A 144,179-nucleotide genomic window follows, 5' to 3' on the forward strand; every position below is an offset into this window, starting at 1 on the left:
GGGATTTCTCCAGGAGTTCCACCAAAGATTCTTCGAAAAGTTCCACTAGGGATTTCTCCAGAAGTTCCACCAGGGATTCCTCCAAGAGTTCCACCAAGGATTCTTCCTGAAGTTCCACCAGGGATTCAATCTTGAGTTTCACTAAGGAATCTCCAGAAGTTTCACCAGGACTCTTACTAGGGATTCTTGTAGAAGTTCCAACGGGAATTCCACCAGGCATTCCTTGAAAAGTTTCACCAAGGATATCTCCAGAAGTTACATCAAGGATTTATTTAGGAGTTATACCAGGGTTTCCCTCGAAGTTTCATTAAAGATTCATCCAGGAGATTCACTAAGGAATCCTCCAGAAGTTCCGCCAGGGATTCCTCCTAAAGTTCCATCAAGGAATCCTCCAGAAGTTGCACCAGACATTCTTCCAGGAGTTTCATCAGGGATTCCTCCAGGAGTTTACCTGAGGATTCCTCCAGGAGTTCTACTAAGGGATTCCTTTAGGAGTTTCACCAAGGATATCTTCAGAAGTTATATCAAGGATTTATTTAGGAGCTGTACCAGGAATTCCTCAAAAGTTCCAAAATGAATTCCTGCAGAAGTTCAACCACGGATTCCGTCAGGAGTTCCATTAAGGATTCCTCCAGAAGTTCCACCAGAGATTCCTCCTAATGTTCCATCAAGGAATCCTCCAGAAGTTGCACCAGACATTCTTCCAGGAATTTCATCAGAGATTCCTCTAGGAGTTTCATCAAGGATATCCGCAGAACTTTTATCAATGATTTATTTAAAAGTTGTACATACCAGGAATTCCTCAAAAGTTCCAACATGAATTCCTGCAGAAGTTCAACCACGGATTCCTCCAGGAGTTCCATTAAGGATTCCTCCAGAAGTTCTACCAGGGATTCCTCCTAAAGTTCCACCAAGGACTCCTCCAGAAGTTCCACCAGGCATTCTTCCTGGAATACCTCTAGGAGATTCATCAGGGATTTCTCCAGGAGTTCTACCAAGGATTCCTCCAGGAGTTCCACCAAGGATTCCTTTTTACCAGGGATTCCTATAGGAAGTCTACCAAGGTTTCCTTTAGGAATTCCAGCAATGATTCCTCCAAAACTTCCTTCAGGGGTTCGTCCAGGAATTCCGCCAAGGACACCTGGACTCCGCCGAAGAGTTTCACCTGGGATTCCTTCAAGATTTCTACCGCAGATTCTTTCACTATTGTCTCCAAGAACTTCTTTAGGAAATTCACTAAAAATTCTGCTAGAAGTTTTTCCAAGAATTTGTGGTTGAATTTCTGGAGAAGTTTCAGATGGATGATGGAGTTACTGTAGGAAGTTGTGATGGAATCCCGAGCAAAGCTTGAGAGCAAAACGATAACTCGTTTTGATGTTGTGAAATCGCCGAATATAATTACTTAAATTAGCAAATCGAAAACTAAATTTGATATTGGTTCCGATAACAATTAAGTACACAGTTTGATGTCAGATCATACAATTTAGAAATCTATAGCAAAATGAGATCAAAATGTGTAATCAATCATGATGGTTCATATTTGAAAACAAATTATGATTTCAATTTGATATTGTTATCGAAATATGTTTTCTATAGGCTCAAAAGATATTTTAGTTACTAGATAAAGATTGTCGCTACTGTTCCCTTTGTTCTGCTGTCCGAAACATGTGTGGTACATACCTGTCAAATCGTATGGATTTTCCTTCTTTGACATTTAGCTCCCCTATCCTCGCCAGCAAAAGATGTTCCGGACAGCGACGACAGCGACAATCTTTATCTAGTAACTAAAATATCTTTTATAGGCTCTCATTATTTTTTTCAGACTTTGCTCGGGATTCCTGGTGGATCAGTGTTCGATGGAAGCTTTCACGGTTAGAAAAAAAGTATTAATTTTAGGTACTTTTCACTCAAATCGGGGGTTCAGTGTGGGAACCCAAAATTAAGTAATTTTTTCTTGAAATTAAATAAAATTCACTCAATATTAAGTAAAATATACTTAATTTTAAATAGAAACTAACCAAAAGTTAGGTAAATTTCACTCATCTTTTGTAAACATGAGATTACTCAACGTTGGATTCCCACACTTTAATGCCCTTGTTGAGTGGTTTTGCTCTTCATTTTATGACAACAAAAGGAAGAGTGAGGGAGATGCAAGAGAAAAAAAGTACCTAAAATTAGGTACTTTTTTCTAACCGTGTTGTATTGTCTTTCCGGAATAAAGTTAAAACTGGATATAGACCAATGCAAACTCTAACTTAACCTCACTTATTTTGACAGTTCACAGAGCTTGTTTACAAGGTGTTAGAAGAAAAATCGATGAGGGGGAAATTAAAATTCATATTTTTAGTTAAAAACTGCTGTGATCCGAATATTTCAGTGATATTCTTTGTATTCAGCATGAAATCAATCGCAAAGGACATCTAGGTGCGAATAAAATGACGAAACAATTTTATCGGAAGCTTCGCCGGAGACTAAGTCCTGGTAAAATAGCTCTGTGAACTGTCAACCTACGTCATCATGCACTGGTCTATTAATTGAGTGAAATTTTTTTTATCAGAATGTTCGGAGCGGTGGGTGCAGTTGACCTCCAGAAATGTCAAATCAGAGACTAACCCGCAGGCAAGCTGGCGGCCATAAGCCATTTTATGAGACAGATTCGAACAGCTGATCGAAATTTTGAGTGGACACCTCGGTCTTTGTTTTGGTAAATTTGCATGTAAACCATCATCATTTCGTCATCATCATCAGGGCTGCCATATATACAGATTTATCTGTATTTTACAGATTTTTTAACGTCAATACAGACATGATACAGATTACAGATTTTATACAGATTTTTCAAATATAGTACAGATTTATACAGATTTTTTACGTAGAATACGTCCTTCGGGAAAACATAAGGGGGTCATTCTGCAGAATCAAATTTGAGACCGTCACGAAAAGTGGTCAGGAAGTATGGGCTAATAGCTCAGCCATCTTTCAACCGACTTTGATGATTTTTGTATCAATCGATCGACAAACTCTTTGAAAAAATTTTTGTACAACTATTAAAAACAATTGAATAAAGGTGCAAAACTATTGAAAAATTGAATTTTGTCAGGCATTGTTGAAAACTTGTTATACATAGTTAATTGCCTTCATTTCGGCTTTTAGTCGCGTGAATTAGTAAATGTTTAAAACCAAATTCGAAAAGTGATTAAAGGCCAGAAACCTACTGTTCTGAGTCGCTGCACTCTAATACGTAATTCTACGTTGATTTTGCGGTCGTGTATCTGATACAACCTTCTACTTTTTTGTTATTTTAAATGTTATCGTCCTTAAAAAAAATACATACGAGATTTAATTAAATATTTTAAAATTCTAAATCAAATCATGAAGTCTAAACTGTGGAGCTCATTGTGAGAGTAGGCTATCAGGGTTTGCTGGAAAACTATCACTATTTACTGTCTGCGATGGTTCACCACACGTATTTGACTAACGAATCGCCACGATTGCTTTGATTAATAAATATTTTGGTGACTCTTCGTATTGCTTCATATAAAGTCTACTTCAATGCTTTCAAATCTATTGGATATTGTCTTTCCATAATTCAAACCCAGCACCATTTCACTGTTACACATAAACCATAATTAAGATTAATAAATTAATAGTAATAATAACACATTGAGTTGTGACTGCTTTCTGCGTACTTGGAAAACTCAGTTGAGTTTCAGATAAAGTACTATTATTTCTAATGAAATTGATTGGGTCTCAAAAGAGCACCAAATATGTTTTAAACAAGTTTCGGATATTTGAGCTTTTGAGCTAGTTAAATGTTTCTTGAGTATATTCCGTTACCATATCAGTCCATGTATATCGAATTGACTGATAGATACAAAAGTCATTTTTTTTTTATCAGACAATTCAAGATTTTTCACAGTTACCTTGGAAAATTATACTGCCATTGTGATACATTCTTCTTTCATAATTATAATGGAATACATAAGAAATTTATTCCTACCTGTATCATGAGCAATTTTGAGCATCAGTTGATTGGGTATGCATAAATAACAAAATATAGCAATTGTTGCGCAATCGAATTTAGTAATCGTTATTTAGAAATTGACATAAATTGTTTCCGAATTTCGGTATTGAAAAAGCTAGCAAAAACATCACTTGTAGAATCATGATAAAGTTTTTACAGAAATCGAATAATAATTGAGATGCGGAATTCAAAAAACGACATGAATTTCGGAAAAGATTAAATTTTTAATGTGACAATCATAACAACCAAGAGAAATTCAAGTGGTGTGATGCTTCTACATCATTGCAAGGAGCAGGGGGGAACAAAATATTTCAACGGATTTCTGGGATTTCCAATTTTGTTTAGCTGGTTTTAAAGAATTCAATGAGAATGTTATCTAAGTACATACCATTGAAATCATCAAAAACGCTATTTTGCATAATTTATTTAAAAAAATATATTTTCCTCCAAATACAGACAATACAGATTTTTTTCGCATGCCAATACAGATTTACGAAAAAATCATCTGACAGCCCTGATCATCATCATCATTTCATTTCATTTTCGCAAATGTTCCTTGTAAAATGTAAATATTAGTATTTGGTCTCCTGTCATTTGAGCTTTCTATAAAATGGCTTATTACCGCTCGCGGAAAACTGGATAGGAAATGAAGTATATTTTTGTTATGAAACAAAAATTAAGGACATTCTCTTAACTTTTCAAAAGGTCCTAAGTAACATTTTTTTCATGATTTAATTTGAGTATTGCAATCAAGAGATTAACATGAAATACGTTGATTGCATTATTCAGATTAAATCATGAAAAAAATGTTACTTAGGACCTTTTGAAAAGTTAAGCGAGATTTCTCAAAAAAATCTTGGTTTACGGGGTTAGAATTCTAAAAGCACACAAAATAGACATGATATCTCGATTTTAAAATTTTTTTTCGAATAAGCAGTTAATGCTTAAGATTGTTGAATTTGTAACCCCACGAACTAAAAATTGTTTGACAAAAAAATTTCTAAACGATCTAGAGACATTTCAATTTTAATTTCCAATGCCATGTCAAATTTCCATGGTTCTACTACTCTTTTCTCTAAACTTTTCCAGGTGGCAGTACTGATGAAGGAACCTCCCCCATACTCGGTTTATTGTCGGGCCGGCACCAAACCGGACCGCGCGATTGAGCACTCGCGCTGCGACGTGAGTCGCGACAATTTGAAATATTTCATTAGTAGTGCGCATCATGCACGCATGGATGTACTATCATGCGCACTAATCAGAAATGAGTTGCGACGTCTGATAACTGCAGATATTTCATTTTATTGAAAACAAATTTCCGATTTTCTACTATACACGGAATACTAAGGGCCAATTTCTTCACCTCCACTTAGGCGCTAAACCAGGTTTAAGGTTCCCCCAAACACATGCGATGCGACAGTCGCGACGCGATTCTATCGCTTGGCGACAGCGATTTTGTCGCCGTTGGTATGGAAGCGTAAATAGAACATTGCCTGCAGCGACCCAACGATAGAATAGCGGCGACTAGTTGCCGCCGTCGCGGCGATGAAATCGCTTAGGTCTGGGGGAGCCTTTAAACGTATGGGTAAGCACCGCTTAAGAGTTAAGCGAAAGTGAAGAAATTGGCCCTAAACCTAGTTGCCAATATCCAAAACATTTCTGGGAATCGATCCCAGCCACCTTCATCATGGTTTTGCTTTGTAGCCGAGCATCTTACCGCATTGCTAAGAACGGTCATGACCAATAATTTTACATGCTTCAATAACGGACAACATCGACACACTTGCATTGAACAGTGCAGTGTCTTGATAGCTACGTGACAAACTGCAGCACTTTCTATGATGCCCAGTTTACCCTTAACCACCCCCGACCAGACCCTATGATTATCATTCAAATTTGAAAGGGAAAATCATAGAAGAATCGTTTTGAATAAGTTCCAGAGAGTTCGAAACGCATCACGTCATACGAGAAGCAGAATATGCTTAATTATGCGAAAGAATTCGGATAGAAATGATCTTTACACAGAAACTGATGTGTAGTTGATTTAATGTGTCCTACACGGTTTTATGGAATTGTTTCTTACACGGTAAAAAAATCTTTCAGCTCCGCTGTAGATTTAACGGGCCGAAACTGACACTTGCCAGACACGGATGATGTTATCGGAGTAGCCGGCGTACAGCGTCTGTCCATCGGTGGACCATGCCAGCGACAAGCACTGCGGGGGATCGGCCTTCGATGGTTTCAGCTCTTCAACCATGGTCTTGCAGGCCAGATCCCAAATCTTGATCGACGGACCATAGGCAACACACAGCCAGTAACGGTTCGGGGAGAAGCACAGGGCGTTGATGACCTCGTTGTGCTCCAGGGTGTGCAGATGCTTGCCATCGTTCAAGTCCCACAGGAAGGCCTTGCAGTCCTTGCCTCCGGACGTGCACAGGGAACCGTCGGGCGAGACGGACACCGAGTTCAGGTAACCGTTGTGTCCCAGGTGGTCGATCTTCAGCTTGCAGTTGGCCAGATTCCAGACCTTAACGGTGCGATCCCAACCGGCCGACACGATGATCGGGTTCGAGTGGTTCGGCGAGAAGCGGACGCACGAAACCCAATCGCTGTGTCCATCTTCCTGGATCGTGTACTTGCACTCGGCCAACGTGTTCCACAGCTTGATGGTCTTGTCACGGGATCCGGACACGATTTGACGGTTGTCGACGGAGAAGGCAACCGACAGGACATCCTGCGTAATGGTGAGAAGAACGAGAGTAAGTTAATGCTGATACTAGTACGAACTTGGAAAATATTCTGCAGTGAAGTACAAATAAGAATCAGTTTTTTTTAACTGATTTTGTATCTGAACCATCGGACACCGAAAAACACAAGATGTGTTGATTAGCAAAAAACGACGATCGAGACTTTGCTCTAGCACGCTCTAAAATGAACACCATATCGAACATTAATTGATCGATCCGACATGGAGCTGGGATTGTGCCACTTTTTATGCTGTTGATTCTTATTTGTTCTCACTCTGTTACATTACTATAATAACGATTAAAGAACATCTCACGGTAAATGATACAGCGGATTTTTTCTGTGACGAATTAAGCACATGTCAGTCTGTCCTCATGTGCTGTCCTCTACGTAGAAATTGACCTATTTTTATATACCTTTAAATCGGATACCTACTGCATAAAATTGGGGATAGGTTTTATGACAGAGGTTCTTCTGGGCAGTGGGTTGCCAATGTGCTGAGGAAGATTATGTGTTTTGACGTTAACTAATTTCCTTCGATTTTTGAGATCTATTATCTATATCGACTCGGAAACAGTTTTATTGAAACTTTGATTATCAACGTAAGCTAAAAATTTAAAATCTTTCCAATTTGATGCAGAAAACGAGCTTTCTCCGTTCATTTACAATTCTAACATAAGGAAACGGAATTTCCAGTAGGTACTAGTGGTTGCTAGAATATAGTGGGAAAGATATCAAATAGGAGAATGTAACGTGACTAGGATTGAACCCACAAACTCCTGCGTAAACAAAAGCGTTAGCAATATGACCAGCAAGCCCGTTTAAACGAAGATATCTCGAGCAACATATGATTAAGACCCAAAAGTTAACAATGCTGAACCGAGTAAAATGAGATTCTTGCTTTCTAAGACTGTGAACCGTTTCACCGATTCGTTTAACTTTTAGTTAAAATTTGACAGTTCGATGGTTATTTCTCCGTGGTTAAAAATAACCCTGCGGGAGCATGGTTAGATTTGACAGTTAAACTTTGTTCGCAAGAAAATTGACGCCAAATCCATTTTGTTCCAAATAATTATCAACAAAAACTCAAATGGGTCGGCTGCGGGGTAAAATTTTAACCACGATGGGAAAATAATCATCGAACTGTCAAATTATAACTAAAAGTTAAACGAATCGGTGGAATGGTTCACAGCCTAGGTCTAGTTTGATTCGTTGATCAAAGTAGAATCTTATTTTGTTGCCAAGAACATGTCATTGCTATACGGAAATAAGAAAATTATTTTGAGCTTTTTAGTGGAATGTCTTCACTTGTCATAAGACGACTAGACGAGTTGGTACAGTCCCATTTAATTCCACCACTTAAGTCAAGTACGAGACACTGAAGACGACCTTACTGTTGAGGTCGAAATGCGTATCTGTCAAGGTACAATTAAGTGGTGGAATTAAATGGGACTGGGGCCCTCCTTAGCCGTGCGGTAAGAAGCGCGGCTACAAAGCAAGACCATGCTGAGGGTGGCTGGGTTCGATTCCCGGTGCCGGTCTATGCAATTTTCGGATTGGAAATTGTCTCGACTTCCCTGGGCATAAAAGTATCATCGTGTTAGCCTCATGATATACGAATGCAAAAATGGTAACTTGGCTTAGAAACCTCGCAGTTAATAACTGTGGAAGTGCTTAATGAACACTAAGGCCCGATGTCCACGTAGCGTCTTTTCAACGCTGCGTGCACACGGCGTTAAAAGGACGCAGATGTGCTTCAGGAAAAAGCGGTACCGCAGCGTCACCGCACCGATGCAAACCTGCGTTTTTTCAACGCCACGTGCACGCAGCGTTGAAAAAACGCTACGTGGGCATCGGCCCTAAGCTGCGAGGCGGCTCTGTCCCAGTGTGGGGATGTAATGCCAATAAGAAGAAGATTAAATGGGACTGTACAAACTCGTCTTATGACAAGTATACGGAAATAGTTTTATTATTATTTCAGCAAATTTCGATTAATTGAAAAACTATACAAATTCTACGAAATTTCAGCTAAAACAAAAATCTAGTCGTTTACTCCCATTACTGGCAAAACGTGTGGCTTTTAAGCAGTTTGCTCAACGTGAGTTAGTCAGAGCAGTTCTACAGTATTGAAAACCTAGTAAGAACACACATTTTAAAATAACTTGAAGCCTGAATTTCTAATTAAACAATTGAAAATGAACGGCCTAATAAGGGCGGTAAACAAAGAACCTCTATGGTGCAAATGGTTCATGAGACGTTCACTCAAAATAGCAATAAATGTGCTTCTCATGAAATATCAAGAACGGAGTTTTACATAGCATGAAACATTATTTACAAGGAAATTGTACGCAATATGGCGATTAAAAGTGTGGTTATAAAATGTCGATTTACGTTTTTCACTCTATTTTTTGTGATAAAAGAAAATGTCTCCAGGTTAAAGCGTATGGGTTAGCACCGCTTAAGCGGAGGTGAAGAAATTGGCCATAAGCAAAGAATTAATGTAAAAGTATAATGAAAAACAAAAATCAAAGGACTAATCAACAAAAAAAATCAAACATGTGGCTGTTGGGACACTAAATCTTTTGTAAATATGCAATAAAAATATGAATAAAAATTAATCACAGAAACCCGCTGAATGATTTACCGGGACATGATGCTGCAACCGTACATTAGCTTATTCACTAGTTTGAAACACAATACCTATTCACGACCGACCGACCGAACACTTCCACAAAAGAACTATCTTCTGCCTCGCATAGGCCCGTAAACTAGACTGAAATGTGTTTCTTCTGCCTCGCATAGGCGCATAAATGCTAAGCTCAATCCCTGCCAACGAGGATTCCGATCACGGGGATCGCACCCTCGTTCCATACCAAGGATTGACCTCTCGAAACCGGAACAAACGACTTGTCCGTTCAGGATTCCGAGAAGCCATTCGCTTGTCCTCCTAAGTCAAATCCGCCCTCGATCAGGGGCAACCACAATTATTCACAAACTTTCACACCTTGGTATGGTCTTCAAACCGACGGGTGGACTTGCCAGCAGCCAAATCCCACAGACGCAAGGTCTTGTCCCACGAGCCGGACAGGGCGTAGTTACCGTCGGACGACAGGACGACGTCGCTGATGAAGTGCGAGTGACCATACAGACGCTTCTGGGGAATGCCGTAACTGGCATCGTCGCGGGTCAACTTCCATACGATCAGGGTTTTGTCTGGATTTAGGAAGACAAGAAAAGTGAGGTTAGAATTGATGGACAACGTGGTAATGTTTTGACATGGTATTGAGAAATAAATGAATCTAAAACTACGTTTTTTCATTGATAATCAAATTAAATACATATAACAAATACTAGATTAACTGAAGTTAATCAAAAACACTTTAAATGGTCAAAAATTACAAAGAACAAACGCCATTTTGAACTTGTTCTTGAACACTTACCACGCGACGAAGACAGGATCATATCCGGGTACTTCGGATTGGTGGCAATCTGGGTAACCCATCCGGAATGACCGACCAGTTGGCCGCGGAGTTGCAACGTTTCAGTCATGATTATTCACAGCAAAATTAGCACAAAAACTGCACTTTTATCGGAAAGGGCAACGAATGCGTGCCGCACTGATCCACGTTCAGCGGAGAAAAGAAGGAAAATCCGCTCGGCTTCCCTCGGTTGGCTTGACAGGTTTGACAGATGATGATTGCGGCGCGGCGGTTAATGATGCTCAAGATTGTTATAAAAGGTACGATGCATCGTGGTACGAGCAGGGATGCCAGAGAATATTTTCAAATGTCTTCACAGTCGTTTAAATATGTCTTCAAATGTCTTCAATATAAAAATTATGATTATCAGCGATAAATTTTAAAACCCAATAGGTTTGTAAATTCAATCATGTCCTTGTTTTATTGATGTGGAATAATGTTTATTTTTTTAACATTCAAATTGATAGAATTCAAGAGAATATTCAATAAATTTTTCACGAGATAGGGTATAACGAGTTTCCCTTAGATTTTATACTGAGTCTAGTTAAAATTCCACCGGATTTTTTAACTGAATTTCCATGTGAAATACTTACAAATTTATTTTTAAAGAATACCCTGTAAGGATTCAAAATTTACCGTGAAAAACTTGAAAAACATCCATACGAAATTTCCCGAAGAATTCCTATTCGAACACCCAAAGGATTTACTGAAGAAACATCTGGAAAAATTTCGGAAGGAACTTCCGGAAGAATTGCTGGAGGATTTGCAGAAGGAATTCTTGGAGAAACTTAAGAAGGAATTCCTATAGGAACTTCAGGATGAATTCCGGAGAAATTTTCTGGAGAAATTTCTGAAGGATATTCCTGAGGAATTACTGAAGAAATTTCCGGTGGAATTCCTGACGAAATTGCTAAAGAAACTTCCGGAGGAATTCTTGGAAGTAGCTCTGGATGAATTCTTGGAGGAGCTTCTTGTGATATTGCTGCAGAAATTTTAGAAATAAACCCTGGAGGAAATACCAGAGAAATTCCATAGTATACCTTCGGAGGCATTCTTGGAGAATCTTTCGGCAACATTCTTGGAGAATCTTTCAGACGAATTCGTGGAAAAACTTCCAAAGGGATTTATGGGGAAACTTCCGGAGGGATCACTGGAGGAGCTTAAGCGGGAATTTTCGAAAATTCTGGGGGAACTTTTGGAAGAATTTCTGGAAGAACTTCCGGAGGAACTGCTGGAGGAATTCGTGAAGGAACTACCGGAGTAGTTCAGGAGGATCTTCCGAAGGAATTCTTGGATGTACTTTCGCTGGAATTCTCGGACGACCTTACGGAGGAACTCCTAGAAGAAATTCCAAAGGTATTCCTGGCGGATTTTTGGAGAAATTTCTGAAACTTCCGGACGAATTCGTGAAGCAAATTTAGGAGGAATTTCAGAAACAATACTAGAACGATTTTTTGGACAAATTCATAGAGGAATTCTCAGACAAAACACTGGAAGAATTCCAAAGATATTTCACTAAACAATTTCAATTTCTTGTCGACATCCGTAAGAATTTTCTATATGGGAATTAATTGAGGCAAATTTCCTGTGGAAATTAAAAGTGATTTTTGTGGCAGCTCAATAGAACTTGTGGAAATTAAGAAGAATTTCCCGTTTAATATTTGGAGTATTTCCTTCATTTCTTCTTAACGGAAATTATTATGAATTTCCTCGATAATTTTAACTGAATTAGACAATTTAGACAAGAAATTCCACATAGGAAATTTTCCTTATAAAATTCAGGAAGAATTTTCACTGAAAATTCTTTTAAAAATCCACAGGAAAATCAAAGAGTTACCCAACGGATATTTAGAGGAATGTGGGGTGATGGTATGCATATGCCATTCAGAAGGAATTTTGAAAAAAAAAAACTGGTTCTAGCTCAACGGTTGAATAGATTAAATCTAGTCATAGAAAAATTCAGTCTATGTTTGCCGAAAATTAGATAGGTCATTGCGTTCCGATGTAATGATCGAAATACCTTTTTACAGACACGTCAAAACGCCGTCGCCGCCAAGAAAAATTCAAACGAATGCTGCCATCAGGATTTTTCCACCAGCGCACAGCTCAAAGTTAAGTGCGTATGAGGGTTTAAAATGCGTTGCAGTCATCAACCGGCTAGTGTGAATGTATTTTATGTTTGAGATTCTAAGCCCGAGACAAAGACTATTATAACTTTTGTAATATTCATATACCTAATTTACATATAAAGGTCGCAGAATAGTAATACAATAGCATTTTCTATTTGATGGCTTATTGATTGTCTTCAAGTGTCTTCAGATAAGTAGATAAGTCTTCAAATATTTTGAAAAGTCTTCAAAATGTCTTCAAGAAATAAATGTCTTCACAGAGATTCAAATGTCTTCAAATTGAAGACATGTCTTCAAATCTGGCATCTCTGGGTACGAGGTTACGATGAATCGGCCAAAAATGATGCTTTGACCCTTTACGTTTTCACATCACTCAAGTCGATTCTTCCAAGTCGACATGATACACGTCATTCCAGATGCACCTGTCAAAACTGATGCATTCTGTGTGCGTGTCCTTTTCGTTGCGGGTTTCGTCTAATTTTTTTTGTGCTTAGTGGCTGTGAAAAAGCTGGATATTTGCGGCTTTTCTCTGTAATCGATATCAAAAGTGAGATTTTCGTATCGAAAATCAACATGAATCGAAAAATATTGTCCCTGGCAGTGTTTGCCGGGATTATTTTGTGCGCCCAGTCGGCCATCGACGTGGAAATCGAAAACAAAAATGTTGACCGCACGATCGATCTCACATCGCAGTTGGTGAAAATCAGCTACAAAATTACTCTGGAGCACAAGGCGAAAAAACCTATCACCAGCTATCTGTTCATGGTTCCCGCGGAAGAACGGGACCGGCTGGCGTACGTCACCGCCAAGGATTCCTCGAAAAAGGACCTCAAATTGACCGAAACAGCCTCACCCAAGGGAGTTACGTTTTCGATGACTTTGCCGGCTGGAGGAGCGAACTCGGCCGTTGTTTACATTGATACCGTTTTCACAAAGTCGCTGACCCCGTACCCTACAGCGATCGGCCAAACTGAACGACAGCTGGTGCAGTACTTCGGAAACGTTTACTTCTACTCTCCATTCAAAACGGTAACTCAGAAGACTACCGTGCATCTGAGCTCTCGGAACGTCGAAAGCTACACGCAGTTCAAGCCAGCGGTTCATTCCGACACCACAATCACCTATGGACCCTACGATAATGTTGCTGGTAAGTTCAAGGTTGTTAGGAATTCGAGATAAGCGGGAATTGAAAGTCCATGACGGGAATTTCTTGAAATTTTACAAAAAATCAGGAAAAAAAAGTCACAAGTTACCTCTTTTTAAGTAATGTATTTTAATTCTTATCATTGATTTAATTTATTAAGCCCAATTTAAACAGATACCTAATACTCTTTCAAAAATGGGTACAATAAGAAGCACGCCAAACAAAGCGCTAGAAGCTTTGTTCCACGTGTCGACCATTGAATCAATTTATTCAATTAGAAGCAGAGAAGATTGCTTTGAAGATCAAAAGAGATCCAACTCTTATTGGAGTTCATCTGTTTTTTTTTGTATTAGTATTCTTGTATTAGTACAAAATAAGCACCAACTTTTTTTTAACTAATTTTATTTGCTAATTATCTAATACATGCATTCATCTCTTAGACTAGGTGTTCCGTGTTTTCTTAACACTATCATCCTTATTTGCTATGTTACGCTTTTAGTTATTATTAATACATTTCAATTGCCTCTGGCAGTTAGGATTTTTCCTCTGGTTGAATTGAACCATGTAGGAATTACAATGTTTTCAACTTAAACTAAACTTAACCTATTTTCTACTAAGGGTACAAGGACTTAATCGTTGCAATAGAAGATTGCAACGATTTTTGTCTGAAATTGGAATTATTTTGGTGGACATTTGTTGCAATGTCTCAATATTAGAAATTCTATGAAGTTCACTGGTACTATACCACGGAGGCAACTTCAGAATCATTTTCAGAATTTTATTTTGAATCCTCTGAAGTGCCTTCTTTCTGGTATTGCAACAACTAGTCCATATTGGCACAGCATACAATATGGCAGGTCTAAAATTTGTTTGTAAATCAAAAGTTTGTTCTTAAGACAAAGTTTTGATTTTCTGTTTATAAGTGGATATAGACACGTAATATTTTTGTTACATTTGGCTTGAAGGCCTTCAATGTGATTTTTAAAAGTTAATTTTTGATCTAGCAGAAGTTCCAAATATTTAGCTTCGCTAGACCAATTAATTGAAACCCCATTCATAGTGACAATATGTCTGCTAGAAGGTTTCAAATAAGAAGCTCTCGGCTTATGTGGAAAAATTATAAGCTGAGTTGGAAGCATTCGGGGAAATTTTCCATTTTCGCAAGTAAGTGGAAAAAATATCCAAACTTTTTTGAAATCTACTACAACTAATACGAAGGCTTCGCCCTTTGGCTGAAAGGCTCGGGTCATCTGCAAACAAAATTATTTGACACCTTGGTGGTAAATCAGGTAAGTCAGAAGTAAAAATGTTATACAAAATGGGCCGCAGTATGCTGCCTTGGGGGACACCAGCCCTTACAGGTAATCTATCAGGTTTAGAATTCTGATAGTTTACCTGAAGTGAGCGATCTGATAAATAATTTTGGATCAGTTTAATGATGTAGGTACAGAGGAAAATTAAAATTCATCAATTTTGCAATCAAACCTTCATGCCAAACACTGTCAAATGCTTTCTCTATATCAAGAAGAGCAACTCCAGTCGAATATCCTTCAGATTTGTTGAGCCGAATTAAATTCGTTACTCTTAATAACTGATGAGTGGTTGAATGCCCATGGCGAAAACCAAATGGCTCATCAGCAAAAATAGAATTGTCATTAATATGAACCACCATTAGCATTAGCATTAGCATTTAGCAGTTCGCACAAATTCGTAGGTGGTACAAGCCAAGACTATTGTATGAGAGTAGCATTACTTTCATCCGTTACCACAGATACTGATTTGGGACTAATCACTAACTCTTAGATGGAAGCAATGTTCTCTCCAATAGTCGAGATCTGTCCTGGCCACGTCCTTGCGAATGCTGAGGAAGGGGAAGGATGGTTTGTTGGACACCTACTTAAGAAAGATGCAGAGAACTCTACGACCTCTCATAGGTGCCACGGGAGGTTTTGGGATTGTGTGGAAGGTTATAACAGTAGGATTCGTTTTGGTATAACGTGAAACACAGAAAGGATTAAGATAGAAATACAAAGTAGGAAAGGGACGAGCCTGGAATTGAACCCACGACCTCCTGCTTATAAGGCAGAAGCGGTAGCCACTAGACCACCGAGCTCGTCTTGTCATTAATATGAACCACCATTCTATTTAAAATAATCTTTTCAAACAGTTTGCTTATTGAAGAAAGCAAACTGATTGGGCGATAACTAGAAGCTTCATCTGGATTTTTGTCCGGCTTCAAAATTGGAACAACTTTGGCGTTTTTCCATTTATCTGGAAAGTATGCCAATTCAAAACATTTGTTAAATAAATTAACCAGAAAAGATAAAGAGCTCTCAGGAAGTTTTTTGATAAGTATGTAGAAAATACCATCATCACCCTGAGGTGAACCGGTCAAGGGCCGAAAACCTCATTAATAAAGACAAAAATAAAAAAATAAAAAATAAAAAGAAAAAAAAACCATCGTCACCGGGGCTTTCATATTTTTAAATTTTCTAGTAATAGATCTCACTTCATCCAAATTAATTCCCAACGAAGGGTCAAAAACATTATCTTGGTTGAGAATGTCTTCGAAGCTCCGTGTAACCTGATCCTCAATTGGTCGGTGTTCAACCAAATCACACCAAGCGCCATCGAAAAATTACCGATTTTTCTGCTTAAACTTTCATCTAGCAGATTTAATTGATCGCAAATCGCATCGAATATCCCTCAACCCCATAGCTGGAGATATCCTACTGCAAATGTATGCTTAAATTGATATGAAATTATTTCCGTTGTCCTTGTACGAACAAAATATCATAAGTCAGTCAAAAAGCCGCTTGGTGCGGTTTGGCTGAACCCCGACCAATTGGACTAGTGAGACCTAGACTAAAATTATGGGCACTCTCGATCTGCTGAGCAAGTTTTTGAGCCTTTTCGACATTTGTTAATAAAATTTTAATTCCCTTTTAAGCGCTGGAATTGGCTTTTGAGGTTTTTTAAGAATTTTCGTTAATTTCCAAAAGGGTTTCGAACTGGGATCCAACTTCGAGATATTATTCTCAAAGTTGGTGTTTCTCAGAATAGCGAAACATGTTCCCTTTCCCGTACAACAAAGTTGTACCGAAAGGCTATAGGACTACTAAAAAAACAACTTTTGATAGAAGGCCCGGAGACCCATAGTGTTATATACCGATCGACTCAGTTTGACGAATCGAGGTGATGTCTGTATGTGCGTATGTATGTGTGTGTGTTTTTTTCTTCCTAAGCAATGGGGGGGGGGGGAATCTGCCCCAGCCTTGACGAGGACCCCTTTCCGTCCTCGGGCTAGGGACCCGCCCGGATGACCGACGCCACGAAAGCGACGATACCATGTTGTTCTTCACGCGGCCGCTTGTTCGATAAAAGGATCGAGTTCGACCACAGGCCACCGGTATGACCCATGAAGCCGACTCCGAACCCTTGGACCACCTCTTATTTGCGCCCGAACTAGCCATTCCTCGAGTCCACGCGCCACCTTCTGTGTAGCTCCGAGACGATTTGGACGATAGCCGATAAAACGGCGTTCCAGCCAACTTCATCTTTACACATCCTCCGGACTAGGTCCGACCGGTTTAGGTACTGTCTGAAGCAACCATGGCCTGTAAGGACCTGGGTCAGGTGGAAAGTGATTTCCCCATGACGCCTCTTGACCCACGTACCTATCTCCGGTATTTTTTATTTTTTATTTTATTCAACCTATGTGTCCATCTACCCTTAGTGGAACTGTCCCACGCACGCTGCCATTTGACCGTTGAGGCCAACCTGACAGTCCTACGGATGCCTCTCGTGCCGCGCATTTCGAAGCACTCTATGTCTTCACCGATAACGATGTCAATAGGCATCATACCGGTGATGACGCATAGTGCATCGTGCGACACGGTACGGTACGCGCTCGCAACTCTTGAGGGACATGAGCCTATACGTACTTTCTAACTTCGTTCTGTAGCAGTGATAACGCAGGGCCGGGCCTCAAGCTGGCCCCCATACCTCAGTACGGACAGAGCAACGCTAGCCAGAAGTTTGCGCTTGCTGGCATAAATCGCAGAGCTATTGGACATCATCCGGGACAATGCTACGTACCTGTGGAGGCACGCTTGCAGGCGTAATTGACGTGGCTACCAAAGGTGAGCTTATCGTCGATCATTACCCCCAAGAGTGTGATGGAGCGTTTAGAGGTGACCGTGCAGTTGTCTGCCTTTATCACCGCTTGTTGCTCCGACTTTCGGTTGTTAACAACAACCACCTCAGTCTTGTGGTGAGCCAGTTCTAACTTCCTGGAACTCATCCACTGCTCCACAATTGCGATCGAGTGGGCTGCAGTCAACTCCACCTCTTCGATCGATTCGCCGTAGACCTCCAGCGTAATATCGTCAGAGAAGCCGACGATTACCACGCCCATCGGGAACTTCAACCTCAAGACATCGTCGTACATGACGTTCCATAATACCGGACCCAGTATGGAACCTTGCGGAACCCCTGAGGTTATGTCAACGCACTTCCGACTCGCCTCCGTGTCGTATATAAGTACTCGATTCTGGAAGTAGCTTCCGAGAATCTTGTACAGGTACTCGGGAATTCCAAGACGCAGGAGCGCATCTGCAATAGCTGCCCAACTGGCACTATTGAAAGCATTCCTCACGTCGAGAGTCACTACTGCACAATAGCGAACTCCCCTCCTCTTACGCTGGATAGCTATCTCGGCGGATTTGGTACCTGACAAGATAGCGTCTACGGTCGACTTACCCTTTCGGAAGCCAAACTGGTTACTCGATAGACCATCCGCACCCTCCGTGCGTATCAACAAACTGTTGAGGATGATCTTCTCGAGCACCTTACCCACCGTATCAATTTGGTCATATTGGCATATTGGTCTATATGCCGACGGATTCCCCGGTGGTTTTCCCGCCTTTGGCAATAGGACCAAGCTCTGCCTTTTCCATGCTTCAGGGAAGACTCCCTCGTCCACGCATCTCTGCTTGACAGATCTGAACATCTCGGGAGCCTCAGCAATGGCCGCTTTGATGGCCAGGTTCGGAATACCATCCGGTCCTGGCGCCTTACCTACACTAAGGGACTGTGCAATCCCTGCAAGTTCCGCCACAGTTACTCTTCCCTCGTCGGCCTCCCTGGCCCCTGGCAGCTCCACAAAGGGAGGCCAGGGACTTGGGTCGTGACGTGGGAAGAGCCCCGCGATGATCCTCTCCAGCATCTCTGGAGACCGCTCCGTAGGGGCCATCGCCCCACGTGTCTAGGCCATTACGACCATATAGGCGTCACCCCATGGATTCGCGTTGGCACTTTGACACAGGCCCTCGAAGTAGGCTTTTTTGCTTGATCTAATCTCAGTCTTCAGAGCGGCTCTAGCAGCCACGAACGCCACCCGTCGTTCAACACGCTCCTCTTCTGTGCGTGCTCGCTGCATCCGCCTCCTTGCCCGTAGGCAGGCGCGGCGCAGGTTCGCAATTGCTTGAGTCCACCAGTAAGCCGGTGGCCTCCCATTCCTAGGGTGAACTTTCCTAGGCATGGTGGCATCGCATGCACGCGAGAGTACTGTTACCAGCTGCTCACCGCTCAGACCGAGAGTATTGTGCTCGCGGCGGAGCGCTTTTCAAACACCGCGTTGTCAAAGTACGATGTCTTCCACATACGAGTGCTAGGCCTCGCCCCTTCTTCCGTCCGCTGAATGCTGGTCGTATAGACGATACTGTAGCGAACCGCCAGGTGGTCGCTGTGAGTGTAGCCATCATCTACCCTCCAGTTCGAACTTCTCGTTTGGCCAGGGCTCCAGAACGTAACGTCGATAATCGACTCGGCACCGTTCCAGCTGTAGGTACTTTTGGTGCCGACATTAGCCAAGTCCACATCCAACATGGCCAGTGATTCCAGCAGGATCTGCCCCGTTGATTCGTGGATCGGCTTCCCATTCCACGGCCCAAGCGTTGAAGTCCCCGCTATCACCACCGGCCTACGCCCCATCAAGTTAGCCGTCAAACAATATAGCATTCGACCGAACTGCTCGATCGACCATCGAGGAGGCGCATAGCAGCTGCAGAAGAAGACCCCGTTGATTTTGGCAATGACGAAGCCCTCGTGTGTCGAAGACACCAACTCTTGGACTGGGTATTTCTCCGTTGTCCATATCGCCCGTCCATACCGTCCTGCCGAACCTTTCCGTAGCCGAACGGCTGCGGTGGACGCCTCCATTTCACACTGTCGCCGCAGTGCCGTGACGAGCTCTTCGACTTCGGTGATCTCGTCCAGGTCTTTAACCCTTAGATTCACCTCCGTCGTGAGTGCCCTCACCTTGACCGTCTCGCCTAGTACTTCCTCGCCCTTTTGCGAGACGCCCCGCTTTAGTTCGAGGATCTTTCCAGGTCCTTCCTCCCCCGGTTTTGGAGGTACCTGGCCGGGGTTCAGCTTCCCAGCCCCACTACCCTTGTTCGGGGTAGTAATCCTCCGCGTTTTGGAGCGGCCCCCAGGGAGCTCATCCCCTGGAGACTGTCTACCCCGTTTTTGTGTCTGCTCCGCTGGAGCAGTTACCCCCGACGTCCCCACGAATACTTAATCCTCAGTCTGGGTAGACTTTGGCACCACCGTCTTCACTGGCACGCCCTCGGTCGATTCGACCTTGCCCAATCCGCGAATTCTTGGGCCTCAGTCTGGGTAGACCTCGACTCCACAGATTTCACAGCTGCCGACTATTGCCTCTGGCCTCCTAGGCGGAGACCTGAACAACCCAACTCTTGCGAAGGGGTTGTCGCCTACACTACTACCACTAATTGAAGAATTGACTTGGTTTTCCATTTTGGTCCCACGAGTTGCTCGGGAAAAGAGGTCCACCACGCCAGAGCCCAGCATAACGCGGTAAGGGACAATCACTGTGGAGGGTGCCCAGGTACCCCACAGGCTCCGTTAAAGGCCTAGCTTATTATTTCACCCACCTGGCCATGCATCCCCTCGGCACGGGTCGCTTAACGCCTTGGGATTAAGGGGTTAGGGACGATGGTCCCGTTGGTCGCACCCACTCACTCTAGCTGATGTCAGAAGGACAACAGTGCCCAGGCTTCTTCTTCTTCTTCTTCTTATTGGCATTACATCCCCACACTGGGACAGAGCCGCCTCGCAGCTTAGTGTTCATTAAGCACTTCCACAGTTATTAACTGCGAGGTTTCTAAGCCAGGTTACCATTTTTGCAATCGTATATCATGAGGCTAGCACGATGATACTTTTATGCCCAGGGAAGTCGAGACAATTTCCAATCCGAAAATTGCCTAGACCGGCACCGGGAATCGAACCCAGCCACCCTCAGCATGGTCTTGCTTTGTAGCTGCGCGTCTTACCGCACGGCTAAGGAGGGCCCAGGCTTCACTACCAGCTAAGTACGCAACCCTTAGCTGGCGGTCAATTGTCATAGGAAGACCCGTGGAAGCGTGAGATTGGAACTTGTGAGGACCAGAGCTGTGTAGGTCGCTCCTTCCCAGATGCCAACTCACCATTTCGCAGCCCAAGCATTGAATGGAAGTTTTTGATCATATGTATAGCACACATATTCAGCCTCCCGAATCAGTTCTCTATCATGACAGCTTGCCAAAAAAAGTCTCTCGCGGTATGCTACATATCGTATAGGTATACAGAGATGATAAGTGAGAGACTTTTTCTTTCTCTTTAGGATTCAATCCCTGTCCATAATACTACAACAAAGCATTGTACTCAGCGGCACTGTGATCCCTTTGTGCAACCGTGTCACGAATCTTGGAAACACATGGACAGCAAATTATTTTGGACGCATCAGGTGAATGATCTTGTGATAAAGGTTTAGAACACCCTTCGAACCTTCAGGCGATTTTCAGCTGTGCTATCGCTACCGACACGTTTCAAACTGGTGCAGGCTATGGTGATGCCCTTTTCACCCATTGCAACTTAGTTTACTACCACGGATTATCAGCGGCTCTCCGCGAGCAACTCCATCTTGCTTCCTTGTAACGTAACTCCATCCTTGGACATGACCTACCAACAAACTATCGACTCAGAATATGTTGCTTCATGAAGCAGGCATATGAAAGATCACTACCAAACTACCTTATGCATCACATCCAACACGGTCAACTGGAGCGCACCGCAGGTCTTATCGTGCCTAGACACACAACATCCAGCGGTAGAATTCTGCTGATAGATGATGCATCGTTGCGGAATGCATTACCGGTGGCTGTTAAGCAGGAACATCGAAAGAATGCTTTCAAACATGCCATAATTAAGTTAAATCAGTTATGTTTTACATGTGTTTTTATGTACCTACTTTTTTACATTTTGGGTAGTTTTGAATTTTGTTGCTCCAAATGAATAATTATTTTCCTAATCGCTTCATTGCCCTGACGTAAAGCGTAAACCAACAGGATACCGTACTCAATAAAATTACAATTACTCCTTCTCGCCGCCACTGTAGTAGATATGATACTTGAATGGGGTACCGCAATTGGATCAACTGCGCGGAATTCCCGTTCAAATCTATACGTTTGCCTCTTATGAACATGTACGTCAAAGTTTGGAAGATGATATTAGCATTTCCATAACACTATTCTCTAATAAAAAACATTCTAAGGACCAATTTCTTCACCTTCGCTTAACTCTTAAGCGGTGCTTACCCATACGTTTAAACCTGGTTTAAGGCTTAAGCGGAGGTGAAGAAATCGGCCCTAACGTGTATTAATCTATTTCAGCATTCTCCACGGAACCACTGACCGTACACTTTGAAAACTACACACCGTTCCTGACCGTCACAAAGCTGGAGCGTGTGATCGAAGTCTCACACTGGGGCAACATCGCCGTTGAGGAAACAATCGACATCGTGCACTCGGGTGCTGCACTGAAGGGTTCGTTCTCGCGGTATGATTACCAGAAGGATTCTCGCTCGAACCAGGCCTGCGTCAAATCGTACAAAACCCTACTACCAGCGGCCGCCACCGGAGTTTACTACCGGGATACCAACGGTAACATTTCCACATCGGCCATGCGTGTGCTGAAGGATTCAGTGGAATTAGATCTGCGTCCTCGCTTCCCTCTGTTCGGAGGATGGAAAACTCACTACACCCTAGGTTACAATGTGCCCAGTTTCGAGTACTTATTCCAGAACGGGGACAATTTCCTGCTCAAGATGCGAGTCCTTGATCACGTTTTCGACGATATGGTTGTTGATGAAGTCACCACTAAAATCATTCTTCCGGAAGGATCCACCAACATTAAGCTGATCGCTCCGTACACGATTACTCGCCATGCTGATTCCCTGCACTACACCTATCTGGACACCTTCGGGCGTCCGGTGATCTCGTTCAGCAAGACGAATGTCGTCGAAAATCACATCACCGACTTCAACCTGAAGTACAATTTTAGCCGGGTAATGATGCTGCAAGAGCCACTGTTGGTGGTTGGCTTCCTTTACGTATTGTTTGTGCTGGTCATCATTTGGATGCGATTAGACTTCTCCATTATCAAGGAAAAGGAGCAGCACCTTCACAAGGATTAAGCAATCATGAGGACTAGTTAGTTCATATGTGCTATTCCATGAAACGAATATCCAATTCGAGTAGATTTAGAGTTTTTTTTATAGGAACATTCGTACCATTTCCTAATTTTATGGTTTAATTAGGTACATAAAATAAATCTCACATTATTGGTACTGAAATGCAGATGCACATGAGGTAGCAGAACACTTATTTGCTACGAAATAAATTTCACCATTTGTTGAGCAACGACCTTATATCTTGTCAGTAGCAGATATGCATTTAAACCACTAACAGCGACTAATATTGATAATTAATAGTGATAAAGTTCAATTGAAGTCGCTTGGTAATTCCACTTAGTGGTGGGCACAGAACGCTTCAAATCTAGTAACATCAAAGCTACTCAATAAAGTTTGTGAGTTCAAGTCAATTCCATATTGTATTTTATCTATTGTGGACTATGATGACAGCGGACCTGATTATGCATTCCACTTCGTAACGAAAGAAAGGGCTAATGTAAAGCGAAATGCTATATTACCTTATCTCGTGCACACACTTGACAAAAAGTGAAGGTTCATTAGTTAAACTCAGGGTCATTATCGATTCCACTAAGTGTGTCACTTTACGTGGAATGATTCTCCTGTTACCAATAAGTAGTTAGGTAAGAGTCCGTTAGATTGTATTATACTTACACCACAAGCCCCAGTTAACCGGAGTAGCCCTATGTATAACTCATCTATACGATCGTATGCGATTGCCACGAACTTTTGAGTCTCCGCATATTTGGGGACCTTTACAAAATAACACGATTCTTTAAATAACATTTACTCCCTAGAATACACCACATCCTTTGCCTTGACGACTTTGTTTTATACAGTACAAAACCCTGATTAATATGATTAATGAAAAAACCCTGATTAATTGACCTAGTGGTGATGGTACCTTTCTCGTCCATTATAAAAATAGTATTTTGGTCATTATTTTTTAACCCCCAAAGTCCGATCTGGCCAACACAGAAAAACGTACTTACTTTTTACTTATGGGTCCTGTACACCCCGAGTGGTGTAAAGGGCTGTCTTTAACAGTGTCCAGCTATCGCCCTCATTTGTTGCCAAGATAGTTTTCGCTCGTTTTTTTATGGAGGCATGGCCGCTTTGAACCTCTAAGTCTGCCTTTGCTGTCCAGGTGAGTTCCAGTCTAATGCTTGTTCACAGGTTTCGTTTTTGTCTTTACGCGACGTAAAGCCAACCCAGCCCCACAGTTGCTATCGGCCTCCACTCACGGAGCTCAGCTGGGGCACGTGACCTACCGAATTGGATATTTATCCTTAAATTTGGTTATATAGCATAGCATAGTTACGGTGTACTTCGTAGATTGGACACTAGTGGTACTCATGTTTTTCTTTTGAAATCCTTATTCAGATTGCTATCAGAAATCAAGGTGGGTGTGGTCCTTGATTTCAATCTAGGATAAAAATCACAAAAGCATGAGGATTACTATTCCTGGCCACGCCCATCTTCACCGGAACTTGGGAGGGAAAGGAAGTGTTGATGTAATACTTACTCAACGAGAGGCCCCGACTCAGCGACACCCTCATAAGTACCACGGAGTTGGATATTGAGGAAGGTATTCGTTGGGTCAGGATTTGCCTGTAGCTGACAATGTGACCGTGGTAGATCTTACACCGTAACACACCATTATCCTTAAATTTGGTTATATACGCCAAAATCATTACGAAAAATCAATGTCCGCATATTTTGATAATCACTGAAGAGGCTTCCGAAAGAATTTACGATTACGAAGGCATCCCTTACTTTGAACACTAATCCATACACTTTTCTCCATAGTTAGCCCGGTGATCAATACATCAAAATGATTCATTGCTTTGAATAAATGCTTTGAACAAATGGAAGGAACACCAATTCCAGCAGCAAACAACACAGCAACTCCTGGAGAAGAAGAAGAAATTTCTGGATCGAGTTTCAAAGGAATTCTCGGAGGAATTTCTAAAGGAATCACTAGAGGAATTATTTACGAAATTTTCATAATTATTCCTGATTTAAAGATGAAAAAAAATTTCTGGAGGAGAGTACATTCAAAGTTTATTGCCTATATGCCGGGTATTAAGCCACCCGGAGTGGAAATTAATTACTATGTCTGAAACTTGATTATGCATATGTATACAACATGTGATAGATTTAGTTCGGAAAAGGTTTTGGAGGGTAACCGCCCCTATCGGTGGGTCGGCTAGCTAGGTCGGCTCAAAATATTTTTTCAATGGATTCCCGAATCTCGAAGGAATTACGAAGCAATTTCTATGGAAACTTTAAAGGAATTTCTGAAGTTTCAAAGGAATTTCTAGGGTTGCTAAAGAAATTCTCTAGGAATGTCCGAAGAAATTACTGGAAGAATTTCCAAAGAAAAAGTTCTACGTAATCACCTTCAAGAGTTTCAGAAATGTTCGTGCTTATTATAAAGAAGTTCGTTTAGGAATTTTCATGGGAATATCCGGAACAATTCCCTAAGATGTTTTCTAAAGTTTTCCTTAAGAAATTTCCGAATTAAAGGTAAAAAAGTGTATTTCCAGTAAAAGCATTAGTACTAGAAGGCTGGTTGCGCTGTAATCATTTGAAATATTTTGAACAAAATGTGCTGCAATGTGCTTAACTTGGCCGTTTATGGTCCGTCGTGTTTTAGTGCATGTTTGGTTTCATCATCAACATCGGTTATTGTATCGGATCGATGGCTGGTAAGTCTAAGCAAATTTATTGTTGGTAACGCAATTTATTTTATTTATTTATTTTCAAACTAAGGCCGGAGTGGCCTGTGCAGTGCATAAAAGCCTTCTCCATTCAGCTCGGTCCGTGGCTGCACGTCGCCAACCACGCAGTCTGCGGAGGGTCCGCAAATCGTCCGTCCTCCACTTGATCGATCTACCTTGCTCGCTGTGCTCCTTGCCTTCTTGTTCCTGTCGGATCGTTGTCGAGAACCATTTCAACTGGATTACTGTCCGACATCCTGGCTACGTGCCCGGCCAACCGCAGTCTTCCAATTTTCGCGGTGTGAACGATGGATGGTTTTCCCAACAGCTGATGCAGCTCGTGGTTCATTCGCCTCCTCCACGCACCGTCCGCCATCTGCACCCCACAATAGTTGGTACGGACTTATTGAAAATTATACCACTCGTGTTAATCCCTGCTCTTCGTATTACCCCTTTCAAAGCGATGTTGAATAGCAGACAGGAAAGATCATCACCTTGCCGTAACCCTCTGCACGTTTCTCGGGACTCGAGAATGCTCCTGAAACTCGAACTACGCACATCACCCGATCCATCGTCGTCTTGATCAACCGTGTCAGTTTATCCGGAAATCCGTTGTCGTGCATTAGCTGCCATAGCTGGTCCCGATTGATTGTATCATATTGTATCACCCATGAATTCAGCCTGGTACTGACCCACGAGCTCCCTTGCAATTGGTCGCAGCGCTAACACCATATCTGACCATCAACTTCTAATTGGTGCGATCCAACTTCGAATCGTTCGGATACAGCGGCGGGAGGAGATACCATGATGGCGATACAACACACGCTGTTTAGTTCGTTCGTTAAAGAACTTGGAACTCGGGAAGGTGGCAGAAGGTAGTATACGGTCATCAAGAATGCCTTTAGCGGAAAACCTGGCCTAGGATCCGACGGATAACACGCGTCAATACCGAAGCTCCATCACTGCTAGAGATTCAAACAGCCATCCAAAGCATGAAATCGAATAAAACCCCAGGGGGCGAACGCAGTCCCTTTACTTGGTATTCATTGACTAAGAAAAAGTTTTCAACCGTCTCAATCACGAGAATATGTGGGGCGCCATGAGACGCACGGGGGTTCCTGAGAAAATCATCGGCCTCATCGCACAGGCACAGTACGAGGCCTTCTCGTGTAGAGTGCTGCACAATGGGGTCTTGTCCGACCCTATCCGGGTCGTAGCTGGGGTGAGATTCTGGTAGGTACGAATGACCGTGAACCAAATCGCGGGCTGTTATGGCAGCCTATAACCATGGAACACCTAAATGATTTCGAATTGGCTTTTGACGTTGCATTCATCGCTCAACAGCGCTCTGACATGCAGACTAGGCTTAATGAACTTGCCGAGCGCTCCTCTTCGGCAGGTTTAGTCATCAACGTCAACAAAACAAAATCGTTTGATGTAAACACGGTGACCCCTTGCAGTTTCACAGTAGCCGGGCAACCAGTGGAGAATGTTGAAAGCTTCCAATATCTAGGTAGCCAAATGACGTCAGACGGCGCTACCAAAATCGACATAGGCGAACGGATCAAGAAAGCAAGGGCTGCCTTTGCGAGTTTAAGAAATATCTGGAAAAACAGGCAGATAAGTGAACGCAGCAAAATACGACTTTTCAACTCTAACGTGAAATCTGTGCTGTTATACGCTAGCGGAACATGGTGTGTATCAGTGGAGAACACTCAACGGCTGCTGCAGGTGTGCATCAAAAGATGCCTGCGGTATATAATTCGGGCCTGGTGGCCTCACAACTGGATCTCAAACAACGAGCTCCATCGTCGTTGACACCAGAGCAACAGAAATTCGAGATCGGAAGTGGTGCTGGGTTGGCCACACTCTACGTAGGGGCGGAAACGAAATCTGTAAACAAGCATTAGACTGGAACCCAGCGGGATATCGCAGCAGAGGCAGACCCAGAGGCTCATGGCGGCGAAGCCTCAATAAAGAAATAAAAGAAGTCGACCGAAATCTAACCTGGCAACAGGTTAAAGCGATAGCTGGACAACGCTCAGGATGGAGATCTTTCAAGTCAGCCCTTTGCACCACCGGAGGTGTACTGGATCCATAAGTAAGTAAGTAAAGTAATTTATCTTTTAACGTAAACATGTTAGGGCAATGACATGTTGAAGCGTCGAGCGATGCGCAGTGCGTCCAAGCACTCGTAAAGCAGAATATCAGCAAGAGTAATTATTTTTTTTTTTGGACGCGTTCGCGCACGCACACGCATCAGCCCTTGGTCAGGACTTTCAATCAGGTAAAAGATGCTGCTACTGAAAACATGTTTGAAAAAGAAAAATTTAAAAAAAATAATAAAGCATCGATGCTGTTGTTCTTTGAGCCTTGCGGATAGTCCAAAGTTAAAATACAACATCACCGTAGTTGAAAGTAGGTACCTATCCCCAGGTGGCGAAATAGTAATTTTATTAAAAGTCACCTTAATAAAAAATGATACAAAAAGCTGAGTCGATTGGTATATAACGATATGGGTCTCCAAGCTCTCTATCAAAAGTTCGGCTTTGGAGTTGTTTCGTCCCAAAACAGGGGTGGCATTGCGCATCTCGATTCAAACGATATTTTGTCGAATCGACCGCATTTGGCATTATGGTCTTCGATTCGAGCTCGATAATCGAATATCGTTCGAGGAAGTACTAGAATAACGAAGACTTTTGACATTACATCTTCAAAATAATCGAATTCGATAACAATTTATTTAGTCGATGACAAATACTCGAAACCATTTTAGTTGTCGAATGGTGATTGAGACGTTTGGTTTTCAATTGAAGTTCGCTATAAATTGAAGTTCGTTTGTCACAAATCCGTCCCAATAAATCGAGTAATAAAAAATTGTTCTGTGTTTCACGACGATATGTAAGCAACCGTAAAAAAAATCGCCAGTGAAATGTAGTTTTAATCAATGTACTATACCGTTGTAGGAGCAAAATGTCGATGAATATAAATACCCAGCAAGTGGAGGAGTTGACAAGATTTATGGAGGACCATCCCGATCTTGCTCGGGGAATTTTATGCGGCGCAGAAGGGCGACACCATGCCAACAAGCTATGGAACAATCTAACGAGAAAGCTGAACGAAAAAGGACCCCCTGTGCGAGAGGTTAAAGATTGGAAAAAGGTACGAATTTAATGTATACGCCATTTTGCTCGTATTAGTATTGAATTATTCTTCAATTAGCATTTTAATATATCTAGGAAATAAATTTCATCTAATCAGTTACTCTGAAACACCAATTTAACATCTCTGCAATTGCTATATTTTTCTCTTACTTCAACATAATATTCTTTATTCATATTGCTTGCCATAGATTTTTTCAAATAAAGTATTTCAATAATCTATTTCAATTATAAAAGTAGATTTTGTCGGAGTCACAAAAAAATTTAAGAATTTGTCAATAACATTTCTATAGTAATAACAAATCATCATCAACGTTTCCTTCTATTCTCTCAAGTGTTTCTTGGTCTGAAAAATATTAGTGTTAGCTTGCCTGTAATTTGATCCGTTCTATAAAATGGCTTATTTAATGAATATCAAGATACTCTATCAAGTGATAACGGGTTTAAAAACTCTAAACACTCATCCTAAACCGAATCGCTCGCAACAACTCGCATTGATCGGGAAATTCTTTCCTACTACCAGTGCTATTTTGGGCTTTCTTTTCTTACGTGCAAATTGTCTTTAATAATGCACGAGAAATGGGGTACAATGCTTGGTGGATTAATCTTTTTTTTTTCAATTTAAGGTTTGGGCTGATTACAAATACAATGTAAAAAATAAACTTCGTAAAAACATCAGCAGTATACGAAAAACTGGCGGCGGACCGAACCAAACTAAACAATTGAATCCTTTTGAAGAAAGCGTCGTCAGATCAGCTGGATTAGAGGCTGCCGTGCAGGGCGTCGATGGAGGAAGATCATTTGGTACCAGTACCTCGTATACAAAACTCCCAGAATCATTGGCAACTTTTGGCCCTTCAGAAGAAATAGCTGATGAAACTCAATGGGTCCAGGAAGAAGAACAGGGTGACCTGCCAGGAGATGATGCGGCAACAGCAAATTATCAGCCACCACCGGCCATCATTTATCAGAATGAGACATTTACTGGAGCACGCCGTCGAACGAATTATAAGGCAGAAAAGTTAAGCTTATTCAAACGTTACGTTGAAGCTCTGGAAGAAGACAACAACATGAAGAGAGAATTGTTGGAGTTGAAGAAAAGAAAGTACGATCTGATTGTACGATCCGATGATAGTTCCTTTTCTGAAGAGCAAATTTAAAAAGCATTTTCGAAAATTATATTTGTTTCACTAGTTATAAAGAAGCTTAAAAGACTAGTTTTCGATTTAAACAATATTACATGTTTTAAATGTATTTTATTAATTTACATTAACAATATGTTTCATGAAAATAAATCGGTAAAATATAACTGATCATAAAACATACTTGGGCTATTTTGATAACATTTCAGCATTGTTTTGATTTGATGTAAACATCCTCTAAAATTAATTTCTGTATCTGATAGAGAAATCACAGACAAACAGACATAACACATTGAACATTTACTCATCAAATTCATCGTCGTTCACACACTAACGACATCTGGTGATTTCAGTTAGTTGGGCAAATCACGAACCAGATGGCGATAGTGAGCAAACGTCAAACTCGAGCAAAAACGATGCTCGCGCCACGAGTGATCGATTGGCCAACTAATGATTATTTGAATTGACCAGTAAATCAGTGAACGATGGAAATTTGTCGAGTGTTATGTCTGTTTGTCTGTGGAGAAATCTTATTTAGAATAAGCTACTAATTATAAGATTAATGCAATATGTATTCGCTGAAAATATTCTAATAACAGTTTGTACTATGATTAGTCAATGGTCTTCAACATGTCAATCGGCTAAATGGTGTTCCTGTTATCGATATTCAGAATAAAGAAACGTAACACAAAAATTAGCAATTTTCAACCCCCTGGCACACTTTTAGTATGAAGCATCTGAAATCTTTGTATGGATTGTCACACTTTGGACAACCCCCCTCCCCTCTGTAAGCGTTGCGTAATTTATGAATGCTCCCTAACGTTATTTGTTATTAACACTAAGATTCATTCGTTACGAAAATCGTTGAAACTAATTTTTCGAATGATTTCAATTTTCTTACTATAATTAATGAGATGAGCATGTTACTTCTGCGTTTGTTACTTGAGAACATCATGGTAGACTATTCGACTTAAACTTTAGAACACTGAACTGCAAGTGAAAAGCATATGCTTGGTGGACATAATTGGGTTGGGTTGTTGCTTGAGACATGATTGCAACTGAAGACAAAACGCTTTTTTGTTTTTAAATAATCTTTATTTATGTCTTTTTTTAATTTAGTTCAACACCGAAGACAACATGCCTATGAATCGTGATAAACTAACCTTTTATAATTAAAAAATCACACCAATAAAAAAATTATATAAGACAATCTTGCTCCACTTTCCTTTATTGAAGACCGATTATAACACGGATTTACAATATTAACGAAAAAACAAATAATATTACTATGAATGGTTAAAGAGCTTAGAAAACAGTATTCGATAGAATGCCAGTATAACTCATTTTGGTAAAGTCCCATTCTTTGAACTCTTTGTGCATTGTATTTTATTTAATTATAACATATTTAATTATTTGTAGTTTATTTAATGGAATTGCATTTTGGTCATCACTGCACCAAAGAATCTCTTATATTGTTTCTAATACTTTCTGCTCTTCTAGTGATAGCGCTATCGGTAGTGGAATGAGGTACAGGTACATGAAGAATAGGGTCATCAGGGGGAGCTGCCTCCGTTGGATCCAGGCAAATGTTGTAATGAATGCAAATGTTATGCAATGTAGCACATACATTCACAATAGATGTGGTTTTTTTCGGCGTATACCTTATTATTAGATCTGAATTATAAAGTCTCCATCGTCCTTTCAGCACGCCAACCGCTCTTTCAACGGTTGTCCTGGCTGATGAATGAATTGTATTGAATGCTTCCTCATTCGATCCGTTGTTAGCATTACAGTATGGATCCAAGAGCCATGGCGCAATACCATATCCGCTGTCACCTGTGAAATTTCATAAGTAGAATATTTTATTTTGACATCTTGACCATAGAACAATATACAAGCGATTATGACATTCACAACAGTTTCAAATTTAAGTTGAAATTATTTCAGAGACAGAAGCCTGCCGTATCCCTCTTTTGATTTATGTTCTGTTTTTAACTAACTTAATTGATATGGTCTACAGTTAGCTTTGCATGCAAACGCGAGTTCGATTCTCGGTTCTGCCTGGGCATAGCGAATCCATTGTGCTTCCCACACCAGATACATACTCATGAAAAGGCGGGCATATAAGAGTTGAATGCAGGTCAAGTTGTAGTGTGAATGTGGAACCATTGAAGAAGAAGATTGTAATGGCTTCACCGTTAGTTCATAGGTAGTGAATAACATCGTTTTAATCAATGTTTGGCGTTCGAAACTAGCGATTCATATCAAAGCAATGAATATCAATTGAAATATTACCAAGTGCGTCTACTGAAAACTAGATGTGTGTTTTATACTTGAAGTTTGGATGAGATATAAAACATACTAAAGGATACGGCAGTTTTTTTATGTGACGAACATTTTATCTACAGAGTATATTATCCCTTAAAACATATTATTAACTAACCTAAAAGCCTTGAATTGCAATCACCTCTTTCATATAATTGTTCGAAAAATATTTTCTCGTTGCTCATACTCCAAACGAATGAATCGTGAGCTGATCCTCCGTAACATGCATTCACCGCCATAATACGATAATCATGATCACATATCTATAAAAGATAGAAAATGGAATTATTGGATATATCAATATATAAATGTGAGCATTGCAAAAGGTAGGTGTTTTCTCAAGTAGAAACATATAGCCAAAGAAATATAAAACTTACGATCATTGCATTCACACTGTGATGACCTTTTCTGTTGTAAAACATATGTTCATTTTCGACTGGTTTGAGAATAGTTATGTGGGTCCCATCGATACATCCCACGACACCAGGAATTTTAAATTTGCTGAAGTAATAAGTTTTTGTATTACCAAACTTAGTGCTGTCAAGCTTGATCCAATTTGCACATAAAATCTCCTCCAATAACTGCAATGTTTCATTAAACACGATTGAAACAGTCGGCTGTGCCATTGCAATCAGGAAACCAACACCAGCATTGATTTGATAGGATCCACTTCCAAGAATATTTAATGTAACTGCCAACTTCAGGACACCTGGAATCGATGTTATTTTTGATCTCCCAGGATTTCCTATACAATTAAGAACATACGTAAATGCCTCACGGCTTAATCTGAAGTGTTGACGAAATCTGAAATACATAAATAAAAACAAACTGATTAGAAAATTATTTAGCTCTTTTTAGTGGAATGTTTTCACTGTCACTGTAAGGTCGTCTTCTGTGTCTCGTACTTGACTCGACTCAAGTTGGTGGTGGAATTAAATAGAATTGTGCTAAGCTCGTCTTATGACAATAAAGCTGATTAGTTTGATCAATTTTTGAAATAGGTAAAAAAAACCCTGATTAATCTACCTAGAGGTGTTGATGCCTTTCTCGTTAAGAAAAATAATACGAGTTAGTGCTTTTTTAGCGTGTTTTCAGCATAAAAATAGTATGTTGGCCATAATTTCTGAACCCACAGTCCCATCTGGCCAATCCAAATAATGGGACAGGATTCCCCGTCGAATGGAACTTGTTGCGATTAATTCGGCCAATGCCAAGTTTCAAAAAATGTGTCTACAAAAATTTGTACACATGCACCATACCTACATAACAGACATCACCTCAGTTCGTTGAGCTGAGTCGATTGTCGACACTATGGGTATCCGGGCCTCCTATCAAAAATTCGTTTTGGAGTGATCGTATAGCCTTTCGGTGAAACTTTGTTGTACGCTAATTAATCTATCTAGCGGTGATTATGCTTTTCTCGTTCGTGTAAGTATTATTGTTCAGAAGCATGTAAGGCGGGAACAAATTTTGTTATCTTCTTTCGTGAAATATAACCACAGACAAACAGACGTAACACTGAGGAAATTCCCATCGACCACGAGCTCAACGGTCGTTTTAAATTCAACTACCTGCGAGTTTCACATCCAGGGGCGCGCGCATCGTATACCTTTGTATTTGACATCTCACACTAGCGCCTTCTGTTGACATTGTCGTACTAAACATTGTTTCGTACAATATGCACGTTAGGTGGTGGTAAAATAACTGGGCGATGGATTTTGAATCAAATTGTTCTAGCTGTTACGTCTGTTTGTCTGTGATGTAACTATTCGTGGGGGGGATTCCAAAGTTTTTCCGGAAAAATAATAGAACTTTAAACTTTTATAGAACATTCTATAAGAAAACCGATAAGTTTTTCGATGTTATCAGTTTTTGTCTTTTTTATTTCCACCCTCTTCATTATCAAATGACAAAAGATACACAGAAGAAATTTATATACATACACCCGATTCTGTTCTTACACGGATTTTTTTTACACGGTCGCGTAAAAAAAATCCCATACATTTATTTTTGCAAAGTTGCTCCATTCTGCATGATTTTACACGGATTTTCAAATTTTGAACTGAAAACTTTTTTTACACGGAACGCATCCCCCGTGTAAAAAAAAAGAATCGGGTGTATATATATAATCGTTTATAATACTCATTGTAAAATTTCTTGTTGAACGCAACTTGTAGCGAGCAAATCAAATGAATAACCTTTACTCGTACTTTGTGTACGTATACGTCGTTAAAAAAAATGTTCTGTTTATTTAAACGTCGAAAATATAAACAAACAATAAATTTTCGTTATTATTGCTTTTCATAACAAAAAGAAATTTTTTTTTGAAGAAATTAATTTTTTGGGTTTTATTTTTAAAAAATTTAGGAAATCACCAAAATAATCGGTCAAGCTGAGTTTTTTTTTTAAATGTTTTTGCTATCGCCCTTTTTATAAATTGGGCTAGAGTTCAAATGATCCGACTTGGGTTATTAAATGAGAAAATGTGGTGGTGCATTTTATACAAAAGATTTACCCTATCTTTTGAACTACAAAATAAAATCCAAAAAAATCATTTCTTTTTCAAATATTAATTCTAATTTCCAAAATTTTTTTTTTATTTTATTTTTTTTTTTTTTCAAATATTAATTCTAATTTCCTGGGCCATCCTTAGCCGTGCGGTAAGACGCGCGGCTACAAAGCAAGACCATGCTGAGGGTGGCTGGGTTCGATTCCCGGTGCCAGTCTAGACAATTTTCGGATTGGAAATTGTCTCGACTTCCCTGGGCATAAAAGTATCATCGTGTTAGCCTCATGATATACGAATGCAAAAATGGTAACTTGGCTTAGAAACCTCGCAGTTAATAACTGCGAAAGTGCTTAATGAACACTAAGCTGCGAGGCGGCTCTGTCCCAGTGTGGGGATGTAATGCCAATAAGAGAAAAAAGAGAATTCTAATTTCCTATAACACATCACCCTGTGGTATTTACAAACGATGATATTAGTAATAGTAAATTACAAATAATAATTAAAATTTTTTTGAATTTTATGTAAGGGAAATCACATTTATTTATATAATTGTATAGAATTGTTGAGTGCCTTATTGTAAATCAGTTTTATTTAAGTGGCAACAAGATAAGTGAGTCGTCGGGCAAAGTTATTTGGTATATAACACCAAAAATCTGCGAGCCTTCTATCAAAAAAATATTTTTGGAACTATTGTCTTATCGTTACACATTCGCCTCTAAAAGAATATTTAACATAAAATGATGCTCGCTCCAAAAGAGCATACACCGCAATGTGAATATCCTCCTAGCAATAGAAAATTATTTTACATGGGGAAAAACATCCGACGAACATTCACCTTATAATATAATTCAGTTATAAAGAACATTCATTCTTTAAGAATTTTACAGTTTCCCCAAAATCCATTTTTGTTCAGGTCTCTAACTACGTTTAATACATATAAAATTAGTCTTACATTTAAATTAAATCACAAAGTATGTTTCCAATTTTCAATGTAATCAACCACCACAAAAATGTCAATTCTTGAAAATTGACAATCGAACACAAATCCGTACTTGAAAGCAATGAGCATGCTGACGATACACATTTCGTAGTTGCTACTCTGTGATCCGTACTGAAAAATAAATGTGATCCGTAGTTGCTACTCAAATCCGTACTGATAAAATATTGAACCCAAAAAAAATTTTTGATTATTTACTCACACGGTCAGAATATTCATTTTTAAAAGTAACATACACTTTTTTTTAGTAAATTCGTACCAAAAGGAGCATTGACACCCCATATTCGCCAAATAAATACAATTTGTCAAGACCACTAATTGTAAGTTTTACCCCTTACCAGCATCGCCTAAAAATATAAAATATATAAAAATAAAAAGACACGACAGCACAGCATAAGAAGACAATTTTGAAATGCTATTAATAAATTCTTGTAATTATAATCTGACTGATGTATGATACGGAAAAAGTTTCAAACTGTATGATAGATATATTTTTGAAGAATATACAAAAAAAAAGCTTCCAAATATGCACTATAGAACTTTTCCGAACATTCTCAAAATAATTTTCTTATCAATTTTCTTGTCATAACAAATGTTACAATATGATCATTCAATACATAAAGAACCCCTAGCGGCTGGATTCTAAACTGACCAACGCTATACAATAACCATATTTTTACACACAAGTCTTCTGAGGTTTTAGTTTGAAATAGTTCAAGTAACCTGGCTGAATGTCAAAAATAGATATAAATGTATACCAAAAATTATTGGTACTTAATTTAACTAAAGAATTTGTTTTTAATCGATAATCTTGGAAATCGACAGACATAATTAACGAATGCAAACTAAGTGGTCTGTGGTTTAAGTGAAGTACTGTAGTCATTCCAAAATTCACAGAAACAATGGAAAAAAGTGGCCTGTGGTATTTACCCCAAAGCACAGACGGAAGGCTACAACAATCACACACTTGGTTTAACTCTCCATCCTAGCAATTGAATGCTCCGGCTGCGGAAAACGTCCCCGTAGAAAATTTGGCAGCTGGAATCGACCGATTTCGTCGGGTAAAATCGGCCGATTGTTGCAACCTACGCTTATGAGATTTTAACACAGACGTGGGTCAATTAATCACTCTATTTAATATCATTCCGACGAAATAGCTTGTTTAATAGTGGAATTTCGTGCACACCAATTTAAACGAACGACGAATCAACCGATTTGATCGGTAAAAATCGGAACTACCGACTAAGTATAGTGATTGATCGGGCAATGCCTGTGTTAAATTCCCATAAGCGACGGTGCAACAATCGGCCGATTCGCACCCGATTTAGTCGGGTCAATTTTCTATGGGGGTCCTTTCCATATTTGTTTTCATTGTATGTGTACTTACTCTCGTTCACATAAGGACAGCGGGTTGCTACAATCCCTCAGCTGGCGCCTTACAATCACCGACACAAACGAGCTTTCCTCCTCGCCTTCCTCACTGCCGGAGTCAAACAAATGAATCCCAAACATCCTTGCTACAAGAAATGTTGTATTTAGGTATAACTTAAGTATTTAATTCTTATAATAAATAGCGAAAGCTTACCAAAAACACAGAATCACACCATCATTTTTCCGAGCGGCCGGCGTTTTTCAGTTAGTTTTCGTTTTGTGCTTGACGTTTGACAGTAGACAAAAACTCTATTACCTTCGTTCGAAATCTAGTACGACAATAAGTGGTGCTCGATCATTTAGTCGAATGTGATACATAATGCCGCAGAATTTTCGAATCGACTTAAAAAATTCTCGATTCGATTAATTCGAATCGAGATGCGCAATGTCACCCCAGGTTGTTGAAAGGGTTGTTGGAAACTAGTATAGGGCAATCGTTAAAATGGAATTATATTCTTGAAATTTAGGAGACGATTCCCTTCACGAATTACCAGTATTAGTTTTGCCGGAAAACCATGTCCTAACATAATTTGCCAAAATTTGTATTTGTTCCACTGAATTGTACGCTGCTGTTGATGATTTGTGTCAGGGTAAACATATGATCGTAACTTTAAATATCGACCAACATAAACTTATACTACCTTCTGAAAATTTTCTGGACTTCCCAGGGGCATGTAGTAGTATTCATGCGGCATCTTCCCAGTTGTAAAATACGGTACCACTAACATAGAGAATAGCGTCACGAACATCAACGGACTTTTTGGATATTTCGGACACAGTAACCTCAATTGCTAGAAGTTTCTTCATTACCATTATATATATTATTGTGTAGAGTACTGCTTTTAAAATACAAACCAGTTCCAAAAAAACCTTTCCTTTCACAATGCCTTCGATACGGTGAATCACATGCCTTGATGATCAAACTTTCTAGGATATATGCTATTATGCTGAACGTCAAAACATTCTTTGTTTTTTCCATCACTTGTCTGTAAGTGAAAGTCTACCACGCGCGCAAATTGCTTTCGCTGATCTGTTCCAGTCGATGGTGATAGTTAAATAAAAATCGATTATTCATATTTACGCTAATTTGCTCAAATGCTGTTTGCTTACTATTTCTTTCAACGATTGATAAAAGATGTTATGAAATACTTCAACGCGTAAAATAGAGGATTTTGATAAATTCCATTTGAAACAATTAGGATGATAGATCTGTTATTGAGGCATGCTTAAGGGAAATCCTAAAACTCAAGGCAGAATATCATTAATTTGCACGTCAATTTGAATATGATATCTGAACTATGTTATGGGGACATACATTGATGGTTATATATTTTGGCTAAGCTATTTATCTGTGGAAAATATTAGCAGTTTTATGTTTTCATATTTTTTTATTGCTAAAATGCCTTGCGTTTTGTATAAGTAGGGTTGTAAAACAGTGAATACAACAGCCAAGTCAAACCGAAGTTGTCGAATATTGCAAAAAGAAAATCAAGAAATGACTAGCAATAGCATCGAAGACGAAAATGCATGAAATGTTAGTGAGCTTTTCTCTTTTCCTAGGATCGTTAGGTATAAAAATTGTATTTAACTGTTATTACTTAGTTTAGTATAAGTTTGTTTCTCGAAATGATATCATTTTGCTTCTTCGCTAATTACTATTATACCGATAGTAAATTTGTCCAACATATCGCGCAAAAATGTTTGCTTTGCCTAGCCAAGGCTTTCCACGCAGGTGGTGTTCAGGCTTTCACCCTTAATAAGGGTCTTGAACTGCTCCGGGATGGGTTGTTCGACCTGCAATAAAAGTTAGTATGATTTTATAATAGATATTCGAAAAATGTTGCCGTTCATATTTTTAGAAAAGTGTCGAAATATATTTTACCATAGTTGTGCCTGTATAGAATAATTGTTAACTAACGTAACATAACTTTGTTAAACAAATGTACCTTTGTCATTATAACTTTCTAGAGAATATGCTTATACATGATAAGCTGCTTTTAATGTTGTTCAATACTTACATAATCTCCGCTAGTTCCCTTGGGAATCATAACATTCATCTCGGACGACTTCGAGCTGACAATTTCAACATCCAACGAGTCCGCCGACAAATACATTTGGCATCCATCAGTCTTATCGATGGAAATCGTTGGAACCTTTCCAAGAACCTAAGGGTACAAAAGACATCGATTACAGTCGGGATATGACGATTCTGTTGTATGTCATTTCCTAAAAGCAAACTCTCCAGAAATCAATTCACCATATGTATCACCTTTCAAAAAAAGCTCAGATTGTATCGATTGCCAGAATACTATAACCAAGAGTGTACCATTTCCCAGATTTATTGAGCTGATTTTAATGAGATCTTACACAGAAGATGTACATGTTCATGAGAATAAATAGTTTGACAGCAGACATGAATATTTTTTCATATAGTGTAGTAAATTTGAATTTTTAATTTTAATTCTATATTTGAGTGATTTATGTAGATTCACATTCGTACCAAATATATCATACACAAAGCTTTCATAAGACCGGTGGTCCTCTACGGATATAATACTTGGATCATGCTCTAGGAGGACATGTTTAAGATTGTCTTTTGAGGGCGCGAACCGTCTTTGGTGATGTGCAAAATGGCGGTGTGTGACGGCGAAGGATGAAGTACGAGCTTGCCCAAAGTGTTAAACTCTATAGCGAACCCAGAACCCAGTAATTGTTCCCGAAATATATTTTTTTTCGTGAATTCTACGGACTGATTTAATAGCAAGATTCTTAGCGCGAAACAATGAACATGTATGGGAACATGGAACGTTTTAACCCAAGCCCAGCAGGGTAAATTGGCACAACTTGCAACGACAATGAAGTGCTTATGAAGTGGAACTTATAAGACAAAGACTTTCAACACAATGCCGTCGTAGAAAGAATTCTGTAGGGTACAATCTATATGGTCGACTTAATTGCAAAGATCGGCATCGGATCCGACATCTCTAGCCATGAGCGCATCATGGAATGATATGGTCTCAGAAAAATGAGCGAAAACAAGGTACTGTTCGCAGAATGTAATGGCCGAAAAGGGAAACGGAACCTCCTTGATGTACGGAATAAACGTAGTACCAATATGACGTCTGATCATCATCCCCTCATGGGCAAAATACACCTGCACATTGTACGGATTTGTCGGCATGAGAGGAGAGTTGGACAACGGGTAATCGACTGGAAGATGCCACGGAGAAAAGATCCTTCGTTGAAGAACTGGAGACACGTGCTGCAGATATTCCAAAATATGGAACAATGGGTCGCAAATAAAAACTAGAGGAGCCAGAGTCTTAGACCATCAACGATACTCAGCTCTGGAGAAGTTAGTAAAACGATCATGTCGACGGGACACGTGAGCGTGGGAGAACTCTTTCGCCAACAAATGAGAGAGCCGCAGCAACTTGGGACATTCACCTCCTCTACAATATCTCACGACGCTTAAGCGAGCGAGAATAAATACAACGATGCTTTTGAAAGAGTTAACTGGTCAGCTACTGACCGACTCAGCTGATCAACAGAAACGTTGGTTCGAGAACTTCAAGCAACTTTTCCAAATGCCAGCCAAGCCAAATCACCTCGGTATGGTCTGCATAGACTTGTGTTGCAGATATTCCGGTAGGAGGCAGCGTGAAAGATCAATGGACCGCCAAAATCGGGGGTAGACAAAAACGGGTGTTGCCAAAATCGGGATGGGACTGTAGTTTCAAAGAAGATGAGCAATTGTTAGGCTGAGTATAAGAGGTACCTTCGAGTAGCTTGCTGGGAAATAGTGTATACTGAGGAATGGAGTTCTGGGAAATTGATTTTGGGAATTAACTTTTCGGTATATAACCTACATACAACCATTAAATCTAGGTAGAACGTACCTGCATCTGCACGCTTTGGCAATTGACAAACTCTGCGGATGCCACCAGCGAGTCGAAGACTAGTGAGCACTTCTTGCAGGAGTCCATGACGACACTGTTGATCTTACCCTTGATCTGCAGGCTGGAGTTTTCGCACCTGAACATGTAGACTACGTTGTTCATTTCGGCATCTTCGACAACCAAATTGCTGTTGCCTTTTTGATACTCGATCAGCCATTTCTTACCATCACGAACGAACGACGGTGGCTTGGCGACGGCTGCTGTGGGTGCACTAACGGATTTGGTACCATTGGTGATGCCGGCTGGTGCCTTGTACGGCGCAGGCCCCGAACGGAGAGAAGGATTTTTATGAGTTTGCATCTCTGAGGTGACCTTTTTGAGTCCTGCAAACATAAAAAAGAATTCAATAATAATTTTGTTGTTTAATGTTGCTCAGTATCGTTAGTCCGAAAACATTAGCCTAATGAAATGGATCAGCAATGACTTCCTAGTTTGTCCAATTTGAAGTGATTTGATACATCACGAATAAAGATAACCGCGACAGATCCCAAAATTGGTTGCCACAATGGCCTATCTAGTTCCTACATCGCGTTTTTATTAAGACAAATATTTTTTTGCATGCATACAAAAATGAAACACTTTGTTTTCACCCCTGAAGCTGTGATGTAATGTAGATTTAAAATTGGATTCGAACAAAAGTCACTATACCTAAATGTATTGTCTAGAAAGTCAACACAGAATTAGAGCGCCATTATAATAGGTTGAAATAAATTTGATTCCAAATTCGCTTAGATTCGTGAACTAACTAGTTAGACCTTGCTTAGCCGTGGGGTGAGATGCGCCGCTACGAAGCAATACCATACTGATGGTGGCTGGGTTCGATTCCCGGTCCGGTCTATGGTATACGAATGCAAAAATGGTAACATGCCTTGGAAACCTCACCAATCTGCCGATTCAGAGATAGCGAGTTCGATGCACGATCCGGTCTAGGATGTTTTTGACTCCTTGGACATAGTGTCCATCATTGTACTTGCCACGTAAGATACATACTCATGCAATTGGCGGGCATAGAAAAGCTTTTAATTAATAATTGAAGAAAAGCTAATATAATACTAAATTGAAAAGCAGGCCAAGTTCCAGTTGGAATATAGAGCCATCGAAGACGGAGACTCTACCCATAAACTCTTACGCAATTGGTTAAGCATCTAAGAGAATGCCTCATTTCCGAGATGAAGAATTTTCGGGATTGAGCTTAATTTAGGATAATGACGCTCATTATGATGTTATTTAATAGACAGACATCTTCGTTTCTTCCAAGCCGTTTAATGATAGCAGTCGGTAAATGTGTATCAAATAACACCTTATTCGAAGATTTATGAAATAAATCTATGAACTACGAGAAAAAGATTGATTGCCGAGCACTCACCTTTGGTAATGTCCTCTCCTTGATTGATTTGTGCGAACAGAGCGCTCCGGTCGTCACCTCCTTCGGCAGCATTCACATCACCCAGTGGCATCATCGGGGGTGGTGGTGGCAGACCGCACGGTGGAGGTGGAGGAGGAGCACCTGCGCCCCCGACTGCGGGTTTGTTTTTACCGGCCCAAACCAGTCCTGTGGTGTGATGCTGTTTGATATATTGCTGCAATTCCGTCAAGGTTTGAATCCAAGCTCGGGCCCACTCCACGTGGGTAGCGCTCTTCTCCTTCCAGTCTTTCAGTACACGATTTGTGTAGAACTGGCCGGCGTCGTTCATTTCTTTAACGTACGGACCTGGGGTCGGCGCCTGGGAAGAAAAAGAAATTCATCAACTCTTTCGCTTCGAAGGTGAGGACAATCAAAGCAGAAACTTTTTGCTCCCCAGAAGCAACATTTAGGTTTTAGGAACATGATACTTACCACACAAACCCATCCGAGGGCGGGGATGCTTTCACTAATCGCCGAGAGATGGTTGAAGTATTGTGAAGTACGATGCTTTTCCCGGAAACTTTGAATGGCAGCAATTTGGTCGGACGTTGGTTTGAGCAGACTTTGCAAATCGTTGTTGGATGGAGCACTTGATTCGGATGCGGTTCGCACAAACGCAAACTGGGCACTGTAGTATGTACAATATAAATATAAATCTATCTGAGTTATTACTTAATATACTTACTTGAAAGCATGCTTAACTAGGTCGGCCTGTACTTCAACATCCCCTCCGATTTTCTTAGACAAAGCTAGAAAGTTGGCAAAAGATCCCAGAAGGATGTCCTCATACGCGTTTACACTCATGTTGTCTGAGGGAGGAGTTGCGTTGCAGAAGTCGTCCGGTGGAGGGTAGTCAGCAATTTCTAATACTGAATTTTGCTCTTGATCGTTACTGTTATTACTACTAATTGAATTATCTAATACTACTTGCGAGATAACGGTTGGTAGAGTATCTAACGATTGGTCTACTTGAGGCTGATCCTTGGCAGCGGTCGGTTCAACGGAGTTAAGCTCTGGAAAGAGAGTTGCTTCAAGACTGTCCAGCTGATGGTGCAGGTAAGACGCTGATGGCGGCGGTGTCGAGGGAAGAACCGTAGGAAGATCACTCGGTAAGGTGGGGTCCAACAGTTTGTCGTCTTCTCCACCGGTATCTGTGGATTCGTCAGCTACCGAGACTACAGCCTTTCCAGCGTCGCAAACTCCTTTCAAGATGCGACGAGTTTCTTCCAATTCACGTGCTGAAACGGTTCGCTCAAGGCGGTCCACTATCCGTTCGAGACGATCGATGAGATGTTCTAACTCACGGGATGACGATGGCTTTAGATCCGGGTCACAGTCTAATGGAAACGAAAAACAAAAAGAAAACAAGTATTAGCACCAAAAAAAATGTAGTTCAACAATTTGGCAGTGTACCGACCGGATCAACACTGTATTCACTATATGAAAAGACGTAAGGTGCTTCTCTATATAGTCAACTGTAGTCAGAGTTCACCTGGACTATTTGGGCATGATTTTCGAGTAAAGTGGCATGAGAATGGTTCTGCAAACTAGTATTTAAGTTATTCACACAAATATACGTAAGCAGTACTACAGTCTAGCAATACATTCTTCAAAACTCGCCCAATCACTTAACAAAAACATCCAGGATTGTTCAAAACGTACAGTACAGCCCCAAACTTCCAGGAACCAAATAGCTATTTAGAAGGCGAGGAGGTTTATATAGTTCTTGTACTTCTTCTAGGCTCATTATTATTATTATGAAATCATATTTTTACTGACTAAGCTAAACCTACGAGCCGTTAATGCTCATTCGGTATTTCAAATGAAATGCGAACATGGTTGAAGCAAAAGTTTGTGCATTGCACGTTGTAAAAGTTTGCAATCCATATTTTTGCCTAGGATTTTCCAAAAATCAAAAGCGACATTGTAAACCCATTTTTATCTAACATCTAGACTAAAATGCGAATTTCAAATAGAACGGCAATCAGAAAAAATGTGGCTTACAGTCAAAGAGGTGGCTTGCAACATTTTTCAGGTTTTTCTCCCAATAATTCTGAATTAAAAGGATTTATTCATTCTACTAGTATACCATACTTTTAATGTGTCCTAGTAGGTTTAGACATAATTATATGATAAACAACAATAATAAAAATATGAAAATAATATCAAAATGATGGGTGTTGCAAGCCACCCATTTTCATTGTCAGGCCATCGGTATGAAAGTTCTTTATGTCGGTTTAAGAATGGTGTGCACCATCAGTCATTCCCTGGGTAGTTGTTCTTGAAACGGTTCTCCTTTCTTTCCCCGCCATCCAAATTGCCACAAGTATACTTTAAGATCATTCTTTTGAAACGGCATTTCCCACTCCGCTGCAAGCAGCTAACCATCCACCAGTGTTGGATCTTCTTAGAGATTCAACACCGTTTGACAACTGTAAGTCTCAGTTATACTGTTTTCTGTTTCAAGATAACGTGAAATTGTTGTTGGGTACAAATCGCACCGCCGAGCAGCTTCCCGGATGAACAATTTGTTTTTTTTTTAACTTCTATCGATGCTTTTATCAGTTTCCTTTAAAAAATTATCATAAATGCGACTTCCGGCAGGATTTTTGTAGTTTCGCGACATGGTTTCGAACGTAAAAGGAAATCTGTAACAGAAAAAAAAGGTAGCAAATGTTTAAAAACTGAAATAAGAAATTACAGTTTCTAATGTAACTGGAGAGGGGATCGATTTTTATGACATTTATTTTCAATTTGTTACACGAACTTATAATTTACGACGTTGGATTTTTAATGAGGGACCTACTAATTACTTTGATGACATTTACTTCCAGGGTGCAGCACCCGTAAAAAGTGTATAGACAACAACCTTCCGTGCACCATATTTACCATATTTGGCGATACCGGCGTTTCTATCTGTGTTGTTAAACCTGCTACTCTATGTTTTGAGATTTTCACAATTTTCACCATGAGCTCATGGAAGAATGATAGGAGTTGGAAATCGATAAAATGTATGGGAAAATCAGGTTCTTTGCAAATTTCTGGAAAATGGTGGTGTTTTAGAAGAAAGTAGTGGTAAGGAATGAAGTATGAGATGAAAAGATTATCTCATGCACTTAGTTTGCACTGATTAGTAGTTTTATAGTGAAGAAATTTCGATTTTACTACCATTGAAAAAACGCCATCTCTTGCATTAATCGCTTTGACTGCTATCTTATTGATGAAACAGTTTCACAAAATAATTTAAAAATACAACAGTGAGTTACATTTTCACATAATTACCAACTAGGCACAACATATATAATGTAAACTAAGGAAGCGTGATGACAAAAGTCGATGTTTGGGTTTTTTTTATTGTAAGAAAACATAAAATGCAAGCAAACTCTGTTTATGACTGGGTCAAATATACTATGAAGCAAGATGAGCATTCCTACGGGGCAAAAAGGGCACCCCTCTTAAAATCTATTTTTTCAACTGTAATTTATTAGAGCACCAATATTAACTAAAAATAACAGCTATTAATGCGCATTGGTCATATTGAAAAAATAAAACTGTTTTTGTGGTCGATAAGTTATTATTTCTCATTGATACCATTAAAATCACATTGAATTACACAAATAAGCTTAAAATTTCAGTAAATTTCATAATGTCTATTACCCAATAGCTCCAACGCATAGTGAATCATAATTGTAGGTTGTACAAAAGATTTTTACTATTTTGTGTTCTATTTGATTGTTTCAAATGGGGTGCTCATCTTGCCCCATTCAGGATAAATTATTCAAATCTATTTAACCCAGGTCAACCATTTCTCTGTGAATATTTTTAACGGCCTCTAAATATTCTCTAAAGATTTAAAATATGTCAAGATTTTCATAAATAAATATTTATGTTTTTCTAAACTTTATTTACTAATGCCGTTTTCTTATGAGAAATCCTCAAATTTCACCAACTTTTGCTAATTTTTCTGTATTTAAGATTCATTTCACTTTTGCAAAATTTTCTTAGTGTCAAGTCTTCTATTGAACTATAGTTCAACCGTGTGCGTATTTGGAGAGAAAAAAGAAAGAAAGTCATAATAGCGGTAAAATTGAGGGGTTGCTCATCTTGCCAAGGACAAGGGAGGACTACTCTAATTTGAAATTCATTACACTACATAGAAATAATCAAAAATTTCTGGTAGGGTAACGGTACCAATAGTGGAGGTATTAGTAGATCATCAACGTGCACTGCCCACACGAAGGGAGATCCGACGACGAGAAAGAAGCGTTCTATGCGCAGCTGGAGCAGACATACGATGGATGCCCACTGCGGGACGTCAAAATCGTCATCGGTGACATGAACGCTCAGGTAGGAAGGGAGGAAATGTATAGACCGGTCATCGGACCGGATAGTCTGCATACCGTATCTTTTTTTTTTTTTTTTTTTATTTCAAATGTTAGACTGTATATTTATTTATTTTATTTATTTTATTTATTGGGAGCAGGGAAAAGCCCGCTTGAGTTGAACAGTTAGAAATTCATTAGCTCTCACTCAAGCGGGCGTAAAACCTCCTCATCTTTTCTATGCATCAACAGATTACAATATCCAAATGATACAATTCGGCTTAAAACTACTTCCAACAATAAACTTAAATCTAGGCCTAGCTACTACTGATTGTCGTTTAGAAGGTGAGAAAAGTTCGTACGGAGAGTGTTACGAGATGAATGGAAATCGAATCCAATGGAGCAGTTATTGAATATACGGCACATGCTAGTAAATGGCTCGTTGTGACCATAATTAGTTCGTGCACCATGAAGAAAGAGGAGAGAACGAGAGCGAAGATTCCTATGGCTAACATTGATATTTAGCATGGAAAGCAGTGGGGGACAGTCGATTCTCGATTGCAAGAGGTCTGCAATGAATATCGCCCGAGAAGTATTGCGACGGACTGTTAAGAGCTCTAAATCTATAAGCTTGCAACGGTCTTCATAGCTGGGTAAATTTGAAGGATCTCTCCATGGAAGGCTACGTAAATCGAAGCGTATGAATTTGTGTTGAACGGATTCTATTCTAGCAATATTGTTCTGGTAATATAGAGCCCACACTGCGGAACAATATTCTAAAATTGATCTGACTAAAGAACAATAGAGTGCTTTGAGGCAGTGGACATCATCGAAATGCTTTGCAATTCGGAATATAAAGCCGAGGGTGCGAGAGGCTTTAGAAGTTACGTACGCAATATGCTCTCTGAACGTTAGCTTAGAATCTAACATCACCCCGAGGTCCCTGACAGAAGATTCTCGCCGGAGACTAGTGGAACCGATTTTGTAGTCGTAGCTAATCACAGAACGTTTGCGGGAGAATGACATCAAAGAACATTTGTCAGCATTGAGTACCATCTGATTTAAATCACACCAGTTTGAAAACAAATTCAGTTGTGATTGTAGGAACGACGCATCATCGAGATTTTTTATAATCCAGTACAGCTTGAAATCATCGGCAAATGAAAGCTCGAAAGACTTGAGCAACAAATTGATGTCGTTTAAATAAATGATAAAGACAAGTGGCCCAAGATGGCTACCTTGGGGCACTCCTGAAGTCATCGGAAAATAGGATGAAATGCAATCTCCAATTTTAATTGCCATTTCTCGATTGCTCAGATATGACTGAAGCCAGTTCAGGAGAGGCCCGGAGAATCCAAGGCGCTCGAATTTGGCTACGGCGATTTTATGATTGATTTTATCAAAGGCTGCTGTAAAGTCCGTATAAATCGAATCAACCTGTTGTCCTTTCTGAAAAGCCTTAGTGATGGTTGACGAATAAACAAGTAGGTTGGTAGTTGTTGATCGTTTTGGGATGAAGCCATGTTGATCCTCTGATATATAACCCAGGCAGTTTTTTGGCAAATTTTTGACCAGTTTTTCAAACAGCTTTGAGATTGCACATAGAGCAGCAATACCCCTATAGTTCTTGACTTGCTGCTTATCACCTTTCTTGAAGACAGGAAAAATGTAAGATTTTTTCCAGTGATCCGGAAAAGTTCCAGTACGCAGCGATAAGTTGAACAACATTGATAGAGGCAGACATAAACTGGAGGAACATTTTTTAAAATGATTGATGGGATGCCATCCGGTCCCGGATTAGACGATGATTTTAAAGAGGAACAGCATTCGGCGACGTACTCGGCGGTGACAATGGGATGTTGGCTAACTGGAGGATATAACAGGACATTGGCAGCAGCTTGCTGAACTTCTGATTCGTTGAGAAGATGGTTCAAAAAAACTCCAGAGAATTGCTTCAAAAAAAGATCACAAATTCCTTCAGTAGACGTCTGTTCGATATGCTCATTAGTCATGACAGTTGGGAGACCGGATTTTTTCCGTTGTGAATCCACGAAGCCCCCAAATCCTTTTGGGTTAAGTCGTAGGTTTTTTTTGAATTTTTCGTTGATACGAAGAGTAGAGCCTGTCGTTCACATATTTATAACGCCGATTTGTGGAGTGATACATGACCTTGTAATAGTGCGTTTTGAATTTTGAGTATTTCCTCAAGGCAGACCTTTTCCGGGTTTTCAGGCGTTTTAAATAATTATTGCTCCAAGGTGGATTCATAGGAAGAGATGATATACGTTTTGGTACAAACTGATCAATCGAGTAGAGTAATATGTTTGAGACCGTAATAACAGCAGAGTTGACATTCATGTTCATGGTGACATCCTGCCAGTTAATATTTTCTAGGAAAATATTCATACTAGTATAATCACCCTTTTTGAAGTTGTAGTAGATGCTTTCAACTGGTTCAGAGAAAATACAAGGCGTGACGCTACTCGCAGTTATGAGCAAAGGTGGATGATGCGAAGTTGACGTTACGAGAGGCGAAGGAGCTCCAATCAACGTGCAGCGAATATTGCCGTCCGAACTGCCGAAACAGAGATCAAGTAGTCTTCCATTTTCATTCATAATATTATTCATTTGATGAATGCGTGCTAGGCAATAACTGTCTAAGAGAACCGAGCTTATTGAACTGATCGACGAGTGGGAAGCGTCGGGATAAAGATAGCCTGATTGACTTGGTATCCATTTAACATTAGGCAAATTAAAATCTCCTAGAATCAATACACTATCCTTGAGTTGCATCCGATCCAATATCGAAGAAAGTGAATTGACATGCTGATCAATGACATGTTGGTCTAGAATGCGGTCCGGTGGAATATACAAAACGCATATGAATAAAGTGTGGCTTTCAAAATTAACAGCAACCCAAACTTGTTCGACCGCTTCAGAATTCGGGATGGACAATTGACGAGCTTTATATTTCGTTCGAACGGCTAGTAGCACACCACCGCCAGTTTTTTTGTTACTATTTTTACAGTTGCGATCCAGCCGAAAAACATTGTAGTCGGTACCAAAAATCTGGGTAGATATTTTGTCTTCACGTAGCCATGTCTCGGTGAAAGCTAACGCGTCATAGCATGAGTATCGAACGACAACGGCCAACGATGCATAAACTTTGCAGCCTCCCGCGGAATGGTAGTCCGAAGCACTTTCTTCCGCCGTAAGAATATCCACAAGGCCACATGGAAATCACCTAATCAAGTAACGGAAAACCAAATCGACCACGTTCTAATCGACGGTAAATTCTTCTCCGACATCACGAACGTACGCACTTACCGCAGTGCGAATATTGAATCCGACCACTACCTCGTCGCAGTATGGCTGCGCTCAAAACTCTCGACGGTGATCAACACGCGTTGGAGTCGTCCGCCGAGTCGTCCGCCGCGGCTTAACATTGGGCGGCTACAAGACGGTAGACTAGCCCAAGACTACGCGCAGCAGCTGGAAGTGGCACTCCCAACGGAAGAGCAGCTAGGCGCAGCATCTCTTGAAGATGGCTGGAGAGATATTCGATCCGCCATTGGAAGCACCGCAACCGCTGCACTAGGCACGGTGGCTCCGGATCAGAGAAACGACTGGTATGACGGCGAATGTGAGCAGTTAGTTGAGGAGAAGAATGCAGCATGGGCGAGATTGCTGCAACACCGCACGAGGGCGAACGAGGCACGATACAAACGGGCGCGGAACAGATAAAACTCGATTTTCCGGAGGAAAAAGCGCCAGCAGGAAGATCGAGACCGTGGAGAGACGGAGGGACTGTACCGCGCTAATAACGCACGAAAGTTCTATGAGAAGTTGAACCGTTCACGTAAGGGCCACGTGCCACAGCCCGATATGTGTAAGGACATAAACGGGAACCTTCTTACAAACGAGCGTGAGGTGATCCAAAGGTGGCGGCATCACTACGAAGAGCACCTGAATGGCGATATGGCAGACAACGGTGGCGGTATGGTAATGAACCTAGGAGCACGCGCGCAGGACATGCGACTTCCGGCTCCGAATCTCCAGGAAATCCAAGAGAAGATCGGCCGGCTGAAAAACAACAAAGCCCCTGGAGTTGACCAACTACCAGGAGAGCTGTTTAAACACGGTGGTGAAGCACTGGCTAGAGCGCTGCATTGGATGATTACCAAGGTTTGGGAGGATGAGGTTCTGCCGCAGGAGTGGATGGAAGGTGTCGTGTGTCCCATCTACAAAAAGGGCGATAAGCTGGATTGTAGCAACTACCGCGCAATCACATTGCTGAACGCCGCCTACAAGGTACTCTCCCAAATTTTATGCCGTCGACTAACAGCAATTGCAAGAGAGTTCGTGGGGCAGTACCAGGCGGGATTTAAGAGTGAACGCTCTACCACAGACCAGGTGTTCGCCATACGTCAGGTATTGCAGAAATGCCGCGAATACAACGTGCCCACACATCATCTATTTATCGACTTCAAAGCCGCATATGATTCAATCGATCGGGACCAGCTATGGCAGCTAATGCACGAAAACGGATTTCCGGATAAACTGATACGGTTGATCAAGGCGACGATGGATCGGGTGATGTGCGTAGTTCAAGTTTCAGGGCATTCTCGAGTCCCTTCGAAACCCGTAGAGGGTTACGGCAAGGTGATGGTCTTTCGTGTCTGCTATTCAACATCGCTTTGGAGGGAGTAATACGAAGGGCAGGGATTGACACGAGTGGTACGATTTTCACGAAGTCCGTCCAGTTATTTGGTTTCGCCGACGACATTGATATCATGGCACGTAACTTTGAGAGGATGGAGGAAGCCTACATCAGACTGAAAAGCGAAGCTAAACGGATTGGACTAGTCATCAACACGTCGAAGACGAAGTACATGATAGGAAGAGGCTCAAGAGAGGTCACCCACCACGAGTTTCTATCGGTGGTGACGAAATCGAGGTGGTTGAAGAATTCGTGTACTTGGGCTCACTGGTGACCGCCGATAACGATACCAGCAGAGAAATTCGGAGGCGCATAGTGGCTGGAAATCGTACGTACTTTGGACTCCGCAAGACGCTCCGATCGAATAGAGTTCGCCGCCGTACCAAACTGACTATCTACAAAACGCTTATAAGACCGGTAGTTCTCTACGGACACGAGACCTGGACGATGCTCGTGGAGGACCAACGCGCACTGGGAGTTTTCGAAAGGAAAGTGTTGCGTACCATCTATGGTGGGTTGCAGATGGCGGACGGTACGTGGAGGAGGCGAATGAATCACGAGTTGCACCAGCTGTTGGGAGAACCATCCATCGTTCACACCGCGAAAATCGGAAGACTGCGGTGGGCCGGGCACGTAGCCAGAATGTCGGACAGTAATCCGGTGAAAGTGGTTCTCGACAACGATCCGACGGGAACAAGAAGGCGAGATGCACAGCGGGCAAGGTGGATCGATCAGGTGGAGGATGACTTGCGGACCCTCCGCAGACTGCGTGGTTGGCGAAGTGCAGCCATGAACCGAGCTAAATGGAGAAGTCTTTTATGTGCAGCACAGGCCACTCCGGCCTTAGTCTGATGATAAATAAATTAGTAGATCCACAAAAGAAAATATTTTTTCAACATTGACAATTATGGAAAATTTAAAGCTTTAATATCTCATTCAATAGAAAAACTAATAAATGTGCTAACAAAATGAGATAGATGTCATTTAACATCAACAATTACCAAATGTTGCTTGCACCACTATGGGTACACTGTTCTTTTTGTGGCGATAAAAATTAATTTTGGTTCCTATAGTGGTGCTATCCATTGGTTTCTTATGAGACTCGCTACTATTGGTACAGTTGCACCACATTTTGTTAAGGAAAATCATTGTTTTCAATAGTTTTTCAAGCGAAATCTTAAGATAAGTTTCATTTAACAGGATATTTAAAGCACGACGCATCAACTGAAACCATCGTAACGTGTATAAATATGATAAATCTCATTAAAACCCCACTACCTCCTCTATTGGTGCTACCTCCACTAAGGGTACGGTTACCCTATGGTATGAAATAATTGAACCGTTTGAGTGAGAAACTGCATATGTAACATTTTTGGCCAAAATGAGATTTTTATATTCTGAATCCACGTCCAAAAATCTCATACTCTGGCAAAAAATACGATTTTTTCCATTCTCCAGAAAGTACCGTTGTAGAAATCATTTGACTTCATGAGTTGAATATACAAGGGCCATTATGATTGGTAATTGTTAGAAATAGTTTGAAATACAATTGGACTTTTGGCATAATGACCATAAAACAGAAAAAGTAAATTTCTAGGGACTACTAGGGACCCAAGCATTTGCCCGGAATAAGGCAAATAAGTCAATGATTCCTTCTTTTCAAAAGCGAATTTTCCCGGAATAAGGCAAATGTGTCTATTTTTATGTGCTACGCACGCGTTGGCCCAAAGTAAGGCACAATAATAGGTGACGTTCGGTGTATACGGCATTGGCTCGGAATAAGGCAACCAGGTAGATTATTCATTTGAAGCACGCGAAAAATGAAAAATGAGGAGATGATTCCTTCTTTGCCCGAAATAAGGTTAACGAGTAGATGAATCCTTCTTTCAAAATACGGATTTGCTCGGAAAAGGTAAATGAGAGGTACATTTTTTTTAACGAACACATTTTCCTGAAATACGTCTTCTTTCAAATCACGCGTTTGCCCGGAGTATGGCAAACAAGTGGATGATGCCTTCTTTTGAAACGTGAATTTACCCGCACGAATACCTATATTGCCTATATTGTTCAAACATGTAATACCTGTTTTGCCCGACTATTTGGAGGGATTTAATTTTAAAAATTTCTTTGCTAAAACTTTAGAAAACATCTCAAGGTTTTTTTTTCGGAAATTCCTTCAGAGATGCATTTGGCGATTCCTTTACGATTTTTTTTTAATTCCTTAGGTGTTTGTTCGAAAATGTCCGAAAATCCCTCGGAAATACCTTTATAAAATACTTTGCAGATTTCTTCAGATATTCTTCTGATTTTTTTTTTAAATTTCTTTGGAAACTTGGTTAAGAATTGTATCGGAAATTTCTATGAATTTTATTTCAGCTGTTTTTTAAAACAAACTTAAGAAAACTTTTTAAGGAAATGTTCCGGAAATATGTTTTGGAATTTCTTCAGGAAATCCTTCTGAACTTCTTACGAAATCTCCTTCTCTCCTGTGTTGATGCAAAAATATGAGATTGCTGGGTCCATGACGTTAGGCCTAATACCTTCTTTATGTCGTGGCCTGTTTTTCGGGCATTTTATGCTTAACATCCTTTATGCCTAACGTCCTTATACCTGTTCGCGGGACCAATATCTAGTTTGTTCTATTTTGTGACCAACATCTAGTTTGCTTGGGCCTAACAGCCAAGGTACCGGTACTCAGTGTCGAACAGCCAAGTAATAGACTATTCAGATTACGGCATTTATGATCATAAATATCATGATAAACAACAATTTGATGCCATCCCCATTAGAGTGGGGCGTCATGGTCATTTTTTCAAATCAATGGTTTTTCGAAGCCATTCTGGGTCCTGAACAACTGTGCAGAATTTGGGACCGATTGGTTGCTTCCTCGCTTTCCGCATCGCGTTTGAAGTTTGTATGGAAATTAGTATGGGAGAACGTATACTTTTGCATTTCTACTACTAAAGGTTTCAGTTCATCGTAAACAAAGTGGCACATTGCGTTAAAGTATAATCCAAAGGATGCCGAAAAACTTTGCTGAAGAAGGCACGTTGCTGGAACGTCCACGAAAAAAGTTATAACGCTTCGAAGATTGAGTGTTCAAACCATATGCAAAAAATCGTTTATTCTGCCAGCACTGCCGAACTACGTAGACCAATAACTTACTTGAGTGTTATTTCAAAATAATTAATCTTATAGGGCTTTATAGCTAATGGGAGCTATCCGGATTTATTTCACAAAGAAAAAAATCCGACAAGAAGGAAGATGGGTTTTGCCATTCGATAACCATAGGTTGTCCGGTAGTGCTGGCAGAAACATTGATTTCTTGCACATGGTTTGAATTTTCAATTTTCGAAACGTAATAACATTTTTTGTAGACCTTCCAGCTACGTACCTTCTTCGGCAAAGTTTTTCGGCATCTTCCAGACTATATGCTGAGTCACGTGATTGATGATAAATTGAAGCAGCTAAGAGCAAAAATGTAAAAAAGTACGTTTTCCCATACTAATCTCCATGTAAATTTAAAACGCGATGCGGCATGCGAGGTTGCAACCAATCGAGCCCATATTTTGCACAGTTAATTGGGGTCCCAAAACAATTCAGAAAAACCTTGATCTCACTTGATCGGACGAAGTTTGCGTTTTTCCATACAACTGCGCCCCACTCTAATCCCCATACATTCAATTTTCTTTCTCCGCTTTAACACGATATTTATTACGATAAATGATCTAAACATAATCTGAATAGGCTATTAAGCTTATTGGAGCATATTTTGCAGGATAATTTTAATGGTTACAGTACCACTAGCGTTCTATTACTGCTTTACTGTAAAAACCTTCGGAAAATGCTTCGGATGTTTTTTTGAAATACCTTGGGATTTTTCAGGAACTTATTCAGAATAAAGAGGCTGCACTCATAACAAAGAGATGAAGTGTAAAAATTGGAACAGCGCATTTGCTGTCAAATCGGTTGTTCCAATCGAGCACAAGGTTGTTAAAGGTAGGAGTATTGCGTCTCTTTGTTTTTAATCCAGGCTCGTTAATTCAGAAGTATCTTGAGGAAAACTTTAGAAAACCTGAAGGAGTTTTTCTGGATATTTTGCTTTTAAGAATTCTTTGGAAATACTTCGAGAATACCTTTAGAAACTCCTTTGAAAAATCCATTCGGGAATCCTTTGGCTATTCTTTCAAGAATTCCTTTAGCACAAAACCTTCACAAATCACTCTACACTTTTTTTTTAAATCAGTTGCCTTCGGGTCACATCCGGGCCCTTTCGGGAATTTCTTAAAGAAACCATACGAGAAATCGTCCGAAAATTGCTTATAATAAATTTTAGACAAATTGTAATTACAATCTGATTGATGTAGGATACGGAAAAAGTTCTGAATTACATATTTGGAAGCTTATCTCAATTTTTTGTATATTTTCCAAAAATGTATCTATCATACAGTTAGGAACTTCTTCCGTATCGTACATCAATCACATTTTAATTAAAATGTGTCTAGAATTTATTATATAATGATTTATTATTAAAATGATCTTCCTATGCTGTGCTGTAGGATCTGTCAAAGTTAACACCGTCGTGTGTCTTCTTCTTATTTTTACTTGGATTCGTCTATTGCCAATAAATGACGAGCACCGTAAACATGGTGATCGAAAGGTTGTTGTCTACACTCTTTGCTGCTGCTGCCAACTGAAAGTGAATTTCATCGAAGTACACAAACAGTCGGTACCTCATTCGATTTGCAATACATTTGTGCGTAGCAGATTTCTTTTTTGTTAAGGGAGCTACCGTGCTGCTAGTCATGTTCAAAAAGCATAATGATCTAATTGTTACGCATACAGTTTTACTTAGTTTAGGCTGGCTTAATTAACAACTACCTATTACATCTTACAATGATCTGGAAATGCTAATATCATCTCCAAACTTAGACGTACATGCTATGATAGAATTAGTAGCAAAAGTAGATATGATTGTTCCGTTAGGTGGGCATGAAGAATTTTTTTTATAGAATTGGATTTGAAAGCGAGTGGGGGGGCAAAATTTGTGACGATATAAATCTCATAAATCTATTTTTTTAATTTTATTTTTTTATTTTTTTAACTAATTTTATTTGCTAATTATCTAATACATGCATTCATCTCTTAGACTAGGTGTTCCGTGTTTTCTTAATACTATCATCCTTATTTGCTATGTTACTTTTTAGTTATTATTAATACATTTCAATTGCCTCTGGCAGTTAGGATTTTTCCTCTGGTTTAATTGAACCATGTAGGAATTACAATGTTTTTAACTTAAACTAAACCTAACCTAATTTATACTAAGGGTACAAGGAGTTAATCGTTGCAATAGAAGATTGCAACGATTTTTGTCTAAAATTGGAAATTATTTTGTTGGACATTTGTTGCAATGTCTCAATATTAGAAATTCTATGAAGTTCATTGGTACTATACCACGGAGGCAACTTCAGAATCATTTTCAAAATTTTATTTTGAATCCTCTGAAGTGCCTTCTTTCTGGTATTGCAGCAACTAGTCCATATTGGCACAGCATATAACATGGCAGGTCTAAAAATTTGTTTGTAAATCAAAAGTTTGTTCTTAAGACAAAGTTTTGATTTTCTGTTTATAAGTGGATATAGACACTTAATATATTTGTTACATTTGGCTTGAAGGCCTTCAATGTGATTTTTAAAAGTTAATTTTTGGTCCAGTCCTAAATATTTGGCTTTGCTAGACCAATTACGACATTAGCAATCTTATACTTTTTAATCAACTGTCTACTAAGTGTCTACTAAAACAGTAGAATCATACGTATTGGAACGCTAGAGATGCTGTTATCCCATACAGCATTTGTGATCAACATGATTCACCCATAGTAACCCGGATTTTGAATAAAGAGTTTGGTCGGTACCTTGAATGTCAAATGTTTCATTTTGGAATGCTTGTTTTGAAAACTATGACAATTGGGCTACTCTGATGAAAAACATGGATAGCCGACACATAAAGTACCGTCTTAAAAGTTGATTCAAATGTAGGGGAACTGTTCCGTTTTCCATCTCACTGAACATATATTCATCTCAATGCAGCACCAATCTCATCACTTTTTTATAAATCCTTTACGTTTGAAATTATAAGTAGAAATACTTACGAGCTGCCCATTAAATAATAATGCAACCGACTAGCACTAGATATTTCACCGAGTTGAACTCGTCGTCAGCATGAATATTTCATAAATTATTCTCACTTCGTTTTATGTATCAGGAAAGCCTTTGAAACCATTCTACGTAGCACAGCAACCGGATACGGAATTAAAGCATATTGAAATACCTACTTTACTGCCGGTGGTTAAATGCCTAAAGCTCCGCTGTACACAAAGACATACTTTTTCGGGTCTATCTTATACAGCTGTATGTAGAAAGAAGCAATAAAAAAGCAGACAAATCTTTATATCTTCTGTAGAAGCCGCGATAACACTGCCGAGCATAACTTTCATCGGAAAGCTTTCTTACATGGCCGTCATGCTACTACTGCAAGCAGCATCATCATGTTGCAATGGAGCCACATAATGGAAAACACAAGCACTCCGCGGATAAGAGATACTTGAGAATGGCTCTACCAGAAAGCAGTCGACAGCGAAGCTTAATCCGGGGTAAATCTCTATTTAAATGTACAGCTGTTTGTACACATTGGAATCATAAGTCGGTAAGAATAATTTTGGTATTGACGTTTATCATTAAACTTCCGATTTAGAAGCTGCAATATGCGATTTGTATGTCTTTGGTAGCTTTTAACAAAGTGGCTTCGAACGTGTTTCACTAAAATTGTCAAATATCTGCGGAACTTTGATGAATTACCGATCTGTATTCAGAAATTCTCGGCAAATTATATATTTCTAGTTTCTGAAGAAAGCATGGAAACTTCACGTCATAAATAATGACAAGCATAATGCTTTTTAAACATATGTTCGGAACTTCTCCGGTGTCGGGTCTCAATCAAAGGCAAAGCCTGAAAACTAGAAGAGTTTCTAGGGCGGATAGTCCAGGTTTCATCAAAATAGGATTAATAAAAAAAATGTTATTGATTTGAATTCCGACAACATGTTTGTATATCATAACTTAGTACCACTTTAACCGCTTTTCCCTAGTTACGGTAAAAAACTGGTGTGGCCAAAAATAAGCCATTTAGTCTTAGATTGAATTCCCGGACTACATGCACCATTATTTCAGATAGCAATCGAAATAGGGATTTTAATAAAACATGAGTATCTCTAGTTTTCAATTCACGATGTAATCCGTAACAATGATATGCGGTGCATAGCATGACAACTTAAAAATTACTAATTAAATAAAATGATTTCGGCTCCGTAACGCAGCGCGTAAAATGAACTTTATAAATAAAAAACGTTAAAAATTACTAATTATATCTTAACACCAACACTCTTCATAAAAAGAAACGTGAAATATAACGATCAATTAAATGTATAAAATATCAAATCACAATTTCTTAATCTAGATAAATGAAAATTGTCCTCCTTCAATCGTATAGCACAGCTGCTCTTCAAGCCGGTCGCACCAACGATATCAATAGTGTGTCCACACTTTGTGGTCACCCCAAGCCAGCAAGTATGGGTAAACAGATTACACGACCCGCACAAACAGGGGAGGTGAATTATGTTTACTGTTCTTATTTTTTACTTTTTTTCTCTCTTCGTCATTTCGTAAACTTTCTTCATACATTTTTTTATCGTACTCAGGACCACCATCGATGGATGTGACCGTTCGGCAACACGCGACAACGTAACATGAAGCACACTAGCTGACCAGCTAATACCAGTGGTATGGAGGTTGACCGTAAGATGATATTTGACCATTCTCCATCATATGGAGCACACACTCAGGACTTTCTAACGATGGAAATAGCTTTTCGACGGAAGGATGTATACACTTTCATATGCTTAGATTTCAAATTTGTCCGACCGAGGACGATCGCCGTCCACGGAACTACTTCCGGTCCGGAATAAGTAATACATTTCAACCATGATGAGACCCCCAACCAAAAGGAAATGGGACACTGATCGGCCTATCGCGTATTACCTGGATTGGAACAATTTTTCACATCGTTTATGACTAACGTTCGCCCGAAACAGACACTTAGCGAATGACCCATCCGGAGGGCGTCGCGCGTTTCCGACACTCGGCTGCGGCAACGACAACACTGAAAGCTAGAAACCACACATTCATAGAGCCGGAGTGAGGTTGCCCCTTTCCTGGCACGATTTCACTGTTTTTCCCGAAAAAAAGAAAAATCACTTCATGGAGCGAGATCCGAAAACACGGCCGAGAAGAGCTTGCCGCAGCAGAATTTCATGTGGGCTGTGGCCCGTGTGCGGATTTACTACAATCGTAAGGGCGACTTTTTTGTGAGTATAATTTATGTGAACTAGCATTGCACTCAGCGCCGCGTCGGTCGTCGCGGGCAGAGCGTGAGCGGCGCCGTACACTATTCTTGGGATGAGCTAAGTATTCTGCTGGTGCGTATTTCAGGCACACAGTCAAAGAATGCCCCCGAAAACCTATGTTTGAGTGCGCGTGGCCCGATCGCCGGATAATAAGAATGTCACGTTAGTCGTGCGATGACATAATATTTTTTTTGTAGAAATTCGTTTGCCTCACTAACTGATTCAAATCTTTCTTTTGGTGTGAATATGTTTTGCATAAATTTCCACTATTGGGTATGTGATACTGTTGGTGCTGTTGATTATGGGTAAACTACGAATACTACTATTTAACACATTGCTGAAAGCATTTGGTGTACATACACCCAGGTATTTTTTACACGGTTTGGTTGTGGGGATTAAGACCTTGAGCTTTAATGAAACATGAAAAAAATACAAAAAAAAACAAAGAAATTTGAACTGGTTTTTAAACAGCTTGACCAAGAAATTAATGAATTCTAACCGCGTAAAAAGCCCTGGGTGTAATAGGAAGCACAAATTTGAATAATCCGCACAAAGAATCTTTCTTTAGGTTAATATCTTTCATATTTGTGGGTTGTAAACAATAGAGATTGATATGTTTTGAAAAATGGATGTCTTCAATAGATGTCTATCCCAGAAGTCCGATGGATTAGATACGGAGAACGTAAATTCAAAGCTGTGGATCGAACCGACAAAAACGATAAATCCTACGACTTGAAGGAGACATTTTATGAATATCTTGATAAAACCAATAAAGAGTGCAAAAAGCATGACGTGAACATTGTTATCGAAGACGCTAACGCTTAGGTCGACAGTGGGGACTTTTTGCGTTCCATAATCTATAGGGAGAGTCTTCGCTCCGATACCAATGAAAACGACCTACGGCTAGTAAATGCAAGAGGGACGGCAATCAGTAGCACCTACTTTGAACGAATACGAATGAATACTTTCGGATTGGGATACATATCCAGTATTTTGCGCACGATAATGGCGGCTGAATGAGTGCCTTCTTGACATTCAAGAGGTAGAAAATATTTACATATTTCAATCACAGTAGGCCTTGATTCATTGAAAAACATTGGCACTCATCCGGTATCAACAAACAAACGAATGTTCAATCAAAGTTAATTGCCTATTTCCGGGGATTAAACCACCCGACTTGGACGTTAATTTACAATGTTATGGAAACTCATATGTGAATATGTACGTTATGTGGAAGATATTGATTTGGAAAATGTATTGGAGGTAACCACTTTCCCTTCGATGGGACTCGAACCCATGAACTGTAGGGTCATGGGTTCGAGTCCCATCGAAGGGAAAGTGGTTACCTCCAATACATTTTCCAAATCAATATCTTCCACATAACGTACATATTCACATATGAGTTTCCATAACATTGTAAACAAACAAATGTCAGGTATTTATTTTACGTTATTCCACCATTTGGTAATTTTTGCCTTTCTCGTATTTTTTGGTAAATTTCATTATTTTCTAGGAATGAAGCAACAAGTCAATCAACAAGACAAGCCGCGGCGCCGGCCTCCAATCAAGCAATACTTACAATTGCGCTCAATGCTTTACGTGAACATCGACATCTCTTATACTCTCACCTTTCCCACTGACTGTGCACAATAACGTTCTGGCAGCATCTGTGCCCTAATACTCCACAAGCAGAGCGGCGAAAGTATCCTGACTGACTTAAGGCTTAAGGACCACACCGTAAGGTTGAAAAAGGCCAAATTTGACCTTATGTAGGTAATTATTGTGTATTGTGGCAGTATCTGTCGGAATATTATTGCGCACAGTCAGTGGGAAAGAGGAGAGTACAAGATGTGTCGATGTGCAGTGTGCACGAGGATCATTGAGCGTAATGCTTAAAAGTCCCCTATACTTTATATTGCTTGATTGGGGGCCGGATGCGATTGGATAGGGGAAACGGAGTTTATTTTAATGCATCCAGCGTTATGAACCCAGCCTGATACTACCTGGCTATCGCCTCACGCAGGTGTCCGGTTTCAAATTTCTTTTCCCTTAGAAAAACATATTATAATCACCATTGATTTGTCAATTTCTTGTGGTTCCATTCCTAGAAAAGAGAATATTATAAAAAAGGATGAAAAAAGTACAAAATCCTTGAACAACATAGAAGAAATACTTGACATTTGTTTATTTGTTGATACCGGGTGAGTGCCAATGTTTTTCAATGAATCAAGGCCTACTGTAATTGAAATATGTAAATATTTTCTACCTCTTGAATGTCAAAAGGGCACTCACTCGGCCGCCATTATCGAGCGCCAAATTCTGGATTGTTTCAAAAACTAATTGAAAATGCTGCGGTAAGTACGATTTCTCATTTTTTTCATAACTTTGAGATTTATAATCTCAAAAACTACTACTGGAAAAGCCGCAGATGGTGTTTCACACCTGAAAAAAAGAAAACATGTTTGAAAAAAATCGATTTTCCGATTAATCCCAAATCCCTTCCGTTGCAATGCTACGCTGTAGTCATCCAGGTACACAGGTAGGTACAATTTCTCAAATTATCTTGTTCTCCCTTAGGATCTGAATTTACTATTTTATGCTTGTGCAAAAGCATAATACCCCTATATCCTAGTGTTATATTTAAGTTTTTGGAACAATAACTCTCAATCCTAGTAGATTACATATTTATTAATAACTTTCTTGTTGCCTAACCTAACCTGTTTGGGCCAAAGTTTACAATCAATTACTGCTCGGGACGCAATCGGACAGCAAACGACAAAAATGCTACAGTATAAATTTATCGTTTTTTTTCGCATCACTTGTGCGAACGATGTGTTCGAAGAAATATACTCAGCCAGCATACACTCACGCTACCGACTGACACTTTTGCTATAATAAGCGGTATCATTCCTATCGACATATACTCTTCTTCCGTTGCACCGCTTTTATTAAATGTGTTGATTGATAAAATAAAGCTGATAACGATATTATGATTAGCAATACTTGGAAACACATCACACATCGAAAGATAAAGAAAGAAGGCTTCTAACGATGCATTTGGAAACATAGTTTCAGATTGAAGCAAAGGCAAGAAAAATTTGACCTAGTTCTATGGAAAACGTGTCAAAAACGCTAACATGGTTATGAGCAAAAAAAAAAGAAACGTTAGCTAAATATAAATTCATCTCGTACGGAAATTTATAACGAATACATCCTCACCGCTGAGAAGAGGCAATGATGACGTGAGGAAAGGATGAGATAATAATAGTAATGGAAATTTATTTTTAAATCCGTCGGTGAGTAATTATCACTATTCTGTAAACTCACCACTAGCCGGGAGCGATTATTACCATGCATTGGAGATGAACCTTGAAGATCTGAATCATGTTAGATACGACCTTGGTAGGATGCTTATATGCATAACATAGACATTGGGTGAGTTTGTTGATCCGTTCATTCGGGTCAGAGAAGTTGAAACATATGATGTTTATGGAGGCGGGGATGGATGATGCTCAGTTGGACCTACACACGGTGAGCTCAGGGGTTTAAGGTTAATCGAATATGCAGACTGACATGCTCCCGGTTGACTCATCGCGGTAAAACGGTTTATATCTATGCTATGAGTTGTATATACGTAAGTAGGCACTTTGCCTCGTTCATCGCATTCAATTTGTCAGAATGTAGTGGATGTGCTGTAGGTATGGTAAACGTAAAACAACGGATAGGGTACATCTCGTATAACCAGTGGCAAGTGTTTGTCGATTAATGAACATAATTAACTTTTGCTGTAAGAGTGCCCTTTAATTCAATTCCCTTACAGGGATTACAATGTAACGCTGGTTTATGCTTAATTTGTAGGATGCAACGTGGGTTCTGGAATAAACTGGATTCCAATCAGGTGATAAAACTTCAATGATTGGGTAATTTACTCGTATACATAGTAGGGCCGTGGGACAGTACACTGCCGTAATCTGTAAAAGTGACGTAACAGCCATTTTACAACATGCATGTTTTCCATTTTTCTGTTAAAGAGCTTGATGAATAGTACTCGTTAACACCATTTTTGGAAAATGGCGTATACGTCACTTTTTCAGATTACGGGATTTCCCGGGATTCCCGATTCCCGGGATATGAACATTAGTTCCCCGAATTTCCCGGGAAATGATTTTACGGATTTTTTATTTGTTACAAATATTGATCCTATGAACTAAATCTAAGGTACTGATTTATTATATTTGCTCTTCGTTCTCTTAATAAAACTTCGTTTTCAAAATTGATTTTCCAATACACAAACAAAAATCCTTTTCATGTCCCTATATCCACATATTATTTCTTATCAATGAAGTCATGCATAAGTAGAGTTGCGTTTAGGTAGAGTCGGAATAAAGCAATAGTGCTTGCGCAGAGCGACATGTTCCAAAATTACAGATCTTTGACTACTATATCGATAAGGAATACGTCATACCTCAGAAGGCGACATTGGGCCTAGGAGAAGATCTCATCAGTACACCGCAGACCTTATGCTTGAACAAGAGCTAGAATCTGCAAAATAAAGATGAAATCTCCAAATTCTCTGGGACAAAAAAGATAATGCTTTTGGACATGGACGGCAAATTTGTTCAGAATCTTCAACAATTCTATGTTTAGGAGAACAGGTGGTAAAATGAACACGTTAAGGGCTTGCATTGAATTCAATCATAAAACGAGGATAATTTGCCACTTGGTCCATCAATTTAATTCATATTCTTATTGCACTGAACATTTTTTTGCTAATAAATATAGATTTCCTTCGAAATGAAAACATCGAAATTTCGTATGTACAAAAATAGTCCATGTAAAATGAAAATAAACATCGCTTCTAAAACCCGTTTGAAACATTTAATTTTTTTAACTCTAGCACTGTATAGGGTAAATCACTACTTGGGCCTATGGACCCGATTCCCGGCCCACTGCACAGTGTTTTCTAACCCAAGAATTCGTGATCGAAAATGTTTTGGCCATGAAAAGTTGATTTTAGAGTCTCAGTGACTTCGGAGAAAAGTTTCAGTATGTTAAGCTTTTTTTTTTTGACTAAAAGTGAGATGGAAATTCTCTTTCCTCTGATTATGAAGATACATCATTGGTGTCTTCGAGAAAGTTGTAGAAAAAGTTTCTACGATAAATTTTGCTATATAAACTTTATTTCTATCTGCTATAGAAATCGAGATATGGGTCGTTATTTATGAACGACCACCAAAAATCAGGTTTTTCACGATACTTTCGTCAATATATTTTTTAGATTTTTCAAATGTTCTACAAAGATGTCCGTCACGATGAAAAACATGAACCTTTCGAAGACAGTTTCATTTTATTTTCAATATTGACGAAGTTATTGGTGATTTTTGGTTCAAAAATGAGCATTTTGACATTAACTGCATACATTTAGGGGCAAAATGGGGCAGCATTTTATTTAGGTAATGGAAAGTATAACTCATGCACTAATGGTTGCATTGCAACATATATGTGACAGAGCTTGACATAAGTGCCGTATGGACATCTTTTTCTTCTTCTTCTTGTTATATATCAAAATGAATTGGTCTGTATTGTGCATAACTAAGAAACGGCTGGATAGATTTTCTTCATTCCTTCAGCAAATTTGTTTATCAACATGTCCGAAGGATTTACAGAATATTTTCTCATGTAAAAATCTCGACTAAAATTGGAAAAAATATGAAAAATTTAAAATAAAATTTGTATGGAAATTTTTAAAAGGTAGATCATAACACGCATTCTCGCCTACTGTGCAGGACAACCTCTGCAGGGTCATCTTTACACTTACGCCAGACCTATAATTTAGCAAAATACAAAATTTTCTAAATGATTATTGATGGATGTTTTACAGAACTGACATGAATTTCAAATTGCGCGGGAGGAAACAACGCGTAACTATAAAAAAATCACCAAAAAGTCACGTTTACAGCAACCCGCGTAAAAAGCGACCCTGTGTATTTGGTACAATTGCATTATTTTAGAAATCACCATACAGCCAGGAATGTTAATGAGAGGAACTGCAGTATCGTTTAAATCAGTATTCTTTATTGAATGGAAACTATGGTTAGTGACGCCTCAAACATCATAAGTTTAAATATAAGTTTATGTAAACAATTCGAAGGTACTTGTTTTACCTATTTACTTTTCGAAATATCCCGGAATAATAAAAAGCCGGTTTGCTACGTCTAAAACATCACAATATTGCCAAACAGGTTAACAGAAAAGTGCTCCAAAAATTTCATTTAGATCATTTAGATCCAAATCATTTAGAACTCTCTAGAAATACCAATATCCCGATATATTGGCATTTCTCTGTAAAATATCTGTCGATTCGATAATATTTTTCAAAATTTGGACATTAAGACAAGACATAGGTCTGGCGTAAGTGTTATTATCATGAACTAGATGACCCGGCAGACGTTGTCTTGCACAGTAGGTGAGAATGCGTGTTGTGATCTGCCTATACAAAATACCCATACAAATTCTAATTTGAATTTTTCATATTTTTTTCAGTTTAAGTCGTGACTTTTACATAAGAAAATATTATGTAAACCCATCGGAAATTGTGATGAAGAAATTTGAACCCAGCCGTTTCTTAGTTATGCGGAATACAGACCAATTCATTTTGATATATAACAAGAAGAAGAAAAAAATATCCATATGGTACTTACGGCAAGCTAAGTCACATATATGTTGCAATGCAACCGTTAGTGCTTGAGTTATACTTTCAATCTCCTAATTAAAATTCTGCCCCATTTTGCCCCTACATGTGTGCAGTTAATGTCAAAATGCTCATTTTTGAACAAAAAATCGTCAATAACTTCGTCAATATTGAAAATAAGAAGAAACTGTCTTTGAAAGGTTCATGTTTTTCATCGCGACGGAGATCTTTGTAGAACATTTGAAAAATCTAAAAAATATATTGACGAAAGTATCGTGAAAAATCTGATTTTTGGTGGTCGTTCATAAATAACGACCCATATCTCGATTTCTATAGCAGATAGAAATAAAGTTTATATAGCAAAATTTTTCGTAGAAACTTTTTCTACAACTTTCTCGAAGACACCGATGATGTATCTTTATAATTGGAGGAAAGAGAATTTCCATCTCACTTTTAGGGGGATTAGTCAAAAAAAAATTTTTTCAGGAGTATGGAGCTTAACATACTGAAACTTTTCTCCGAAGTCACTGAGACTCTAAAATCAACTTTTCATGGCCAAAACATTTTCGATCACGAATTCCTGGGTTAGAAAACACTGTGCACTGCACAGAAAACTAAGGATTTACACTTTTTGGAAGCCGTAGGTTTATAGTTGATAATTTAAAAAAAGTCTCCCATTTATTTCGCACAATACTCAATATTTTCTACCATTTATTTCACTCCTAATTGGTCCAATTATAGATAATAAAAATGTACATTCCGAACAATCGCTCTTCGTTGCTATACACCACTGAGCCGGAGTGAATCTTTTCACTTTTACAAAACGGTATCATCAAATAAACACCTACCTGAAATCGTCACACTTCTCGATACAATCATTGTTCGAAGCTGTTAATCACCACACAACAATTCTAAACTCAGGCACTTCAATCCTTTCTATTTGTTCGTTACACCAGAACTTATAAAAACACATTAGAACACATTTAGAAATGTAACCTTACACCGACCCAAAATTCACCTCGGCCTAAGAACTTCTAGCCGCACCGTGCTGCCAAAAGACCAGGAGCCTTTTTTAGTATGAAAATAATCCTTCATCGTTAAGAGCAAATTGTCTAATACGTTGACGCTATCATGTTATTTATAATTCTCTCGATTTCAAAAAGTGAAAAAAATATAGTTTTTAAGCGTTTGGAAGTAATTTGGATGAGTGAATATATCTTTTCAACCAAATAAAAAATATTATAAATAATACCATCTGGCATCATGTCGGCGTTGAACGTGCATATTTTTGTTTACGTCGCATTTTCTACCGTCCCGAGAGAGAATGAGAGTAAGATGTTGAGAGATTGAGCGAAATTTTGCTTAGGCCGGGAACTGGTTTTGAAGTGGGCCGGAAATGAAATCGCTATGACTGAAATGAGTGCTGGACCTCGTTAATTTAAATCAAAAAAAGCTTTTTCAAACGATGTTCAGCAAGAATAGCTATTTTTAAGCAGAAGTGAACCCCATTGCAGTATTGCACGGCACACGAAATTTAGGAAAAGTTGCTTCCTGTCATAAATATCAATTAAATAATGCAGTCGTATGCATGTTAGGCCGGGAATGGGGTAAGAAACCCTATACATAACTAATTAAGATTACTACGAGAGCCTTTTGAAAAATCTGGTAGGGTATCTGTTCCCATATTAATAACAGCCCGTATATTAATCCCAACCGTCGATAAACCAAATAAAAAATCAATTTGATTAAAATTTCTCACATCGTATGGATACAATAATGAATAGACCACCTTTTCCAATGTTTGGAATATTATTTAAAATTTCGTTTGAGTAATGATTTAGTTCACAAGACTCAAATTATTAAAAACAAAATTATAAAACACATTTATTTTCATTTTCCTACCTCTGAGCTGTTGGTTTGATGCACTGCTCGATTGCTACTAGCAGATTCATCTCATTTCACGCCGTTGTTTTCCACTCAATTTCAAGCTAAAACAAATGTATCCTTTCAAAATTCACTTCACAACACATAGAGCACATCACATTTTCACTATAAATATAATCATATTTGAAAAACCAACGCGATTTCCTATAGTTTGATATAGGTTTATTTCGAACAACGTCTAAATTATCCTTGTCCGTATTCCAAACTATTTACATGGCTTGCAGCATCTGCAAGGGTTGCCGACCTAGATTTTTATTTCAAAAATGCTTGAATGAACTTTCATTGTGAAATTCAACTCTTATGTTTGTAAAACAAGGTATATCGAAGAGATAAGCTATGACAAACATAAAATTAAATTGATAAGTTGGAAAACTACAACAAAAACTGGAATTTTGTAATTATTTTTCAACTCAAATACAAAACATTGAAGAATTCGGCATCACTGCAATCATATCGTTACGTATACACACAAGTAATAGTGTGCGTATTTTATGTTGGAAACAGTATTATTGATATAGGTACAGGCATAGGATTAACTGTTTTTGAATGTTATTGAAATAGGTGCATGGCAGTGATGATGTTTTTTGGCTAAATACTTCTATAATGTGACAACAATTTCATTTTTGAAGTTAGCAAATTGTTTTCATTTAAAAATGATGTGATTCGAGCATAATTATTCTCATGTTTCTTGATTATTGGGTGAGAAATAAATGCATTTCATATACGCATTGCCTTATTGTTATTGATATAGGAACAGATACCCTATAACTTTTGAAAAGCTCCTAATTATCAAAATAATAAAAAACTAGTTTTGAAATATCAGTTATTTTTAAATTAGACTTACATATTCAAAGTTTTATCGTGGTTATTTGATATGGTTTCTTTCTTAAACTTCCGCTTCACAATTGCACAACTTGTATCATAAATTTGAGAAAGTTCGATACAAGTGTTCATTTTTCCTCCATACATGCCTTGTGATAAATAACTCTTCCTCTAACGATCCAAACAATAATTTTATTATTTACCCCTGCAACATCTTTCTGCAGGTTGTCCTATTTGCCGCTGTAGTTGGAACCGGTTTGAATCAATGTTATGATGAATTTATTAAGAATAAAGCTTGCGGAAAAATGGTTGAAAATTACATCAGACCACAGATAACAGACATCCAGGCTAGAACAAAGTTTACTCAAAAAGCTGTGTAAATCAAAGTACGTTAGAATACTGACTGTGGCAATACGTCGTTTGGTGGCGCTAGCTGTCTTTCATGGCGTCAAGCGTACTAGCTGTCAATTTCATCAAACAAACATTACGCGCCAAAATGATACCAAGATCAGTGATGGGAAATGTCAAAAAAACGTCATGGCATTGCTATTACTAATTTCGTAATAACTTTTTCCAAAAGTCATTTACAGTTCGGATTTTTTGATCAACATGTAGTACTTAAAGGGTTTTAGAACTTTGTCGAACAGATCATTGTTCTAAATACAAAGTGTGAGCCATGAGAGCGAGATTAAAAAAATGTCACGGAATGTCATGACATTAATGTCATCTGACACTAATTCGGCTCTCACGCCGCCAATATCATATTTAGAGAAATTACCTATTAGAGAAAGTTTTCGGGTCATTTGAAGGCTACATGTTTATATGGAAAACATTATTGTAAATGACTTGTGAGAAAAGTTATTAGCAAGTTAGTCCCATGACATCGATATGACATTTCCCGTCACTGACCAAGATTGCCGCCTCTTCCAGCACGTGATAACTGTTGATGTTTATTTTTCAGGCACTATGGAACCAACAAGGTAAAAAAATATTTTTTGCAAAACACTTTTTCATACCTTCAAACAATCTGATTCAATTGCCAAGTAGAGTTTCTGCTACTCAAGCCACTTCTCATATTGGTGAAAAAATATATGCTTATAATAGTTTTAACTACTGTCGAAGAGAGATAGTGTTCCAAAACAGTTATTCAGTTATATTCCTATACATAACCTGAATTGAAAGACTAGACGGGAATGAATAATTGAAAAATCATGAATATATTTGCACACCAAAATCTGAATTCTAGTTACAGCAAAATGAATTGCTGAAGTATGTCCAGCAATCTAATAGTTTACTGTGATCAGCATCAGCATCAGCCCTGCCCTGATTTATTATTTACGACGTTATTTTAATATAGTTTTTAATGTAAATGAATAATATATATTGGAATTGGCTCACCAAATTTCCGTTCTGGAGCAGTTGAAAGGCAGAACTAGTGTATCATAAAGGCATCATCAGCTTCAAGGACTTCAGGAAATCGTATCGCCACAACACACATGCAAGTTGATTGTGAGAATCACATCGTTTCTATCCTGTGTCTGTAGTGCGCACCAAAACAAATAGTAATTTTGATCATGACGAGGTACGGGATATACTGTTACTGAACATTCCAGTAAACGTGTGTGGACTTGGTGCGGAGTGCAAAGGAGTCCGACGTCTAATTCTGCAAGGTGGTATTGAATTCTCGCCAGAAACGTTTCAAAACGAATTCAACTTTTTTGCCGGAGCGCTTCAGATTTGTGGCTAGAGAAGGTGCAAAAATGGTTGTAGTAAGTACGACAGAAATACAATGTAAAGGAATGTGAAAGAAGTTAAAAATAATCCTGTTTTGGAAATATCAGCGAAGTCTGACAACGAGGAACTTGACATCGGAGAGACTGCATTTGGAGCTTTAGTTTTTGATGCGGTACCAAACGATTCGAACGGTATTACGAAATCTTCGAATCAGGAACTTGATGGCACGGCTTTCCGGATTCAATGACCACTTCGTATAGGTATTATGTGCTGCATTAGCTCGAACAATGAATCCTTTTTCCGTCTCGCAAAATGTTGGCCAAAATATGACTGTGGCTAATGGAAAGGGTCACAAAACAAACCATGCGCTCCATGATGGCAGAGAAATCGCTTGCGTTAGTGTGAGAAAGAAACATCACATATGGAATCAAAACCAGAGTGAGGAGGAGGATCTGTTGTTTATGTTTATGGTGGGTGGTGGCGCCCAGAGTGTATGTAATTAAGAGTGGTGACACTGTCAGAATTGGAACAAAATTCATCTGTCATTCACATACAAAATCGTGTTCCAAACGAGCAGGAGACCTGTCAAATGCGGTTCATGTCGCCACTCTTAATTACATACACTCTGGTGGCGCCTAAAATTTTGACAGCTTCTTGATGAAAGAAACTATGCGATGCCAGCGCCTCCACGAGATTGCCACTTGTGTTGCGTTTCAAAACGTCCGTTAAATTCCTTACACAAGATTGAAAACGGACTAGTATGTCTGTTCTCTGTGATCATACCCTATTTTTACGGCCTCGTTTGATATTTCGCATTGTAATAGCTACTCGTTCGGTCCCAAACCCAAAATATTAGCAGGTACCTTGTTTTATTTCGAGGAAACTTGTGCATGGTTAACAAACGCCTTAATAAAGTTTTAATAATTGAACCGGTGCCAGCAAAAGTGGTACATAAACCATTTTTGTCAATTTTCAGTTTTTTACACGAACGGATTATTTTTGCAAACATCTAGTAAGGGAATAACGAAAAAGTGATTTTTGGGAACTTAATCTGGAGATAGGCAAATTTTATTTTCTGGTATATATCACAATGGCCATTTCGTTGCCAGAAAAAGTGGTACATGTACAGTTCCACCCACTAAAATCAGCATATTTAAAATAAAATTCGGGAACATGACTGTTTTCACTTCGGATTTTAATCCTATTTTAAATTTCAAGATAGTTTTCTGAAGTTTAGAATGATTTTCAAAATGTACATGTACCACTTTTACTGTCAACGTTTTTCGGTTTCTGTTTCCTTTTGTTCCCATTAAAGGTGGTACATGTGCAATTTGCTCCAATAAACTTGAAATTTGTCTTAAACTTCGCTTATTTTTCACTACTACACCCAACCAGCGGATGGCAGATTTTAATACAGTTCTGCATAAGAACCTTACAGAAACTGTATAATAATGTGGCATATACAATTTTTGGAAGATTTTTATACAATTGTTGTATTGAAATCTTACAGATTTGTATTATATTCTGTATAAAAAGCTTACAGAATTGTATATGCCACGAACTTATACAATAATTGTCAGATTTGTTTTTTGGGTGTATCTTTAGGTACATCGGTCATAACATGTTGGTACAGTTTAGTTGCAAAAAATTGCAAATATGAATTTATTATTCGATGTTTTTGGGAAAATGCGTCTCCTGAAAAAATTACTCAATGTAACATGTACCACTTTCGCTGGCACCGGTTCATATAAATGAACCGTTTGTTTGAGAAACTGCATATGTAACATTTTTGGCCAAAATGAGATTTTTATATATTCTGAATCCTCGTCCAAAAATACATATTCTGGCAAAAAATACGAAAAAAAAAATTTTGTTCAGGAATGTATGAAAAAAAATCGTTTGTTTGAGAAACTACATATGTCCACGTACTTTGAAGAGCAATTGTGGAGTACTGCTTACATTTTTTGCACTGAAAGTGCCCCAGGGTGTTGAGTTTTGCCAAAAACTATTGATCTGTATCGAAGAAATCGAAAGATTCGGTGCAAATTTGTTAAAAAACAGTTTTTTGTTGTTTTCTCGAAATAGTGTAAAATGGACTTATGCAGTTTCTCAAACAAATGATTCAAATATAGCCAACCGTTCATTGTACCACCTCTTTCCCTATATGAGGCCAAATCCACTGAAATTGAGCGTTTATTATTATTCTCAGCAATTATATGCTGTGAAAGTTGTTCAAGTTTATGTTTCGTGTTTTTCTTTAGTCATAGGGTTAATTATTTAGTTTTTCATTTCAAGGCTTTCATTTTTATTAGACGTATTCATGATTTCGGAAAATATCTGAGATTCAACGCGTCAGCTCATAATCGCTTTCGCATGATGAGATATTGTGTCACCAGCACTAAATTGAATTCCGACTTCCAACGTTTTACTTCCGAACTTACTTCTGACATCATGAACTACAAAAAAATGGGTTTGCTACCAACACATTGTCGGAAGAGCGTTTGGAAGTGTGGAAATCGAGTGGTGCCAGCGACAAAACAAGCTCGATTTTGTGGCAGATAATACCGTCCAGTGCTGCATATTTGTTTTATTTTTCCGTGTGAATCTCGTCGGAAGTGGGCCTTGCTGCCAGTTTATCAGCGTCATACAAACAGTTTTGGTCTAAATGCACAATATGCTTTTCATAAACTTTTCAGCCAAACCGGACAACCGGATTTTGAAGTGGCTAAAATTGATTGGTTTGAAATACTTAAATTTTATGCTACAACATGGAGATCAAGTATACGGCATACTAGAATCATTTTGTAATGCATCCTAATAAAAACAAAGGAAAGACTAAGTTATATGAAAAAAATTGCAAGTATCTTACTTTTGTAATGTATTTCAACATTGAGCTAAATCTACTTAAGAAAAGTTATATGTGTAAGGCGAAATAATCTGAGTTCCAAAATTTATTTTTGATAATAATTTTGAACACATTTCTTTCGATTAAATCGCTTAAAATTATTTGCCGGGATCCCGGGCAATTTCGATTTTATTTCCCGTTTCCCGGGAAGTTGATTCTTGGTAAAATTGAAAGCCCTATTTTTATTGCTAAAGTCTACAACTCTCTTGAGTTATTATTGCTAGAATTATTACAACTATTCATAATAAATTATAAACTAAGGTGAGAGCATGCAAAGTAGCATAGCATAGTTACGGTGTACTTCGTTGATTGGACACTAGTGATACTCATGTTTTTCTTTTGAAATCCTTATTCAAATTGCTATCAGAAATCAAGGTGGGTGTGGTCCTTGATTTCAATCTAGGATAAAAATCAGGGATTGCTACTCCTGGCCACCCCCATTTTCACCGTAACTTGGAAGGGGAAGAAAATGTTGATGTAGTACTTAACGGGAGGCCCCCGACTCAGTGACACCCTCATAAGTACGACGGAGTTGGATATTGGGGAAGGTATTCGTTGGGTCAGGATTTGCCTGTAGCTGACAATGTGATCGTGGTAGATCTTACACCGTAACACACCACGCAAAGGTGTCTACCCAGCATTACGGGGTACTAAGATGAGAGCATGCAAAGTACACCAAAACCTATATCTAAAGCTTATTATCTAACTTAGGTGTAGGTTGATCCTAGTGGAACATAGGAACAGAAGAAACACTTGGTAGACGGTAGTGAATCACCAACAGTAGGAATGCAGCAGTTAAATTATGTACAAAATGCTAATGTCTACAAATATCCTTTTTTTTCGATTTTAATTTACCGGAATAAAACTCACGAAATCAACGTGATTTTTCTTATAATAAAGAGCTCATTACGGTATTTGTAAGTTTAAAGTGACGTTCAACAAATCAAATCATTTGGCTGGAATGCGCGCTAGAAAAAAAAAACATAGAAACAGGAAGAGGGATGTTTATTTATTCCTTATTAAATTTAGTGGCCACCCTTTTACCAAATTTTCAAATCAAATCAATCGTGAGTTGAAACACACTTAACTCACCATCTTCATCGTTAAAAACAGTGATTTGACGATCGACACATAGAACAATGGATACTTTTGAGCGTGTTTTTTCAAACGCTTTTACGAGCGAAATGATTTTTTTGGCGAACAAGTGAAATGATCCGTTTTAGCATTTGAAACACATACGTGATGTACTCCTTTAAATTAGCAAACGAGTTTCCTCGCGCGGGAGGTACACTTTGCCCAGGGAATCGAGAATATGTTCCACCTGAACAAATCTAGATCACACTCATCAACGAACACCTCGCAGGGGTTGCAGAATTCACTCTGTTCTGAGAGATAAGCCAGCCGAGGGCAGCAAATTTCTGTAACAAAGATAGTAACAACAATCATTTGTTCTGTTCTGTTCTCTATTGATAATGACATATGACGATAAAAAGATCCATAACTTATCGCAACCCGATACAAGTGCAATCGAAACAGATTCCGAGAATCAGCCTCCACCGACAGGATGATAATAAAACGCGTTGATCTGCGTACTTATCTATGGTTGGCTGGAGATGAAAGATGGTACGTATGGGAGAAGCCGAATGAACCATGAATATTATCATCAGCTTGTGTGGTCCCACCTTTCCGCGAAAATAGGACGAATGCGGTGAGCCGAGCCGGGATGGTAGCCAGAATTCCTGAATGTAACCTAACCGGTGAGATAAGTTTTCGACAGGTCCAAGAAGGCGTGGCGAGCACAGTAGGTCAATTAGATGGAAGATTATTTGTGGATCATTCGTCACCTGCGTGTTTATGTTTAGTGACGTGCAGTTATAGACCGAGAAGAATGGACACATTTGCTATGTGCTGTATAAGCCACTCTGGGCTTAAATTCAACATCAATAAATAAAGCTACATGTTGAACCATACCAGCACATCAGAGGATTCATCTTTAAAAATGCAAAAAGCGCGGTCTGGAAATCAACCCATCTAGGACCAGAGGGTTGAGGGACATTTACGCTTACCACTTACCACTCATTTACAGAGTAGTTATTAATAATCAAGTTCCTCCAGGAATTCCTTCAGGATTTTTTTTCGAAGTTGCTTTAGGAATTCCTTCAAAAGTTTCACCAAACATTCCTCCGAAAGATTCTCCACGAATGGAAGAAGGTTGGTGAAAGTTAGCGTACTGGTTATTTGATATGTATCATACGACATTTCAGCAACCAGAATCGTCCCGAAATATCTTCTCTATGCTCCTTAGGAGAGCTGGGACTATCTCATAACCTCCAGAGCATCCAAAAGACAGTGGTTATTGAAACTTTCAGCATTCAAAGAAGAAAGTCCCTAAACCACCACAATTAATACATCCGGTGCAAAAGCTATAAGAGTAAAACAACCTTCAGTTAAATGTTGTGCTATTAGTGTTGAGTGAGCACTGCAAGTACCACTTAACATACGTTGTGTGGCTGTGGAGCGGTTCTTCCTAGCTAAATAATAGGTTCACACAGTTTACGACAGCTCGCCAAGGTCTCTAACTTGATTCAATCATTCTATGGTTGTCAACATAGAGAAAGAAATGGTACAGCATTTATCAACTCACTATTTCAGGCAGTTATTCTTTTTTCGAATCTCGAATGAATTCAGCATGTGTGGTGTAAGCTCCAGGCAACCTTTGATATTCGTGATACTTTATTGGCAGTAATTTATCAAACATGATTGTCATCCTATTGGCACCACCCCTATTACCATCCGCAATGCCCATTACTCGGAAGCTTCACAACCGAAGTGCTTGATTTTTAGTACATGATTAGGGTTCTTTTACAAATTACGTTACGCTAAAATTGGCAATATTAAACCTCCACTTACCTCATCTAACGATTTTTTTTTGTGTGGAAGATTTACAAATTCGTATGAGCCATAACGCACCGAGAAACCCCCTCCCACCTGCTAAAGCGTTTTGCAATTTGCGAATGGGCCCTTATGTATCTGTCTAGGTTTCTAGTGATATATAGAAAATTAAGGCTTTTGATTGGAATGCGGGCGAATAATAATCGAAATCCTTTTTAAATGGTTAAATAAAATTGTGAACATATTGTATGAGGTTCCGTCTCTTGCACACGTACCCAAATTGATAATGATGTAATTACGAATTTCGATGACTTAACTTGTGAATAATAATTTCGGTAAAAAAACATACACTGAATTTAATACTCACAGTTACAAGTTCGAATACTAACTGTACGACACATACATTTTAAATTTGAAAAAACATATTATAAAAAAAGAAATTTGAGAGATACGATAGATTTATTATAGGTGAAAAAACAAAAAATAAAACGCATCAAATAACGTACACTTAGTGATTGAGGAAAATAAGACACCATTAGCAGCTTTTTAATTCATTTTTCCACTGAAGACAAAATAATATGGAAGATACAATGTCATGCTAAAGCTCAAGTTTTAGCAGCAACATAAAACCAAGGTGTATAAATGGAAGAAAAAATTAAGAACGTAAACGACCACCGAATGGCTAAGGAAGCAAAACAACATCTAATAAAAAAGTTTAACACAGTATGATGCATTCCAAACCTGGGTACACTTCGTCGTCCTCCTTAGCCACCGACGGCCCGAGCGGATCAAAGCGCACTCGATGCTCTACAGCGGCGTGGGCCGCATTCAGGAGATCAGAGAAGAACCGGTGCCGTCTCAGCGCCAACTCGTCCCGGCCGATGGGTGTCGTGGGTGGTTCCATAATGCCACCCTCCTCCCTGTTGCACCCCGACGAGCGCAGTTGCGATGCGTTAAATGGGGGAAAATAAGTACAACACACATACAGTTCGGGTACACGTAAGGATCAGAGGAACGGGTTATGTTGCACTCTATAATAACATGCACGTGCTCTTCCTCCTGAACCGAAATCTGATTGTGGCATAGCTTATTGGGGTTGATATGATTGTAAATCGCTTCAAATCTGCAGCATAATGTGATAAGGATGATGTGGGGCGGATATGTAAACGAAAAACTGAACACTAGGCGTAAGGTTCGGAAGGGAACAAAGGCTGAGTTGCTGCTATTGGCTGATGTGAATGCACTGATACCTGTTTGTTCTACGGGCTGAAGTGTATATTCGCGGTATTGTAACAAAAAGCAGAATGTTCTATCATTCGTACCGAAGCATATCTCTGTGTAATCTTTGTAAAAATTACAAAAACTTAAATACGTTGAGGGCACAAAAGCAGACGGAGCTACAGTGACTTGAAATGTTTAGATCTTCTGTAGAGGTTTTTCGTTTTCACTAAGTAGAATTAAAGGATAAGAACATATTTCATATTTTTCCAACATAGGAATCGGGACCATTTGGGTAGTACCCCCTATTTCCGACCGTAACGTTAATAACTCGACTGCGTTTCAACCAAATTTGGCTATTTGAAAATCCTTTGCCTATAATATATGTCATTTCTGTAAAGCACTCGTCGATAATCATTTAGAAAATTATAGTATTTGGATACATCATAGGTCTGGCGTAAGTGTTATGAAGATCATGAACTAGATGACCCGGCAGACGTTGTCCTGCACAGTAGGCGAGAATGCGTGTTGTGATCAACTTTTTAAAAATTCCCATACAAATTCTAATCTCAATTTTTCATATTTTTTTCAATTTTAGTCGGGATTTTTACATGGGAAAATATTCTGTAAGGTCATGTTGATGAACAAATTTGCTAAAGAAATGAAGAAAAGAGAAGTTTTCTCGAAAAGAAGTTAATTTGTGAGAAAGGTCCCAGAGGTTATCAAATATAAATATGATTTGCTTACAGATAATTATCCAATTATCCAACAAAGCTTTTTTTGCTCCCTTCAACCATTTTCAATGTACTCAATAATTTTTTTTACGCTGAATTCATATACATATTCAGATTGACTGTAACACGTCCAGTTTTTGAGATAAACGGGTTTTAATTCACAAAAGTACGTATTTTTATAGAAATTTGGTTTCTCTCCTCTGCAAAGCTGAATTTCGGCTCCTCACTTTGAGAATAAAACTTTAATTTTGTAGAATTGGCCTTGTAGAATGCATGTGGGTTGTTGGATTTTATTTGGCACGTTCATTTGTTGTGAAAACGGAATTTAATTAACAAAAGTATTTAAAAAATGGTTTCTCTGCTCTGCAAAGCTGAATTTCGGCTCCTCACTTTGAGAATAAAGTTTGAATTTTGTAGAACAGGTGAATTGTGGAGAATTGAATTTAATTTACAAAAGTACGTATTTTCAAAGAAATTTGGTTTCCCTGCTCTGCGAAGCTGAATTTAGCTGAATGAGCTGCAAAGCTCACTTAGAGAATAAAGTTTGAATTTTGAAGAGAAGGCCTTATAAAATGCATGTGGGTTGTTGGATTTTATTTGGCACGTACTACATGTGTTGTGAAAAACGGAATTTAACTAACAAAAATACATATTTTCATGGAAATTTGATTTATCTCCTCGCCAAAGCTGAATTTTATTTTTAAAATGAAGTTTGCCTTTCAAAGAATGGGCCTTGTAGAAGGCATAAGGGTCCTTGATTTCAATCTAGGATAAAAATCACAAAAGTATGAGGCTTACTACTCCTGGCCACGCCCATCTTCACTGTAACTTGCGATGGGAAGGAAGTGTTGATGTAGCACTTACTTAATGAGAGCCCCCGACTCAGTGACGCCCTCAAGTACCACGGAGTTGGATATTGGGGAAGGTATTAGTTGGGTCAGGATTTGCCTGTAGCTGACAATGTGACAGAAATTTTACTTAGATTGGAGATTATTTTAAGATAACATCAGGGGAAGGTGGGTAGAGTTGATCCCCGGGGAGACTTGATCACCCCCTGTTTGAACTAAAGAAGTTTTGTTCTAGCTAAAGTAGTTTTGTTCTAGCGTATTTTTTAGTATAGATCCTCTAGACAAATGACCTTTATGTGATGAGTTATTCTTTGAATTGACAACCTTATTTATTCTGCAGGGCGGTTTGTATGTTTTGAACTTCCTAAAGATTTTTTATTGGCCACGCAAAATTTGAACAACTTTTCATAACAATGCCCAAAGTCTTTCGTTTTTTCACAGCAACAAGCCATAAATATGCTTTTTGATCTGAACTGATTAAAATGTCAACATTCCATCAAAGTTTTGGAATATTTGGATTTGAAGTTATTGCCTCAATATGGGGACACTTGATCCCCCGTTAGTCACCCATACAAAAATTTTGCCAAGAAATTCGAAAAAATATAAATCTGTTCTTAGGCTTCTAATATTTTGTAGATTTGACGGATTTGATGAAGGGTTGGCAGGAAAAATGATTTATTGCGTAGATCTTATAGAAAAGGGATCAAGTCTCCCCAAATTTTAAAATTGCATGTGCTATCGAATTCAATAACAAAAATCGTTCATGTATACGCACAGCAATTCGATAATTCTGCGTATTTTGAAGGAAAAATATTTAAAAAATCTGAGGGCACCTTTCTAATTTTATCAAAGCAAGTTCTTGGATCAATTTCCCCCGAATATTTTAAAAGTCGATTTTTGACAGCACTCCAAAAAATCGATTGTGTATCAATAACAACAATAATTTAAGGACTGTCATACATCAGTAAAGTTAAATGCTATATTTCTTAGAGAGTCTGTGTGAAAATCGCGTATGTTTATTTATTTTTGGTTGTGATACATCGGAAATCAGAAAAGGGGATAAAGTCTACCCAGTCTCCCCTACAATAAAAAGCATATGTACATATGTGCCTTATCGAAACGAATATTGTTTGAATTATTATATTTTGATTGGTTTTAGGAAAAAAATGAAGATTTTATTAGCCAAAAAACAGCGTGCCGTTAATTAACAGAGAACATTATGATTGAAAATACTGTCGTAAAAAACTTGGATAGGTTAGAATTCAATTTTAAGATAGCATACTTTTTATACAAGCTTAGTATACATTCCAAAAATGCTAAATTCGTTTGAATATTAATAAAAATACTATTTTCTTAATTTTTGAGTGTAGAATAAAATCGATTTCTAATGTTATTGGAACGATCAATTTAGATACGGTTTTCATCGAGTGATTGCTATTGAGTACTGGTTGGTAGGGTTATCTTTTCGCCAGCATTTAGGGGTTAAGGGTTGTTATCAAAATTTCGATCTGGCACTGCAATTCTATCTATCCAGCTTTTTATTATAGCTTCAGATCAACTATGGGGATTCAATTTTGACACATGCTGTGTACAACCTTTATAGCGTCGTTCTAGTAGTCATTGAAACATTTTCAAATGTCAAAATTTCTGAAATAATATTTACGTTATTGAAGCATTTTATTTCCTTTTGCGAGGGTTTTCAAATTCAAATGGTGTGGTGTATCTATAAATATATTTGGAACCATTCATAAATCAAATCATACTGAATGTTGCAAATGGAAGGGATGTTGCAAGGGAAATGGACAACTTTTTCCTAGTTAAAAGTCTTGAAAAAGACGTCATATCTTGTATCTTGTGCGGATTTGGTAGCTTTTTGTGGAATGTGCCATCTTCTTCCGACTTGGAAAAACCTATTTTATTTCCCTCGTCCGCTATGAGTGGGTTGATCTCGTTGTAGAAGAGGTACACTTCCGAACAGGAGTAGGTACCGTAACCGAATTGGACAAGAGTAATTCACCGACTGAGCTCAACTTTGAGGAAATGTTACGTGATCGCCGTGAGTTCAACGAGGCAGAATGGCGTGTGGCTTTCCAAGAAAACAAATATCTCCATTTTCATTCCATTCCCATTCTCCATTCCATTTCCAAGAAAACAAATATCTCATCTCAACATCACAAATATTCTATTTGAGTAATTAATAACGAAATTCTGAATTTAATCGAAAATACAGAAACTTATGCAAGAACCAAAAGGTGTTTCTTTGTGACCATAATAACAGCTCGCGATCCCCTTACGATTGTTACAACGTGGAATCATAATCTTTTGAGTGTATGCAATACATATAAGAATTGTAATAGATTCAATTCCAAGTTAGATTCCCTAATTATGTCTTTAGGCTAAAATTAGTAAAACAAATAATCGACAAACAAGCTTAAATCACATAAATGGTTATAGCCAGTCAAAACAGGCACATTGCCCACTTATTTTTGTGCCAGCTTTTTCCCAACAAAAGACTCTTCAGCCAGACAAAGCGACAAAGGACGATCAGGAGTGATTAGTGCTCGAGTCCATCCCAGCCGACATTGTTAATGATATCCCTGCCAGCGGCGTATTCCTTGGCAGTCATCATCAATTGCGAATGCTGCATTTTGTCGTAGAATTATATATTATTTTGTCCACTGGGTTCTCGCTATCGAATATTGCTGGAATCCTCAGTCTGTTGTATATACAACCATATTTTGGCCTTCGTAATAGGGTATACAAACCCAAATTCCACAGCTGAAGGTTTTTCTACTGGTGATACAAAATTTGTTAATGTTACAATCCACCAGGTCAAAAAATCAAGTGTAATCCTCCAAGAGTGACGTCATTCAAAGTGGTGGCATATTTACTCAGAAAGCAATGGTTTTCAACTGCTCTGTCAAAATTAACCGTTATTTATCCTCATCTTTCTGGAACCGTCTAATTTTTTGAACGCCATTATGCTTTCCGTATCAATCAGCCCACCTGTACCTAACAACAGCGTCCTCAGCTGGAGATATGGGGACAAATTAGCTGCAACCGAACCCAAGATCCCAATATCTTGATCTTGATAGCAGAGTATTTGACTCTATGATAATATAGACAGTGAAATAGTTCTCTGGAATTGACAGACCTAAAACAATAAAAATAATTAAAATATATCGCAATGCAAATAACAAATTATGGACGACTCGCTACGATACGCTTCAAAATAAACAGGTGAAAATGTTAGCTTCATAAACAATTCTGTAGGATTCCTAGGCAACGAGAATTATGCCATAATCGTTGTACACAGCTAGTGTCAAAATTGAATTGCCATAGTTGATTTATGGCTAGCGTAAAAACCTGGATAGAAACAACAATATTGTTTCCAATTAAGGAGTGCTTTGAAAAGACATTAGTGCTGTCCAATGAGAGCTTGAAGTAGCTCGAAGTTTCTCCCCGTCCTGCTCATGCCCATTTGTTGACAAACAAGAACGAGCAGGACGGGAACAGCTTCGAGCTACTTCGAGCTGCTCATTAGACAGCACTATTATCTTCTGAGAGCATCTCATAATGAACCTGATAGCCGGCACAGTAAGAGTTTCTTTCACGTTGCGAAGACGTCGCTTCAATAAATTCAGCGAACATTTGTTCTTCAATACGAACATCGCATCTCATTTACTGGGATCAATATTCCACCATTTCATCAGTATCTTTGGCCAGGAGATCAAACGTTGCGATGGTTTGCAATGCATGATTTGAAGTTACTTAGAAAAAAATACGATGGTGTTACCAATAATGGGGGTGCTATGCAACGCGTTTCTACTCTCTTTGCTACTTCATGGGATTTTGCGGCTTTAAATTCAACTTCTAAACGAAGTAACACTGGAAAAAAAGCTACGTGTGCATTTGGTCTTAGCCCGATTTCTACCGAAACTTTAATGTCAGTCACATACGATTGTACAACAATGTTGTACTAGATGATTATAATTTCACTCATGAGCACTTTTTAATCTGCAACATGTTTCGCACAGAAGGAGTTCCTATTTTTATCAACACCTTATTTCCGCTCTCAAACATATTTCTTATGATGCCATCAGACCAACAAAGTACAAAGCATGTTTAAAAATTCTTAGTGATTGAACGTTCACAAATTTTCAAGAAATTAGAAACGTTAGAAATCATTTTGTAGCCAAAAACAGGAATGAAATCGTTCAAATATTATTTGTATAAAATTAAGTTTCACACATTGTTTAATTACCCGGTTAAGTCAATCAGTCAGCGTACATGACGAACACGAAACGTATATTTTTTAAAATCTTCCATAAAAAAAGTGGGGTGGTGAAACACTGTCAAGTTTTATTAATTTTTCAAGCTGGGAAAAATCCGATTAGGGCTTCATGTGAATACATTCGGTATGGGAAAAGCAAGCTTTATTATTTTTTGTCCACCCCCCAAAGAAGCGATGTTCTCCATCGTAAAATTAAAATAAAGCTTTACCTAGGAAGTGAAAAAATAAATGGGACTGAGAGGCGAGTACAGGCATCTGTTTCCATTTATAAATTTCCCCCTTTTTGATATTATTACAACCCGAATTGTTGTACCCGTCCCAAACCAACGTTGAAGGCTAACCGCTGTGCTAATTTTCTGTGAAATAATTATGTTGAAAATCTGAGCTATATAGTCGTTGTCATCGTCTTATAATTATTCCCAGGTGGATGGCACCGAGAAATTCTGTAATATGTTACACCATTATAGCAACATCATTCAACCTTGACCCGCATTCAACCCTCTCAATCTGAACCGTCATATCAAACGATTTCAGCCATCCATCTTTGCAGGATTTCATGGAAAAGGCGTCCACCCGTTGTTGAATTTGAATCCTCGTTGGCTGCCAGCTTCACGCCGACCACTTTGAAATGTGCTCCGCTCAGATTTGAAAACGTTTTGTGCACAAATGAACATAGGACCATTCCGGGAACCTCACTTCAGTTATAGAGAGCGGATAAAATCATCGCGCCTTTCGAGAGGTGTACCTAACCTTGCATCCACTCTTCGTTAATCCATGCTCGAATAGATTTTTCTATACCTTGCCGTTGTTCGGTATCCACAGTCCTTTTGAAAGAAAACTCCACGCGAGATGGTGTTTTCCTCCATCTATTGTATGAACATAGAAAAAAAAGTTTACCACACTAAGGCGGAACGTAACGTGATAACTTTTCCTCAGCAATCACTACCACGGACGAATGCGTGGGGTGCTGTAAATATTTATGCTTCGTTAGGTGTACCCACATCGTTTCGTTTTGTGGAAACGCCAGTAGCAGCAAGACTTGTAGAGTACCGTAATCCGGTGTCAAGTTGATCAGCGGGAGTGAACTCGATTACATTTACCTTCGGAACATGTTTCAAACAATTCAGTGAACTATGCTATCATCACTTGTCATAAGACGAGTTTATACAATCCCATTTAATTCCACCACTTAATTGTACTTTGGCAGATACGTATTTCGACCTCAACAGTAAGGTCGTCTTCAGTGTCTCGTACTTGACTCGACTCAAGTCGAGTGAGACATTCCACTAAAAAGCTCAGAATAATTTTCTTAACAAAATATATTTTGCTATCATATAATGGCATTCGTTGGTATTTATTTTAAACGTATTTTTTCATTAAACAATGCCTTCAAAATAATCATCTACGTTGTAAGTAAAACATCTATTTACCGAATTAAAGTTAGATGTATTGAACACAAAGTCAAAGTTATAAACATCTGATTTTTACTTTGAATGAAAAAATGTAATTTCTTAAGAAATTTTGTTGGGAAACAATTAAGTTAAAAAAGGTCAATCACACCCCGAAAAACAGTATAGAGGATTCTTGAATATTGAAATGTGAACGAATTACCGCCCTCCTTAGCCGTGCGGTAAGACACGCGGCTACAAAGCAAGACCATGCTGAGGGTGGCTGGGTTCGAATCCCGGTGCCGGTCTAGGCAGTTTTCGGATTGGAAATTGTCTCGACTTCCCTGGGCATAAAAGTATCATCGTGTTAGCCTCATGATATACAAATGCAAAAATGGTAACTTGGCTTAGAAACCTCGCAGTTAATAATTGTGGAAGTGCTTAATGAACACTAAGCTGCGAGGCGGCTCTGTCCCAGTGTGGGGATGTAATGCCAATAAGAAGAAGAAGAAGAAGAAAGAATTACTCTGGGTTTGTATTATTAAAGTAAAAATATTTCAAACTCATGGAAGAAAATAATCACCAAATACTATTTAAATTTTGAGCATGCGGTGTCCTTTGACTCATATTTAATCTCATCATTATCTTTACCATATTGAGTTGAAATTTTATTGATGACGTTTGTACACTAATGATTAGCTTTTTTCCAACACCATGTGTACTAATGTTAGTTACAAAATGGTCGCAGTGTGACAATTGCTGAACTTTGATTGCAATTTTGAACTATAGGATTGTATGATTTCAATTGAATAGTCGTTTATTAAATAATGTAATTATATCAGATTTAGCACTCTGGCCGTAAGACGAGTTATTAAAACTATTCCATTGCTTGTTTGTAACTTTTAACATGCATATTTCGACCTAAATAGTAAGGTCATCTTTGGAGCACAATATTATTGCAAATAAATATTATCAAACTTAGTCAACTAACTTATACCTTTTGGCAAGCTTATTCATTTCGCAGCTTATACATTTAGCTGAAATATCAATTTTCTTGGTAAATGAAGTAATTTTACACTTAACCTTGGAGATTGTTTTCATTATTCCAGCAATTCAGCCAACAGCAGGAAAACTCAATTAAACTAAAAGTTGAAACACAATTTTCTTATGATGGATGGATCTACACAAGGCAAACGATAGGCACTGAGAAGTTAGGAAGAACTACAAACAGAAACATGATAGCACCCATAAAATAGATTCTTAGATAGTGATATACAATATTATACCAACATCATCAACCGGTCCTCGGCGAACCAATCCGGAAGTGCAACCAGCCCCGGCAGAGAGCCCCGTTTGGTGGCATACGGGGCGCACATATTGCCCCGCGGTAGCCTGGGCGGTATCGAGTCGGAAAACACTTCGTCGTCGTCGTTGTTGCCAGCTGGGGAATACTCCGGAGGTGGAATTATTTCTGTACTGTCGTTGTATGCCACCTTCTTCTTGATTGATGACTTGGACGAAGACCGCCGCGATAGACAACTTTCCTTAAACGATAACTGGGTGCGAAGGGTCGAATCATCACTATTGGCCGATTCTTTGCGACTGGGAGGGTCCTGGCAGTTTTCGTTGGGTTCGGGTTCACATACTACATAGCTACTGGGAGTTTTGTTCGCAGATATTGGATCACTTTTTTCACTAATAGGTTCTTCGGGATCTGCTACAACCTTTTCTGGTACACTCTCAGGCACATGATTGTCATCACTACACACCTCTTTGTTGCTATTGTTGTCTTTATCATGATCACTAGACGCTTCTTCAGATTGTGAGTTTTCTTTCGACAAGTAACTTTGTACATCCACTGTTTCCTCAATCGTTGCCTGACTGTTGCTAGTGTCACTTTTTAGGCGCTGAATTCTGTCTGACGTGGGTTCCTCAAGTTCAACTTCAACCTTTTCGTCTAGTTCCGGCTGAATTACCGGTGATTGTTTTTCAGGTCCCAGTATAACTTCAATTTCCGATGTTTGTTCGAGGTTTTCCGAATTAACATTATCCGTGTCCGACGATTCAGATTCATCTAGAAAAGATCAATCCATTGAAGATGATCGGATTTGTGTTCATTTGCTGTTTTTACGTACAATGCTCAAAAAATGCGAAAGGATCCGAAGAAAAGCCCAATTCTTGAAATTGCAAATGATTCTTATAGTGACAATCCATAACTGCTCCTTTTCTTAAACGATACTCTGACATAAAACCCACAATCACGACAAGTCCTTTAAATCTTTACACCCAATTGAGACTCATATTTCTTTAGTACACCAAAGCTCTGAAAATATAAAACAAACATGTGCAGTCTGGAGGAAGGACTTATGAGCTTGAATTGAATTTTTATACAGTTCAGCAGATTGTGATAATGCAATTTCAGCGGAAAGGTTTCACGCACCATGAATGCTCCAATAAAAACATAAGTACCTCCGGCTCCACCAACTGTGGCTGTGGGTGGATGCTTTCTGGAGAGACATAACAAAGTTGGTGAGTAAACGTTCTGCAGTAAAGTTAATGGCGTTATACGCTCTCATCATGCTAAAGGAACGTTTCAATCTGATGTGTTACCTGTGAATATGCTTACTTCATTGGAAGTTAAACACACACACAAATCAGAATTCGAGTCGAAAATTTTTGTCGGCAACAAAAAAGAAGACAATTTTGTTGCTAACTTTTAATCCCGTTATTTTGCATTATTTCTACAGCAAATTTTGATTTTATACTATCATAGTTTCTGCTTTTATGGAAATATTTGAGAAGCTAACTATGATTACATAATTAGCATCGTATCATCGTATTCTCGGAAATATCAGAGCATGCAAGGCAAATGATTCTTGTCATATTGTGTTTGGGTTCTGATAAATGGATGTTGCGAAATGCGTTTGTCAGTAACAAACTTTGTTGACGACAAAGGGTATATTGATAGGCGTTGCTCGAATATTGATTCCCTGGCGCTGATGGTGACTGGGTTCGATTCCCGGTGCCGGTCTAGGAAATTTCCGGATTGGAAATTGTCATGATTTGCCTGGGTATAAAAATATCATCTTGTTAGCCTCATGATATACGACGGCAAAAATGGTACCTTGGCTTAGAAACCTCGCAGTTAATAACTGTAGAGGTGCTGAATGAGCTGCGAGGCGGCAATGTTCCAGTGGGGGATGTAATCCCAATAAGAAGAAAAAGAAGAGAGTGAGAGGGAGCTTTGTGTAAATATTACATGACTTCTCTCAATTAAAATTAAAATCTCAGCACTGCTTCGAATGCGAAACAATCAAAGTAGACGTAATGTAACAGTCAAAAAATCAAGCCATTGCTGTTAAATGAATTTATTTTAATTTTAAACCCCCAAGCTTTTTATAGCAAGATATTCACTTTCACTCGGGCAACCGAATGAACTTGAATGTATGAGTGACCAAGCGCAACGGTCAACTGGTTGTCAGCGAGATTGAGATAACACATAGAAATAGAAATTTGTATGTCATTGTTTTGCTAGTGACGTGGAAGCAGCATTGCAAAGTGAATTAGAAATCCTAAAAATATATTCTTAATTACTAATTGAAAACACTATTTACAGAATAAAACTTAAACAGCTATAATTTGTTTCTAAATTTGTTCCTTAAATTGATTAATAGTACCTAGTACGAGACCAATTGTGAGTAAATTAATTTGTTATTCTATCATGCAATTATGTTATCAATAAACTTTACAGCTTTGAGCTTTCAACACCGGGAACATTGGTGAAGTGGCTTCAAGGAACTCCGAAAAGTTTCAACCGGAACATCCTCAAAGAATTGTGGCATCAATATGCAGAAAGCAATCACACGTCAGACCCGATCGCAAACTCGAGCCACCCAAGGTGATGGAAACAGTAGTTCTCAACCTCCCTGTGGCGGTGAACAAGTGCACAACAACAGTGAACAACCATTTGAGCCCTCGCTGAATGACATCGAGCACGGTGATGACTACGAATGTGTAGAATGTAAGCGGCCCAACAACGCGGAGTTGTACATGGTACAGTGCGGACATTGCAAGCACTGGTACCATTTCTCGTGCGCGAAAGTGGATGCAGCTACAGTGCGTTCGAACGAATTTACCTGTGCAAAATGTTCACCGAAAGTGCCACCACCCGCCGCTAGTTCCACGACCGGGCGAATTAGCATTTCAAGCTCACGGAGAGCACAAATCGCTCGGGATCTCCAATTGCTGGAGGACGAACGACACCTACGGGAAAATGTGGAATTGGAAAGGCTTCAGCAGGAGAAAATGCTTGTTGAAAAGGCGATGAAAGAGAAGCTTGCTCGAGAAAAGGAGTACTTGGCCCGGAAGCATGAGTTGCTTCGCCAGCAGGACGAAGATGCTGGGAGCACTCTAAGCAGTCGCAGCAGTCATGCAAGCAGTCGAAATAAAGTGGAAGCCTGGTTCAAGTATCAGCTGACCGCAGATTCGATCGCTAATGGGACAAACCTAGAAGATCCACCAGTAAAACCGTCAGTTCCCGATGGATCGTCAACTCCAATGAACATCAGCCAAGTCAACGACGTTGTCTGTACGCAAGCGCTACCTGGCGTCAATAGAGATGTTACCTCAGCTTCCCGCACTATCGATAGCGTTTCCATCGAGGAAAGTCCGGGGATCGATGTTGAGGTACATCGACAGGCCGGTCAACAGCAGCAACCCGCGACAACGCAAGCTAGTCTACCGAAGCTACCATTGGTGGACATCCAACCATTTGTCAAATTTCTTGACGAAGCTATTCCTACCAGTTCCGAGATCGCCCTGATTTCAAAGCCTTTGAATACAGGTGCGCTCCCAAAGCTCGTTCCTAAACTGATAGGAAGTTCTCGCCCTTACGCGCTGTGGCAACGCGAAACGAACGAGGTGCGGAGGAAGCATTTCAGTGAGCAACAACACTCAGAAGAGCTACAGCGTCGGGACCAACGCGAACAGGAGCTGCTATCTCTCTTGAAACGTGCAGAAGAACAGCGCGAGCAGGATATACAACGGGTGTTGGAAATCGAAGCTACTCTGAGAAAGCGAATGGACGTCGAGAAACAGCAACAAAAAGAGAGCGATATGAGAAGGGAACGCGAAATGGACCTGGTCAACAGACTGAAGCTACTCGAGCACCGATGCGCGCAGGAACAAGCGATGCGCGTAGAGGAAAAGCAGAAATTTCTGTCCAAGGAGCAACGTCATTGTGCCTGCAGAGCGGACAACATCCAGCAGCATATCAGCGTGGCATAGAAGCACCAAGGTACCCAGGTTTACCCGTGAGTAGCCCCCATTTAGCCGGTCTGGTAAGTGGATCTATAGTAGAACAAGTCGAGATGAATGCACACCAAGAAGATTTTGATAGACTGACACCATGTCCAAGTGTCGATAGTCCATTTAGGAGAGTAGAAACACCCCAAATACCTATCGTACCTCCAAAGATAGGACCTCCTGTAGTAGAATCGTTTATAAACAGTGATCTCAAACCAAATGCTCCCGTTGGTTGGAACTATTCTAAACCAATCCAGCGTCAACCGTTGACACTAGGCCCTACGCCTCAGCACTTGGCCGCAAGGCAAGTAATCTCAAAAGAGCTTCCCATATTTGGCGGCGATCCCACGGAGTACTGCTTTTCATCAGTAGCTATAACCATTCTACCGAGGCGTGTGGCTACTCTTCATCAGAAAATCTACTTCGTTTGCAAAGATCGTTGAAAGGGATAGCGAAAGAAGCCGTCAGCAGTTTTCTCTTACATCCCTCCACGGTGCCGCAGATTCTGTCCACACTTCAGAACTTGTATGAAAGACCAGAGCAGATTGTCCACCTGCTGGTGGCTAAAGTTCGTGATACGCCGGCTCCAAAGGCGGACAGATTGGAAACCCTGATCCAATTTGGCTTGGCTGTACAAAACTTGTGCGGCCACCTGGAAGCCGTACGAATGGAAAGCCAGCTCTCCAACCCTATCCTTCTTCAGGAGCTAGTGGACAAGTTACCAGCTAGCATCAAATTCAGCTGGGCGTTACACCAGTAAAATCTACCAGTGGTGGACTTAAAATCATTTAGCGACTATATGCGAAAAGTCATAGCCGCCACCAGTGGCGTCACTAACTTTGCCATTGCAGCGAAGCCTACGAAAGACGAAACACCCAGGACGAAGGAGAAATTGTTTGTGAATGCCCATGCGATGCACGATAGAAAGGATTCAAAGTCGACAACCTATCCAGCGAGCAATGCCAAGGGGAATGGTGGGGATGCGATTATACAATGTGCAATGCGCAGATCGGGCGACCACACTGCGGCAACCACACTGCTGCGTTCAAGAAACTGTCCATCGACGACCGGTGGAATTTTGTCAAGGACAATAAGTTGTGCCGTCGTTGTCTCGTGAATCACACTCGATGGCCATGTGAAGGTGAGATTTGTGGGATCAGCGACTGCCAGAAGCGGCATCATCGTCTGCTCCACTACGAACCGGCAAAGAAGCAGCATGCGAGGACTACCGATGCTACTGTTACCATCCACCGTCAACCCGTTTCGTCGATATTGTTCAAAGTCTTGCCTGTGACACTTTACGGGAAAAATGGAGCAGTTAATACGTACGCATTCTTGGATGATGGTTCATCGGTTACACTCGTAGAACAGGCGATTGCGGATGAACTAGGAGTTGGCAGAAGACCTCATTCGCTATGCATCCATTGGACAAATGGGATAAATAAGACAATTGACACAACAGAACTGGAGACGCTGAATATCTCGGAGCCTGGAAACGCCAAACGCTTCAACCTGACCGAAGTGTACACCGTCGAAAACTTAGGGCTTCCAGAACAATCGTTGGACGTTGAACAACTGGCAGAGCAGTTTAAACATTTGCGGCGTTTACCAGCTATGAGCTTCCAGCGAGCTATTCCTGGGTTGCTGATAGGAATGAGTAACTCTCACCTGCTAACAACAACGAAGCTACGTGAAGGAAAAGAGCAGGAACCGATTGCGGTGACAACTCGCATCGGCTGGGTCGTGTGTGGTCGCATAATAGGGTGGGGTAAACTTCCAGCATCGTCAAATGCACATCTGTGCGGAAACGTCATAAAACGACCTCGATGCCTACGTACGTGAGTTTTTCTCAGTGGAGAGCCTTGGAGTTGCCGCGGCTCCATACTTGGAAGGAATTGAGGTTCAACGAGCACGCCGCATTCTTGAAGAAACGACAGTTCGAACGAAAGATGGAAGATATGAAACCGGGCTTATTTGGAAACATGATTCCATTGAGTTTCCGGAGAGCAGATCGATGGCTGAACGACGATGGCGGTGCCTTGAGAGACGCCTAGAAAAGGATCCACAGCTCTACGAAAGCGTGAGGCAACAAGTGGCTGACTACGAATCGAAAGGTTACATCCACGTAGTGACGCAGGAGGAAATGGTTGAGTTTGATCGGCGACGAATCTGGTACCTACCATTGGGCGTAGTGTTGAATCCCAATAAACCTGGTAAGGTACGAGTTATATGGGATGCGGCAGCCAAAGTGGACGGCGTATCGCTAAATTCAAAGCTCCTCAAAGGTCCCGATCTGTTAACTCCTCAGCTGGCTGTTACATTCAAGTTCCGTGAGCGAGAAGTTGCCTTTTCCGGTGATATTCAGGAAATGTTCCTACAAGTCGGGATCAGAAAAGAGGACCGGAGCGCATTGCTGTTCGTCTATAGTAACTCTCCGAGTGAACCTATGATTACGATGGCTTCTGACGTTGCCATTTTTGGCGTAACGTGTTCACCTGCGCAGTCCCAATACGTCAAAAATCTTAACGCAACGGAGAATGAGCAATACTATCCGAAAGCGGCGGCGGCTATCAAGAATACACGTTTTGTAGACGATTATCTTGTTAGCGTCTACACCGCCGTAGAAGCCGTTGACTTAGCGTTTGAGTTACTGAAGTTCATTAGCAAGCCGGTTTTCGCATACGTAATTGGGTATCGAACAGCTCCACAGTTCTGGAAGCGATTGGAGAAGTATGTCCCGCCACTATAAAGAACCTATCGATGAACAACCAGAGCGGTTTTGAACGGGTCCTTGGAATATCTTGGCTGCCGAATGAAGATCTGTTCTGTTTCACAATCGATATCCAAGGTAGTCTCATGGCGGAGAGTGCGAAAGCTCCAACAAAAAGGATGATGCTGAGCTTCGTTATGAAAATTTATGATCCCCTAGGGCTTGTTGGTTCATTAGTCATCCAAGGGAAAATACTCCTTCAGGATGTTTGGAGAGCAAAGGTGGACTGGGACGAGCAGGTCTCAGCAGACTTATTCACTCGTTGGAAACAATGGCTATTAATTTTGAAGCAGATAGACAACGTCAGAATTCCTCGGAGCTACTTTCCGGGGTATGACCCTGCCTGCTTCGAAACCCTGGAGCTCCACATATTTGTGGATGGAAGTGCACAAGCATACTCCGCCGCCGCTTACTTTCGAGTTCGAGATCGAGGGCAGATACGATGTGCTTTAGTCGCCTCCAAAACAAAGGTAGCTCCACTACAGCTTGTTTCCGTACCACGACTGGAGTTACAAGCGGCCGTACTTGGCGCGCGGCTGCGTAAGACGATAGTGGATGGTCATTCTATTCAGATCAAACACGCGTACTTTTGGAGCGATTCAACTACTGTCCTGTCGTGGATCAAATCGGATACCCGTCGATATAGGCAGTACGTCGCCTTCAGAGTCAATGAGATCTTGAGCCTTTCAAAAATAGATGAATGGCGATGGTTGGGAACAAAGGTAAACGTCGCCGATGAAGCAACGAAATGGGGGAAAGGTCGGAACTGCAAGCCCGATAGCAGATGGATACGTGGTCCAGCTTTCCTGTATGGTACGGAGAATGATTGGCCGAAGGACAAGTTTGAGGACATCGATGGAAACGAAGAAGAACTCCGACCTGCGTACGTTTGTAGTCATTTCCTGGCTGTGCCGCTTATTGATACGTCGCGATTTTCGAAATACGAGCGGATGCTGCGGAGCATAGCATATGTCTACAAAATCTACAAGAAACTGCTGCAACGTAGCAAGCAAGCATCGTACAAAGAAAGTGGGAGTCTCAGAAGCGAGGATTTGCAAAGCGCAGAGAAGAGCCTGTGGCGAACAGCCCAATCAGACTATTATCCGGATGAATTGGCTACGTTGAGGCACAATGCACAGGTTACTCCAGTCATACAGGCGTTGTAAAATTATTAGAAAATACTACCTCAGATCACAAAACTCGAGCTTGGGACCAATATATTGAGGACCGCGACGAATATGTGGAGAAAGAACTAAAAATTAAAAACGAGACAGACAATCAGACGAGGGTTTGAGAGCTTGTTGGAGGAATAAGGACAGCCTATGGTAGAAGTAAGAAAGTGATTAACTTCCACCAACGATCTCACGAATATTACTAAATTATCTTGGTCAAATGGACCATTTCAGTCTCCTCTTTTTAATCACTCGTCCACTTCTAGCGATCAGTTGTGTTCTTAGCTATCGGAAAGTGTTTATAGAAAACCACGCTACAAAAGACAGTTGTCATTGAAGGTTAAGTTCTCCCCAGTTGGTGTAATAAAACCAAAGAGTTTTATTTTAATAACAAATCTGACCAAACGAATAGTTTTGTGATATCAGTCAGGTAAATTATAAAAAGTGAATTTTGATAGATAACTAATAGGAGTTGTTATGTAGATTCCTCATCAAATGTGCTCTACACGATTACCGGAAGAATTTATTTGTGAACAAAGGAGTAACAAGAAAGGTAGCTATTTTAATGTGGCATGTGGTTTGGGTGTGCGTTAATCTTGGTGTGCAACAGCCACACCACGTGGCTTTCTTTGCTTGGATCTCTATCCCCAGGGATCACAATCTCCTCTGCCGGACACGTGCGTCCCAATCAACCGAATCGACATCTGGAATTTGCACTTCTCGTTTCTTGCCGCGGGGCGAAGAATTTCGTTTCAACCAGAACCGCAGAGCCCACCAGCGAGCGAAAACCTGTGACCGTTACGAAAAACCTCACTAGGTCGTGGGAATCCGATATCTTCGGACACGGTGGTGCTTTTCGACCCCTACGGTAACCCCCACTACACGAAAGCGACGCGTCGTGGTCGCAACGAACGGTTCAGACCCTACTTTCATCGTCTTCCGTATCAGGGCTCAAGCGAAGCGAGAAGATCTTCCACTACGATCACATCAGTTTGTCGGATTGAGACACAACGTCTCGAGGTGCAGGTGCACCGATATCGAACGCGCTCAGCGGAGCTATTTTGTATGAATCTGCAGATCGAGTGGTGCTAAATCCGCTCGCACTAGGAGACCAGCATCGTCAAAGGATCAACAACGGCCGCAACGTCATTAGGTACCTTAGTATAAGCCACAGTCACACCCATAGGTAGATAGGTTAGGGAGGAATTCGTTGTATGGGTACGAAAAGCTCCAATAAAATCATGAAAGTTCAACCTATTACTCTCAGTAAAAACTAGTAAAAACAGTGCTGACATCCTTGTTAATCGCAAGGTTGGCGCATAAGTCAGTGCCCGAAAAAAGGCTCTATTTGGAAACCCCCTCGTTTACAGTAATATGAACCACAACTGGTCGGGCTTCTGCCAAAACACACCAAGCGCCTACAAAAAACTGCCTATTTTTCTGCCCAAGCTTTCGTTTAGTGGATTTAATTGATCACAAATCGTATCGAATATCCCCTAACCACATAACTGAGGATATCATACATCAAATATACGTATGAATAGATATGAAATGATTCCCGTTTTCCTTGTGCGAACAAAATATTAAAACTAACTCAAAAACCGCTTGGTGCAGTTTGGCTGAACCCCGACCAACTGATAGTCTCATCAATACCAATCAAAGTAATTTGGCAACTGGTTGCTATAATTAGTGCTGTCCAATGAACAGCTCGAAGTTGTTCCCGTCATGCTCGTTCTTTTTTATCAACAAATGGGGATGAGCAGGACAGGGAGAAACTTCGAGCTACTTCAAGCTCTCATTGGACAGCACTATTTAGTTTCAGTTATCGGAGCTGCTAATGTTTGGGAAGAAATAGTTTAGAGTATAGATAGTGGAATATATAGATGAGCGAAGATAAATCCATTGTCTCCAAACGAACTGTCAAACGTGTCTCCAAACGAGCATGACGTCACGATTTCAATGGAAACGTTAAGGGCTGTGACGTCATATGCGCGTGTGCACGGGCAAAAAAATCGACTCAGCCATGCTTTCGCTCATCTATAGATTCCACTATCTATAGTTTAGAGTGTATTGTTTACACTGTATTTTTATTGCTGTTGACAGCTGACATGAGTTTGAATATTCAACCGGAAAGAGGAAAGTTTTCTCTGGAACAGCAATAAGAAAAAAAAACAGCGTCACCCGAAAAGCCGAAAAGCAACGTCGCGAATTTGGGCAAGCACCTGGAAAATTCTCAACTCTCCCTTATGAGACATATGAACACAATTCGGAATAGTGCAGTCAACGGTGAGTCGTGTGATTAAACGTTAATACAAAACTCTGAGGACCGAACGGAAGGAGAAATGCGGCCAGAATGGATGCTTTATTAGTGATCTGAATCACAAGCTTTTCGTGGAAGCGTTGAAGCGGAAATCCAATGCGTCGGTCAGGGATGTGGCTAAACAGTTGAAATCCTTCGTTCAGGGAGCCAAGGACCGGTGTCCGGGAGGGACTGCATACGTACAGAGTGCAGAAGGATCCGAATCGTGACGAACAGCAATATACGGTGGGAAAATCATAGGTCCAAAATCTGAAAACCCAGATGCTGACGAAGCCTCATTGTCTCATCATAGATTATGAAACTTACGTCAAAAGGACTTCTGGGAGCTTTCGGGACTACAGTCCTTTCCAGCCAGCAAGTTTTGTGTTCCGGAGAAGAAATCGGTCATGATGATTAGCTTTACTGCCCATAAATGCATAACAGTCCCATGTAGACAGGAAATCAAGCAAACATAGTACTGTTAAAAAAATCGAATATTGTATTTTAGTATTGATGAACGTAAAATGGAAGGATCATATATCTTTGTCTAACAGATTATTGTTCCAAAAATTCAATGTGTTGCACACATCAGCAAAATTACAAAAAAAAATGTCACGGATTGTCAGGTAATTAATGTCATTTGATATAAATGTGGCTCTCACGCCGCCGATTTCAGATTTAGAACCATGTCATGTTAGACAATGGTATAAGATCATTGAAGCGTTTCTAGGTTGAAATACCGAATTTCCAAAAATAAAAAAAAATTGTTGGCTAAGTTAATGAGTCGAAATGGTATTTTTTAACACTGGTCCCTGGGCATAATGTATCATGTATTAAGAAGTATGATAAAAATTCATACTATTCATGCGGTTCACTCAAAAGTGACGAATACCTAGATGAGAAAGATATGCGAGTGTTGACAGAAAATATATTTTTAACAAGATTCCCTATGTTATGAGGGTCACTAGCAACATCTGATTAATTTATTACAAGCGTGTTATTCCTACTAATAAAGCAATTGACTCAATTTCCTCATTACTGCTCTTTGTTTGTTACATTCTGGATACAAAAAGCAAACAGCTGCTGGTAGCGCAAAGCACAGCAGAAAAGCTTCATTTGAGCAGACAAACATTATTGGGTGGGATACCTTTCGCATTTGAGCACAAGTAAGCAGCATTGTATGGAAAGATAATGTCGTAAAATATGAGTTATATCTCTTGCGGGCATCTCAGCGCTCGCATGCTTGCCTTACCATTTGCATTGTGGTCTGATTTTTCCTCCGTGGCAGGATCATTTTTCGCGGGGTTTGCCTTCGGCTGTTCCACTATTACATCATTCCCCTCACATTTCAGCTGTCCGGAGCCACTTTCGTTGTCGGTGGTTTCACGAGCATCTTCCACCTCGGCCACTGTAGTGGGTATTATTTGTGCAGTAGAACCGTTGTTACTCGTACATTCCGATTCGGTAGGTTCCTGCACAACAGGTTGCTGGTTGCTTTCACTAGATGTTGAATCCTTATTCGGAGATGACTTGGGGCTGGTGTCGTTGGATGGGTCTTGGTTTTGCAGCTCCACCGAATTTATTTTCCCAGGCGAAGAATGTGTCCCAAGCGTAACGGATGGTTCCACCACATCACATGGTAGAGTTCCTATGTGTGGTTCCCCCTCCACTGGTTTTTCCTCGGTTTCAATTATTTCCACTTTGATTTCTTCTTCACTTGATAGGTTATCGCCATGGCAAGGATCTTTGTTACACTCACCGCTGGAGTCGTCGGCTTCTACGCCCTTTTTCTTATACTTTGGCGATTTGGGATTTACACAGCGACAACAGGAAAACATAATTGCAGATTGCTCAACAAGATTTGAACAACAAATTTAATTGGCTTTGAACGTTAATAACAACAAACACACCGATATATTCAATCAAGAAAAAATCTTTCGTAATTCGTTCGATGCTATTTTTTCATAAGTTTCATTTTTATATTGTATCACATTTGATTCAATCACCATTCCCTAGAATACAATGAAATCAACACTCAATAGAAAAAAAAAACTTCACGAATGTGCTTATACAGGACCGCCGAAATAATATTTATACAACACCCACAATTTTTCTTTGTTTGTTGTTCAACGGAATTCTGTTAGAATAGACAACCATCTTTCAAGAAACCACGGCACGTGAGCGCTTCACACGGAAGAGAGTAATATTCCTGTTCAAGAATTCTTTTCTCCTCCCATGCTCAGAAACGTTCGGGTTTGAAATTATAAATGTTGAGCTTGTACATGACCGGAAAATACTTCAGTATATTTTTGTTTGTTTTCCATTCTTCTCCTGCGGCGGAGGGATGCCACACTTATATCAAGGCAAGGATCCGGAACGACGTTAACCGTATATATGAAAAACGCACGACGGCACCAGCCATTGATCATGATGGAGCTTAGAAACAATAGACTTTAAAAACAATTATGGTGGTGCGTTATTTCAAATATTTAGTCACAACTTTAAGACCTAACATAGTTACAATATGACGTGGGTATAATTTTCGCCAAACTTGTTGTGAAAATTAACATTGACAAATTAAGCTACATTAAAAATGTATGTGGTAAACCTGAATTAAGTCCATAATTCAGAATTAAGTCGTAAATAACGAAATAGTATTACTCCAGCTTATTTCCATCTTCACAGAAACGCTATACTTCAACTGTCCTTATCAAAAGGCAGATAATAACTGAACATAGATTGTTTGATGGCATTCACTTTAATGTGAGACAGTATAAAAAACGTTCGTTTATATGTATCATTCAATAAGTCCGTTTGGGTCTCTAATAATAATCAGATTTTTTTTATTGTGTAGATATTAACGCTTAATGCGGTGAATTACGATAGTCACATTGCCATTCAGGAACACCTTGACCCAATATAATTTCACCTCAATATCCAATGGCATTAAGGGGGTTTCGTAGAGTTGTGGGACAGTCGTCAAGTACTATACAAGGTACATAAACAAGCACTACCCAGATACGTTGACATTAGGCGTGTTCGAAACCAAAAAAGTGAACCTCACGCTGTTATCTCTTTGGCTTGGATTGGAATCAAGCATAACACATTGTTCATTTACTACAATAGTTTTATGGACGCAGTAGTTCTAATTCCCCAACAAAAAACACAAAATTTTAGTTTCTAATAGCAATCTGCATACGGATTTCGAAAGAAACATGAGTATCACTATATACCGCAGCGATGCCAAGATCCTCATGTGAATTGTTGTATGTATTTCGTATTCTTGATTAGGCAGACAACCTATTATTTTGTGAACAGAATCAATTTTCGCTGAATGGGGAACAAGTTACCAACTTACTTTAGGGCACTCATTTGTTCAATTTATATAGACAATCATGAACTCACCTGAAAAAAAATAAAAGAAAATGATAATTGTTGCATTGCAAAAAAAAAAACAAATTTGAAATAATTTCTGGAGGTGTTCGAGAAGGATATAACTGCACCCTTAACTGATGTGCCATAAGCAATCAGTTTGCCCATAAATTAACACTTTATTGGCTTCTTGAAAGGGTATATACCTAGTAACAGTAGAGCGACAACTAAATCATTTATGATTTGTTTGTTCTCCTCATCCACACGGTTTAACTAAAGCTTTCAGACGGAAACGGTTAGCTTCCCAGCTGGAGTGGTTCGGTTTTCAAGAGCTCGAGAAAAGTGACATAAATAATACATGCAGACAATACTGAAAGCTGAAAGCATCGCAAAAGGATGTTGACGAAGGTCAACGCTGGAAAACGGTTTTCAATCTTTTGACCTAGCAACTGAGGGAGAGCAGCAAAGCAAGTTTTGGTCGATAATATCCACGACCATTATTCGCGGGTTATGGTTGTCTGTCACGGTTCATTTGAGAACGATATTTATGATGTATGTTTGTACTTATTTTTAGAAGACTAATTTCAATTCCTTGTTTTTTGAGTTCATTGATAATAATTGTTATTCTTTTACGTGGGGCGCGTCGCGTCGCATCGCACGTCGCGTTTACTCTGGCGGGCACCTTAGGATTACAAACTTTCAGCACACATGTTTCTTTTCAACCTCCGATTTGCAAAAAACTACATACATAAGCCACCTAGTTGACATGTCACTTTCTGGGATTTTGGATTTGGAGATTTGGAATATGAAAATGTCTTTGGTAAACACTTTCTTAAACCTTCCGTTACCGAACCCCGAATAAAAATCATTCTTGCTTTTTTTTTTGCTTTTCAACTTTTTTCACCGAAAGAAGCGACATTTATTCCATTTTCAGGACCTTTATCGACCCAGGGGTAGCATTGCGCATCTCGAATCTAATCCAATTTTCGTACGTTTTTGCATACGTTTCGAAAAAAAATTGCGGCATTATGTACTTCGTTCGACTTCATTCAGTCGCAGTATAAGATTTCGAGTGCTGTGCTGTACTAGCTCAATCGAGTATATTCTGTCAAACGAAATGAGAGAATAAGAGATAGCTGTCTCCGTGTTTAGTATGCCACCCGCGGAGAGACAACCTTCAGCGCATGGCGAATGTAAGTAAATAGAGAGAATAAGAGATAACTTCTATACCAACATTTTAAAAGGGCGTAACAGCCAAAATTTATTCCTTCTGATTCTTTGTCTACATATATAGCTATATGTGTGGACAAAGAATCAGAAGGAATAAATTTTGGCTGTTACGCCGTTCATCTGCGTGTAGCATGTGGCTGTTGGAATTTGGAAAGGCATCCTTCAGGGTATGAATTGGCAGTTAATTTATAAACAAACAAATTGTGCTCAATTACTATAAAAAGCAATATTATTTATTGAGCAGTAGCAATTGATCTAAACATTGTTACGACACAAATTATAAGTTTTATGTTTATTCGAGTTTATGCCACAGATCCAATTTTGAGCTAAATAATTTAAAGCTAAGGAAAGATTCGATAAATAAACGATAAATTACTTTGATGTTTCCATGTGTTTTAGTTAAATGCACTTGGGTCATCTCTTGCGTGTTTTTTTTATCCAACTCAACTATTTTACGTAGATTATACCAGAGGTGAACCAGCCAAGAGCTAAAAGCCTCTTTAATAAAGAAGAAGAAAAAGAAACGTAGATTTTGGAATATGTATACACGTTTTTACGCAGATTTTTCATGCGGTTTATCGAAATCGTCAAGAAATACGTGGAAACTGCAAAAAACGATTTTAGTTGAAATCGGTTTTACGCAGATTTTGGGATAATTAGAGATTGCATATTGGAAACTATAAAAGTAGGTATACTATTGCGCAGATTCCGCCTTATTAGACCACTGCGCGAAAATTTCGTATATAAAATGGGGCTTAGGATTGGGCTATTTTTTAGAACGCATACTCAATGAGTACATCAGACTAGTCACAGCAAAATCTTACGCCATGTTAGGCTTTGTGAAAAGGAATACAAACGCTTTTTAGGATGTTTATGTGCTCAAATCTATATATTGTGACATAGATCGTAGCCTTCTTGAATACGCTGTTGTTGTATGAGTACCCTACTACGTCGTTTAAAATGGCATAATAACCAACGGAATTTTATTATTACGTGTTCTGCCCTGGAATGACTTCACCAACTTGCCGTCCTATGAAGAAAAGTGCCGGCTTATTTCCCTTTAATCGTTGGCAGCTAGCAGAAAACTACTACAACGGCTCTTTGCGTTTAGACTGCTAAACGGAGATATTGAATGTAGCGCTCTCCTAAGTGAACTTCCACGCTCCCCAACAACGTCTACGACAATTCTCGCACCCCACCCGTCGCAGTAACTAAAGTTTACCGAACCATGGACTATGTGCTGCCGTTCATTCAACGAAACTAGTATCGTTTACAATTTTGGCATATGTAAGTCCACATACAGACAAAAGATTGTCCATTTAGTATAAGTGTTTATCTGTACAACTTTAAGTTGAAGATTTGATAATAAATAAAACATATATAAAGGGGTCGTTCAAAAATGATGTCGCAGGTTGTAGGGGGGAGGGGGTCTAAGATTTTGTGACAGTACATGTACTAGGTATACAAGAAAGCGTGACAGAGGGGGGGAGGGGGTCTAGAAATCCCAAAAAGTAGTGGACGTCATATTTGAATCGCCCCAAATATAAAAATAATCAAATTAAGGAATTCCTGAAAAAATTTCCGAATGAATTCTTCAATAATTTTTTGAAGAAATTTCTAATAAAATTGTTGAAAAAATTTCAAATAAATATTCGAAGAAATCTGCAAAGTATTTTTTGAAGGTATTTCAGAATGATTTTTTTAAGGAATTCGGGACAATTCCTTGACGTGTTTTCTAGAGATTTTGTAAAGAAATTTTCGAATGAAATTTTGGAGGAAGTTCCGAAAGACTTGTGCACTTGTATACAGGTTTGATCAATTTGTTTTCATGGCTTGTAATGATTCCAAACAGTTTTTGCCTTTGTTTTATAGTTGTTCGTTATCTATTGAAAGCGATTTCTGCAAACCCTGATATTTAGCCATGAAGCCAATATTCATAGGAATGAAACTAACAGTTCTAAGAACTCCCTCATACAAGATTGTACGACAATTCCCCGAATGCAATTTCCCCTAAATCAAATTTCCAGAAAAACAAATTCCCCGAATGCTTTCTTAGAATGAACGCATCTGTCGAAGTGACGAGATATTGCTTTCTTTGGATGATAGTATCGCCCGGTATTAGGTGAAGGGAAGTGATGATGCCTTCTTCATTTAAACATATATTCCTAGTATAAGGCAAAGAGAGAGTAGATAGTCACTTTTTTGAATGAACTCGTTTGCCTGGAATAAAGCGAAAGAAGGAGACAATGTCTTCTGCAAATGATCGCGTCTGCCCAGTGCAAAGAGAAAGGAAGGGATAATAGATTATTTTAAAAAAAAACCTTATTAATCGACCTAGCGGCGTTGGTGCCTTTTTCGTGCATAAAAATACTTTAAAATATGAATAGGTGTTTTTTAGCGTGTTTGTGCATTAAAAATAGTGTTTGGGCCATAACTTTTGATCACATAGTCCAATCTGACCAATTTTTAATAGCAAACAATGGGACAGGATTCCCCGTCGATTGGAACCGATGTGAGTAATTCGGCCAAGGATAAGTTTCTAATATACACACACACTATGGGTCAGTTTTGTGGTGATCATATAGCCTTAACGTATTGGGGAAATGACTGCTTTGGCAGGTTTTGTTCTATTATTGTCAAGGGGGTTTTTGTTGACCAAATTTTATGAAATTTGGCCACAATATTCTTTGATATGCAAAGAATGTTCAGACCAAATTTGAGCGTAATTAGTTATATAAAAACTCTGTCAATAATAGAACAAAATCTGCCAAAGCCGTCATATCCCCTACTTATAGTATACAAGCTTGAGCTTGATTGACTGCTCGTAGTTGCTACTCCATTATGACCAGATCAGCTGTTCTTGCATAGGGAACCAACAGATGTTTGCTTGGGACTAGCACACATCTTCAATGTACAAGTACTGGTGATCTCATTTGTTAGGTCATACTGGCGCCTGCCACGTCAGAATGCAAGTCAATGTAGGGAAGGGGGAGGAAATGATGATGCAATCACTCGCCCACTGCAAGCCGAATATACCTCTGCACTTGCCACGAGTTCATGCGGAATTTGTTGGAATTTCTGGGTTAGGTTGGAGAGGCAGAGGTCCGTCTTGGTTAACGAGCTGCCAATGTGATAGATAGGAGAAGGTAACTGATGGAATTTCTAATTGGATGTAGGAAACGAGCTCAATAGTTCATTTCCAATTCTAGCAGATTACTGTTAGAATACTCAAGTTGAAGGTATAGGAATAGTAATGGAAACGGTATGGAAGTCCATTTCCAGTTCTAGCGATTGCTAGAACATGAGAAATAAAGAGAAAGATACAAAGTAGGAGAATGGAACGGACCTGGGATTGAACCCACGACCTCCTGCGTATGAGGCAGAAGCAGTAGCCATATGACTACCAAGCCCGCCTCCCTACTTATAGTATACGAGAAAGGCAAAAAGTCTGTCCGTAATAAGGGAAGGAGAGGAAATAATCCCTTCACTTAAGGAGCGCGCTTGCCTGGTATAATAAAGGGTTGGTATGGGGCATTTATTTTTTTCAAATCTGCTGCTATTGTACACTACACTTATCTGAGAAAATGTCAATTTTCCAAATGAAATGATCTGCTAAAAGTAATTTCGCCAAACTTCATTCTGAAAAAGGTATATTCCGTCAAATGCCATATCGCGAAATACCGCCAAATATTATTCCGCGAAAATGAAGTCGGCAAAACGTTTTTCGGTGAAATGTTATGTATATTCGATACGTATTGCTAGAAAGGGATCTCATTTGTTTTTTCCATGTTATGGGCTAATTTGCCAAATAAAAAAAAATCACATTCGTCCTTATGGCGGGCAAACGCCTACTTCTAAAAAAAATCTCATTTACCTTTACCTTATTTACGCCTATAGACCGTTCCGATAATTATAAATACACTTTGTTTATTGAATAATTCATTTTTTTTTTTCAAGTAATCTACTGTTTTATGGTTACATATGGTCTAGAATTTTATTTACTTTCATATAAAATCGAGTTTTTGAGAATGTTTCGAATATTTGTCATGTTGTATGCTTTTTTCCTCCACAATGTTTAGAGAATTTTGCACAACATGTTTTTGTTTACCTAATCCATTCGATCTGTTTTTAGCACTTAACAAGCATTATGAATTTCAAATATTAAATAGGGGAACTGTTGCGTTTTTCATCTCACTGAGCATATATTCATCTCATCGCAAAACAAAAATATACAGCACCAATCTCGTTGCTTCTTTTTGCTAACATACGTGCCACTGCTGAAAATCACAAATCACAAAAATAACAAAACAAATCAAATACCTTCCCATTGCTTTGATTTTGATGGGATGGAAATGCGTCTGTATTGAAAATTATATTGATCTAACAGTTATACGTTCTTTCATAGGTAGTTTACCCGAAAAACACGTTCAAAAATAATCCATTTTGTGCAAAAAATAAATTTTGATCAAAAAACAAAGTTTCATTCTTTTCTTAATTTTAAGCGAAAAAAAATCGAGTAGGATGTAATCTATTAGAGGAATCGAAATTTTCATGAAATATTAAACGCCATTCCAATTGCTGATTGTTTCTAAGTGTATTTATAATTATCGGAACGGTCTATACTTCCGAAGAAGGGACCACATCTACCATTTCTTCATTTCGTAAAAATGCTTTCTTTTGGAAAAGGGATCACATTTCCCATAACCTTATTCCGGGCAGATAAATCAGATTAAATTCATTATTCTAGCTAGGGCAGCGATTCTCAACCTTTTCCGTGAGTGGTACCCTTTCAGACCTTAAAACACCCCCTAGATATTTGTAATTAACCTGGAGCCCATATGTAAAATTGGGTAATCGCTTTTCACTTTCACCGAACCATTATGTTCGATTGAATTTTCAAAAAACTCAAAGGTGACGTTGAACTACGTAGCTGTATGTAATGTACAGGTTTTTGACCGAAGTCGAAGCAAGCGTTTTTCAAGCCCAGGGTGAATCTGGTTTCGTTGTTTATCCTGTGCTCCTGGGATTGAGTGAGCATTAGGAACTCTGGAGATGTATGTTAGTTTTAGACCAACATTTGAAAAGGATGATGAAAATAAACTTTTCAAATAATCGAAGATGAACAACACTCTCAAGCGATCACATATCCAAATATCAATTGATCAAAATTCGATAGAGAGTAATAATCGTTCGATAATTGTTTCTCGATTCGAAGCATTGATAAATGCTACTTTTTGAACTTATTTTCCAACATAACACCAAAACACAATGCCAAACATCCGATTGAACTTCATTGTTGACATTAAATTGGTATTAGTTTGGTTTACATTTAAATGATAAACGATTCCAAAATTTGAAAAGTTATCGCCGATGACAAATCGCCTACTCTTCACATCCGAGAAGTTATCAAATGATAAATCCAATAATTATCGTATGAGAATAATTCAGCACAACCCTGGCTGAAAATGTACCGCTGCAACCATCACCGACGCAAACTGGAACAGAGACTGAGCACCCGTAACTAAGTCAGTCTAAGCCCCCGGTCGGTGGCTCAGAAAAGCCCATCGTTAAATGTAGGCTGTCAATGGCGTTTGGTGGTCATCCTATGGAGGAAATCAGAGTAGACGCGATGCAACAGAACACGACAAGGAAGTTTGACAGTTTATTGATAATTATTATTATTCCTTCACGCGAATTGCGTCGGACTTTGCGTTTACTCCGGCAGACATCTAGGAATCAGCAAAAACTAGCAGAAGAAAGTTTCCCAGAACGCATCCACTTCAGCAGCGAAGAAGATTCCGAGTCCTTCGTCTGGCATCACTAGACGTCAACGAGAGGCTGTCGTCAAGCGCGTGTAAATTAGCAGAAATGAACTGCACCAGCTGAAAGTTGCATTATTTTGACGTCTATGCTGGCTTGAGGTTTCCAGTTAGCCTTGCGAACAAAGGCGCAAAATCCGGAGATGGCGAGATCGATTCTTGATCCGATCTAAGATGTTTTCGGGTTGGAAACATTCTCGGCCCCCTGGGCATAGTGTATCTATTGTATTTGCCACACAAGATACATATAAATTAATTCAAAGGCGGGCATAGAAGCTTTCAATGAATAACAAAGGAAATGCTAATATATTACTAAGTTGAAAAGCAGGCCAAGTTCCAGTTGGAATGTAGTGCTAAGAAAGAAGAAGCTTGCGATGCACTTATGAGATTGACTGATTTACCGAAACCGATGGCTAAACTGTTAGCAAGTTTTCAATAGTAAATAATCTTGTAACACAGTGGGGTCGGTTTTCACGCGGGAGATATGGGCTGCGTAAATAAAAGCAACGTAAAAATCCGTGTAAAACCCAAAATATGTCTGAATAAACCGCGTAAATGCCGAAATTCGAGTAAAAAAAATCGCGTAAAAAACGTCTTTAGACTGAGATATTAACGTCCAAAGTCTATCATATTTCCTGACGTTTTTCGATTTTTTGCAATCGTCAAGTGTACCCCAATATAGAAAAGACAGACGTAGTTCTACGTCAAAATAATTTCGGACTTTCGACGAATTTTCGTACGAGGTTTTACGTACTACGAATTAGAAAGTTTTAACTTATAATTATAATCAGGGCTTGCAGAAATCGATCTCAAAAGATAACGAGCAACGATAAAAGAGAGGCAAAAACCTCTTCGAATCATAACAAGCTTAAAAAACAAAACTATCGTACTATCGTACAAGTTGAAAAAAAAAAACTGATTCGGATAGGCGACCCCCACCGGTGGGGTTTGATAAAACGGTTTGGTCTCGCTTATTTCATGTTGGGGACCATATTTTTTCCGCACAGCTGTGTAAAACAAGTTGAAATGCATCATCAGAACCCGTGCTCCCGCAATTGGGGCTTATTGAAAGAAATTTATCATGGGTTGTAGCCCCCCGAATCAGTTCATTATCGTAACAGCTACCGAAAAACGTCTCTCACGGTATGCTACCTATCGAGAGTGTATACAGACATGATAAGTGGGAGATTTGCTCATTCTCCTTTGGATTCAAACCCTGATTATAAGCTTAAAATTAATTATTAGCTTAGAATATTCATATTGAAGTGAGTTAACTTTAAGTTGTTCCGACATAGTTAAACATGAAAAAAATTAGTCAAAAACTTTGTACTTGAATTTTATAAAATAAAATATGTTTTTAGCTCTTCCGATGCAATTCCGGTTAGATCATGTTTACCTTCGGAAAGGAACAGCGATGAATCAAAATCATATACCGCAGGATTTGGCTACTTTTTTCCGGGGGGGGGGGGTCTCACTTAATTAGTATATCACCTCAATGAACCTCTTCAGCTACTATGCACTCCGAAAACCTTCATTCATATGGCCAAATCTTGCATCTGTCTCAAGCTTTACTAAACAGAACTAGCTCTTGAAAATTACGAAGTAGAAACTATGATTCAGTTAACATACTTCTGTTTGAATATCAGTTTGCACTATATCAATTGATGGACTTTCTCCAAATGGTCGTAACAGAATTTGACCTTGGGCTTTTTAACAGCGATTGTAATATGTCACGGTACCCCGAACTGTATAACAACACATTTGCTCAACCGAATAAAAAATGTTCTATCTGGTAGCACAGAGAACAGACGTTGAAGCTGCACTCGCTATGTTGTGATAACTTTTTACTGTTTATTTTGAAAAAAACTTTGGAATGTCGCCGTTATCCCGTGCAGAATCAGCGCTAGCGTCATCAAAAATGCCACTGTGCGCCAGTGTCGTGATGCATGCAAGAGCACACCAGCGCCATCGTGTTGTCAAAATGAGATTGTAAGTTGCAATGTCGACGTCGATGGCGTTGAGGTTCGGTTTGATTGTTTACACATGTTTTGTAAGAAATTTTGTTCGAGCCTCCATGTCTGTTCTCTGTGCTGGTAGTAACGTCATATGAAGAAAATAGACTGAATAAAGAGAGTATTTGTTATATCAAATTATTATGCAACATCCGCCATTACGCATTTTTGTCTTGTGTACCCCCTGAGACCAGAAAAGGTATCCCCAGAAGTACATGTATCCTAGGTTGAGAACCGCTGTTCTAGGGCAACACCTACTTCTAAAGAAAGGACTCATTTACCATTGCATTATTCCGGGCAGAGGCGTTATTTTTAAAGAAGGAATCACTTTCACCATTACCTTATTCCGGAAAAATGCAATATTTTTGTTTAAAAGGATTTACATCCATATCACAGACATAACACATCGAATATTCACTCACCAGATTCATCGTCGTACAAACACTAACGACATCTAGTGTTTTCACTAAGTTAGACAAATCACGGGCCAGATGGCGGTAGTGGGCAGACGTCAAACTAGAGCAAATGCGATATGCGCGCCACGAGTGAGCGATTGGTCAACTAATGATTATTTAAATTGACGAGTAAATCAGTGAGCGATGGAAATTTCATGAGTGTTATGTCTGTTTGTTTGTGTCCGTCCATATCTTCAAATTTAACAACACATCTTAGAGGATCAAGCACATCCAATACTTTCGAGGGATCTTCAGCTAATATATCCAAGAAAGAGTCACGCTTTTTTTGTATACCTAGTACATGTACTGTAACAAAATCTTAGACCCCCTCCTTTCCTAAAACTTGTGACATCATTATTGAACGACCCCAAAGATGTGTTTGCAGGCACTACATTTTCGAGGAATTGTTCCATCCGGGAAATTGTTACATTCGGGAAATTGTCGTACAATCCTCATACAACTTTATTTCAGTGATCCCCCTACCTTGACATCGAAAAGCCATACAACGGTATTCCACTAGTTGCCTCATTGCGATACATGCTGGTTAGCTTGTGCAAGACTAAGTTCATAAGCAGCATATCAGGCATTCAAAAACCATCAACTAGTTTAAAGTATTTACATTTACACCCTGCCCTGATGCTGGGTCATAGTAAACATGACCCAAGAGGAGTACGTATAATGCTCTATACGTGATACAACAAACACAACTTTTCACACCGCAGTCGCACCCCACTTCCACAAAACACAGGAATTTGAAGCGTAAAATTAGGTCAATTAACCGTTTGTTCCACAGAGGGAAAACTCCCACACGGCACCATAAGCATTTACGACATCAAGCTACCAATAGCAAATATCCCATAAACCATTTTAAGCACATTCGTGAAGTCGGAAGTTCAAGCTATTTGTTCCATATGTAAAATTATTTTCAATATAGTTTTGCACTACTGTAGCATGTATTCCTTATATTCCTTTCATTCAATGTAGACGAGGTACTGAACGACACTTTTCTAGAAAAAAAAAACTAATACACCAGACAATGATTTCTAAGCCTCGAAAATTTACATAAAATAAACAGGTGTGTGACTTCCTGCTTCTTCAACGGTTGCGCTTTTCCACTTAGTTTCAAACTTTTTTTTCAAAGCACTTCCAGGCAGCTTTCAGTTGGGCGGGAAGCCAGTCAACGATGCAATAAATAATTGATAAACTTGAACACTCCCAACTGTTCAGTTTTCCACTTGTAACACAGCATCTATTGTAGTTGTTGCAATTGCAATACTGCACAGGCCTCTATCCGCTATCAATGGTGAGAGGAAAATCCATCGCACTACCAATTTCACTGGGTATCCGCTTCTATTGAACAAAACCAGGATCCAGTCAGTGGGTGATGGGATGCTGATGCTGGGTAATCAAAGAAAACTAGAACACACGCACACACGGACATGTGGAAAAACGGAGCTTTTCCGACAGAAGCTACCGATGGCGGTGAAAATCCAAACTCAACTGGATTCTGCGAGAAGCTGGAGAAGATGTGGAACCCCGTTCAGTCCAGTTTGTGTACCGGAGCCGAAGCTGTGTTATCACCGAGCGACATCGACATCGAACGGAGAACTTTTACCCCTGTACCTATGTTCGGGTGCGCGTAGTCCGGTCGTTCAATTCTCATTCATGATTTGTTTATGCTTCGCGGTTTTCACTACTCCTCCGAGCGAAGCTAAACACAATTCGTCTAGCCAGTCATCACGTAGACGAGGAAAGCACACCAAGAATGAATGGAGTTCAAATTCTATCCGCCCAGGAGAAATTATAGCCTTCTCTCCGATATGTTTACATGAATGGATACGACGATGTGGAAAACTTGGACGCAGTGCTACCATATGGATTGTAAATGAGGATAATGAGCTATCGGTTTTCAACGTTGTCTCAATAAACCTGATGAGGGTTTGATTCGAACTTCTCAAACAGGAAGGTGAATTTAGTACATTCAATCTATATTACGCATTCCGATATCTCCTTTAGCATAAATTAATGGAAACATCGTGGGAATAGCATGTAAATTAAACAAGCTCAAATTTGAGTACATATAAAAAAAGCCTGGCAGCACGTGCTGCTTCCAAACGAGAAGTAAACTAAGGATATATTTTCTCCTCCATCAGTGCGATGTCAATCTTGGGCACGGCGACGACTTTGCGCGACTGTAATATGCTCGGAGATGCTGAGCACGCACGTGTATTCCCATTCGGAAGAGCGAAATCGATAAGGGCGTGAAGCCACAAGATGTAAATAAAGGCTGCAAAGAGAACGTACTATGACCATTACGAAATATAGAACTCTAAAAATAGTTTCTCTCTGTAATGAAGGAACTATTAATAAAATTTATTATTCATAACGAACAACATAGTTATTCTACTAACAATCACATTTAGAATTACCAAAACTTGGAGTTATTTTTAATGATGAGCGCCGGCGCAGACGTTAATAGCGCGAAATACTAACAAGTGGTGATGATACATGGTGCACGACTGACTGGCGAGTCAGATAAATGATGCAATGATATAAAAAATCACCGATGTACCCGTTGTAATAAACCTTTATATCAATTCGCTTCGTTCAGATGAATTAAACATCATACGGCATGTACACTGAGACGTTGATATTATTCACAACATTTCACTTTTATGGGGAAACGAACTGGTGAACGACTAGTGAAAGGAGTAAGTTCCTCGTGTAAGTTTATTGAAGTAAAAATAGACGATGATTGAGATAGTTTATTTTTGATTGAAAATTATCCAAACAAACATGATACTCACACGAATTTTTGATAGAAGGCTAGGGCCAGTCAGTGGCGTACGTACATGTACTTTCGTTCTACGCATAACTGCCCCATGCTATCTTACACCAATTTTAGAATCGATTGGATTCAAAAAATTTGCGAATATTTTTGGAATGTAAAGAGCGTAGGCATCACTTTTCCTGAGCACAATACGGATAACTACTGAGGGGTCGTACACTAATTACGTAAGCTCTTATGGGGGGAGGGGGGATTTGACATTTTCTTACGTTCCATATAAATAATAAAATATTTGTTTGGGAAAAATCTTACATGGGGGGAGGGGGGATTGAAAAAACCAGAAAAACTGCTTACGTAATTAGTGTACGGCCCGTAAATGTTTTACCGTACCGTCTCCATTATCAACAAAAGACAATTTCATTTTTTTAATTGGGCAAATCGATTCGAGTTTGGATTTTTTCATCAAAAGTAACATGGGACAATTATGCATTGAATGGCAGGACACCAATTGACGCAGATCCAGAAATTGAGGTACAGGTTTTTTTTACTCAGACTAAGGGCGGAGTGGCCTTTGCAGTAGGTGGACTGGGACAAATATGGACACCCTAAGGAATTGCGTGATTTTTTACAAGGAAAACGTTGTAATATTAGGGACCGAAACCACTTACGTAAATCTTATACGCAAGCACTATGATACCTTAAAATCAATAGAGTGGAAAATAATCAATTTTGTGATTTTTATGATAATGTAGATCAGACTGAAAATATCTCGATTTGAAAGTGTGCGAGTTACCATTAAAATCAATAACATTAAAAGTATTTCCGGTTTGTTGTTTTAAAACAACATTGCACATTAGAAGGGTGAAGAAAAGCTCGTTGCTATGAAAAACAACAACAAACCAAATTTCATCTCTTGTTGCTTATGTATTTATTATTGTCTAAAATGGTCTAGTAGCCTAGAAATATGAATATATCGACATAGGGAGTGAGAATCCTGAACAAAATATGACCAGAATACATCGAGATATCTCAGTTTGTATTACAACCCTTCCAATGGCCCTAGTCCACCATAGTCACTACTAGGAGAACCGAAGCAAACTATCTCTATAACCGTTTTATAAAGGACATAATGGTAACCTTGTTGTAAAAATCAAACCTACGTAGTGATTTGTTGCCTAATCTAATGCAACTTTTCTTTTTGAACACAACTCAAATATAATTTTTTTTAATTCATATGGAAATATGTTTGCCTTTCGCGTACACCAAGGTGTATCGAAAATACTATATATTCACTTTGTAGACGGTTTTGTGATAGAAGGCCTGGACACCCATATTGTTATATACCGATCGATTCAGCTCGACAAATTGAAATGATGCCTGTGTGTGTATGTATGTTTGCAAAATAAAACTTACTCGTGTTTTAAAAACTCATCTTAAACCGATTAGCTTGCAACAAATTGCATTCAAATTGACACACCCTGACACTCTTTCTGCGCACCATAAGAGTCTTCGGGGCAGCAGGGACTTTGTCCAAGGGCTTGACGACCCCTCCCCATGGCCACTGCGAGTTAGCCAGGGGGGTGAAATAATAAGCTAGGCCTTTAACGGTGCCTGTGGGGTACCTGGGCACCCTCCACAGTAATTGTCCCTTACCGCGTCATGCTGGGCTCTGGCGTGGTGGACCTCTTTTCCCGAGCAACTCGTGGGACCAAAATGGAAAACCAAGTCAATTCTACAATTAGTGGTAGTAGTGTAGGCGACAACCCCTTCGCAAGAGGTGGGTTGTTCAGGTCTGCGCCTAGGAGGCCAGAGGCAATAGTCGGCAGCTCAGTGCGCAGCGCCAGCGTGGGTCACTTAACCTTCCTCTCGGCTAAAAAAACGCCGGTAGAGGTTATTGACGGCCCATGGCTTGTGGAGGCGATGAACCGCAAACGCGATGGGCTTTCGGCCTTCGAGGTGGCGACGGAACAGCTGGACGCCATCATCGACTTTGCGTCATCGAAGCATAATATCAGTAAGGACCTCAAGAGGAGCTTGCAGAAACTTCGAAAGTCGATGCTGGACGCCAAGCTGGAGAGGGCGGTCGGGACGGCCAAGTGTAAACCCGTGAAATCGGTGAAGTCGAGGTCTACCCAGACTGAGGCCCAAGGATTCGCGGACTCGGGCAAGGTCGAATCGACCGAAGGCGTGCCAGCGAAGACGGTAGTACCAAAGTCTACCCAGACTGAGGCTCAAGTATTTGCGGGTACGTCGGGGGTGACTGCTCCAACGGAGCAGACACAAAAACGGGGGAGACAGTCTCCAGGGGATGAGCTCCCTGGGGGCCGCTGTAAAACGCGGAGGGTTACTACCCCGAACAAGGGTAGTGGGGCTGGGAAGCTGAACCCCGGCCAGGTACCTCCAAAACCGGGGGAGGAAGGACCTGGAAAGGTCCGTCCACCCAGTTAAGACGGTGGTAAGGGGTTACGGCAGGCTGAGAGCTCTCAGCCGCACCAGACCAGGGAAATAGAGGGGGATGACGCCTCCTGGATCCTGGTTAAGAACAAGAGGAAACCGAAGACGTCAAGGGCCAAAAAGAAGGCCCAGGCGAATAAGGATAGCAAGAAGTCTAGGGTAGGCGCCAATCGCTCCAGGGGCGATGCCCTAGTCATCACGGCGGACGAGGCTAAGTACTCGGACGTCTTGAAGGCGATGAGGAGTGACGTCAAGCTCGGTGAACTCGGCGCCGACGTACGTCGAATAAGACGTACCCGGATGGGCGAGATGATCCTCGAGCTGAAGCGGGGCGTCTCGCAAAAGGGCACCGCCTACAAGAAGTTGGCGGAGGAAGTCCTAGGCGAGACGGTCAAGGTGAGGGCACTCACTACGGAGGTGAATCTAAGGGTTAAAGACCTGGACGAGATCACCGAAGTCGAAGAGCTCGTCACGGCACTGCGGCGACAGTGTGAAGTGGAGACACCCACCGCAGCCGTTCGGATACGGAAAGGTCCGGCAGGGACGCAGGTAGCATTGGTTCGGCTATCTGCAGCGGACGCCTCCAAGGTAGTCAAGTTAGGGAGCGTCAAGGTGGGATGGTCGGTATGCCCTGTGGGCATATACGAGCAACCCGAAGTTTGCTTCAAGTGCCTGGAACCTGGAACAAGCAATGGGACTGCAACGGCCCTGACAGAAGCAATCTCTGCCGACGCTGCGGATTGGAGGGACATAAGGCACAATGCTGCACGAACCCTCCCAATTGTTTGATTTGTTCCAGCAAAGCTGTGAACAGCAAGCACCCCATGGGGGGTTCGATGTGCCCGGCATTTAAGCGTGCTGCAAAATCACAGTGCAGGTAACGCAGCTGGCTTGCTCGGCCTCGCCCGAGTGTTTGGTGTGCGCAGGTTCAGAGGAAACGGCGGAACACGTGTTGTTCGTGTGCTCACGTTTTCGCGCAATGCGTGACCACATGCTTGCCACATGTGGTCTGGACACTATCCAGGACAACTTAGTTCGGAGGATGTGTAAAGATGAAGTTGGCTGGAACGCCGTTTTATCGGCTATCGCCCAAATCGTCTCGGAGCTACACAGAAGGTGGCGCGTGGACTCAAGGATGGCTAGTTCAGGCGCAAATAAAAGGTGGTCCAAGGGATCGAAGTCGGCTTCATGGGTCATACCGGTCATGCTCTGTGGTCGAACTCGATCCTTTTATCGAACAAGTGGCCGCGCGAAGAACAACATGGTATCGTCGCTTTCGCGGCGTCGGTCAACCGGGCGTGTTCCGAGCCCGAGGACGGAAAGGGGTCCTCGTCAAGGCTGGGGCAGGCGTAGGCACCGCGTCGGCAAGTCCCTCTGTGTGCTGGCGAATAGGCCTTATCGCAGAAAGCTCAATTTGGGGTGCACGCGGCATCATCGTTCTTGATACCAGTCGTGCAGAGGGAAGCAGGCGCGAAGTCGACCCTTCCTCCCTTCCGAGGACATAGGGCGTGGTAAGGCTACCTGGAAAGCCGGAAACGCGCTGGCACGATACCATGGTGTTCAGGTGTTCTAAAAAAGCGAGTTACGATGTTCGGTGCTGCAAGGACACGCAGCTAACCTCGAGGGTGCGTTGTGCACTGCCCCCCATTTGAAGCATTACTTTCTGGTTGTACCGAAGGGACTATGGACTTGGCGGCAATGGAAACGGTTTAGCGGGTCGGGGATGTAGTCCTGCCTCCCTCGTTTGCTGTTGGAGGTGATCCCTAACCCCGCACTTCCTGGACAACCCAGGATGTCTGTTGAGCAGATTCCCCCTCCATTGCTTAGGAAGAAAAAAAACCATAAGAGTCTTACTTGGATGCACACCACTGACATACCATGTGAGTCTAACTTGGGTGCTCACCCTTTATCACCATGTCAGACTAAATTGGATGCTCGCACCCTATCACCTGATTCAAGCTCTAGCACACCAATCTGAGACTTGTTTGGGTGCTCACTCTAGCACACCCTGCTACTCCTCCTGACACACGCTCTGACACACCATGTGGGACTTACTTCGGTTCTCACTTCTGGCATGTCATGCGAGGCTGACTTGGGTGCTCACCTCTAACTGCCACGTGAGGGTGACTTGGATGCTTATACACTCCTCTGCCATGCCTCGATGTGTCGATAGTCTAATGCTTGTTCACATATTTCGTTTCCGCCCCTACGTAGAGTGTGGCCGACCCAGTCCCACTTCCGATCCCGAATTTCTGTTGCTATCGGCCTCTGGTGACAACCACGATGGAGCTCGTTGTTTGAGATCCAGTTGTGAGGCCACCAGGCCCGAATTATGTACCGCAGGCATCATTTGTGCGCAAATTTCTGCCGTGATTCCGGTGGAAATTTGTCCGAAAATTGTTCCGGTAAATCCTCCGGGAATTATTGCGAAAGTTCCTCTGGGAATTTAAACGGAAAGTCCGAAGGATTCTATCATTGCACTCCAAGAACGAACTTCTTATAGAAGGCCCGTAGACCCATAGTGTTATTGTCGGCGTAGCACCAAATTAGAATTCGGAAGTCAGGACTTCCGAACCGAACTAACTACCGAAGTTTTATCTGTCAAATTAATTGATGGGTTGTTTAGCGTATCTTTAAGCGAATCCAGCACACTACTTCCGAAGTTGGGTAAGTTGCCTGTATTTGGAGAAAAATCCAACTTCGGTATGCGTACTAACTTTGATCCGTATAGACAATATATACCAATCGACTCTGTTTGTCAGTCCGTGTGTGTGTATGTATGTATGTGTGTACGCGAGACATGCACAAATATTAACCAATTTTTCTTATAGATAGACATAACAGATTTACGTGAAACAAAGAACCTGAAAAACTTTTCGAAGAATTCATAAAGAAATTCCCGAAGCAATTCCTATTGTAATTTTCGAAGAAATTTCTAAATACCTCGGAATTTATGCAGGAATTACTTCGAAAATTCATCCAGAAATTCATTAATTTGGCGAAATCAGTTTTTTAATTAGGCGTGTATATTAAAATTTAGGAAACGATATTCAATTTGGTGGGTCGCGAGCCCCATCGTGCCTCAGTTTAATTCCACCTGTGGTCAAGCCCACAATGAACAAATTCTATTCTTCTATGATTGAAAAAGAACGTGAATTAAACAACACTGCATACAATTTTTCACGCCGATCGGTTCAGTAGTTTCGGAGTCTATAAGGTTCAGACAGACAGAAATTCATTTTTATGTGCATAGATTTCTTACGTTTATGAAGACCATCAACACTTAGCCGTCTATAACCAACGACTATTCTTTGCCATCGCTGCAGTGGTAACGAGCACGCGGCGTGAATCATACATGAACGAACACATGCGGTATGAAAGATAATGAGCAACAACTCACCATGCGCCTCGATCGTACATTACTTGTCCACGATGGTATTGGTAATAAATTCATTAACCATAAAAGGGAAGACTTTGTGCGAGTTTCTGGCTTCGACAAGGCTTCCATACTCAAGCCGGTAATCACGAGATGCATCTGAGTGACACACATTTTAGGCTTCTTAATATCCATAATATAACTGACCGCAAATGGTTGTTTTTTTTACCGCTTCGACAGACGTGAGTACGTTAATATTGCCCGAAAATGGACATTCGCCCAAATTCGTAATGTGCGTGCATGCTGATTGAATACGATTGGCTAGAGCGTGACGCATCGCGAGAGTTTAAGCAATAACTTCCATTCCCGGTTTCGAACATAAGACGGGACCGGTTTGCTCATCTATGTATTATTCATGCATTGATCAAAGTCGTGGTTATGTTTTGAACTTAATCCACAATCCGGAGTCCATTTCAAGACCATTGCAATACCGTTCCGTTGCCAAGCATAATTACCGGCGTTACGCAGGTGCGGTACAACATAGAACTTTCTGAGCTAATTGAAGTATTCTTGGCCATGCGTCACATGATTGGTATGATTGACGTTTGTTTTTGGAATGGATGAAAGATTGCTGCATTAACATAATTTGCTTCAACTTAATCTTTGTGATTGCAGAACTTGTGGCTTTTGCATCCTGTGTGTTGAAGAAAAGGGTCATTGAAACTTATCCATTAGCAAACATATCCTTGCCGTATGTATTATCAATGTGGTGGAAGTCATCGTACATGTTCCAAGCAATAAAAAAGGAAAAACACAACATTGAATATTACCGTGGGGTCGGATTACTAATTTGCCTTTATGCTACTTACAAAATATTTGAAGTCATTATCAACAACTTATTATCGCAACCAGTAAGCATTACGTATTACCTGACCAACACGGATTCTAACCGTGTTCAACATCAACGATCAACATCCACAAACCTCATTTTATTCAGATCATCGTCTTGGAGTGTGGACGCAGGATGTCTATAAACGGATCTCAAAACTGCTTTCGATCAACAAAATTTACTAGTCCGAATTATTAACACGTTGGTCCAAATCATACTACCTGCTCGCTCTGTGTTGAAATTGGAAAAGCTAGGTTACAACATGGCCATAACAAGGGTAACACAAGGCAACAAACTAAGGCAGTTCCAATTCTTCATATTCATAAACGATATCGGTTGGACCAAATATCAAAATCTTTATGATTATTCACTGTATCCAGGATTGTCTACAACTCCAGATATTTTGTGAAAAATGGTGAGGATTGGTGTTCACCAACATTTCCTCACAATGAGATTTAACGGAACAAACGAACAATTGCCTCTAATGGGGGAATCGTGACCGTTCAAATCAAATGCCGTGTTAATGGTAGCGAAAGGTGTAGAAGAACGAAGATAAAAGTTTAAATGAAACGTAGTCTTGCCCCCCTGATAAGAATAAAATTCAGTGCGTTGAGTTCGAGTTCAGTGAAGCTAATCGTCCGATCTTTTACATTGTCTATGCTTGGGAGTGGCACTTTGAGCTCTTCAAGATTGCTTCCTCTTGCCCACCAAGCAATGTTTGGTGCATGTCGAAAAATAGTAAAATTTGAATCAGTGCTATTTCGGTAAAGGTTACTATCACAACAACCGCTCAATGACTGACTAGTGAACGCTAATCCGCTATTCAGAATTGATGAAATCACTTTTAATGGTTTCGAGACGGGATAACATGAACGAACGGTGACGAAATGCTATGACAATAAAAATGACTCAATGCAATACTTGTTTCAATTGTGGATGATGATTATTCATGATTCAGGGATACTGGAAAGATAGGATTTTTTCAAAGAATCGGAACCATGCGATGTGGTTGCCTAAATTATGATGTGTTCAAACGTTAAAGGCTATGAATATGAATAAATCGAATCATTGGTATGTCTCCCAAATTATTTTAATTCAATTTATTTATTTCATCTTTGGTTCAAAACCACACAGACTAATGTATCTTAATCCTATTTTTGAAGACAAGTCCGGGGTCCGTAGCAGTTCCAATTCCAATCCTGCACGGTAGGCCTGGCCGTTTTATAATGTGTGTTATTTATCAAATATGGTATATTTACAATATAGTCCACTCCGTAAATCCCCATATATTAGGCAAGAGACAGCACATTCAAACCATCTTGCGTCACAAAAGGTAACTAAAGCCTGAAAACGATAATCAAGGTGTGCGATAATTGAAAAAATTACATTAATTTTATAATTTTGGAAAATTTGAATAATTTTTTTTTTAATTTTATTTTTAAACTCAGATTTTAAAATGGGGTAAGCGAATGCATTCTAGCATATTATTTCAAAATGTTATGCTGCATATTGAATCATACGTTTAAGCACCCCTCGGAATGTCTTTTCACTACATTGCTTACCTTTTGTGACACCACGGCGCTACTGCGTTGTCTCTTCAAATCAGCCAGAGTGGACTATATTGGTAATAGATTTTTTTTCCTCTTTATTAACGTGATTTTTTATTGTAAATAAGTTCATCACCTTGGTAATAGAGTATATTTGCATTTATGAAATGCTGCAAATATAAATGCTAACAAGAAAATTCTCGAAAATACAACCGACATTTGCAGGATGCTTATTAAAACTAGCTGTACATGTGCTAAGACAAGACAAGATAATAATTTATAACTATTGGATTGGGATTGAATCATGGAAATGTCAGATAAAAATCCATACGTCACGCAAACATTGGAATATCATCTCCTTTCCTATTTTTTTTGTATTCAATTTTATTTACTTTTTTGATGGGTCGTCACAGTTCTTGACCCCGTTTAGAAACGTGAAATATTTTATGAATGGCCCCTTATTGAAATTGCTATAAATTAAGCATTGTTCGTCCTAATTTTTGCATATTCTGTTATCTTCATCATTGAGCATTACAACATATTCTTGACAAATATGTTGATGATGATTTACGTATTGTGAAATTCAGCCATAGTTCTATAAATATGATCGTTGAAGATTATGGAAGCCTTTGAAAAAATGTGGTAAAAGCTTTGGAAAGTTCTCAGTTATCTAAATATCATATCCAAATATCATAAAAAAAGAAAAAAGTTTAAGAAAGCGTGATAAAACTGTAATGAATAAGATTTGCTTTAATATCTTTGTGAATCTATTTGTGATAGTGTTTCCAGACACGAAAAATATGGAGCAAAAGTGAGTAAAGGTGACATACTTTTATCGGCTTGAGTATCTTTTTGTCTTTTATGCTTTTGATTCTTTTTTCTCGTTCCAGAGGGCGAGTAATGGCGCTTGAACCTAGGCACTTATGTACACTGATGTACATAAGTATTCGTCATGTTTTCATAGTAATCTATCTGAATTTATGCGAATACTTTTGCCTATCAGTGTGTAAGCCAGGGCACTAGACTAAAAACTGTGTCCCATCCCAAGACGTCGAGGACCCAAGGAGTGTACATTAATCTTCTTAGCAAAGTCACTCCCAACGATTCGTCAATCATCTTTCCCCCTGAATATGAAACGGTTGGTACGGCTGTCCCCGTTTCTTCCTTTCGTAGATTCAAAACTCTTCGTTGATCATGTTATTTATTACTAAATAATCTGATTGCCGGGGAGTTATGGATTATCTCCCAAATCTAAGCCTGCACGGTGGGCCTGGCCGTTTTAATACTTGAGTTGGTCTCTATCAACGAAGGATAAAGTAGAAATGTTAAATAAGGCAGGCGTTTATAAAATAAGTTGTTCCCAATGTGAAAAAATCTATGTAGACCAAACAAAAAGATCATTAGATATAAGGTTCAAGGAACATATGGCGGAAGTGAGTAAGGCGAATAGAGAAAACGATAAGGGATTACATTACGAATTTAGATCTAAGGTAGCAGAGCATGTGTATAAGGAAAATCACCCAATTACAGCATCAAATATTAAAATCATGGAAACTCGATGTTACCTGAATTAGAGGATGCGTTTATTTTCGATATTTAGAAAAAAAATCAGACTGTAAAAACGCATAATACCAAAAACTAATTCATGGAGAATATAGGCAAAGGTTCACAGAAAAATATAAAACGGATGGGTGACCCCTAAAAAATTGTGAAAGGACCCAATATTTGATTTTACCTAATAAATGTTCATTTTTCAAAAATTGATCTGGCGATTTCTTTTAGAAAGTCGATTTGTTCTAAAAAAAATTATCCAGACAAGTAGGGTATGATGGGGCAAGATGGGTCGCCTAAGGCGAACCCTGAATATCTCAAAACAGGAACATTTTAATTCAACTTTTCAACATGGATCTATAAAAATAGCTCATAATCTGTAAGCCAGGGGTATGAAATAACAAAAACTCCACTTTTTATTCCATTTCGGTCATTAAAGTAGAAGTCTATTTTCCTGACAATATGATGGGTAAGATGGGTCAAACAGCGGGGCAAGATGGGTCACCTTTAAATACTGCAATTAATATTGTTCTATTCCCAATATAAAATTCCAAATACATGTGAGAAATAAAATGAACATCCCAATTATGATATCTGATGATTGTAAGCACCTTTGAATTGTATGATAGAGGAGTAGTTATAGGCAGTTGAAATTGAGAGGCCAAGCAGATAGCAGCTGGCGATAATATACAATATGGAATCGTTTCGTTCACGTAATCCAATATTGTAGTTGTTGAAACTTCCGAAAACCCACATTTGGGGGCTCGTCCGGGAAAGGATACGTGACCGAAGACGTAAATATGTTTGGAGACGTTGGTGAAGTGGACGCAAATATAAGTTGGTGGAATAATGTGCACCCTGACTTTCAACGAGAAGTTCCGGCTCTACATCACCAGACGGATATTTGTTATTTTTTGGAAAATTACTTAATAAGTTTAAATGCTAAGATTTCAAATTTAGTGTATGAAGTATCCGCACTGAAAAATGAATTAGTAGAGGTTGCGCTTGAAAATCGTGAATTGAGCCAACAAATTAGCAAATTGAAATGTGAGGATAAAACAGTGCAAGATGATATCGCCAAACAAGTGCAGTGTGTAGACAATGCCCTAAGCAGTGAGAAATTGAATGATGATATTGTTTGTACAAATAAAGAGAAAGGGGCACACAGTGTGCGATGTAATGTGGTTGATCTAGGCAGCAGTAAATTGCAGATACCAGCAGGAAAGCAGCAAGTTCAAAACGTATCTACTCGTAGAACGGAAATTTGTATTTTAGGAGTTGATATAGTTAAGAGCATACAAAAAAACTATTTAAATAATAAGCCAAAAAGCTACAGAAATAAGCGTCGATTCTCAAAATTTAAGAAGTATCCATTCGTTAGGATTCAACTATGTTGTTTAACAAATATTTCAAGACTGATAAAAAAATGGGAACAACAATCTTTAAACCACAGTCGTGAGAAGCAGCGAGCTAAAGGTAATGATGTACAGGCTTATACCAACGGTTCACCATCGGAGTCCGATGGCGGTCAGGGTGGCCGAATGTGAGAAATAAAATGAACATCCCAATTATGATATCTGATGATTGTAAGCACCTTTGAATTGTATGATAGAGGAGTAGTTATAGGCAGTTGAAATTGAGAGGCCAAGCAGATAGCAGCTGGCGATAATATACAATATGGAATCGTTTCGTTCGCGTAATCCAATATTGTAGTTGTTGAAACTTCCGAAAACCCACATATATAGATAGCTTTATTGCCAATGATTATATTGAATAAAAAATAATTTTTCAGCCTTGGATGAAGAAATGGCTGTACATTTTAAAATGTCTGCAAATTCTTATGAAAACAAGCCGTCTAAGTATTGCTTTCACAAAAACATAAAATGGACATTTTCAATAAACAAATTAACATCACTATGTCAAAAGTAACCTTAAAATGATTAAACCAGCAATGGAAAATATGTTTTGAATACTATGCCCTTCAGTATGTGCTGACCCATCTTGCCCCATTTGTAAGATCATGTTAGAATGTCTAATTTTCGATCAAATTTATTTATTTCAACGCAGTTAGTATAACATCACTTACAATACTTATAATACGTTCACTATGCTACTAAAAATGTTCAAATTTTACTTTGCTCGACGAGATTACACGTTTTACAGAAAGTGTGTTTCGCATGAGAAACAATGCTGAAAAATATTTTTCCTTGCCATACTCTACCAAAATAAAATTTTATCATCAAATCGAGTGATAATAAAGTAGAACCAATTTATTCCTCCTACAAAGTCATAATCTCCACATTAAAATGTACACGATGCTCAAAAACGGCCCTGACCCATCTTACCCCGTGACCCATCTTGCCCCGCCTAACCCTATATCTTTCATTTTATGGTTGAGCACCATGACTTTTCGAACATCGATTTTTTTTGGGACACCCTATGAACAGCATACTCATTCTCAGTTATCCTGGAACGGAAGTAACGTTTACGGGGCTTGCGTAGACGGTTCCGTAGTTTGCGCACTTGCGGGTTCCAACATGGACTGCGCGAGTTGCAAGTCTTCAGCGGGACATTCGAGCGTCAAAACAAATGGCTTGTGGTAAGGATCGACTTTCAAAATGACAGCAGGTGATTCAAACAGTTCAATTCGATCATAATCAATAATGCAGGGCTGTTACAAACTAGTCGAATTCCAATCCGCGAAATCCGCGACTAGCAAATTGAAAACCGCGACTGTAAAAACAAATCCGCGACAAACAAAAATATGGTTTCTTACTTATAATTACACGTTTTATAATTTTAAATTTTTCAATATTTTTGCTTTTAATCTATTGGCATATTCGTCAATAGAAAACAAAAAGAAAGAACATTCACTAATTTATGTAATATCTAAAACTGCATAGTTAACGCTTTAGCCATATCATGAGCCACAGAAAATATATGTGCAGCGTTGAACTATGCCCGGAAGTAATTAAATGTTTAATGTTGCCGGGAGACCCCCCGCTTGAATCGATGTTGTATCATTGCATTTCTTTATAAGTAAGTTGTGCAGATGGCAGTCTGTTGTCATAGGTAAATACCAGTTAGATGCATGGCTATATTTGAATTATACTTTTTAGTACGCTATATAGTATTCTTCTAATCTCTACTATCGTTTTACAAGGGCTTGGACGTGAGCATTACAACGTCGTATATCGTGGTATATCCTATCCGTCGTAGGATTCGTTTGAAGCAGTGGTGCTCAGCATTTTGGGCGTTTTTCCCATTTATTTGCTTGTTACACAATGAAAAAGAGCTTTCTTCTAACAAGTTGGTACTTGGACGAAAGCTTTCAAATATATCTATCAGCTAAAGGTATTAAAACGAATATTGGTATTGAAATCACTCCGTACGACTTGATCAAAGTAAAATTACACTGCGGCCCGCGGGCCGCACCTTGATCGTTTCGTACTGAGTGAATTTAACACCAATATCCAGTTTTTACCGCCAGCAGAAAGATATATTTGATTGAAAGCTTTAGACCAAGTGCTAATTTGTATGGTTAAAACTTATTTTTATTGTGTGAGAAGCAAATTAAGGAAAAAAAAACGCCCAAAGTGCTGAGCACCACGGGCTTGGAGTCTCAAGGCTCGAGTTCAGTCAGACAGTATGCTGCAACTGAGTAATCACGAACGAACTCTCAATGGATATAAGAACAGCGAGGAATTTTGAAGCGAAGGTAATGGAACAAAAACTAGCCTACCAAAAAGCTATTGGAATGCATTATAGAACAAAGGATGAATAATGAATGGTTTGAGTGAGATGTCTGCAATAGTCATTGAGCATGGTACAAAACTAAAGGCAACTGATGGTCGGGCAATTAAAAAAAACCTCTCGTTCGACCGACGATATTCGGATTTCTGAATTAATCGTTTTAACGGTTAAATTACAAAATGTATAGCAGAACAATCTTATTGTGACATCAAATCTAAAACTATTCCTGCTATCGATGAGAGCAAATCGAAAACTAAATTTGATATTGGTTCCGATAACAAAACACGTACACAGTTTGATGTCAGATCATACAATTTAGAAATCTACAGCAAAACAAGATCAAAATATGTAATCAATCATGATGATTCATATTTGAAAACAAATTATGATTTTAATTTGATATCAAAATCAAAACATGTTTTCTATATGCTCTCATTATGTTTTCAGACTTTGCTCGGGAAGCTAATTATCCGCCTGTGATCGTTGCGCCAAGCCCGTTTAAGACGAGATGAATAGTACATCTCTTGCATGGAATTTTGTGATAGAACGGTGATCTTGTATTAAATTAACCTTCATGAATGTTCTCAACTTGTATTTCAAGTTCTCAGGGTGGCCACTGGATTTTCAAATTCCCGTTTTTTTCCCGCTTTTCCCGGTTGTTTTTGTCAAATTTTCCCGGTTTTAATTTATCTTGAAAAAAAATCTGGGTAAGAGTTTTTATACTTAAATTATTTAAACTAATTTGAACAAAGATTTAACCCGAAGACAATCTTCGTTTCCGATCAAAATAATAATCCAGTTTTCTGAAGAAGATTTAAACACATTTTAGGCAATCAAAACACTTGATTCTTAATTTATTCAATTTTACTTTTTTAATTTCTAGAATTAATATCTAGAAAGCAAATCTTGGATTTTTTTATTGAAAACTTTGAACGTCTCCATTCAATATTAGTTTATTGAAATGTTCTAAGCTATGGAACCTATTCATTATTCCTCGTGTAACAAATTAGAAAACTTTCTTAGAGTATCTTTTTCACCATCATAACCTATTATTATATTAGGTTAGTTGTAGAAAAATACTTAACTATGACGAGCTGGGTGGTCTAGTGACTACCGCTTTGCCTTATAAGCAGAAGGTCGTAGGTTCAATTCCAGGCTCATCTCTTTCCTACTTTGTATTTCTATCTTAGTTCTTTCTATGTTTCACGTTCTACCAAAACGATTCCTACTGTTAAATCCTTCCACACTAACAATTCCAAAACCTCCCGTGGCACCTATGAGAGGTCGTAGAGTTCTCTGCGTCTTTCTTAAGTAGGTGTCCGACTAGCCATCCTTCCCCCTCCTCAGCATTACCAAGGACGTGGCCAGGACAGATCTTGACTATTGGAGAGTGCATTGCTTTCATGTAAGAGATGGTGATTGATCCCAAATCAATATCTGTGGTAACGGATGAAAGTGATTCTACTCTCATATAATAGTCACAGAGAAACAGACGTCTCACTTAGAACAAATTGCAATCCAAATCATCGTCACGAAAACAGTGTCGCCCAATGCTAAAATCCCGGTGAGTGGCCAAGCGGCAACCAGATGGCGGTAGTGTGCAAACGTCAAACACAAGCAAAATAGATGAAAGCGCCATCGGTGGCCGATTGACCACCTACAAAAAGTTAAATAAACCGTTAAAAAGGTGTACGATGGAACATATGTTGAGTGAGACGTCTGTTTCTCTGTGTAATAGTCTTGGCTTGTACCACCTACGAATTTGTGGGAATTGCTCAATGCTAATGGTATTTGTGAAAAAAAAACTAAAGATAGGGGAAGTGCACCGGTTTTGGCCAACTTAGTGCCTAATTTGGCCAACCCTGAAAAATACATATTTATCCAGCGTTGAAGAGTGAGGGATATATCTCTTGCTGGAACTAATAAAACCCTTACGAATTGGTTTATTTTTGGAGTTATTCGTAAAATTGGCCAAATTAGGAACATGGTCAAAACCGGTACAGTTCCCCTATTTTACTCTTTAGAATATTACAGACATATTCACGATGTATTAAAAAATGACCATTTTCAATGATTTGTAGAATTTTCAAATATAATTCCTTACAACTCTTGAACATGTGTTGAAATATATATTATTTACCACATTCATTTTTTTTTCGAATGAATCAAATACAGTGGCTGGTTTCCTACCAGCCGCTGCCAGCACCAGGCGCTAACGTATATGTGAAAAATAGCCAGCATGAGTTAACCATCCGAAGTTTGTATGGCGAAAGGCATCTAAGGCGGGTTTTTTCAACAGTTGTAACTTCCAACGAAAAACTATTTGGTACCAGTTATGTAGGAAGGTGTCCGCTACTACGCCTACAAAATATTTTTTTTATTAAGGTGCTCATTTTCGAGATATTAAGCATTAGATGCTTTTCGCCATACTGATTTCCAAAAGTTAACTCCTAGTGTGCCGCTGTAAGCACGCTCAAAGCAGGCGATTCATTCTGTGCAATTGGAAATTACATACAAATAACAGAAGTACATACAAAGGCAAACTTGAGTTTTAGAAGAATAACTTAAAGATAAAAACATTCATTCAAAAAAATATACTCCTATACTAAAGGATATTCCTCAACCCGATTACATAGAATATCCTACAATAAACGTACTTACTTACTTACTTATGGATCCTGTACACCTCCGGTGGTGCAAAGGGCCAACTTGAAAGATCTCCATCCTGAGCGATGCCCGGTTATCGCTTTAACCTGTTGCCAGGTTAGATTTCGGTCGACTTTTTTTATTTCTTTATTGAGGCTTCGCCGCCATGCGCCTCTGAGTCTGCCTCTGCTGCGATGTCCTGCTGGGTTCCAGTCTAATGCTTGCTTACAGATTTCGTTTCCGCCCCTACGTAGAGTGTGGCCGACCCAGCCCCACTTCCGATCCCGAATTTCTGTTGCTATCGGCCTCTGGTGACAACGACGATGGAGCTCGTTGTTTGAGATCCAGTTGTGAGGCCACCAGGCCCGAATTATATACCGCAGGCATCTGTTAATGAACACCTGCAGCCGTTGAGTGTTCTCCACTGATACACACCATGTTTCGCTAGCGTATAACAGCACAGATTTCACGTTAGAGTTGAAAATTCGTATTTTGGTGCGTTCACTTATCTGCCTGTTTTTCCAGATATTTCTTAAACTCGCAAAGGCAGCCCTTGCTTTCTTGATCCGTGCGCCTATGTCGATCTTGGTACCGCCGTCTGACGCCATTTGGCTACCAAGATATTGGAAGCTTTCAACATTCTCCACTGGTTGCCCGGCTACTGTGAAACTGGAAGGAGTCACCGTGTTTACATCCAACGATTTGGTTTTGTTGACGTTGATGACTAAACCTGCCGAGGAGGAGCGATCGGCAAGGTCGTTGAGCTTACTCTGCATATCAGAGCGCCGTTGCGCGAGTAGTGCAACGTCATCCGCCAATTCGAAGTCGTTTAGGTGCTCCATGGTTATAGGCTGCCATAACAGCCCGCGGTTTGGTTCACGGTCAATCGCATCTACCACAATCTCATCGATTACGATGAGGAACAGTAACGGTGATAGAATACATCCTTGCCTCACACCAGCTACGACCCGGATAGGGTCGGACAGGACCCCGTTGTGTAGCATTCTACACGAAAAGGCCTCGTACTGTGCTTCGATGAGTCCGATGATTTTCTTAGGAACCCCCTTGCGTCTCAGGGCACCCCACATATTCTCGTGATTGAGACGGTCGAAAGCTTTTTCGTAGTCGATGAATACCAAGTAAAGGGACTCTTGGAATTCGTTGACCTGCAATAAACAATAAACGTACGCATACGTACAAAATATCGCAAGTCAGTCAAAAAGCCGATTACTCGAAATTGGAATCAAAATGATCTAAAGGCAATTGGATCTGAAAAAAAAACTACTTACTTTTTATACCTTACACATATCACACACAAAATCAAATAACTCAGTTAGAATGCGATTGAATAATGAATATTAAAGAGTAAATCTTTCCCTTTATATCAACTTCATTAAAATCTTTGAAGAATTTTGAATGTAAGTTGACAAAAATTATTTTTTTCCCGGTTCAGCTTCCGAATTCCCGGTTTTTCCCGCTTTTTTCCCGGTGACTTCATTTTCCCGTTTTTCCCGGTTCGGTGGCCACCTCGAGTTCTGGATGTGCGACGCTTGCAATTCGAGTCTACTGTTTCTTCGCTAAGTAACACGCTCGAGACCCATAAGATCGCCCACGCTGAACTCAGGCCTGGAAGCGATGAATGCCATTCAAAATAGTGACTTAGTGACCAATGATGACTAAAAAAGTGACCAAATAGTGACTTTTAGTTGCAGGAAAAGTGACCAGATAGTGACTTTTGTATAAAGTTTATAACCAGATAGTGAGCTACAAGTTGCATTAACATTGTTACGGTGTAATTCGTAGACTAAAAACTATGTAGCGTTACTCATATTTATCCTTAATCCTGTGGCATCCTTGCTAGCATGTATGTGTGAGTGAGTCAATTGGTGAAAAATGCGAGAGAGGACGGGGTGCGTGCTGCGCTGTTGGATAAGAAAACGAGAAACATAACAGGTGATATAGAGTGCGCAATTTGGGATATCACAAATCCTTATCTAGAATGCTATCAGAAATCAAGAAAAAACAAAAATTAAAAAATTAAAAGTATGAAGATTACTACTATTGACTACGCCTATCTTCACGGAAACCAGGAAAAGGATGGAACTTAGCAAAAGGTCATCGCCTTAGCGAAACCCTCATAAGTACCACGGAGTTGGATATTGGGGAAGGTATTTGTTGGTTCAGCCAGAAGCTAGCAATGTGACCATGATAAATTATATTTAGTCACACCACAAAAAGGTATATACCAGGCGTCACAGAAACAGGTAGTGAGTTACAAGTTTATAATTTCAGCAACGATTTTGAAGTAATTACAGCATTGTGGTAATAATGTTTAATATGATTCCTAGACAGAAAATTATTTGAACTCACAAAGCTTATAATTCTTTAGTAGATAAAAAACTTAAAGAAATTAAAATAATGAAGCAATTTTCTATATTGTTTAACTGTTGCATGAGGAAAAGTACCCATGAAGAACGGCACTGCTAAGACATCAAAGCAGTATTTGTTAGGTATAATATATTGTCCCCACCTTCCCCTACACTGTCCACACTCGCATATTAGTCCCATATCGTTTTTTCGTATTTCGGTTATCGCATCTTCCATATGAATCTTTAAAAAATCTAATAAATTGAGACATCAACGGATCTTGTTGAAATTTTGATGAGTGATTCATTTATTCGATAGATTACCGTGAAACGATTTAGTTTCATAGAAATTATTTAGATCCTAGCAGGTCCTAATTGAACTATTTTGTGGGTGTTTTCAATATGCGAGTATTTTTAATATAATATTTTTCAATAATTCAATGTCAAATATTTTCAATTTTTATTATAATTTATAGAAGTAGGAAAGTACATTGGGAATGAACACTATTTCTTGAGTTAACTCAAAAATGATAAAAGTCAAATGTGACTTATGCGAGTGGGGGCAGCACAGTAAAATTTAACTAAACTAATTTAACTCTGGTCTGTGCCAGAATTACTTTTGGCAACAATCATAAACAATTTTAAAGTACTTTCCGTCATCGACGCCCTATTATCGCTCATTATTTTCCCTAACATAGAGAAACCTCGCTTGACATCGGCGTTGTCATGTGATGCAGCTAAAACTGTGTTCACTATCTTAGTTACATTTACGCTTATCTATAGCAGTTTTTTTCAATAAAATAAAACACTACTCAATTCTGTACTCTGTACTCAAGGTCTGCAATTCGTATTTTAACAAATTCCATTCGTGAAGAGCAAGACCATAGTTGACCTAATTCGAAAGTAACCTGGCGATTTTCACAATACACCCCCGGAAATAATTTTAAAGTATTCGTTGATTTTCATACAAAATGGTCTAGTTTGCGATCTAGCGATTGAATTGAGGACATTTTTGGCTGACATAATTATTGACTTTGAGGACATACCTAATTAGTCAATAATTTGTAACAGTGGCGTAGCCAGAAAATTGGTCTGGGGGAGGTTTTCTGAACATTTTTTTCCCTCTAAAAAAATTTTTCTTCTGAAAATTACGTCTTTTGGGGGTGTGGGGGAGCTTATGCCCAAATCCCCCCACCCCTCCCCCGTGGCTACGCCACTGATTTGTAATAAAGTTTTTTGTATGCATGCCAAAAATGTCCTCAATGTGATCGCTAGAACTCGAGATTGTGATCCTCAAGCATGACCATTTTGTATGAAAATCATCGACCATTTTCCGCAGTGATTTAAGTGACTTTTGGATGCAAATAGTGACTTTTTAGTGACTAGACACAAAGTAGTGACCAAGTCACTAAAAAGTGACTCGCTACCAGGCCTGTTTTTAATAAGAAAATTATTTTGACCTTGAATGTATTTACTTGTCATAAGACGAGTTCGTACAATTCCATTTAATTCCACCAGATGATTGTACCTTTGACATATGTGTATTTCTACCTCAAAAGTAAGGCCGTCTTCAGTGTCTTGTACTTGACAAGAAATATGGAATTTTACGAACTCGTCTTATGATCTTGTTGTCCAATACTTTGAATGTACATTACAAATAGTATCTTTGTTGCACTCACTGTATCCTAAATTGTATCTCCTAAAGTCCTAAAGGAAACCTTCCTCGACCTGATCAAAAGTCTTGTACTAGCAGGTTATCGTTTTCAATAAAGCACCAATTATCAATTGGTTTTATCATTTTGTTAAAAAAAATCTGCGAATTAAGTTGACAACTCGGAGCAAGGCCGGGTCAATACAGCTAGTAATTAATAAATTGCAAATTACAATCTGTTCGATTATGTTTGAGTTGGGCGCCAAATGCAATAATTTTGCTATATTAAAGTCACTACATATTTATATTCATAGGTTTTCACATTCCGAATGTTTTAGAAACGACTCACTGTCCACCCATATATGGGTTGGGTCCTTTGCAACCTGATTTGCGTTGATTCATATCAATATCATTCCCATGATGAATCACCGCCAAAACATTTGAATGATTAGCTTACTTGTATAATCCACCCAACCATCTTGTTTATCAAATCCCATCTAATTAGCGCTCTGTGGTGAAGGAGTACCGTAAGCTCGGTATATGGTTAGTGGTTTCCAGCGAGAAACCAGCCGTCAAAACAAAGCGTAAAGGGACGAAAACCGGGAGGGACGCATTGACGAATGATATTTATCAAGGCACAGCAGTGGCATAACGCCAACGAAACACCTCCAGTAAAGGGAAACGAAGTACATACACAAAATGCACCTCCTAGGCACGTAGGTACTTACCGCTTGGATAGTTTTCCGGCTGTTAATATTCTAGCCGAGTGCGACACCTTCTGAGACCGGAGAAAATTCACTTCACGAACAGGAAACCACAATTGCACAACACGAAAGCGAAACACTGATAGACCAAGGATATTTTCTCAGAAAACCGAATTTTCGATCACACAAAAATAGCCGATTGAAAAGGTTGCTACTGCTACTGCTGGATAGACTTTTTGCACCGACAGGATGAAAGTGGATGAGTAAACCGAGTTCACTGATGTCTGTTTCTTCTTTGTTGTTCGTTCGATGGAGTTTTGTTGATAATCGACATTGCACTCACACAAATGAAAACGGGTTTGACGTTTTGAATGGCACATGAGGAGATGAGGGATAGGAATGAGCGAAGCAGGTCAGGGTTCTAACAACATAATTTCCACTAGGGATCCTATAATGAGAGATATGCAAATACTTTTCCGGACGATTTAGCAACGCGGTTACTTTTGTTAAATAGCAAACGCTTGCAGCACTTGCCGCAGTGCAAAATGTTGAAGCTTGTATATGACTTTGTATTTGATAACAATTTGGAATGTGTTTGTCTGTCCACTAACAGTGTTTGAATAAGCATTATCACTAAAATAAAAGTGCAATACAAATAGGCGAAACACGATACATAAGCTAGATTACTTCTACTCGCGAAAGTAAAACAAATTGTTTATTTGATTAAACTTTTCTTAAAATCTATCTCAATACCTCTCAACCTTGTCTCAATCTGCAACAATAACAATGTTCATTTGGCTCACGTTTTGACAGTTCTCAATGCTCGATTGGCTTACAATGGCCGCTTTCGCATATCTCTCATTATAGGATCCCTAATTTCCACTAATATATTTTTATGGGCATCATCGATTTGTGTAAAAAAAATCGTTCGCTTACTTATGCCAAACAATCGACTTTAATTTCAGCATTGTACGAAAATTATTGCGCTAGATTTGAATATAGGAGGTACACCCCCGCTGATCCGACACATGTATTAGACTTTCTGCGAGCGTGTACGCAAACGCACATTTCACTCATAGGGTAACCAACTTGATTTGGACCCCTACACATTTTGGACCCTCCTGGCGACATTTTCTTGATTCCTGAACTAAAATCAATGCCGCTGCTAATTCCCCCATTGGCTTCAGAAAAATAATATTGTTCAGCATCTGTCTCACTGGTTTCCCGTGCGAAAATAGCGATATTTGGATGAAATTTCGGGGAAATTATTTTGTTCAAGAAGGCGAGCGTTACAATGCGTTACGCTTAAAAGTACACATCACTGAAAATCTCAGAATGCACACAATGAATTTTTGTCGAAATTGTGAATTTAAAACGCAGGAATCATCTCATTGGTGCATGCCAATCGAAAGATAAGACTTTTCTTCGGCTCAATTGACCAAGTTCAATTAGAAATTCGACTTTGAAGAGACTAAGGTGCCCGCCAGAGTAAACGCGACGTGCGATGCGACGCGACGCGACAGTGCAATTTGACAGCCTGTTGATAATGATTGTTATTCCTTTACGTGAGTCGCGTCGCGTCGCATCGCTCGTCGCGTTTACTCTGGCTTCGCCCTAAATTGGGGGTGTCCAAAATGTGTACATTTGGGGGTCCAAAATATGTTGCACTGTCCAAAACGAAGAATATTTCCGTTTCAGAAAATTTCAAATTTCACCGGTTTATCAATAACTGAAGCCCATTTCGAATTTCTATTTCATAAATAAGACTTTCATCTTTGAAATGGTGTCATTTTCGCCCATATCGAACCTGTATTTCAATAGATATAAGCATATATTGAGAAGCACTTCCTCTAGGGGTCCAAAATAGGACAGTTACCCTACTTTTACTCAGTTTGTATGCGACCACGAGCAGCTGTCACGGCAAAATCAAATGGGATTGTTTGCAGCCACGAACCGTGCGTTCGTGTTGGTTAGAAAAAATGTCGGCGAGACCCTAATGGCCGGACTATCGAGGTTTCTCTCGTTAATCCGACTGCCAAATCCATACAAATGAACCAAAACAAAATCACAGCACAAATTTGAAAACTGACAGCAATGTATTTAAATTTCGGGTACTTATTCAAAAGGACGTATGTGATTTTGTAAACAAAGATTCAAATGTCGATTTATCCAATCTGATAGTATACTCCCACGCAAACCATCTCCACAGGCAGGTAGTGTTGGTTTGCGTGGGAGTGCCATCAGATTGGACAAATCGACGTTTGAATCTTTGTTTACAGAATCACATACGTCCTTTTGAATAAGTACCCATTTAATGGGTGTTGATACTTTTTAATCCGAACTAGCGAGATCCGGACTAACGAGTTGTCGGATTAGTAAGGTCCGGATAAGCGGGGGGATACTGTAGAAAACCGTGTGGCGAATTTAAAACTCACCACATGGCGGGCCTTTCACAAATTAACACTGAAGGGGGAGGGCGGGGGTCAGGCTGAGCGTTATAACGATCGTATACGATCCATACAAAAAGGTCAGGCCGAGCGTTATACGATTCCATACAAAAAGGGTTACGTGGGGGAGGGAGGGGGTGCAAAATCATCAAATTTAGTCTCTGGTTTGACGTTTGTGGAGTTGCACTCGCCGTTAAGCTCCACACGCTCATTTTGATTTTACTCACCGATGAGTAGTTTTGTATCGCCGTCTCTTTTTTTCCCACAGACATTTTACTCACTTTTTTACAAAAGTGAGTAAAATTTCTGTGGGAAAAAAAGAGATGGCAATACAAAACTACTCACTATTGAGTAGAAAAAAATGAGCAAACGCAATTGAGATTCTTACGTCCGAATGTGTGAGTGGCGATAAAAGGAAAACAAACACTCCTAGATGGTGCTACTCAGCAAAGTTTGGGTAGAAATGAGTATATTTCCATATATTTTTTGACTCCTTCGCAACCATTGTGATGACTCGATCAATTTTGAGGTTATGGGCAGAAGGAAAACAAACATGTATTTACACATACCGAATTGCACATCAGTGTGCGAGCGTTAAACGTCACTCATCTCTATACAACGAAACGGCGACGGAAACGGAAAATCTGACAGAAAATATATGGGCTAACTGTCAAATTTGCCGTTTCCGTCACCGTTCCGTTGTATTGCGTTTGGGGCTTTACGAGCAGTTTGAACAAGGAGGCGTGAATCCATTTCATCAGCACCTTCTTATATATCGCATTGTTTGGAATGCTCGGAACGGTGAGTGCAGTGGACCTCCACAAACGTCAAATCAGAGACTGGCGGTCATTAGAGGCCTGAATAAGAGAAACGCGGATAGAAAATATGACTCTGCCAACACTGCATTCAATCTTCTTCATCAAAGAGCAACACAGGAAAAGGAAGAAATGGTTTATGTAGCTAAAATCTTACAATCCGCTATTTAATGTGTCCACATCACATGGGAATAGAATCCAATAAACAATGCAATTTCATTTCATAATCTATAAATGACTTGCATATATTATTGAAAACTAATGTAAAATGCATTCAAATTTGTTTATTTAAAAATGGCATAACAACAAATTTGGCCGTTTTCAGTATTTGAGCCAACATTTTGGCTGCTTGACAGGTCTCCTGCTCGATTGGCTCCTGTTTTTTGACGGTTCGATTGGCGGCACATACCTATCCGCGTTTCTCTTATTTAGGCCTCTACTAAAAATAACCATGTTCCAGGGCATTAGGGTCTCGCCGACATTTCTCACCAACACGAACGCAGGTTCGTGGTTGCAAACAATCCCATTTGATTTTGCCGTGACAGCTGCTCGTGGTTGCAAACAAACCGAGTAAAAGTGTGAGTGAAACTAGAGGCCTGAATAAGAGAAACGCGGATAGGTATGTGCCGCCAATCAAACCGTCAAAAAACAGCAGCCAATCGAGCGGGAGACCTGTCAAGCAGCCAAAATGTTGACTCAGATATTGAAAACTAGAGGCCTGAATAAGAGAAACGCGGATAGGTATGTGCCGCCAATCGAACTGTCAAAAAACAGCAGCCAATCGAGCAGGAGACCTGTCAAGCAGCCAAAATGTTGGCTCAAATACTGAAAACGGCTAAATTTGTTGTTATGCCATTTTTAAATAAACAAATTTGAATGCATTTTACATTAGTTTGCAATAATATATGCAAGTCATTTATAGATTATGAAATGAAATTGCATTGTTTATTGGATTCTATTGTCATGTGATGTGGACACATTAAATAGCGGATTGTAAGATTTTAGCTACATAAACCATTTCTTCCTTTTCCTGTGTTGCTCTTTGATGAAGAAGATTGAATGCAGTGTTGGCAGAGTCATATTTTCTATCCGCGTTTCTCTTATTCAGGCCTCTACTGAAAACGGCTAAATTTGTTGTTATGCCATTTTTAAATAAACAAATTTGAATGCATTTTACATTAGTTTTCAATAATATATGCAAGTCATTTATAGATTATGAAATGAAATTGCATTGTTTATTGGATTCTATTCCCATGTGATGTGGACACATTAAATAGCGGATTGTAAGATTTTAGCTACATAAACCATTTCTTCCTTTTCCTGTGTTGCTCTTTGATGAAGAAGATTGAATGCAGTGTTGGCAGAGTCATATTTTCTATCCGCGTTTCTCTTATTCAGGCCTCTAAGTGAAACGTGCGTGTACGTACACGATCGCTGAAAGCCTAATTACCGCTCGCGAAAAACTGGATAACCCTAAGGGTATTTGGGCCTTCTATCAAAAATTTGTATTTGGAGTGAACATATACATACACGGTTAGAAAAAAATACCTAATTTTAGGTACTTTTTTTCTCTTGCATCTCTCTCCCTCTTCCCTTTGTTGTCATAAAATGAAGAGCGAAACCACTCAACAAGAGCAGTAATGTGTGGGAACCCAACGTTAAGTAATCAAAGGTTTACAAAAGTTAAGTAAAATTTACCTAACTTTTGGTTAGTTTCTATTCAAAATTAAGTATAATTGACCTAATATTTAGTTTTTTTGCCTTTATTAGCAAGACTTTCAGCCCTAGGCTGGCTCGTCTCGTTGGTATTAAGTGAATTTCACTTAATTTCAAGAAAAATTCACTTAATTTTGGGTTCCTACACTAAACCCCCGATTTGAGTGAAAAGTACCTAATATTATGTACTTTTTCTAACCGTGTAGCTGTTTCGTAACACCTTGGCGTACGAGAAAGGCAAAAACATATATTTATAATACCAAAGCCGTTATTTCTAGATTGATAGTATTAAATTGAAAGCATGTAATAATAATCAGTTGTAAAAAGGATTGTAAGTAACCCAGTGCGCTCTTTTCTGATCTTTCTCGCTGTCATGGCTCGTGAAAAGCGATTTGTAGACCGCCGTAGCTTTGGGGTCCTTAGCCACACTGTAGTCCTGCTTCGACTTTTTGAACGTCGGATCGTCCCCAATTTTGTCACTGATAAGAGCTCTCTTGTTCGGAATGATTGGCTTATGTGACGTATTGCCTGGTTTAACGGCGGTGATCGGTTTTGACGGTCCAGCTTCCAGAGCATCCTTTTCGCCATTACTTGCCATAGTTTCTGCTGTGGAAGCCTCCTTGGCTTTGATTTTCTTATCCGATTTAGCTTTCTTCTCAGCCTTCAATCGAGCAACTCTAGCTTCCATGCGTGTCCGCATAAGATCCATATCTTCTTGCGTGCCGTTCAGTATAACGACGTCTTCCTCTGAGAATGGAGTCAGGCACTAAAATTGATTAAGTAAAAGAGTGAATGAAATCAAAATGAATAGAGCTAGCGGCAATACCGTTTCTTTTTTATTTTAACTTAAAAGCAGTTTTACCGAAACTGTAAGAATAATCGACGGAATTCAATTGCAAACTAAATTTTTCGTCTAACATCATCATAAAGTATCATAAAGTACGCGGATAAATTTTATAAATATCTATTTTTTAAGTTTCGCCAGTTTTTTCTTCGGTTTCTTATTTTATTTTGTGCCATCAAGTCTGATGGGCGGAAACAACCGAAAACAAACTGCGTAAAAATTAACCCCAGTGTACATCCAGTGATAATACGGTAACAAGTTATGTATATCGGAACTGAAGAATTATAAAATAGTTTAAAAACTTCCCTCGGGGGAATCTAAAAATCGATGCACAATTTCAGAAAAGATGTCTCATTGATTTAAAAATTACTTACAACAGAACAATTTTTATCCTTAACTTCCTTCAACGCTCGTTCCGAGAACACGCAACCGCACTTCCAGAGGGCAACGAATCGAAACTGTCCGCTCATTTCCAGTCCAATCAGGGTGCAGATGAACTGAGCACTTTTATCGTCCTGAGCTTCTTCGTACGCCGGGTTGGCCGTCAGATTCAGATCTTTGATGTCCTTGAGCGATTTGATGTGAACGCACGCTTCGGGCATTTTGCCCTCTAGCAGGTGTTCGATGACGTTCTGTTTGGAGTATAATCTGCCAAGGCCGCACATTACGATCGGCTGCTGGAGACGTTCCTGGGTCAGATTGCAGTGCTTCCATCGGAACTGCCGTTCCGCATCCTTGTCTTTCTGTAAGTGAAATTCGTTTGATATACGATCTCAGATAAGTACGAAAATAACTAGATCCTGTAAGAGCAATAAATGCAATTATAATTACCCTACCTGTTCTGGTTTTTTCTTTAAGCGAACCAACTCGTCACGCCTCGGTATAGTGCCACCATCGCAACCCATTATATTTCTAAAGTGAAAATTGCGATAATATATTCAATGGAAACCAATAAATTATTTTTTATTTGAGATAAATTTTCCAGCTTTGTTCTGTTTTTGTGAAGCAGGCAAAGCATAATAAAGATAATAAATCGTAATAAATGCGATGATAATGTCAGTCAAAGAAAAATGTCAAAACCGAAGGCCCTTTAGAAACGACGCATAACATCGCTTAAGGTATATGCGATGTTTTCGGGATTCACACTGAGGATATTAAAAAATCTTTTTTTACTGTGCAGCGGAAAAATCAAAACAAAAGTTTGGAACCTGAAAATATCAACGAATGTGGTCCTGCATACCTAGAGATTTAAAATTAGCATAAAAATTATGAATCCTGTAGAAAGTTTCGTTTTTCCGGATATCCCCAAGACAATACGGTTAGTAACTGCATTAGTTTTCCTGTAACGCTGGTAGATCACTTACGTAGCGTGTTACGGAGATCTACTAAACCGAGCCCTAACTTTAATCCATTTTTCTAGCTAGGGCAATAAGTTGTGGTAATAAGGATTCATCGTATTTAGTCCTCGCTACCAATTGCAGTCTCTGTATTATATCTAAATTATCTTTACCCTGCAGATGGTTGAAAAACTCGAATTCCCTTCGTTTGAGGCTAAACTGTATGCAGTGGAAGTAACTTTTCAAGCGAATTAGTTTAAAAAAAACTCAGTGCCCATCGTCCTAGGCTGAACTAATTGCTAGAAAAAATATCGAGTTAGGGGCTCAAATATGTACTAACTCTTTATGAACTGGTGAACCACAGACGTGGGTGAACAATGGAAGTAGTGAGAGGAACACACGTAAATTCTTGTTAACAAATTCTTTAGCTAGAAATGGTTTTGTAGATAGAGATAAAATCCGTATTAAGCACGCACTGTCGCCCAGCACACAACCTGCTCACACCGGATTTGTAGCTTTCCTGGTGAAATTCTAGAAGCAAGGCAAGGATGTGCCTAGGGCTCGGATACATGGCCAAATAACATTATTACTGTTCTGTTTTCTCAAGAAATGATTGATTAGGAGCGCGCCTTCAATGAGATTGTTCTCTGTGACGGGTCTAAATAGCGGATCCTTGTCATGATAGGTTCTCCTGGAAACACAAAACAAAAACTATCGAAACCGATACTGCAATGCTTCTCACTAGTAATGGAGTAATTCGACATGCACTTATACGCTAAGGATACGGGGAATGCTACAATAGATCTAATAAGTAATAACTGGTCGCAGTGGCGCATCCGAACAGGAAAAAAACTGCATTAGTTTAGAATTTCCCTAATCTGAAAAAAATATAAAACTACATAGGCTAACATTCTATTGAATATATACACTTCCTTGACCTCAATAAAACTGGTCGTAATAGATTAATTATAAAAACGAATACAAAATCGGTAAATTGAAACTAGAAAAAACTAATAGTTGATTTACCAAATAAATACAAAATCTTTAAATAAAACAATCGTTTTGTTATTTCAGCGATGGACTCTTCAAACACGACAAACAGATGATCATAGTTGGTATAATCGGCAAGAGCTCCGCGCGTAGCTGTAACAAGTTAACTGGGTTCAACTTGCTGACCACACACCCAACACTGACGGATTCAGAGTGCTGTGAGGTATCTGTATTAACAGAATAGAAGCTTTCAAATTACAATTCAATAAAAAATAAACGCAAACGTTTGTTGTCATTTTTTAGGGCCGCATAAAATTTTACTTCGAGAACGATGGAAACATCCTATATCTACATTTCGAGACCACATTTGATCAACAGATCATGGCAGAACAATTGGCGAAAGCCATTGAAACCGGTGTCCAGGATAACTTCGTAAATTTCAATAGTCATGTGCGTACCAGATTCGCGCGCGTGCTACTTTTCGCTATTCAGGTTTGCCACATGATCGTGCTTGTGGAACCGACGTCGGTTTTCGACACAAGCTATCTCTCGATCTTTAAGTCACTGAAGATTATACGTGAGAAGTACGTGCTGAAATTTTTGCCGAAACTACTTAAAGCCTCAAACGTAGGCAACTACATGGGTAAAGAAGCTCGGTTATGCAGTCCGAGGTTCATATTCCTATTTGAGGGCACAAGCGATATCAGGTCGGAAGACGTTGACAAGTTAGAAGCATTGGAAAGTGCTGTAGAAGAGGATATCTATAAAATGCTAAGAAATGAATTTATAATAACGAACAACAGTGCCATGTCGCTGTTTTCCATTCCACGAAGCAAGAAGTTTGTCTTCTTCAGCAGTGATTCCAAGGCCAAATCGGATCCATTGCTTGATTCAATAGATATGTTGATGGAGTACTTGGACAAGCCATCCGCAGGACAACAAGGTGAAAAGAATGAGGAAGATTTCATGAACAGTTTGCGCCCGTATGACGGTTATGGAATGTCGGCCTGGAGTATGGGAGCAGCGTCTGGTAAACCTGAATCCGACCGAAGTATCTTAACGCTCATCAAAAAGCACGTGGCGGAAGCATTTGAGCATGGTTTTGATGACAGTGTGTCGAAATACAGAGGTAGAAGCCATTTTGCGGTAAGTATCTAAAAGAGTGAGATATTCACGTGGCAAGTACACAATTTTACTTCGTAACAGTTTTCATGTTCTCAAATTAACTTTCGTGAGGAAAATGAAGTTACTTTCTTAATGCCTCTGTATATTTCGAGAATTTATGCCATTTGTTTTGACATTCGTAAAAAAAAGAATCAATTTCCTAGAAATGAAAAATGGCTGCCACATAATTGAGGAGTGAGTGGGTGTTCACAAAAACCGACTGCATTCTTTTATTGTCGAACTTCCATTTTATAGGTTCCAGGCGTCAAATCTTGGTTTGAAGGATTTAAGTTTCTACACAAGATTTTCATTGAAAACCCAGATAATCAAAACTACGAGCCAGGAGATGTAGACTATGTGAGTAGAGTTGATCTTTTTCTGACTAATTTTATATTAAGTTCTTTTTTCCCAGAAAGCTTTCCTGGAGAACTTCCATAAGGTCATCGACATCGATGAACGATTCTTTGCTGACGTTTGTGAGCATGGTATGGAGCTTGCCATGGTCAATTACAAGGACATGCTGCCTCACCATTACAGCGGAGCGTTCCACGAGAAAAAATATCAACAAGCCCGGGAGCTTTTCTTGCGATACGCTCGTGGACCTGAGGTCGAAAAACATGAAATCAAACTAAAGGATTACTGTGACTCGATCTGGTTGAACGGAAAGCAACAATGTGAATTCCCAAGTCTGCGTGGAAATCCCTGCGCTCTCGGAAAGCACAAGGCAAACGACCCGACAGATCATTCCAGCAATGTTGTATTCATATCTGCGTGCAACTGTGGTCGGACCCAGGGCCATCGCGAAGATCCGTATACAATCAGACAGGCTAACTTTGAGTTCTATCAACTTATTGCAAAAAGCTGTAGTAATTGCACTATACTGGAAAGAGTCCAATTTCCTGTATTCGAACCGTCAAGTAGCGACTTCCGAGCAGCAGAATTTATTAACAAGAACTTGTCAAATTTAATGTCGCTTGAAAATTCAAACAGAACTCCCGATACTGGTACC

At 39.5% G+C, this 144,179-nt stretch overlaps 8 protein-coding genes across 10 annotated transcripts in view; 4 read left to right on the top strand and 4 right to left on the bottom strand.

Annotated features, from left to right (window-relative positions):
* Positions 1-6,053: 6,053 nt before the first annotated feature.
* On the bottom strand, positions 6,054-10,419 carry LOC134212052 (small ribosomal subunit protein RACK1). Its single transcript, XM_062689556.1, has 3 exons — positions 10,210-10,419; positions 9,774-9,982; positions 6,054-6,758 (listed from the first exon to the last, which is right to left on the bottom strand). The coding sequence occupies exons 1-3, from the start codon at positions 10,316-10,318 to the stop codon at positions 6,141-6,143; spliced, it is 936 nt and encodes a 311-aa protein (XP_062545540.1). The 5' UTR covers positions 10,319-10,419; the 3' UTR covers positions 6,054-6,140.
* Positions 10,420-12,787: 2,368 nt separating this feature from the next.
* Positions 12,788-23,466, top strand: LOC134212053 (dolichyl-diphosphooligosaccharide--protein glycosyltransferase subunit 1). Its single transcript, XM_062689557.1, has 2 exons — positions 12,788-13,524; positions 22,257-23,466. Exons 1-2 carry the CDS (start codon positions 12,951-12,953, stop codon positions 23,057-23,059), a joined length of 1,377 nt encoding a protein of 458 aa, XP_062545541.1. The 5' UTR covers positions 12,788-12,950; the 3' UTR covers positions 23,060-23,466.
* Positions 23,467-28,561: 5,095 nt separating this feature from the next.
* Positions 28,562-30,281, top strand: LOC134216166 (uncharacterized). The gene is made up of 3 exons (XM_062695128.1): positions 28,562-28,698; positions 28,764-28,959; positions 29,585-30,281. Coding segments are annotated over exons 1-3 (732 nt in total). The 5' UTR covers positions 28,562-28,696; the 3' UTR covers positions 30,119-30,281.
* Positions 30,282-30,402: 121 nt separating this feature from the next.
* Positions 30,403-37,443, bottom strand: LOC134216165 (putative nuclease HARBI1). The gene is made up of 4 exons (XM_062695127.1): positions 37,319-37,443; positions 32,803-33,229; positions 32,544-32,688; positions 30,403-31,936 (listed from the first exon to the last, which is right to left on the bottom strand). The coding sequence occupies exons 1-4, from the start codon at positions 37,441-37,443 to the stop codon at positions 31,548-31,550; spliced, it is 1,086 nt and encodes a 361-aa protein (XP_062551111.1). The 3' UTR covers positions 30,403-31,547.
* A 717-nt stretch (positions 37,444-38,160) lies between these two features.
* On the bottom strand, positions 38,161-99,192 carry LOC134212054 (adenylyl cyclase-associated protein 1). 3 transcript variants are annotated; one of them, XM_062689558.1, is made up of 9 exons: positions 98,497-99,192; positions 86,990-87,773; positions 77,959-78,137; positions 43,412-44,063; positions 43,159-43,354; positions 42,688-43,045; positions 41,262-41,644; positions 39,381-39,527; positions 38,161-39,156 (listed from the first exon to the last, which is right to left on the bottom strand). In XM_062689558.1, the coding sequence occupies exons 1-9, from the start codon at positions 99,080-99,082 to the stop codon at positions 39,073-39,075; spliced, it is 3,369 nt and encodes a 1,122-aa protein (XP_062545542.1). In that variant the 5' UTR covers positions 99,083-99,192; the 3' UTR covers positions 38,161-39,072. The 3 variants fall into 3 exon arrangements, with proteins under 3 accessions (XP_062545542.1, XP_062545543.1, XP_062545544.1); XM_062689559.1 differs by lacking the exons at positions 77,959-78,137; positions 86,990-87,773; positions 98,497-99,192 and adding an exon at positions 59,865-60,126; XM_062689560.1 differs by lacking the exons at positions 77,959-78,137; positions 86,990-87,773; positions 98,497-99,192 and having other exon boundaries at positions 43,412-43,595; positions 43,654-43,793.
* LOC134215911 (uncharacterized) lies at positions 89,282-90,985 on the top strand. The gene is made up of 2 exons (XM_062694993.1): positions 89,282-89,393; positions 89,451-90,985. The coding sequence occupies exon 2, from the start codon at positions 89,546-89,548 to the stop codon at positions 90,983-90,985; it is 1,440 nt and encodes a 479-aa protein (XP_062550977.1). The 5' UTR covers positions 89,282-89,393; positions 89,451-89,545.
* Positions 99,193-139,062: 39,870 nt separating the features above from the next.
* Positions 139,063-140,691, bottom strand: LOC134212062 (replication termination factor 2). Its single transcript, XM_062689568.1, has 3 exons — positions 140,516-140,691; positions 140,054-140,422; positions 139,063-139,601 (listed from the first exon to the last, which is right to left on the bottom strand). Exons 1-3 carry the CDS (start codon positions 140,582-140,584, stop codon positions 139,149-139,151), a joined length of 891 nt encoding a protein of 296 aa, XP_062545552.1. The 5' UTR covers positions 140,585-140,691; the 3' UTR covers positions 139,063-139,148.
* A 189-nt stretch (positions 140,692-140,880) lies between these two features.
* Positions 140,881-144,179, top strand: part of LOC134212058 (nonsense-mediated mRNA decay factor SMG8) — a 4,506-nt gene continuing 1,207 nt past the window's right edge. Inside the window, exons 1-5 of the mRNA XM_062689561.1 lie at positions 140,881-140,997; positions 142,091-142,229; positions 142,310-143,152; positions 143,426-143,527; positions 143,583-144,179. The exon at positions 143,583-144,179 is cut by the window's right edge and continues 1,207 nt beyond it. Of these exons, the coding sequence (XP_062545545.1) occupies positions 140,948-140,997; positions 142,091-142,229; positions 142,310-143,152; positions 143,426-143,527; positions 143,583-144,179 (1,731 nt within the window). The 5' untranslated portion in view covers positions 140,881-140,947. The remainder of the gene's footprint in view (positions 140,998-142,090; positions 142,230-142,309; positions 143,153-143,425; positions 143,528-143,582) is intronic.

This window comes from Armigeres subalbatus, chromosome 2 (genome assembly GCF_024139115.2).
Source record: "Armigeres subalbatus isolate Guangzhou_Male chromosome 2, GZ_Asu_2, whole genome shotgun sequence".
Taxonomy (NCBI): Eukaryota; Metazoa; Arthropoda; class Insecta; order Diptera; family Culicidae; genus Armigeres; species Armigeres subalbatus.

Bases quoted from the DNA above. Each gene is read 5' to 3' on its own strand.
- LOC134212052 (XM_062689556.1), bottom strand. From the start codon at position 10,318: ATGACTGAAACGTTGCAACTCCGCGGCCAACTGGTCGGTCATTCCGGA. The intron at 9,983-10,209 runs GTAAGTGTTCAA...TCCTAAATCCAG, and splicing joins GATCCTGTCTTCGTCGCGTG to ACAAAACCCTGATCGTATGG. The intron at 6,759-9,773 runs GTGTGAAAGTTT...ACCATTACGCAG, and splicing joins GGTTTGAAGACCATACCAAG to GATGTCCTGTCGGTTGCCTT.
- LOC134212053 (XM_062689557.1), top strand. From the start codon at position 12,951: ATGAATCGAAAAATATTGTCCCTGGCAGTGTTTGCCGGGATTATTTTG. The intron at 13,525-22,256 runs GTAAGTTCAAGG...AATCTATTTCAG, and splicing joins ACCCTACGATAATGTTGCTG to CATTCTCCACGGAACCACTG.
- LOC134216166 (XM_062695128.1), top strand. The intron at 28,960-29,584 runs GTACGAATTTAA...TTTCAATTTAAG, and splicing joins AGGTTAAAGATTGGAAAAAG to GTTTGGGCTGATTACAAATA.
- LOC134216165 (XM_062695127.1), bottom strand. From the start codon at position 37,443: ATGTTTGGGATTCATTTGTTTGACTCCGGCAGTGAGGAAGGCGAGGAG. The intron at 33,230-37,318 runs GTAAGTACACAT...TATGTATTTCAG, and splicing joins CTGTCCTTATGTGAACGAGA to ATTTCGTCAACACTTCAGAT. The intron at 32,689-32,802 runs GTAAGTTTTATA...TATCTTTTATAG, and splicing joins ACAGTGTGAATGCAATGATC to ATATGTGATCATGATTATCG.
- LOC134215911 (XM_062694993.1), top strand. From the start codon at position 89,546: ATGCAGAAAGCAATCACACGTCAGACCCGATCGCAAACTCGAGCCACC.
- LOC134212054 (XM_062689558.1), bottom strand. From the start codon at position 99,082: ATGTTTTCCTGTTGTCGCTGTGTAAATCCCAAATCGCCAAAGTATAAG. The intron at 39,528-41,261 runs GTACGTTCTACC...TTGTACCCTTAG, and splicing joins GCCAAAGCGTGCAGATGCAG to GTTCTTGGAAAGGTTCCAAC. The intron at 39,157-39,380 runs GTAAGTATTGAA...CTTTTATTGCAG, and splicing joins AGGGAACTAGCGGAGATTAT to GTCGAACAACCCATCCCGGA.
- LOC134212062 (XM_062689568.1), bottom strand. From the start codon at position 140,584: ATGGGTTGCGATGGTGGCACTATACCGAGGCGTGACGAGTTGGTTCGC. The intron at 140,423-140,515 runs GTAGGGTAATTA...TTTCACTTACAG, and splicing joins TAAAGAAAAAACCAGAACAG to AAAGACAAGGATGCGGAACG. The intron at 139,602-140,053 runs GTAAGTAATTTT...AATCAATTTTAG, and splicing joins AGGATAAAAATTGTTCTGTT to TGCCTGACTCCATTCTCAGA.